The sequence below is a fragment of the Schistocerca americana genome, chromosome 3 (genome assembly GCF_021461395.2).
Source record: "Schistocerca americana isolate TAMUIC-IGC-003095 chromosome 3, iqSchAmer2.1, whole genome shotgun sequence".
Lineage (NCBI taxonomy): Eukaryota > Metazoa > Arthropoda > Insecta > Orthoptera > Acrididae > Schistocerca > Schistocerca americana.
Window position 1 is genome coordinate 871,275,200 of NC_060121.1, and position 144,179 is coordinate 871,419,378.

Sequence of the window (144,179 nt, forward strand, 5' to 3'; positions counted from 1 at the left end):
TATCTGATACATGCCGTGTAGCTTATAACAAATACTCATAACTAGAACATCTAGAAAGGGTAACTGTTGATTGTTTTCTATTTCCATAGAAAATTTAATGTTGGAATGGAGACTGTTCAGGTGTCTTAGGAAACCAGCTGCTTCTCACCATGGCTTCGCACAACAAAGGAGTCATCGTTATACCTGCACCACACCTTATATTTACAAGGTGCCAAGTCCAGCGTTTAACATTCGAAATATTGCATGAATAAATTGGCAATCAATGAATTAAGTTGGCTACGAATGGTGATGCCTTCCAACTGCTCATAGAAATTGCCATTCCACATAAAGTAACTCACAGTAAGACATTCATGAAACAGCTTGGTGATGTCCTGTTGGAAAATGGAACCAATATCCTCCTGAGAGTTATTGATTGTTACGTTGATAAACAAAGAAACAACGTCAAAACTGACCAGATGTCATGTTGTCCAAGGTTTAGTTCCTTCAGCTTCTCAGTGAAATGTCTAGAGTCCTTTATGTATGTGTTCATCTTTCCAATGTACGGCTAAAGCAGAGAGGTCCAGTGTTTCAGCAGTTTACATGTTGGTGGCAGTGGCGGATTTAAAAATTTTGCGCCCCTAGGCACACCATATCATACCCCCCCCCCCCCCCCCCCAAAAAAAAACATTTTTTAATAATAACTATTACCCGAACACTTCACAGTTGTCGTTTTGGGTGGGAGCGCAGTAAGCTGTTTCTATACTCTGCTATTCGTTATTCTGAAGGACGCTTCAGCGATCTAGTCGCGTTCAATCTAAATGTAATATGGTTCTTGAACTGTACTTGGTGTACGGTAGCGGATAAAACAAACTGAAAACTGCAGTGTGTTAACACATTCTTCTGTCGAAAGACAACAGAAACGAACACAAGGAAAATAACTTTTCTGTTATGGCCTAAAAATTCAGCAGAGCGTATAGGAGACATACACTTTTCATATGTTCTTTTACACGAAACCGTTGAAAATGAAAATAAAGGAGTTGTGTTACGATCTAAAAATTGAAGCGAACGTGTCATACATTAGAAATTATTACGCACTTTTACAGTGATGCGTTAAAAATTAAAATTAAACTGTCGTTTTACGATCTAATAACTTGAATGTGTAACAGATAAAAAAACACGTTCGGTATTAATACATGAATCTGTAGGAAAGCGTAAGAAATGAAGTAGAGATTTCGGTGCATTATAACTAAATACGGACAAATAAACACAGAACTGGGTTTGCTAATACATAATTTTACAGACTAGTCTGGAAAAATAAAATTTATTTTATAATCTAATAGTTAATGTGTAAAGCATTAGGGTCTGTGTAGCTAGATGCTGCATAATAAGTGTACACAATACCTTTAATTCATGTAAGGGCCGAACAGTTTTGTACGGCAACTACTGCTCTCACCACAGCTTCTTCTAACGGTATTAGCAAAGCTTTTACGTATTTATTGACGGAACTGAACTACGGTATTTATTAACACTTTTTCATCTGAGCGTACTCTCCGATAACGAATATTTCTGGGATAACTATTCATCTTAGCAGACGCCAAGAATACGCATCAGTTGTAATATACTACAGTATCAGTATGACATGACTGTACAGCGACGAGCGGCCTGGGTCATTCAGGTATTATTTAGTATTGTCGGGTGCCTTCGGTCACGTCTGCAGGTAAACGAGGTTTAGTTCCGCATTCAGTCATCGTCAATTGTAAAATAAACAGGTAATACGTAGTTTCTAAATCCAATGAATGTGTTCTAAGTTATAATAAAAATCACATTACAATCTTAATTTTTTTTAAACTAATATGAATAAATAAACAAACTCACCAATCACCAAAGTTTGCATCTGCCTTTGACGGCAGAAAACTCGTTGATCGTATCGTCTAGTTCAGACGGTTATCAGTTTGGAGGTCAGCTTCGATGTGAAGAATGGGCGTGGCGTTCAATCTCTCCTCAGACAACGTAGAACGTAGGTACAATTACAGTCTTTTAAGAACCGAAAACGAGCATTCTGCTGAACAATTTGTAAGTGCCATACATAGAAATATTCTAAGAGCAATGTCAACATTCGGAAACACGGACTGTAACCTCGCTTTTCGTACAAATTTACTCATTTCGACTGGTATATCACTAACCTCAGAAGATTTCAATATTTCCGCGAACTGTACACATTCACTAGGGAAGGAAGGCTCTAAATTTGTGTCGTATGACGCTTGGAGTTTTGCTGCACGTTCAGCAATATCGTCAGGTGAAATGTTCTTCAGGTTACTGAAAACTGTGAAGGAGTCCAACAGTGTTCTATAGCTTTCCTTCCTCCTCACTAATTCGGCATACAAGTTGTCCAGTACTGGAAGAAATGTTTCGACTCTTAATTTTTCCCTTTCAGTCAGTCAAACTTCTTCAGAGTCCGCTTCTTCTACATCATGGTTCAAATGGCTCTGAGCACTATGGGACTTAACTTCTGAGGTCATCAGTCACCTAGAACTTAGAACTATTTAAACCTAGCTAACCTAAGGACATCACACACATCCACGCCCGATGCAGGATTCGAACCTGCGACGTAGCGGTCGCGCGGTTCCAGGCTGTAGCGCTTAGAACCGCTCGGCCACTCCGTCATCATGAAGTTTGCGTTTTCGTGATCTTTTATAGGTGCATTCGTAGTCTATATCAGTCACAATCTCCATGGATTTATTTTCATAGTAGTCGAACAAGCCACGAATAGGTGCAATAAATCCTACATGTGATTCATATAATTCATGCACTAGTTTAGTATCCGTACTTACTCTTTGCAATTTCAGATTTACACTGTTCAGTCTCTGTAATATGTCCTTCCAAGCTGTCATCATGAATACTATTTCTAGTCTGCTGAGTTGATTCAATAAAGCTGAAGCCTCATTTCCCACAAGTGGTTTTTCAAACGTATTATTGGTCGTCAGTGAAGTGTACCATATGCCATAAAATTGTGTTAAGTAGATTAAGAATTTGCGCGTTCAATCATAAGTGGTGCCATACCCATTGTTTCTCACGATCGGAAGTTCAAATAAGTGCGACTGCGGTATGGAATGCTACGGGCGGGACAATGCCAGTGAAATGCACAGGGCAGGTTTGCAAGTGAATGTAGGGAACGAACTTAGGAAAGAACTCGATTATATTATAAAATACGCAAAAATGCTTGAAAACTTGGTAATAAGTGTGAGAAATTCCTCAAAATCTAGCGTACAAGAGTTCTCAAATACCAGTCAAATAAGCAGCACACGACCAAAAACAAAAACAGCGGAACTTACTTTAAAACTAAGTAATAGGTTTAGTGTGCTTGAAAATAGCACAGAGGAGAAAGAACAATCAAATTGTATCATCATCCACACGGACAGTTCAGTGATCAACGCTAAATTGCGCTCACAAAGCAAAACAAATCGGCCTACTATTTGTAAACAAAATAAAAAACACACGTTGGAAAATAGACATGAAATCCTTATTCTAGCAGACAGCCATGGAAGAGGTGTAGCCGAAATTATGAGTTCTAAGAAAACAGGATTCAAGGTAACTGGCGTAATCAAACCAGGAGCGCCACTATGTGAAGTTTTAAATAGCTGTAATCAATCTATGACGAATGGCAGGACATGTGTGATAATTGGAGGCGCCAACGATGTATCCCACAATGAAACTAGACGTGCTACAACAGGTTTAAAGCAAGTAATCTGTAAAATGCCTGAAGTGAAATTTTTTGTTGTCAGTATCCCTCTTAGGTATGATCTCATGGAAAACTCTTGCGTGAATACTGAGATTATTACCGCCAACAGACTTTCCGCTAAGATATGTCGAGGTTATCCTAATGCTACATATGTTAGGATAAATAGTGATTGCAGAGAGCATTTTAAAGAGCATGGACTTCACAGAAACATGAAAGGGAAAGAAGCCATGAGTGCTGAAATATCGAATGCTATTAAAGACTCTAAAGTAGAACGAAACCCTATTACACTGTCTGAAAATGGCCTTATTAAAGTATCAACATTAGTGGAAATAGGAAGAGCTGATGACCCACAATCATTGGTAGCAACAGAAGATTCTTTGACGTTAGAAGACGTAAAAACATCTGAAGTGTTGTCCAGTACAGCAGCCACATCAGCTAAATTGTCAGTAATGTCGAAATCATCAAAAACAGCTGAACCATTATCATCAGCAGCAGATGTACCACCTTCCCCAGCAGGTTCAAAATCAAGTCCAGAATCTGTGACTAGTCCATCAATCAGAAGAACAGAGGCAAGACCAGTGGTACAAAATGCCACTCAGATATCATCAACAGAAGAAAAATCAACACCATCGAAGCATCATTTATCAGCTTCATATGCAGCTTCAACGTCCACAGTAACGTCAGTGCCAACTGTAGTTCAAGATTTAAACGAAAATGCAGTTTCAGCTAAAGTTCCAGTATCAATTGGAACATCAGTTACAAAAACGGACTCAGCATCAAAACTGGCAGCATCTCCAACATCCACTGAATCATCAGCTTCAGAAACACCTCCAGCATCCACTGAAACAGCAGCTACAACTACAGATACAACAAGTATGGTGGCATGTCCAGGGGTAAGAAATAGAAGGAGCAGGAAACATGTAATTCTTAAGGGTTTTTGGTACCCAGCCTCAGCAAGGAACAGCTGGTAACATTGGGAAACATAAGTACAAACTCCTCTCAATCTAATTTCAATAATTTAAAAATAATGAGCCTTAATGTACAATGCATTAAAAATGAAATATTAGAACTTGAGAGTGCAGTCAGTGAAGCTAGTATAGATTGTATTTGCATTCAAGAACATTGGTGCATGAGTTATGAACTAGAAAATATTTGCATTTCCCCATACAAATTAGTAAGTCATTATTGCAGGAAGGAAACAAGACATGGTGGTGTTTGCATTTATGTAAAACCTGAAGTAAAGGTTAAAAATATGACTGTAACTGAATCCATGAGTGAAGAAAAACATTTTGAGGCTGCAGAAATACAGTTGAATATGCAAAAGAGTAAATTAATAATAATTTCAGTGTATAGATCACCATGTGGTATCCTGATATTTTTAGAAACAAGTTAGAGGCATTGCTCAAAATATTACATCATAAAAAATCAACAATTATTATAAATGGAGATTTTAATGTCAACTTATTGACTGAAGGTGCATCCAAAGATCAGTTCCTGAATGTTTTACAGAGCTTCAATTTGTATCCACATATAACTAACCCTACAAGAATAACAAACTCTTAAAGAAGTCTCATAGATAATATCTTCACAAATATAGATGCCATAGATATAGATGTAATAAGTGTTGACCTAGGAATATCTGATCACAATGCACTCTTCCTTAAATTTCCCATAGCCTCTGTGACCAAAAATAGTTCATACCAAATGTACAAAAGAACCTTCTCCACAAATAGTTGCAGTCACTTCATAAATACACTGACTAACCAATCATGGGCAGAAGTACTGTTACAAACTAGCACAAACACTGCATGTAATGTCTTTTCTTCCCTGTTTATGTTGAATTTTGAAATGTGTTTTCCTAAGAAACTTGTCAAAACAAACACATATGGGCATACATATGCTAACTCCTGGATCACAACAGGTATTAGAAATTCCTCCAGGACCATGAGAATGCTTAACTATAGACTGAAAAGTTGGACTGACCCCAAGTTTAAAGAACATGTAACAAATTACAAAAAATATATAGAAAAGTAATTACAAAAGCAAAATTACTAAGTAATGATAAATTAATAAGAAAATCAGGCAATAAATCAAAAACTATTTGGGAAATTGTGAAAAGGGAAACAGGTAAGGGCCTCAAGGATCAGGAAATAGTACTCATAAATAGTGAAAATATTGAATTTAAAGATGAAACTCTGGCAAATTACATTAATAATTACTTTTTAAGTGTACCAGTGTCATTAAGTAACAACTTTACTAAACATGAGAAATTAACAGCCCCAAAAGTAGACAGTAGTATGTTGTTAACTCCCACAAATGATAATGAAATATTAAAGGTGATAAAGAGTCTAAAATCAAAAATGTCTGCAGTGTGGATGAAGTGCCTGTGTCAATAATAAAAAAAGTTGCCCAACAAATTATAAAGCCCCTGGTACATATCGCCAATTTGTCTTTCAGTGAAGGTGTTTTTTCTGAGAGGTTGAAAATCTCTAAGGTTAGACCTCTGTTTAAAAAAGGAGATCCATACAAGGTAGAAAATTATAGACCAATATCCCTTCTCCAATCATTTTCAAAAATTCTAGAGAAATTAATGAAAACCAGACTCATAAATTACTTAGATGCTCACAAACTACTAAACTACAATCAACATGGCTTTCGCTCGGGCCACAGCACAGAATCAGCTATTCATGCCTATACCAAAGAGATTGTCAGGAGTCTCGACACTAAAAAATGTGTAGTGGGAATTAACTTAGATTTATCTAAAGCTTTTGATACAGTAAATCACAAAATTCTGTTAAACAAGATGGAGGCAATAGGTGTAAGGGGAGTTGTGAAGCAGTGGTTTGAATCTTACCTTCAAGATAGAACTCAGGTGGTAGAAATCATCGCAGAACATAAAAATCAGAAAATCAAGTGGGTCTCAGATGCAAAGAAATTGGAAAACGGTGTCCCACATGGTAAGTGTTCTTGGTCCCTTATTATTCTTGCTTTATATAAATGACATAAAAAATTCTAATATTTCTACCAAAATAATGTTGTTCGCAGATGACACTGGCATAATTATAAGTGATGATAAAAAATCGTTAACCACCACAACTGATATAGTCCTGAAATATATTCAACATTGGTTTAATGCTAATGAGTTAACACTTAATCTAAGTAAAACAAATTATATACAGTATGGCAAAGCAACTCAGTTAAAACTAATGGATAAGAAGATAGAGTGTGTACAATCCACAAAGTTTTTGGGCATGCACATTGATCAAAAGTTAAGCTGGAAAGACCATCTCAAGTACTTATCCCACAGGCTCAATTCTGCATGTTTTGCATTGAGGATATTATTTAGAGTATGCAGCACAGACTGTACTAGACTAGTGTATTTTGCTTACTTTCAGTCCATCGTGTCTTACGGCATAGTGTTCTGGGGTAAAACTAAATCAAGCTTAACAGATATCTTCAAATTTCAGAAAAGAGCTATACGAATCATAACACATAACTCTCCAAGAACTCATTGTAGGCCCCTTTTGAAAGAACTGCAAATACTCACAGTACCATCACTGTATATTTTTAAAAGCATTCTGTGTACAAGAGCACATATGAAAAATCTACGTACAAATGAGGACTGCCATAATTATAATACTAGAACTCGTAAGAATTTGTATGTAGAAAGGGCAAGGACAACACAAACCCAAAAGCATGTAAGTTATTTTGGAATAAAACTTTACAATGCTCTGCCAGTGTACATGAAGGAAATAATAGATGAAGTAAAATTTAAGACTGAGCTTAAAAATTACATTTTAAGCAAAACTTTCTATGACATAGATGAGTACTTTGATTGTGTGTAAATTTATTGCCAAAAATTTTAATTTATATGTCTAAATTTGTACTTTAAAAAAAAGCCTTGAAAGTGATATTCCATTATTATGTCTGTAGTACTTTTACTAGTATGATAACTTTGTTGTGACAATTACTATATCACGTAAATGATTTACAGGAAGATAATAAAATGAAATAAATGAAATATGTGTGAGGGCATTGATAACACCCTTCCAGTTTTCCTATAGACTTACACACACTTCCTCTCTTGCTGACCAACGTGTTTTGGATAAAGTTTTTACCGTTCTGTTCCTGGTTTCATGAAAGAAAGAAGTGTATCCTAGCGCTGTGTAAAAGCAGAGAAAACATTATAAATGTTTTGCACTATATTGAAAAATGAAAATGCTTCCTGACAACAGCTTGCAGCACTAGTGCCGACTAAATTCAAAGAATGCGTGACTGCAAACCAGAGCAAGTTCTTGACATATTGCTTGCGTTGTCACATGACTGGTCTCTACAGTCAGTAATATCAATGGAATTTGTAGACAAGATTTGTAGTACGGCCTCAGCTAAGTTTTCGGACTTGTGTCCAGGGTTTGGCAAAAGCAGAAGGAAACGTTCAACAGGTTCACCATTCTCGTTCACATATCTTAATATTAAAGGTAATTGGTCAGTATGTGAAATGTCCGCAGAAGAATCTACTGTTATAGAGAAATATTTGGCCTGTTTTATTTCACTTACGATAATTCTTTTTATTCGTTCAGAAAGAAGTTCTGTTATTTAATCACAGATTGTTGAAGGAAGATAACTTGTATGTTCCTGCCCCGAATTTCCATATCATTCAATGTGCTCTGTGAGAGAAAGATCAGACTCGGCTATAAGTTCAAGAGAATCATAAAATGATCATTATGTACTGACTGGAATGTTTCAGCGTGTCCACGTATGGGAAGTCCACGACTTGGTTAGCTTCTTCACTACTGCAAACACATTTTTTCCAAATACTGTGCCAGTACATTTTTTCCGTCTCAACATATGACTCGAAACGGTTATCTATCGTTCCAAGTGACTTTTTTCTTGTTAAGAGTGGTAACTCAGAATTTTTGTGTTCAAGTAAATTCTCATGATGAGATAAAATATAAGAAATATTTTTCCAATCTACAATACCATTAGTAACAATCGCGGCTTACCTCCGAACAATTTACATGATGCACAAAAAACAGCACTGGTGCTACAGGAGTGTACTAGAAAATCACGCAAAGTTGATTCACCATTTAAAAGTTTACAGTAAAATACATTTTTGTTCAAATATCTGGTTTATCGCCTATTAATCTTCTTGGATTAGACAAATCACCGTTACAATTTTAATTAATGCCACTTTGTAAGAGAATGTCGATTGTTGATTCATTGACACACCATTCCGCAGGATCAACACTAAGGAGGTTATTTCTTTTTGTTATTTCTGTCTCGACAATTAGTTTTTCGTGAAACTCGAAATCAGGGACAAATTGCTTTTCTTCATTTTTGTCTTTTGTTTCGTCTGTATTTACTTCTCTTACAACAGCTGCACTGGCAGAAACATCATCCGTACTACTTGCACTCGAAGTCGAACAAGCAACATTTTTTGCGAAAAATTTATGTACTCTGCCAAGCGTTTAACATTTTTTGCGAAAAATTTATGTACTCTGACAAGCGTTTTTATAACATTGACTTCTCATTCTCGCCTTTCCTTCAATAATTTTCGAATGCCGCCCCACTTCATTTTGCACGTTTCATTTTTTCACTGTTATTTATGTTAAGGCGCTTAAAAATTGTTAACCAACAGTCAAAACAAAAGAAAAAATTGTAAACGGAAAGAAAGAAACACTGTATCCAGTTCCAATCGTACTTCATCGCACATGAGCACAAAGCTTTTCACTTTAAACACGGCACATGAGCACAAAGATTTTTCCTTTGAACACAGAGCGATGAACTGGCCAACTCGGATTACTCGACGTAACTCTGCTGTGAAAGAACGACAATTCAGAATAATGTAATTCCATTGTCGCCTGTTTTTCTGTTGTCAGTGAACACTAGAAGCACACCTGCCGGCTGGAATTCGTCAAGTAAAAAAACGAGACAGTCCCTTTTTTTTTACTTTTGTTTTCCGCGTCGCCGGAAGTTTAGCTGGGACACAAATATGTTTTGAATATTCTAAAGACTGTCATTCTCATTTCAAACGCAAATAATTTTTGCAATTTCTTGCAATGAGGTGTGCTGGATCGACTCTTATCGCACTTATTGTTATAACGTTTTAGCGGTTTCTGTGGGTAGAGTTTAAGTAGTCTTGTTGGCTGTTGATGTGGTGTGTCGTTATTTGTCTGAACACTGTTGTTATGTCTACACGCAAATGCACCTTTTGTTCCAACATAAAATAAAACTAACCTCTCCTCGAAAAAAAAAACTTAGTTAAGACGTTTAATATAAAACTTGTAATCCCACGTACCATTCAAGTGCACAGAGTGGGAACTTCGACATTTTGCAGGCCGCAGCACAATAAATGAGACAAACTAAAGTTGGTATCTTATTCTTTTTTCGCCAAAAAAAGTAACTGAGTAAATAAATAAATAAAATTTTTAAACTGTTGTGAAATGTATTTCACACATTATTAGATATTCTGCTAATGTTCTTTTAGTATAAACGTGTTTACAAATGCAGAATATTCCCAATATCAACATGTTTTGTTAAACTGGTGTCATTAAATCAAAGCTCAGATATTGATAAAATCACTTACCTTGGTTCAGAAAGGGGTCCACTACTCAGGAACACACATTTTCAGTGAATTGCTAGCAACCATTAAAAACTTGGTTTCAGATAAAGCACAGTTTAAACAGAATTTAAAAAACTTTTTGATGTGTGATTTCTTGTACTGTATAGATGAATATCTTAACAGGGACTGTTAGACCAACTTTTGTACAAATGTCTGTTAGATTTCAGTTTTGACAGCATTTGGTCACAACAGTCAAGATTAGGTAGTTTGTCTATGATAAATGTATTAAAAGTGCTTAACAATGTTTCATTCTGACAGTGTATTAATTCTGTAAACATTAGCCATTCCAGTTTACTGTAATGTATTCACATATTTTGAAAATCTTTTGACAAATGATCAGGGAAGTGAGTAATATATTCAGATGTTCTATGTTTGTTGTGTTACACTTCCTAACATGTTCCACACCTACGAGAATGATTTCATTTTTGAGTCTATGGAACGAAATCAACCTAATCTAATCCAATCTGATTGGGCGGTGCATCTTTCTAAACAGTTGCACATGAAGTTTCGCTCCCAAATTCAGTATATCTTCAGACTTGTATCACTCTTGGTATGGAAGACTGCTGTGAGAAAATACATCGATGTAGTGTCTCGTCAATAAGCATTAGTACAACTCAGAGACTATTTGATTGTATCAGTAGTCGAGACTATTTGTTTCTATCAAGAACATTACTTTCCTTGTACACAGGTTGAACACTAATATAACTGACAAACTGCAGGGATGAATTCATGACTGGAAATGCAGGTGTCCAGAAATGGACAGAGTCCATGCAATGACAACAAATTATCCTGGAACACAGTACAGAGCTGCATTGCACCCATGCCATAATAAATGTTGGAAGTGTCCTCCATGAGTTGCAATTCACATGTTGCATCATGGGTAGCTGCACTCTTTCACACATTCCTGCCTCTCTCCGAATAGTGTCACATGCTTTTCAAGAGTCAGCACATCAGTAACAGGTTCAGCATACACTTTTTCAGATTCCCCAGAGGGAGAAATCCAGTAGGTGTAAGTTTGGTGGTCTAGCAGGCCATTCTACAGGGCCTCCGCATCCTATCCAATGTCAGAGGAAGATGATGTTGATGTGTTGGTGAACTGCTCCACCATGCAGAAACAACATAATCTGTTGTACTACCAAATTCACACTGTCAAGCAGCCCAGGATGAGTACTGCAGCAAGTCCAGGTATGTTCGACATGTTGTGGAATAATAACCAGTCCAAGCATGTGGTCACCAAGAATCCCTGCCTACACATTGATGCTAAACCAATGCTGATAAGATGCCTCAACCATTCCCCAAGGACTGACTGTAGTCCACAGATGACGATTATGCAGATTGATGATGCCAGTTCTGGTAAAAATTGCTTGATCAGTAAAGAGCACTGATGACAGAAATTCCATAACTTTGATGCTCTGGTGCAAAAACCATCGACTGACTCCTTCCTGTCAAGGGAATTCTGTTGCTAGTAATCCTTGCACTCATTGCAGGTGATAGGAATATCAGCAGTTGTCATGCAGGATAAACATGATAGCACTTTGGCTTACACCGTGTTGGCAGGCCACTTGCCTGGAACTTGTAATAGGGTTTATCTCAGTATCGTGTTGAATAAGGTCCTCTGAATCTGGTGTATGCACAGTCCACTGCCTCCCTGTGCACTGGTCTGTCTGAAAGGACCCATGATCACACAAACACCCATTAACGGCTTGAAATGTTGTATGATATGGTTGGTGTTGAAGTATAACATGCCGTTTAGGCAAACAACATTTCACACTCCTTGTGTAGTACAAGGAAAGATAATCATGACAGAACAATATTAAGTAGGGAGTAAGTCGCGAAGATATACTGTCTGAGTGTGTTTGTTTTTGTATGTACAGCCGTTAAATGGAAGGTGTGGACCATGAGAAAACAGCAAGAGGTGGTGACAAGTAAACAGCTTCACCTGCTGTGGGTGGAGCCTTTTATGTTTTGGCATTGCTGCTTGGCAGTGGCTTGATTTTCAAAGAGCAATCACACTCTCCAAAAATGAAAACAAGAGGCAAGATGGTCTTGGAAAAAATGAAATATATTGTAATCTTGACTGTCATGTTGAGCCTTCAAGGAGTATGTTGTATAAAAGTTGTGTTCTAGTCTGATTCACAACTCACACTAATGATCTGTACACCCTTTCAAAGAAGTATATGTCTGTAAAAGGAAAGTGGAGGATGTGCTTTTTCATGATATGACTTTTTTTATCTTCTTTTGCTCAAATAACAGCTACAGAACATGAAAAAGTCTAGTCTTTTCTCGGCTACACATAGGATTTCAGAGGCACTTCAAGAGAATCAACTATGGTGGCTGGATTAAATGGAAAAGATAAATACGTCAGATAGTACATCAGGTGATAGGTCTCATGAAGTGTTCTGACTCAGCTTCAGCTACAAGGAGCGAGGCAGCAGCTACATAAAACCCTAAACCGAAAGAAAAACATTTCATTGTCCGTGAGTGTACTTGCTTTTGGTATAGTTGTGTTGCCTCTCGATCATTTCCATCTGCTTGGCTGTACACAAACACCATATTGGCTTGTTCCTGATGTGAATACTGAACCATTCTGCTGCTTACAGTATGCTGCATCAAATGCACAGCCGGCAACAAACAAGGAATACACAGCACATAGTCAGAGGAATTTTCATTCGTCAGTGCCATCTACTGTGGAACAATACATCTCCAGACACATGTTTATAGGACTACTTTCCCTCCATTTCCAGTCATAAATCCATCCGTGCACCCTATTGGTTTTATTAATGTTAACCATGTATAACTCTGAACTACAGCAGAACTCACAGCATTTAAAATTACATATACTTCAATTTTTAAGTGTACATATTGTAAATAAACTTATTAATCTTTTACCTTTGTGCAGATGTCTGACTGTCTTTCTTGGCCGCCTGTGATTGTCCTATGCCATTTGTGGAGGGGGGCAGAATGTTGTTACATCTCGAGGGGTGTGGGGGCAGAATGTTGTTACATCTCTGTTGCCCTCTGCTCGAATACCTTTGCTCAGTGTTCCCAAACCTAGATGATTACTGGGTTATGAGACTGCATGAGTGGAAGCCAGCAACCATGTGCATACAGCAGGATTAATACAATTCTTCACTGGAAATTCTCCATGGCCAACATGGGACCATTAATGGTAACAGCTGTTTTCAGTGGCTCTAGCAGGGTGTCCAAGCTTGGCAGTTCCAAGGATGGACTTGCAGTATGCTGAGTCTCACAGAAAGAGCGTTTGCATTCTGCCCATCTACAGTATATCAGTTCATGCCTCTGATTTCACTTGTCATTGTCTCCCACATTAACAGTGATGGCTGTTGCCAACACACCATAACAGGACACCTCACTGGGTGTCTACAGACAGATGGAGAAGTAGTGTATTGAAAAACTATACCTGGATGCTAACTCCTGGAAGATAAGACATGAGGATGCAGGATGCCTATGACATATAGTTATGATTGGCACCATTCACTACAAATGATGTGTTTTGTCCTAATGTTAACAGTTTAATCAGTGTTGGTAAGTAGTGCACAACATGACAATGCAACAGAAGTTTTGTCAGACATGGTCAGAAACTTAATGAAACACATGAATAAATTTGTGTCCATTGAATCCAAAATTATTCCACTGTGGCATTAAAAGACTGATATACCAAAGCAGTTACACAAATCAAGATTATTTTCATGTTTTACGACTATAAATACAGTATACAAATTATAAAGTAAAATCTTCTATGTATTAGTTGTAAGATAAATTTAACATAAAACATTTTCTTTATTATTTACTCATTCAGCATTTACAAAACCAATCTACAATATTCTTATAGTTCTGTACAGAATTACAATATTCTTCAGAAATGTCCTTAGAAATCTGTATTACACTACACATATTCTTTAGTCACTTTGTTGCTGAGTCAGAGAGTCTGTCTATCTGCTTCAGTTCACCCTAATCATTCGTGCACTTAACACACAAATCCATTGGTTGGATTTCATACACTCACATTCAGAACCGTCTGTAATGCTGTAACATAACAGAGTGGTGAAAAGTCTATGCAACTACAGGAATTGTATACACTAACAGCTCCTTGTCAGTGGCAAAGCATGCATATAAGTGCTGGAAGTGCCACTTCTCCAAGAATTTCAGATGAAGAAGAAGAAAAACAATATTTATGTGAAATGATGTTTTATTTGATCTGGACACATTTTAAAATTTATTCGTGAATATCCACCATGCAGCAAACAGCAGAACCACTAGCTCATTCAATACTGAACATTCTCATATTCAAGCTTTCACAACATATTATACTTGATAAATTTCTGAAGCAACTGGGGAGCATTGAAAGAAATTGTTCCATGAAATCTCTGTTGGGTACAAAGGAAAGATTATTGTTTTATTTTATATGGCACTTCCCTCACTTTGAAAGTCATGCCTTGCCAGTGCTCCAGTCCATGCAAAGTCAAACAAAGCAAACAAGCAATTTTAACATAATACTTGACTATGTACAATAATTACACTTTTACTTTTAGTGCAAGAACAAATAAATTCTTGTATGTATCAACAAATTCTTGAATGACCTATATACAGTTACCTATGAGACAAAGATGGGAAATCTGTTGGAATGAGCGATATCTTTGGGATAAAGATTGTGGCATTACACACTTATGCTTATGTTTCACCGTTTTCCCATCTCCACAAGTAGATTGAATTGGGGGGGGGGGGGGGACTAAGGGGTCTTACAGCCATAGAATGTTTATTTTTTTAAGTGTGGGCAAAATTGCTCAAAATGTTCCACAGTTATGCTTTTTGTGTCGCACCCATCCGTGACATAATGTCTTATATGGTAGCATATATTTTGAACTATCAAAAGTTCAATGTACTAAACAATAACTTGTAAAAACTGACTTGTTCTATATCCAGCAGTCTACTCATATATGGTGCTAATGAACTACAAATAAAATAAATAATAAATAAATGTTATGTACGCTAAAGTCCCAAATCCAAACAACAAACTATGTTTATTGGCACATGCTATTACTTTGTCGTACAGTGCCTTCTCCAACCTTTGAAAACACTAGTGGCAGAAAACTGCCCTATGATTGTCCACATAATGCTCTTCTACCTTGTTATAAAGTGGTTTTACTAAGGAGTACTTTAATGCCTGGAAACTGACTGCACTTGAGACACACTGCGTAGGCGCCTAAAGAATGGTGCACTAGTACTCACAATACTGTTTGATGCCTCTTTACACTAATTTGTTTATTTATTTATAGTGATTTGATAACAGAGTTGATGACCTCCTTGATTTCTTCCTGTGGTGTCACCGCCAGACACCACACTTGCTAGGTGGTAGCCTTTAAATCGGCCGCAGTCCATTAGTATACGTCGGACCCGCGTGTCGCCACTATCAGTGATTGCAGACCAAGCGCTGCCCACGGCAGGTCTAGTCGAGAGAGACTCCCTAGCACTCGCCCCAGTTGTACAGCCGATTTTGCTAGCAATGGTTCACTGTCTACATACACTCTCATTTGCAGAGATGACAGTTTAGCATAGCCTTCAGCTACGTCATTTGCTACGACCTAGCAAGGCACCATATTCAGTTACTCTGAATGTATTCTGAAACAGATAATATTGTGAATCATGTGCCGTCAAGAGCGACGTTTATCATTAATGGATTAAAGCTAAGTATCAAACTAATTACATCCGCTTTCTGAATTCTAATTCCTTGTCATGTTCCAGACCTCACGTCAGTATAGTTCTTCCCTCCTCATGCCAGCCTGCGTGAGCTAAAACGTGTGCATTTCGGCCTCCACTAGTAACACGGTGTTGGCTCTTCTGCCAACACAACACTTCCTGTAGCTTCATGTGACAGGATTGACTCCAAACAACAGTTTTTAGTCATTTTAAATACTTGTCTGTACCAGTAAAACGTTAATTTAACAATCAACTGTTGACAGAAAGTTGTTATCAAATGTTTGATACAGCTCTGGTGGATCAGTAACAGTTCCATTATTCCACAAAAGACAAAATTATGTAAGATGTTGGGCATCCACCTCTTGTTGAGACATCTTTCACAGCAGATCATGTTATTTTAGTGTTACTTTGTGGGTTACCCATTATCTTATTATAATGAATTCTTCTAGCTTTTCTGTATGCATTCTGCAGCACTCTGCAATATTACAAATGGTAATTTTTTTTAGCTTGACTGTAACTGACCACTGTCTTTTGTTACAATTACCATTTCCTCTTGCATAATGTTCTGATGTCATTCTTTGGAATCTATATTGCCCAAAACCAAGGCCCAAGGCCTCTCATGATCCAAAATATAAAATTCTTTATTCTACAATGTTGTTTTCTAACAAACTGAGGTCACACTGTCACCTATTACATAATATGCAGTCCACAAACAGTAGTTTTGAATGTGTTCTTTTGGTATTGATAGGTGAGAACAAAATTAAATGTGGTATACATTTGCATATTTATAACATATAAAAATCAAAAGATTCTATTGTTACTATCTTAAACCACTTACAGCATTATGATATAAAAATATTACTGAAGGAGACATTTACAGACTCCGCAATTTAGTGTTAATTAAACTTGCTTGTCCTAGAAGGCAGATTGTATGAAAATATAATTTTTGAGTTGGAATGAATTTTTGTGCAGTTATAGTTACATTTTATATAGGACCCAAATTTTGTTGGTTGAAATAAAACATTGTTTAAAATGTAACTTATGGAATAATGGTCAATTCACAGATTAACACAGTAGTCTGCTACTTAAAAATAAAACAATAAAGAAATAAAATGGATGTAGTATTTCATACTTTTATTCCTTTTGATTTGATAGCACAGCTATATTAATAAACGTGTTCCCATAGCAAATTTACTTGAGAGCAATACACATGTAACAGGCAGACTGGTCAACATTCACATTAAAAAGGAACAATCACTGTAACTCAAAACAACACAGTTCGCTCTTGGATGAGTGTTGAATTTCTACCTTTATTTTATCTGTGTCACTGTATCATGGATAGCACTTGCAACATAATCCAGATTTTTGTTGTTGAGTCCACACATGTTGGCTCTTCCACTGCTTAACATGTATATGTGGTGCTTTTCCTTCATGTACTGAACTTGGTGTTCTGCAAAGAGAAACAAATGAATACTATTAAATTTATTTCACACATCCTTTTCTAAAATAAAAAGCAAATTTTACTTATTTTGCTTAAGTGTCATATACCTGTAAGACCTGTGAATGAAAACATCCCCACTTGTTTAGTTATGTGCTCCCAGGTGCCTGGTGTTTTCATTCCTTCAAGCTTCTGTCTCAGACTGTGTCTCATGTCTCGGATTCGGCCAGCCATTTCCCTTAAGCATGCTCGCCTGTAATATAATTATAGCATTAGTATTAATGTTATCGGTACAGACTGACAGACAAAACTAAAAAATTACAGTATGTATTTGTATCTAAAATTAATTTACTTCTAGATAATTTAGAGCACACCATATTTACACCAAAGTCAGAAATCCAAGTCTACAGTGAAACATGAAACCAATAGGAAAAAATGTTTTTTTTTAACATACTCATAATTAGGAAGAAATGAACAACTGGACTTAAAAATAAAACTTCTGAAAAGAAGAAAAAGGCAATTTAAAGCTAAAAACTATGCCACAATAAATCTAGTATAACAGAGAAAATGTACAAGGAAGGCAGAGAGTAACGAGACAGAATAAAAACAATCACTTACTGCAGCAAAATATGACAATTCACTATCTACTCTTATGTTTTTTAGGACCAACAGATGAGGCAGAAGAGAGAGGGCAGTTGTAAGATGAGAGGTATTAATAGTGTAAAGTAAGAACAAATAAAAAATGAGGACAGACAAGTGATTGATATATGACACATATACACACTTACAATGTTGGAATATAGCACTAACCTTAGAGCATCTTGTCCTGCTAGAGCATCCCAAGTATTTGGATTACTACTGAAATATCATACACTGTAATCAACTGTTTCTGATTCTTTGTTAGCTCACACACAATTTATTTGTTTGGCTTTGGATTCTGAACTAACCTCATTGTACTCCTAATATCTTTCTTTTTCTGTTTTCAGTAAAGTTATTTTCCAACCTTATATTTAGCTTGTCGGAGTTGGTAACATAAAGACAGCTATTCTTTACATGAGTACAAAGTACACCGCTTGTCCATTCATATTATGATAAACGGCATGCCTACTTGACATTGATTAACAGCTTTTGGGTCTCTGTATGATTATTTTTTTAATGTTTGAACATTTCAGTTAGCTGCACACCTGGGAAAAACGACTCCTCTGTTTTATGTTCCATAAATGAGGTATGTAAAACACTGTCCGACTGACCTCAACGGGGTTACCCTCCTCTTTCATACTCATACTCCCAGACACACACACTGCCAACTACCACCACATGTCATTGACCTCAGATGTACTCAGCTGCTGTCAGACAAGCCATCAATGATCATGCAAGCGCTGTTGTTGGTGTTGATGTCATTCAGATAAGTGTGACATCACAAGAATGGAGCAGTGGAAGTCCCATGGTTACAGGCCCAATAGTCATTTGTATTGTAATGCTTATTCGCCACCATAAATTATGAGCTTCCTTTTGAGGCGAGGCAAATAAAACACTTAACTAACACTATCCTTCAGTTTTCGGCATTCCTTCAATCTGCCATTCATAACAGAAATATGTCTGCAGAATACTATGTGGTACACTACATTTAACTGTATGAAATCAATTTTGAATACTATGCACAACATGTCCAGGACACTGAAGCAGTTCAGTTGTCATGGGGCACTCCATGGCAATGAGACACACGATGAATTTCAAGGAAACAATTATGCTGATATAGACTACTCACTTATGGGATACTGTCATAAAATAGTTCATTCAAATCAAAGTCATGAAAATTCTTATTAACTGTGGGAGGTTTGTTACCTTAATGTGCTAAAAACTGTGGAAACCTAGTCCAGTCCCTGGCCTAGGTTAAAACAAAGAGCATTTGGTGCCCTCATCATGCAGGAGCAACACCAAAAATGGAGCAAACTGAGAGAGACTCTGATGAGATTGTAACAGATTGGTACAGCCCATACAAAAGTGTACACGGATGCTCAAAGAATTTAAACAGGAATCTTTGCATGAAAATTGACATTGTCCTCACAAAACCCTGTTGGGTAATTTTAGAGAGCTGGTATTCAAGGACTGCATAAATTCTGCTGTGACCATTATACATCAAACAGAGATGATGAGAACAAGATAAGAGGGATTAGAGCTTGAATAGAGGCATACAGATACTAATTTTTTCTTCATTCACTATGTGCACAAACAGTACCACTGTACAGTGGCTCTTGTAGTACATGCATAGATAGACATAGGTATTCGCAAAGCACTGATCAGAGCAGTAATGAACCAATTGTGGCCCTGATGTGCAAAAATAAGCCATAATCCAAGTAGCCATAGTGCAAAGTATATGAGAAAGGGAAAGGCATATATGTTTATAATTATTTGTAATTTTAAATAAGGGTACAACAGGTATAAAGAAAGATCACTCCAGCTTACTGGCATCACTTTGTCAGCATGCCTGATGATGAAAAATCAGATTATTGTCAAAACATTGTGTATGCTTGCAATTATAACTTGGTCATCTGCCTGGGAATGTTTAAGTTGTGGGAACAACAGCATTATGTGTTCTCTCACAATAAAGTATAATCTATTCGTAACCATGTCGACTGATTTACAGGTATGTGCTCCAGTATCCACAGTATAGAACTACTACATTGGTGACAACAAGTAACCTGACAACTGTTCTGGTCAGCAATTCACTCACTTAGTTCTGCTATGCACTAACAATGCAGCCATTTTCTGCTATGCCACAAGTGTCAATTGCTCTACATGAGGGCATCATATTGATATCATCTCAAGTACCATTAGTTCAGTGATAGCTTTAATCAACAAACAGTGATTAAAGCAGCCTCAAGCTATTGCAACCTTCACACCACAACAATGGCTGCCATCATCCGACTTATTATATTATTAGACTTTCCACAGGATCCAGCATCAAGCATGTTAAGCCAGGACTTGATTCTCAGTCTTTGAAGATTCTGACCGTTTCCAAGCTGATTGTGTCAACTGCATCAACCACACCACAATTTTCAGCCACAAACATAGCCATATTGGACAAGGTACAATACCACTGTTCTCATCTACCAGATACCATTACACTGGTTCTATATCAACACTGCAAGTGCTCCAGGACTTTTCTGCTATCATTCTGACTTATGCATTTAACAGTCTTTCACAAACAAACAGCATGCTCACCCTTTGAAGACTTTCTCATCAGCTTAAACTGCCCCCAATCCATACCGAGCAACCAGCACTGTGGTTCACATTGGCAGAATGTGTGTTCAAATCACTGGAAATATTGGTCAACAATTTGAAATTTGTCACATTGATATGCCACCTCTCTGAACATGCTGACATCATTAATGACATTATCTTCATGCCACCTGTACATGATAAATACACCACAGCAAAATCAGCCATACCCCAGAACAACATTTACAATACGTCATATACAATGAACGGTTTCAAGACACATTTGTAATTCTGACTGTGAGCTCTCTAGGTACAAATCTCTTGCTGGACAATATGCTTTGGACTCTCTGGATAGTGAAATTTCCTCAGCAACAGCAACTTACTTTCATTGTGCATAAGGCAGAGCAGATAAGACAGAAAACTTGCCCTAGTGGATAGATTACAGATGGTCCTACAACATTACTGTGTAAAACTTCCAAGATACAGTACAACCACAGCACATCAAAATGCTGCAACCCACTACACACTCCAAGACACCCTGAACAGAGTCAAGAACAGCTGACAGAGATGTCACCGCCGTGACTCTGGGTATACCCTGGTTGGCTGCATATGGCACCACTGCTGTGGCTCACAACTCTGTGATGCCCAATCCTGTTGCCGCTACTAACACAGCTGTGCTGGTACCACACACAATTCAGCAACATTGTGCACAACTGTTGGGTTCCCCGCTTGCATCCAAATGCCAAGTGTGCACTGAAGTAGGCGCATTGGGCCACATGTGGATGATAAGCCACCTTCACACATATCGAGCCAGATATGCATCCATTCTGATGGATAGCTATCACACGACCAACTGTATATACTAGATCACAACTTGGGACATGCTTCCTGATGGACACTGGTTTTGATGGTAGTATGATTCCCACAAACATGTTCACAAAGTCTAATGACTCATTATCAATTCAGCTTGGAGCTTCTAATGACTCTGTGCTCCCACTGCATGCAACTCAGTGAAAATCCTCACTACCCACTGACCTTCCTTCCCTAATGACATTATGAGCCAGTGTTGAGCATGGAATTTCTTTGAAATTTCCACCTCTCACCTGACCTTGAACAAACAACTCGTATACATCATTTGAATCAACAATTCATCACTGGACTTTTCCTCCCAGTATCAACAACACCAGTGCACTCCAGTTCACAAGCCACTTGTCTAACTAACAATATTGACAATAATCACTCAGCTACCATCAAAGAATGCACAACAATCATCAACACAATTGCGATGACACAGCAATAATACCTTGACACATCAACAGGTAGAGATTGTTTGCAGGGATAATGGAAACCAACAGCTTCACAGTATTTTCTGAGATCTCAAGCACACTCTTGAACAACAGAAGACACTCGTGGCTGCCTACCCACATGATGGCCCCAACCTGATGTATCACTGCCAAGCAGATGTGCCACTGACACACAGCAACTCGCCATTGCAAACACAGGTTACTCTGGTGCTTTCAGCCCCACCTTCCAGTACACTGACTCAGCATTCCACTCTCTCCATGGCACACACAATCACTTGTCAACGAGCAATTTGCAATGGAGCAACTCACTGCATACTTACAATACCTGAACTGCTGGTGCATCACAAGGTACTCCCATTAGCTACTGTTCTCCTGCAAGCAACAAAAATGATGATCGTGACCTTCAGTCAGGATTGTTCTCCCCTCTGACAGCTCCTGGGTGTCACCTTCTAAACTCCCCTCTCACTTTGGAATGACTACAAAGTGCTCAGTTCTCGACTAATTATGGTAGTTACCCCATCCCCAACATACAGCATTTCACATGCTCATTCGTGGGTATAAGGGTCTTCAGAGTAATAGACTGCAAAACAACATACCTGTAAATATGGATGCACCTGGAAGACATTGATAAAACAGCAGTCACTACCCCATTCAACCTGTTTGAATTTTTGTTCATGTCCTACAGTCTGAAAAATGCTACCCAAATTTTGCAGAAATTCATTGACAGTTCCTCCTTAAATCAGACCGTTGTTATGCATATCCCAACAATATCTTAATTGTCTCCTACAGCAATCTGGACTGTGATCATGTCCTCAAAACTAGTTGTCACTGCCATCTGAGAGGCTGGGGTCATCAAAAATGAAGAAAAATTTCAACTAGAAAAATCAGAGGTGACCTTCATCGGACATACTCCAAACACCGACATCACTAAACCCACACTAGAATGTGCAGAATTCATGCAGCAGCTACAGCCTCCATAAACGTATTAATATATACAATGATTTCTTGAAGTTCTCAGCTTTTATTATTGCCACCTGTCACACACAATTTAAGATCCACTCACCAACCCTCTTGCAAGACCAGACACGCATGGAAAGATGATATTGGTATGGACACCGCAAATGCAAACCGCATTCGAATGAACAAAAGCCTGCCTGACAAAAACAACAGCACTCATCCATCCCCTCCCACATGCACTCCTTGTGGTCACAACAGATGCAAGTGAGATGGCTACTGACACAGTCCTTCAGTAAGTATTAGATGGTGAGATGCAACCTCTTTGTTTGTTCTTGAAGAAACAAAACATCACAGCCAAAGTGGTCCATGTTCAACCAGGAAGTGTACATCATGTATGAAATGATGCAGTACTTCTGCAAAGACAGCAAAGGAAGACAAGTAGTGACATACATGAACCATAAACCAGTAGGAGATGCAGTATGCAACCTGTCCAAGAACAACAATCCTCATTGCTTCTGTCACCTGAATTTCACCTCTCAATATACTATCAATGTAGATATTTGAAAGGAGCTGATAATATTGTTGTGGATAACTCATCGCGCATTAGCACCATCTCCTTCCATATAGACTACACCACCCTCACTCACGACCAAGTGCTTGACCCATCAACCACTGACATCATCAACAACAATACATCAAGATTATGCATTGAGCACCATACTATACCAGGCACCAATGATCACTTACTGTACAACATCTCACAAAATAGAATGAGAACCCTCATATCAGCCTCTATGTGCTGCACACTATTTGACCAAATTCACAACGTGGCTCACCCAGATGTATGACTGATCATACGGCTGGTTAGTGGCTTAATATCAAATGGGACTACTGTGCCCAGGTGCAGGGCTGTCTGACATGCTAGTGCAGCAAGATCAGGTGCCAAGTACAACTGACACTCTGTTACATTGATATAACATGCACCAAATTCTGCATGTACATTAGCATCTGACTGGTCCACTTCCTGAATCAGAAGGCTTTAAATATATATTGTCAGTCATCGATCGTGTCTCTTGATGGTTCAAGGTGGTATCTATCACAGATATTGTGGCTGATTCTGCTGCCTGTGCATCCATGAATATGTGGGTATGCTTCTTTGGTTGTCCTGACACAATCACTACCAACCAAGGATGCCAACTTGAGTCAGCTCTCTGTCAACTCCACAGCACAAAATGAAATTGAATGACATCGTACCATCTGTGAAGTAATGGGCTGGTGGAACACTGGGACCGAATGCTTAAGATCATACTCTTGTGCCACACAGACATCTGGACAGAGGTACTACCCTGGGTCTTGCTCAGCACCTGTACAGCCTTTAAGGGGGATCTAATGGCCTCTCTGGCAGAAGTACTGTATACAGAAATGCTCACCCTTCCAGCAGACTTCAAACTACAAGCAACCACACCTGTTCTGACTGAACTCCCGGCTCTGGTACAATGCGTGAAACAACACAACTGTGCCTCTCAAACTGTACCTCTGACAGCACATACAGGGTTATTACAAATGATTGAAGCGATTTCACAGCTCTACAATAACTTTATTATTTGAGATATTTTCACAATGCTTTACACACACATACAAAAACTCAAAAAGTTTTTTTAGGCATTCACAAATGTTCGATATGTGCCCCTTTAGTGATTCGGCAGACATCAAGCCGATAATCAAGTTCCTCCCACACTCGGCGCACCACATCCCCATCAATGAGTTCGAAAGCATCATTGATGCGAGCTCGCAGTTCTGGCACATTTCTTGGTAGAGGAGGTTTAAACACTGAATCTTTCACATAACCCCACAGACAGAAATCGCATGGGGTTAAGTCGGGAGAGTGTGGAGGCCATGACATGAATTGCTGATCATGATCTCCACCACGACCGATCCATCGGTTTTCCAATCTCCTGTTTAAGAAATGCCGAACATCATGATGGAAGTGCGGTGGAGCACCATCCTGTTGAAAGATGAAGTCGGCGCTGTCGGTCTCCAGTTGCGGCATGAGCCAATTTTCCAGCATGTCCAGATACACGTGTCCTGTAACGTTTTTTTTGCAGAAGAAAAAGGGGCCGTAAACTTTAAACCGAGATTGCACAAAACACATTAACGTTTGGTGAATTGCGAATTTGCTGCACGAATGCGTGAGGATTCTCTACCGCCCAGATTCACACATTGTGTCTGTTCACTTCACCATTAAGAAAAAATGTTGCTTCATCACTGAAAACAAGTTTTGCACTGAACGCATCCTCTTCCATGAGCTGTTGCAACCACGCCGAAAATTCAAAGCATTTGACTTTGTCATCGTGTGTCAGGGCTTGTAGCAATTGTAAACGGTAAGGCTTCTGATTTAGCCTTTTCCGTAAGATTTTCCAAACCGTCGGCTGTGGTATGTTTAGCTCCCTGCTTGCTTTATTCGTCGACTTCCGCGGGTTACGCGTGAAACTTGCCCGCACGCGTTCAACCGTTTCTTCGCTCACTGCAGGCCGACCCGTTGATTTCCCCTTACAGAGGCATCCAGAAGCTTTCAACTGCGCATACCATCGTCGAATGGAGTTAACAGTTGGTGGATCTTTGTTGAACTTCGTCCTGAAGTATCGTTGCACTGTTATGACTGACTGATGTGAGTGCATTTCAAGCACGACATACGCTTTCTCGGCTCCTGTCGCCATTTTGTCTCACTGCGCTCTCGAGCGCTCTGGCGGCAGAAACCTGAAGTGTGGCTTCAGCCAAACAAAACTTTATGAGTTTTTCTACGTATCTGTAGTGTGTCGTGACCATATGTCAATGAATGGAGCTACAGTGAATTTATGAAATCGCTTCAATCATTTGTAATAGCCCTGTACTATATCAAAAACATTTGTTCACAAAGCGCTGTAAGGGTGTGGATTTGTGGTGGTCTGTGATGACACCATTCACCCACAATTACAATTTCCTTACACAAGACCATTCCGAGTAATCAAACAAGGACTGTAGACCTTCAGCATCACCATCAAGGCCAAAGTTACGACAGTATCCCTTCATAGACTTAAGCCAGTGTGGGTATTGTGGAAACCTGCCAACACTGATGTGGAGGATACAAACACACCACCACTTAACAATGCTGACACAACTTTGTGACCATTCCCTTCACTGGCAATCATCACTACTGATGTTTATGAATTTGAGCCAGAGCACCTCCTGAAAATAATCAATGATGAACTCATTACTGATGCATGTCAAGACCTTCCAAGCATGCTAACAACTCCATTCATCCATCTGCTCTCACATGCCTATCGACTACCCTCTTATGTCAAGTGTGCAACCCTTTCACTGCACACACCTTCGAATGGCATCCTCACCATCACCACATCTATCCAAATCCCCTATAGGCAAGCAAACCCCATGATTCCACCGATACCTCTCCTTTCATCTACAGCATTTCTAATGCTGCAGCAACATCCGCTGACAGCACTTGACTATATGCCACCTCCACAACATTACAAACTGTGAGAAATGGTCCAGCCATGCCCTGTGAAGGAGCCGGCCACAGCATGGTTGGTCACACGCTCCTACATTCTCACTGCACCACAGTTGATGAGGGTCAATCACCTCTCCCTTTAGTGTTCCACACTCTGGGAGGGGGGGGGGGGGGGGGGGAGAGTTGTTTGTGGGAACAACAGAACTGTCAGTGTCAGCAACTAAAGAGCTGCAGCTCCAAAGTGGAACATCTGTGGGACTGGAGATCAAAGACAGCACTATTCAACCTTAGTATTGCGTAGACATCTTTTATGTGTTCTTTGGTAATAAAGTGTAATCTCTTCGTAATCATGTCAGCTGCCTTACTGGTACATCCTCCCATATCTGTAGTGATCTACCACAAACTCAATATATCACCATTCTGACATTGAAAATGTGTTGCATATGGAGCTCATTTCAATCCATTGAGTTAAAGAAATTAACTATGCCTCAAACAAATCATCAAAAAATCAATCAGTAATGGAGCTATAAGTGGTAAAAGGACAAATAAATAGCAAAGTAAGTTTAAAATTGCCCACATGGTTACATTGTTGATCAATATCAGCTTGAAAATTTAAAAAAAATTGTGTTAAGAGTGAGACTTAAAAAGATTAATTAGTAAATATAAGGATCAGCTATAAATGTAAAACATTATGCAGTAACATATTATATGTGCTAGTGACTGGATTATCTCAAGAAGTAATAATCATAATTTCTTGAACTGTAGGCCATGCTGAAAAGTAATACTTTTGAATTTGTTAGCTGAAAAGTCTTAAAGCTTTTTAAATAAAACGCCCTTTATTAACATTCTACATCTTTATTCTTTGTCTCTGAATATTTATTTCTCCACATAATCACTCTGGTGATGAAGACATTTCTCCCAATATGAGACCAGGTAATTGATACCATCACTGTAGAACATTTGACTTTGCTGACAGAACTACAACCTCACCTCTGCTTTCACCGCTTCATCAGTATGAAAATGAAGTAGTTGAAGCTGTTCTTTAAGTTCTGGAAACAGACGAAAATAGGATAAAGCCAAGTCAGGACTGTATGGAGGATGGCCGATGACAGTGAACCCAAGGTGTCAGTTTATTGTGGATGTTGCAGCACTCGTGTATGGTCTGGTATTGTCATGCTGAAAGGTAGTGTGCTCCATGTGTAGATGAACTCTTTAAATTCATGCTTTCGGTCTACTGAGGGTCTCACAGTACCTTGCAGAGTTTATGGTGGTGCCTTTAAGCATGAATTCCAAATGCACCATACCTTGAATGTCCCGGAACACTGTGGCATGACTTTGCCTGCTTATGGCATGGTCTTGAACTTTTTTGGCATCGGTGATTCTTTCTGGCAGAACTCCACTGATGCTGTCTTGTGTTGGGGCACCAAATGCTGAAATTAGCTCTCATCACTTGGCACAGTGTTGTTAAGGAACCTTTCACCCTTACTCCCAAAACACAAAAGAAAATGATGACAGATGTCCAACGTCCTCTGTTTCATGTCAAGAGTGAACATTTGAGGCACCCACCATGCACTTAGTTTGCTGTACTGCAGTTCTGCAATGATGGCAAGTACACACTATCATGATACGTCATACTTACCTGACAGCTGTGCCTATGTCCTCTGTTTCATGTCAAGAATGAACGTTTGAGGCACCCACCATGCACTTAGTTTGCTGTACTGCAGTTCTGCAATGATGGCAAGTACACACTATCATGATATGTCATACTTATCTGACTGCTGTGCCTATGTTATTCAGTGATTTCCTCTGATGAGTGCATCAGCCTGCTTCAGATGAGTCTCATCAGTTGCTGTAAGCAGTCATCCATTCTGAGCTCTGTCACACACACTCCCTCCATTACAAACATCAACAACCCAATGTCTCACGTTACTAATGTTGATACAATCATCACCATACGCAGCTCTCATTCTCCTATGTATTTAAATTGAAGATATGTTTTCTGCAGTGAATAGCATGCTCGAACAGTCCACGGGTGTACTGCTGGTCCATAGTGTCCAACGAGCACAATATTTCGGCGATCAGACATGTTGCCATCCTCAGGTGTGCTGACAAACTGAGCTCCTGAGGGTGGGCGGCCATCTTAAATCCCCTCCTCTCACAAGACGTTCTTTCCACGGTCCGCACCCGTGCGTCAGCAGTCTGTGAGATGCTAGAGTCGGCGTCTGTGGTGGCGTCGGTGTAATTGCCTCATCCGCCCTAGCTGCCCATTCGTTTCCTTTGCTGTGCATCTTTTTAATTAGACTCAGTGTTGGTTACCTTGCCCTGCTGAGGTTGTAGCCGCAATCTCGATTGATGCGTCTGTCCCTGGTACAAATTTCGATAGTCTCTCTAATGACACTGTCCCAGTATTTAGATGTCTGTGTCAAGACCGTAGTATGTTGGTAGTCCATTTAGTGATTTTTAGACAAACAGTGCTCTGTGACCGCCGACTTGTTGGGGTACCCAAGTTGAGTGTGCCTCTGATGTTCTCGGCAACAACCTTCGATGGTGCACACTGTCTGTCAATATAAGTCTGCCCACATTGACACGGAATCTGGTATATGCCGGGGAGCTTGTCCTTCCCTGGGGCCAGATCACGAATGTGTCATCCACATAACATAGAAATCGAGTAGGTTTCCATTTGGATAATACCAAAGCTTCATCCTCAAAGTACTCCATATAGACTTCCTTACACACCTGATCTCCACACATTCGAACATCAAATTCACTAAGGTGACCGAAGCAGAAGGAAGGTTACCATTCCTGGACATCATGGTCAAAAGAAGAGCGGATGGTACTCTGGGCCATGGGGTATACAGGAAGTAAATGCACACCGACCTGTATTTGCAAGCAGATAGCTGCCACCACCCTGTGCAGAGGAATGGGGTGCTAAAAACACTAGTGCACAGGGTGCGCACCATCTCTGATGCAGAGAGTCTACCCCAAGAGCTGGAACACCTCAAAACTGTATTCCGGAAAAAAATGGTACTCCAAATGGCAGATCAGACACGCTCTCTGCCCCACCTCTACAGTACAGCATGTGGGGATGGAATAAGTCACGGAGAAAGAGATAGCCACTGCCTATATACCATACACTGGCACACTATCGGGGAAAATACGACGAATATTGAGGAAACATCAAGTAGGAACTGTCTTTTGCCCACCAAATAAAACGCAAGCATTATTGGGAAGTGTCAAAGATGATCTCGGTTTGGGGATGGCTGGCATATACCAGATTCCATGTCAATGTGGGAAGATTTATATTAACAGACAGCACGCACCATCAAAGGTCATTGCTGAGAACATCAGGGACACACTCAACTTGGGTACCCCAACAAGTCATCAGTCACAGAGCACCCATTGTCCAAAAATCATGAAATGGACTACCAACATACCAAGGTCTTGGCACAGACACCTAAATACTGGGACAGTGTCATTAGAGAGGCTATCAAAATTCATACCAGGGATGGAATCATCAACCAAGGTTGTGGCTACAACCTCAGCAGGGCATGGGAACCGATATTGAATCTAATTAAAAAGATGCTCAGCAACTAGGTTGGACAAGGCAATTACACTGATGCCACCACAGGCACCGACACCAACATCTCACCGACCACACTGACGCACAGATGCAGACCGCGGAGAGAACACCTCGTGAGGGGGAGGGGATTTAAGACAACCGCCTGCCCTCAGGAGCTCAGTTTGTCAGCACACCTGACGATGGCGACATGTCTGATCACCAAAATATTGTGCCCATTGGACACTATGGACTGGCAGTACACCCGTGGACTGTTAGAGCAAGAAATACGCTGGGAGAAACTGATGAAAAGCATGCCGTTTCTCATGCACTGACATAGTTATGTTACACACTGCCTTGTTACATGCTAAAATTCAGAGCCCTCTCATGGCAGAGGGTTGTAGCTTGCACCAGCAAAGTGGGAAAGCTGACCAAGTAACAGAAGACTATATCACACAACATTACGCTAGAGTAGACACAGCCAGCAATCAAAAAATTTGTGTTAAATGTAAAAGCTTAAAAGCAAAAGTTAGGAATGCTTCTAAGTATGATATGGAAATTCCTTAACATTATATACTCAGAACACAGATTTCATGTTTGGACTACTATCCCTTACCATTCCTCCTGCATATTTGGGTCTTGAAGCATTGTGGAAACAATCTGTGCACCATGTCTTGGAGGACTGCAGTACAGGGCTCTCACAATAATACGAAACTGTGATCTCATCTTCTCAATCTGATCTGGATCATGCAAAACTACTGTTAAGTTGCCAATTCGTTCACCTAGAACAATGATAAAATGTTTATTTGCCTACATGAAGAAGCATACATGCATGAATCAGTTGCAACTAATTAACTAATTAATTGAGGATCAGGTACTAACGTATAAATCAAAGATGCCCATTTTGCAAATCTTGGTTCTTATTGGGATGATGTATTTACAAACTGAAACAACAAGGAAAATACATGTGGGGACTTCACCATCAATGATGTGAAGTACCATATAAATAAAACTAGTTGGCAGCAATAAGAGTACAGCCCTCCAACAACTGAGTATTGCTGGAAATGATATAAAATGGACATCTTTATTTAAATAAAGACAATCAATGAAAGCATTAATGAGATAGTTATATTACCAGGCATTCAGTGATCAAAGACTTATGAGACAAAAACAGCTCCACAGAAGACAGGACTTTTATTATACAAATAGGTCATTTGTGAGATACGAGGAAGAGAAACTTCTCAGCATAAAACACAATTTTAAGTGTGTACAGAGTGAGTCACCTAAAACTTACAACACAAATATGGTGGAAATGAAAAGTGTTATTGATGTGCAATTTTCACAGAATGGATTGGTAGTCAGTCGCTCATATTAACATCCAATAAATATAATGTAATAACGATAGAAGAGGTAGATGGTGTTCTGAAAATGGAAGAAATATAATGTGGATAAAACTGGAGGAGGCTGTGCAGAACATAAAAGAAAAAAAGGCAAAGGGCATGGATGAATTAAATGAGGAAATTATCATAGCAGCAAAAGGGATTAGGACCTAGTGGCTGTATGGAATTATGAAAACTCTTTGGAAGGAACTGAGAACTCTAGAGAACTAGATGACGAAAATAATTGGACTTGTCTTCAAGAAGGGAAGCCAAACTGATTTAAAAAAACTGTCAGGGCATTACCCTTATGTGGCACAATGCTAAAACGTTTTACAAGATTATGGAGGGATGAATCTGTAGATTAGTGGAAAAGCAGCTCAGAAAAAAACAGTATGGCTTCAGAACAGGCAAGTACACAGTTGGTATCATTGTTGCAGAAAGACAACTACAGAAATACTACACTGAGCATGGCAGATATACCAATGCTCTTCGCCGGCCGAAGTGGCCGTGCGGTTAAAGGTGCTGCAGTCTGGAGCCGCAAGACCGCTACGGTCGCAGGTTCGAATCCTGCCTCGGGCATGGTTGTTTGTGATGTCCTTAGGTTAGTTAGGTTTAACTAGTTCTAAGTTCTAGGGGCTAATGACCTCAGCAGTTGAGTCCCATAGTGCTCAGAACCATTTGAACCATTTTGAACCAATGCTCTTCTTGATTTAGAGGCATCATATTATAAAAAATGTATGTACGTAGTATGTACGTTCCACATCTCCTAAACTACTGGACTGATTTCAACCAAATTTGGTACATGGATCATTTACTGTCCCGAAAGAAGGGCTGAATAGGTATTAACCACCTACCTATCAAAGGGGTGGGGTGGAAAAGGAGTTCAATCCATAATGGGCAAATCGCAGACTTGAGAATGAGTTCACATAGCCATTTGCAACAAACTTTATACATAATTGCAAGCCTTCAGGAAACTTTTTCTTGCTGACACTCCCCCTCAAAACAATGAAAGAAAAAGAGTTTATCATTTACTACATTTCTACTGTTGGACAGTAAAAGTGCCACATCAGGCAAGGAATTTTAGTTTACTACTATTTTTACTAGTAAGTCTATTCACAACACATTTTGGAGATAGTATTCACAAATACCATTGAATATACCAAAATTATATCATTGTGTGACACATAGTTCAGGAGGTACAGTGTCATAAATAATGAGATGTGTGAAAAACTGCTGCATTATGCATGAAGTTTTAAATTATGACTGCTTTACTACTAACTCTATTTTGATAGCACATTTGGCAGACAGTATACACATATGGTCAATGTAACTGCAAAATTATCTCATTGTATGACACATAGTCCAGAAGATAAGACATCATGAATATTAGGTGCCTAAAAACGAAACTGCAGCCCAAAATTCACTAGACTTATAAGTGAATGTATGAAATGTGTTAAACACATATCAAATATATGTGACATATGTGTACATGGATGAAGCCATAAGTAAAAAGCTCCTCCTAAACTCCTGGATGAATTTCAACCAAACTTGGTACATTTCTTACTTACTGACTGGAGAGAAATAGTTTGTGGCTAACAATCACCAACCCGATGGACAGAAAGAGTGGGGGAGGAGGAGATGGAGAAACAGAGAGGGGGGAGGAGAAGATGGACAGAGAGAGGTAGAAGGAGGAGATGGGCTAACAGAAGACTGGAATAAATACATAACCAGGTAGTACCAGGTACTCAGCTAGTCCAAGAATAAAGTTTGAGATGCACTAAGAAAGAAATGGCTAGAGAAGATGACTTTTCTAATGGATGCATTGCACCAGGGAAATGTAAGTTGAGTGAGAGGGAAGGATGTCTGAAGCAGAGAAACAGCCTTAAAAAGAAGTCCACTGTCTGAATTATTACTTGTTATAGTGGCAGTAGGTGGTACAATGACACAGATGGTAAAAGAGGTGGGAGTGAGAATGAGCCCAGTGTTCTCTGCTGATGATTAGATAGTGTTAGGGATGAACAAGTACAAAGTAATTAGATGTTTGGCAAGAAGGTGTTCAAGAGTATGGCCTACAATTTAATGCAAAGAAGTGTGAGCTGTCAGTCACAATAAGAAAAGGATACATCTACAGTAAACATGACCTGAGAGGGGAGCAGTTGAGAATGTGGAAAGTTTCAAGAACTTGGGAGTGTATTTTAGCAAAATGGAAGAAACTATAAAGAGAAATATGAACATGCAAGATAGAGATGGCAGGTAAGTGTTAAAGTGGAAGGCCAAGGGAGAAGTGGCTAAAACCAGCAGAAGGAAGTGTTAGGAAGGGAGAAGGAGACTGTGCCAAGTTACTGATGGAGGTAGCTAGGTTTTCTATTTAAATGTTTTTGTGGCGGTTATCGACTGCAAGAGTCAACCGCCTCATCTTTGAGAACAAACTTCTTTGAAAACTGTTGATCTCAGTATGTTCAGGACTCTGTAATGGAGTGGATTTGTTTGTACCGACATGATCAAAATAAAGTTAATTCATTATAAACAAGCGAATACTTAATGTTGGGTTCAATATTACCGTATGTAATATCTCGATCACCATACTGGTGACCCCGATGCTCATGAACGCTGCTTACGACGCCAGAAATGTGTACTGGAACATCGCCATGGACAAACAATGCAGCAACCCTTTGTCGGATTTCTACGTCCATCGACTTCGCATCGCGCCGCATCTGGATGCAGTGTACAGTAAGCATAATTAGTGTGTAAATTCCCGACTCTTGTGTGAATCGTTCTTTTTGGTAACTTTCGTCACCTTCTCACACATCGACAATGCGACCGAAGCGTACACGGTGCACGTCACAATCCACTCAACGCGTCGGTAATTTCACATTCCGGATAGTGCAGTGCTCCTTCGCCGATTAATTTGGACAATTTTGACTTGCTTTTGTGTAATGAATCAACTTTGTGCAGTGCTTCGACATCGCACAATCATGCCAAACAATGGATTGCAACAAACGGGGACTATGTTGCAAATCCCAGTTCACACGAACTACGGCTAAATCGCATGCCTGGTCGAATTCACAAACGCCTGTCATGGCTACTGCAACTTCTGCGCCGCGTGAAAATTCATTCGACCCGATTTCCGCACAGCCCATCTTCCAGAGTTCAAATGTTTGCGCCAACTTTTCCACCACTTCTCCGCGCTTGTCCCTCATTTGCAGCATTCAACTACCAACATTTCTCTCGGACCAACTTCCAATGTGTTCATGGCTGCGGAGTATATATTCTCCTCTTATGGCTTCACCGACGAATGTGAAAAATACCTCATACTCTTCAGGCACCTAAAGGACTATCATTATATAAATACGGACATTATCTGTGACAATTTGAGTGACAAGTACACTAGAGCAAAAGCCACTTTAATTCGGCATCTGTCACCAACATCACAGGAACAATTTCATCAAGGACATCCTACTGATCAACGACAATTCACCAATTACACTGACGACAATGCGGGCTGTTTCTCAGTGCAGCACTGCACGGGCCACACCTCCCTCTACACAGCATCCGAGCCGCACTGACTCTGCTTGACGGCTACCGACAGCAGCATCACAGCCACTGCCTGCTGGCTCACTGACCTCGACCCAGTCAAAACAAACAGCTGCGCGACATACGATCCCGCCATGACTACCGCAACCGCATTTTGTCAACAACTCGCCAACACTATGCATGCTTACCACCCGGCCGTTCACTACTCGGTCATGCCTGCAACTTGTTCACCCATCCAAGAAGACGATTTTAGCCGTATCAATGCTTCATACAGCAGTGAACGTGTTCTCACTCCGCCGCCGACGAGTACTGAGTTTCACATTCACGATCACACACACGATCTCTTCTACTCGAACTGTTACGTCATTACTGTGCCGCCGACCTCGTCTTGTATGCCAGGTTACCCTTTGATAGACACAGATTCTGATTTCGACCCCATCTTACTCAGTGATACACAGCAGACTGCTTCATGACATACATTTTTGCCTGAACAACTGCAACAGCTACGTGAGCAAATTGCGACACACAACTTGTTGGTACAAGATCAGTTACACAGGCTGCAGCCGACACCGACTGAGCACGACATGCAACGAGTTGCTTCATGACATACATATTTTCGCCTGAACAACTGCAACAGCTACGTGAGCAAATTGCGACATACAACTTGTTGGTACAAGATCAGTTACACAAGCTGCAGCCGACACCAACCGAGCATGACATACAACGAGATGCTCCTGTCATTGTTCCACCTCCGACTGCTGATGATCCTTTGCCGTTACTACCAGCTACAACTAATACCCTGACGATCACGCTACATGGATCTATGTGCCAGATGTCACAACTGTCATCATCACGCCGCCTCAAGTGGAAATTCTACGTTACTGATGTGATACGAGCAATTTATTTACGCCGCTGCCACGTATCCTTGGTAGTTCCATACACTTTGTTTCTGTACCATGGCATAACCAGCCGCATTCCAGTGCCACTTGCTTTGCCACCCTCTTCACTACCTCCGCAATGTACGACCAACACATCTGCCATTTCTGCTTCGACAAGTGAGCACCTTTCCGTTCTGACACACGACCGTGCAGCAGTTTCGCACGAGCAGCTTGCAGCCTTACGACTCAACTGCAGCGCCAACAGCCACAGCACACACGCAGCTCCAGTTCCATCAAACTGTGTCGCCTCTCTGCCACGGACCAGTAGCTCATCCGCTGATTCGGCTTCTTCACGTTCACATTACGTCTCATCGCCTTCTTGCTCCGCCCGTGGTTTCGCCGACCACGTCTGCCTTCCAACACCTCTCGCCGTCACCATGCCTCATGCACAGGGCTCACGGCCACGCCCCCCAACCTTCGATCACGGCTGTTTCTCACATCAAAACACCGATCTCGATCCCCACATTTTGATTGGCAGTACTAGGGATTTTGCCTTCCAGATGCAGCTACTGGCCAGCTATACTGTTTCTCTGTACTTTTAACAGAGAATAATGAATACAGTCAGTTCCAAAATATTCAGTGAAGTTCAATGCCATCAGCTTCAGCTTCTACATGATTTTCATTGACTTAAGTATATTTTGTTTCTTTTTAGTTCTATATACATTGAGTTTTTCTAAAGTATCAGATCAGTGATGTCATGAAGATGTAATCCATTCACTTCTTCATTTCTCAATTTTAGAATGAGAAAAGGAAATATTTTAAAAAGTTTACTCACCATACAATCCACAGGACTTGGAGAAAGATTGAGCACAAAACAATTCAAGTTCCCTTTTAACAAAATGACGAACAGCCCATGCATCTTGGTCAACATCACCTGAAGCCAGGCCTTGGTAGGCTGTGTCAAAAAATGGAAAGAGTTTTCTTTCCTGTGGAACAGATGATGCAATCGTCAGCAAGAGTCATGTAGACACTCTAATTCATATACAACCAGTTTTGAAACAGCAACCTTTTGCTCCATCTCTTTCAGTGTTTGTTCTCTCTATTATGGTTTACTGGAGGACAGAGTTGATGACAGTTTTCAATTTTTTTTTTCTGGTATTGAGTATGAACTGTTAAAAATATCTTTTTTGCCTTTTCTCACACCAGCTCTCCAGTTGCTTTCCAGTTCACCTTTATCTCTCCCCATATATTTTTATTTTCATTTTCATTTCAGCCTCATGTTACACTTTCCACCTTCTAACACCCCCACAACGACCCCATTAAGTTTTATTTACATTCCCTCCGCAAACATGCCTTCGCCCTAGCCAGGTTACGCTCCCATATTTTATTTTCTCAGGCTTGTCTGACATTTGGCATTACCCCCAAAGGCCTCACACTTAAAGTTCCCATCTCTGGCTGCAACCCTTCTTTCCATCAGTCCCTATACCAATTCCAAACTGAACAATCCATTGCCCTCACCCACCTAATCCTTCACCTACACATCAACTCAGCCAACGAAAACACCCGTCAACTCCTATCCTTAATAAAAGTCCTCAGTCTTTACTCTCCCACATCCACACCCGCTGTTCAGAGCATCCTCCTACAGGCCAACCGCAAATTAGAACAGCATGCCACCCTCCACCTCAAAAAACTATCCAATCTCCTGGTTTCCCACCTCCGGAAAGCCAACTCACTCACCCTTCACAACCTTTCCAGCAAACCTCAACCTCCTCTCATTGCACACCGACCCAGTCTCTCCCATCTACTCAATCTCCCACTTCCAGCTCCACTCCCCCCAAAACCTCAAAATTCCAATCAACACAATCTGGAACCACAAAACCCTAATTCAGAAGTTAACCTTTCCTCCAAACCTCTCTCCCAATCTGAAACCTGTCCTATCCAAAGGTCTCACCTTCAGTCCCACTCCCAGATTCAACCAAACAGCCCTTGTCAAAGATTTACTGTCCTACACCCGTACTCTCTGCTGGAACTATCACTTTGCCACGAAGAAAAATGATCCTAATCCTACTCCTAATGATCCAACTCCCCAAGACACTATCCAAATTGAACCGTGCCTGGAACAGTTCCTTCCTCCGTCACAGCGGGACCCACCGCCTCTTCCTCAAAATCACCCTCTCCAAACCTTCCAGGAATTTCTGACTTCCAGCCTTGCCTCTCAATCCTTCTCAAAAAACCTTAATCCTACTCCCAACATCACCACTGCTGAAGCCCAGGCTATCCGTGATCTGAAGGCTGACTGATCCATCATCATTCTTCCGGCGGACAAGGGTTCCACGACCGTGGTACTTGATCGTCGGGAGTATGTGGCTGAGGGACTGCGTCAGCTTGCAGACAACACCACATACAAAGTTTGCCAAGGTAATCCCATTCCTGATGTCCAGGCAGAGCTTCAAGGAATCCTCAGAACCTTAAGCCCCCTACAAAACCTTTCACCTGACTCCATCAACCTCCTGACCCCATCGACACCCCGCACCCCTACCTTCTACCTTCTTCCTAAAATTCACAAACCCAATCATCCCGGCCGCCCCATTGTAGCTGGTTACCAAGCCTCCACAGCACGTATCTCTGCCTATGTAGATCAACACCTTCAACCCATTACATGCAGTCTCCCATCCTTCATCAAAGACACCAACCACTTTCTTCAATGCCTGGAATCCTTACCCAATCTCTTACCCCCGGAAACCATCCTTGTAACCATTGATGCCACTTCCTTATACACAAATATTCCGCACGTCCAGGGCCTCGCTGCGATGGAGCACTTCCTTTTACGCCAATCACCTGCCACCCTACCTAAAACCTCTTTCCTCATTACCTTAGCCAGCTTCATCCTGACCCACAACTTATTCACTTTTGAAGGCCAGACATACCAACAATTAAAGGGAACAGCCATGGGTACCATGATGGCCCCCTCGTACGCCAACCTATTCATGGGTCGCTTAGAGGAAGCCTTCTTGGTTACCCAGGCCTGCCAACCCAAAGTTTGGTACAGATTTATTGATGACATCTTCATGATCTGTACTCACAGTGAAGAAGAACTCCAGAATTTCCTCTCCAACCTCAACTCCTTTGGTTCCATCAGATTCACCTGGTCCTACTCCAAATCACATGCCACTTTCCTTGACATTGACCTCCATCTGCCCAATGGCCAGCTTCATACGTCCGTACACATCAAACCCACCAACAAGCAACAGTACCTCCATTATGACAGCTGCCACCCATTCCACATCAAACGGTCCCTTCCCTACAGAATAGGTCTTCGTGGCAAACGAATCTGCTCCAGTCCCGATTCCCTGAACCATTACACGAACAACCTGAAAACAGCTTTTTGCATCCCGCAACTACCCTCCCGACCTGGTACAGAAGCAAATAACCAGAGCCACTTCCTCATCCCCTCAAGCCCAGAACCTCCCACAGAAGAACCACAAAAGTGCCCCACCTGTGACAGGATACTTTCCGGGACTGGATCAGACTCTGAATGTGGCTCTCCAGCAGGGATACGACTTCCTCAAATCCTGCCGTGAAATGAGATCCATCCTTCATGAAATCCTCCCCACTCCACCAAGAGTGTCTTTCCGCCGTCCACCTAACCTTCGTAACCTCTTAGTTCATCCCTATGAAATCCCCAAACCACCTTCCCTACCCTCTGGCTCCTACCCTTGTAACCGCCCCCGGTGTAAAACCTGTCCCATGCACCCTCCCACCACCACCTACTCCAGTCCTGTAACCTGGAAGTTGTACACGATCAAAGGCAGAGCCACGTGTGAAAGCACCCACGTGATTTACCAACTGACCTGCCTACACTGTGAAGCTTTCTATGTGGGAATGACCAGCAACAAACTGTCCATTCGCATGAATGGACACAGGCAGACAGTGTTTGTTGGTAATGAGGATCACCCTGTGGCTAAACATGCCTTGGTGCACAGCCAGCACATCTTGGCACAGTGTTACACCGTCCGGGTTATCTGGATACTTCCCACTATACCAACCTGTCAGAACTCCGGAGATGGGAACTTGCCCTACAGTATATCCTCTCTTCCCGTTATCCACCAGGCCTCAATCTCCGCTAATTTCAAGTTGCCGCCACTCATACCTCACCTGTCATTCAACAACATATTTGCCTCTGCACTTCCGCCTCGACTGACATCTCTGCCCAAACTCTTTGCCTTTGAATATGTCTACTTGTGTCTGTATATGTGTGGATGGATATGTGTGTGTGTGCGAGTGTATACCTGTCCTTTTTTTCCCCTAAGGTAAGTCTTTCCGCTCCCGGGATTGGAATGACTCCTTACCCTCTCCCTCAAAACCCACATCCTTTCGTCTTTCCCTCTCCTTCCCTCTTTCCTGACAAAGCAACCATTGGTTGCGAAAGCTAGAATTTTGTGTGTATGTATGTGTTTGTTTGTGTTTCTATCGACCTGCCAGCGCTTTCGTATGGTAAGTCACATCATCTTTGTTTATATATATCTAAAAACAAAGATGATGTGACTTACCAAATGAAAGTGCTGGCAGGTCGACAGACACACAAACGAACACAAACATACACACAAAATTCAAGCTTTCACAACAAACTGTTGCCTCATCAGGAAAGAGGGAAGGAGAGGGAAAGACGAAAGGATGTGGGTTTTAAGGGAGAGGGTAAGGAGTCATTCCAATCCTGGGAGCGGAAAGACTTACCTTAGGGGGAAAAAAGGACAGGTATACACTCGCACACACACTCATATCCATCCGCACATACACAGACACAAGCTTGACAATGAAATATGTCTGCTTGTGTCTGTATATGTGTGGATGGATATGTGTGTGTGCGCGCGCGAGTGTATACCTGTCCTTTTTTCCCCCTAAGGTAAGTCTATCCGCTCCCGGGATTGGAATGACTCCTTACCCTCTCCCTTAAGACCCACTTCCTTTCGTCTTTCCCTCTCCTTCCCTCTTTCCTGATGAGGCAACAGTTTGTTGCGAAAGCTTGAATTTTGTGTGTATGTATGTGTCTGTTTGTGTTTCTATCAACCTGCCAGGGTGTGTGTGTGTCTGTGACTCAGCATCTCAGCTGTATGTTCACTAGTAGCTATCCCTTTCATAATATTGTTACACTTTACTCTATTTAATGTATATACAACATTGGGCTATGTTAGTAATACATAGCTTGCTACTGTTAACAGTTCTCTGCAAGCGTAAAATGCAAGCGTTAAGTCCTGTTAAGCAAGGCGAGTGCAATTGTCATTTATGCAAAACTGATAGATCAGCAGTAGCAGATCATGCACTGCGGCCAGGGGACCCCCAAATTTGTTTGAGGTTTTACCAAGATATAATTGTTGCTATGATATGATGTACAGGAGACCATAGAAATGCAAAAGCCCAAAAAAAATTCAATGGAAAAGAGGAAGGACTGAAATTATTCATACTGTGGGCCTTAGTGCTAAATACAACAGACAGCACCAACTTTTCTCCACTAAAAGCTCCACAGTGTAAGTCGGCATGACTACATGGTCTTAGCAGTGGTCTGTTGATGTCACAACATGACCAGTGCAAGGAAACATATTAACAGTTTGGCTTGCTGAGCTTGCTTGAGATTGCTACTGCTTTCTGGGGTGTAAAAAAGTCTGATGAAGTCTCCACCATCAGAAGCTGAAATGGTAGGTAGAGAATCATGCCTTTGACCATGGCCTAAGGCTCATAAAACAAAAATCGCAAATAATTCTCTGCAACTGAAGAACAAGATATTTTAGTATACTTAGAATTGTGTGGTACACTGATATTAACATTACTGGGGGTGAATTCCCTAAAATCTGACATGATTCATTTGTTTTATGGGAGAGATATGCAAAATAACACAGTCATTAGCACCTTTTTCATGAGTTAATATACAGGGCGGTGCACAAAATATGTAACCAATTGTTTCTTTCACAGTTTACGACATACATTAGATATCCCTCTGGGATCTCTACAGCAGTACCAGCAGAGCTTGGAAAAACAAATGAGTTACGAAATGACGTTTAATTCACGATACTGCCGCTAGGAGACTAGTAAGCAGCAATGGAAGACTGATGACACAGCAACGATCGGCAATTGTGTTACTTTTTCATGAAATGAAAAGCCTTGTTGTGACTCAGAGGCGTTTTCGACAACAGTTTAACACACGATGAGTCCTTTGCAAGAAGACCATCCACAGGTTGTATGATAAATTTGTACAGGAAAGAACAGTATTGGAAGCAAAGTGACCTCGGCCTAAGCCTGTTTGTTCGCCAGAGAATATTGAAGTGGTACGAGTTGCTGTACAGAGAAGTTCCGGGAAATCGTGTAGAAAGACAGCAGTGCAACTGGGAATATCCAGACGCTCCGTTCAACACATTCTTAAAAGTGACCTCCATATGTACCCATACAAGATGACCTGTGCACAGAAGCTCACTGAAGAACACAAGCAGCAGAGACTACTGTTTGCTCAGTGGACGGGGATAGGGAAGAAATGCCATCACACTACAAGTCAACTCGCCCAACACGAAACAGGAAAGAACCACAACATTTTTTATGGCAAGTAATTCCAGAGAAATGTTGATTTCATCTTCTAAAACATTGCTCTGGAAAGAAAATTTCAATTGTATAAGTGTTAAAAATGATATGTCATGTGCAGCTGTCGAACATAAGGTAGGCCAAAACAACCTAATAAATAAGTCATCGTCGAAATTTATGCTCCTGCACCAAAATGTACAATCCTTATCAAATAAAGTTAGTGAGATAGAAATATTGTTATCAGATGAACTAAAAGACGTGTGAGTTATATGTGTTAGTGAGCACTGGTTATCAGAAAATATGTTACATCACACAAGGATAGAGGGCTTTACCCTTTCATCTTTTTTTTGTAGGAAAACCTCCATGCATGGAGGAACATGCATATATGTTAGAGAGGACGTCAAACACGATAATTTAAAGTTCACTAACCAGCTAAGGGATGAGCAAAACTTCGAAATTTCTGCTACACAACTGACAAATTTAAATATAATTGTTATTTGCATATATAGAAGCCCAGATGAAAACGTAACTACTTTCATTGAAAATCTTGAGAAGGCACTTAACAGTACAAAAATAGTTAGTAAAACAACCGTCATATGTGGTGACTTTAATATAGATTTCAACAAGAACTCAAAAGACAGATTAAACCTTGAAGCCTTATTAAAAACCTACAATATACATACAACTATCAAATCCCCACCAGAGTCACCACATCGTCAAGTAGTGCTATAGATCAGATACTAATAAATACAGATAAATATTTATACAAATCTGGAAATATGAATACAGGTTTCAGTGATCATTATGCACAGTTTATTGAATTCCCAGTAGAGACTGCAGGAAATACTGAACAACAAATGACAAGAAAAGGTAGAAATTTTAGCAAGCACAACCTAGAACACTTCAGGCACTTACTAAAAAAAGAAACATGGAATGATATAGACAACTATGAGGACACATGTAAAAAGTTTGATATGTTCATGGAAATATTCTCCCATTATTTCAATATTTCCTTTCCAGTTAAAAACCAAACATTAAAAACTAGAAAAAGAAATGTTACATGGCTGACGAAAGGCATTAAAATATCATGTGCTGAAAAGAGGAGACTTTATGAAATCTCAAAAACACAAAATGTTACAGAAGAATTTCTGGTGTATTTCAAGAATTATAAGAGAGTGCTTCACAAAGTCATATAACAAGCTAAAAAAGCAACAAATGATCACCATATAAAAATGGCCAGGAACAAAATGAAAGCCATGTGGAAGATAGTCAGAGAACAAGTAAGAAATGAGACCTCCCAAAATGTAAATCCCCAGGTAATCCAAGATGGCAAAAAAATTACAAATCCAGACGAAGTAGCCAATGCTTTTAATACATACTTTGCAAATATTAGTGAAAAATTACTCTCTGACATAAAATCTTCAAATAAAAATCCTGCTACAACATCATCAAATCAAAATGGAAACTGCGACTCCCTATTTCTTACTCCAGCCAACCCTAAGGAAATTATACTATCAATTAGAGAGTTAAAAACAAAATTTTCAACAGGTGTGGATGAGATTCCGGATTATGTCATTAAAAATGTGGGTGACCTCATTGCAATACCATTAGCCCACATTTTCAACAGTTCATTAACAAATGGAGTCTTTCCTTCCTGTTTAAAGACAGTGAAACTGAAACCACTGTTCAAAAAGGGTAAGAAAGAAGACACAGCCAATTATAGACCTATTGCCTTGCTATCTACATTTTTCGAAAATACTAGAAAAAATTTTTCATAAGAGGTTGCTAGATTTTCTAGAAAACTGCAAAATATTATTCACAACCCAACATGGCTTCCGGAAAGGCCGATCAACAGAAACAGCAATATATTAATTTCTGGGTGAAGTACTAGAAAAAACTGATAGTGGACAAAAAGTAAGTGGCATATGCCTTGATCTGTCTAAGGCTTTCGACATCATAGACCACACCCTATTGCTGCAGAAGCTTGAAAGAATTGGTATCAGAGGTATGCCTAACAACTGACCACAAGCAAGTAGTAGAAATACATTTTCACAAAGAAAATAAATCAACAAGACACTATTCTGATTATAAAGCAGTAAAATATGGAGTACTGCAGGGCTCGGCACTGGGCCCCATCCTATTTTTGATATATGTAAATGACCTAACATCAACCAACCAGTACCATAGCACTATCCAGTTTGCAGATGACGCAAGCATATTAGTCAGTGGGAAGACTGCAGAGATACTACAGACAAGACTGTCTGAGGAACTAACAAATGTTGTAAACTGGTTCAACCAAAACAAACTACTAATAAATAAAAGTAAAACAGTAGCATTAAATTTTCATAATGTCAAGAGAAATACTGAAGAGGATATAAGAATTCAGATGTCAGACACACATATTGCAAGTGTGCCTAATACAAAATTTCTGGGAGTCTGGCTACAGGATAATCTTAGATGGGAAACTCACATTGACAACACATTAAAGAAGCTAAGTACCATGTGTTATTTAATGAGGGTGCTAGAAAACTGCTGTCATAAGGACTGTCTAATGACAGTTTACTATTCTAATATACATTCTGTCCTAAAATATGGGATCACTTTCTGGGGTAACTCGCCATCCTGCCTAAAACTCTTCAGGATGCAAAAAAGAATAGTGAGAATCATGGCTGGAATAAAAAGGAACAAACCATGTAGACCATTATTTAAAAGGATGGGGATTCTTCCCCTTCCATGTATTCTCCTATTTGAAAGTGCAATGTTTATAAAGAAATATACAATAACAAATCCCAGTATCCTCCCCAAAAATGAAGATGTTCATCATCATAATACAAGACAGAAAACTGACTTTCATGTACTAAAAAGGAACATTACACCATGGAAAAAATTATCTACAATAAATTGCCAAGAGAAATTAAAGTAAAGACTGATGTAAAAAATTTTAAAGCAGCATTAAAAGAATATCTGTTGACACATTGCTTTTATAGCGTGGAAGAGTTCCTCCAAAATCCTCGAGAGTCTAAGTGATGATTATGCAAGTACTGTAACCATTAATACTGGCCTATAAATACATTCAGATGTAATTCTCAAGTTTATAATGGGGTTCAAGTATAAGTTGTATACCGACTTGCCCAGTATATGAAGTAAAATTCTGTGAATGTAATTCTCTAGTGTACATGTCCATTCATAGTGTAGAAGAGCTCCTCAAAAATCCTTAGAGCTTAAGTGAGGATCATGCAAATACTGTAATCGTTAATATTGGCTTATACATGTATTCAGTTGTAAACTTCAAGTTTCTAATGTGGTTTAATTATAACTTACACATTGACTTGCCCAGTATATGAAGTGCTGTAAAATTCTGTGAACATAATTTTCTAGTTTCTAAAGTGTTTTAATTGTAAGATATACCTTGACCTGTCCAATATCTGATGTGCTGTACTGTACATGTAAGATTTACTGGACCAATAAATACAATACAATACAATACAATACAAACTCTCAACAACGTTCGGTTTTCAGGCGAAACGCATTTTCATTTAGACGGTGTGGTTAACAAACAAAATGTACGCTTTTGGGCCACTGAAAATCCACAAGTGCTTCATGAACGACAACATTATGCTCTGAGGATTACAGCGTGGACAGCAATTTCCACTCACGGACTTATTGGACCCTTTTTCTTTGAAGAAACTGTGAATAGCGAGCGTTATTTGAGCATGCTTCGCAATAGCTCCATTTCACAGCTTCTTGCTATTGCCTTGCCCTTCAACATGCAGTGGTTCATGCAAGATGGAGCAAGGCCACATACTGCAAACACTGTGTTGGAGTTTTTACACGAGCATTTAGACATGCTGATCATTTCACTCAGGTTTCCAGGTCACTTCAATGATGGACAAAATTGGCCCCCCAATAGTCCAGACCTCAATCCATTTGACTTTTTTCTTTCAGGGTACCTAAAAGAAAAAATTTTTCCGAAACATCCATGTGATTTAATGGAGCTCAGAAGACTTATTCTTCAAGCTTGCAATGAAATTACTGAAGACATGTGCCGTGGGGTAATCACTAACTTCAGTGTTCATTTGAAGGAAGTTAGGAAATGGTGGACGTACTGAGCATGTGCTGAGTTAGAACAAATCTCCATGGACGGCTCTTCATTGTAGTATATGTTCCTTTCAGATTGTATTGACAATAAAGTTTATATTCAAAAACAAAATGGTAACACATTTCATGCGCCACCCTGTAAATTCATGGAAAGCATAGCAACTAGAATATTAAATAGTTAATAAAGATTAATAACCATAATAAGTAAAAGAAAACTCTGAAAATGGTATCTGCACAAAAAGATGCTCAATATACTACAGCAAGAAAAAGTTGATGGATGAATGTTATAGCTTCGTGTTATATAGATCTGTGAATGACTAAAATATACGTCAAAGAATATGTTACGCACCTGAATAATGTCAGCAATCCTATCCCATTGTTCTTGTGTTGGATCACAGCCAGTAGGATTGTGGGCGCATGGATGTAACACCACCACAGAATATTTGGGAGCAGATGACAAGTCTTCAGTTAGACCCTCAAAATCTAGTGCCTTATTCAGAGGATGCCAATACCTGTACTCCTTCAAGTGTGTGAATCCACTTCGAGACATAACTCTGTGATGGTTATCTGAAATATTATGCAACAGTTACAACTATATGGAAATTCAGGCTATTTCAGTAAATTTGAGGGAGGAAATCTTTTCAAGTGATCAGCTGAGTTGTAGTGTCATGTTACCACAATGTTTCCAAAGGTTTCCTACTGATACCTGTAGGGCTTTTGCTACATGTTTTGCCACCCTGACAACTGAAAACAACAGCACAACAATGGAAATCTCCTGTTACACTATCAATCATTAAACTATCTTATTTACTCGAATCTAAGCCGCACTCGAATCTAAGCCGCACCTGAAAAATGAGACTCGAAATCAAGGGAAAAAAAATTTCCTGAATCTTAAGCCGCACCTGAAATTTGAGACTCGAAATTCAAGGGGAGGGAAAAGTTTTAGGCCGCACCTCCAAATCGAAACAAAGTTGGTCTATTGTAATATGAGACACAATTTAGGTCGAATGAATGACGATACAGCTACAATAGTTTGGTTTGAGACGTAAGCTTAGCAGGTAAGCTTTACCAGGTAGCCATTGCTATGTGTCAGGCGCTCTGTCCGTATTTATGTGGGTACCCTTTTTTTTTCACGTGCTTCGTCTGGTTTGAATTGATTGCTTATTTTTCTTTGATGTGATAAGCGGAGTTTTCTTTGTTATAGGTGTTTACGCCACTCTAAGCTGAAAATGCATTACTGTACTGTGTCATGCATTGTTTGTCGCATTCTGATAGTGCATGTTTACGGCCTGTCGAAGCTCGCGGCATGGCTTGCTTTTGTGCGCGCTACCGCCGCTAACAATTAAAAAAAAAAAGAAGAGAGGAATCGTCTCATTAGCGAAACAATGGCAACAGACTGCTATTTGTTGTTACTTACACTGCTGCTTTCTTTGATAATGATCAACAAGAACCAAATAATAGACTGCTTATGATAGAAGATGTTCTGAATGAGAGTTTAGCCAAAAATTTTCTCCTTTTGAAAATCTTTGCAGACGCCTCTTTAGTACATTACATTCTGCACAGAAATTTGAGTCATCTTAGATTTAAAAATCTAGTCAATTGCCGTGCTTCATTTCTGACTGTATCACTATTACGCATAAGAATAATACGAATATAAACATGACATGATATGTATATTCTTCCGCGTTTGCTGTTGTCTCACTCTACTTTCGTAGTTTATTAGGCAGACAGAATTTAAATGAGATAGCAGCAAACACGAAAGAATACGTGGCAAAATGTTTATATTCGTATTATTCTTATGGGGAAGAGAATACTGCATGTGATTCACAATTCATAAAAGTTCCTATTAGCAACCATCTCTTCTCACAGGTAGCAAAAAATTCAGAACGTAGAGTTGACCATATTGACAAACATCCCTAACAGTCTTGCCAGTCGGATTTTTGTAGTACATTGTAGTACATTGAAACGCTGGAACATTCGAAGATGAACAGTACGGAATTTGTATTTACTTCGATGGATAACGTATGAAAATGCAGTGGTCGAAACTCGGGGCGGAGGAAAAAAGGCTCGTTTTCCACCATTTTTTAAAATTTATTACTGACGCAGAGGTTTTGTCACCAGTATTTATCTTTGTGTCTGCAAAGCATGCCTGTGTACCGTTACATATATTCGACGACAGAAGTTAGTTGTGGCGGCACCTACCAACATTTTTCAGAACTTCCGCTTACTTTGCACTCGATTCTAAGCCGCAGGTGGTTTTTTGGATTACAAAAACCGGAAAAAAAGTGCGGCTTAGATTCGAGTAATACGGTAAGGTGATCAGATGTCCTTATTTTCAGGAGCTGGTCCTAAATTTTCATCCTATGACCTCACTTCCTTTAAAACTGATTGAAGACAACAAAATTCCTTGATTTTTGAAATTACTCAAAATAATTGAAATAGGAAGAATTTTGACGAAGATTTTAAACTAGAGCTAAACTCAACTATACCAGTGCAACCAAATCTGGCATAAATTACTTATTTTATTTAATTGCAAGAAAATCAACTAATAAAGACATGGACCTGTTTTCTGGTGCAAATGAATTTTTCCTTGAATTTAGAACTTATGCTGTACTGATTGGAGATGTGCTGAAGCATCAAACTAGGTCATCTGGAGAACTATGGTGTTATTTTGTTTGTGTTTTAATGGAAGTATTTGTAGAATGAGGAATAAATCTCATCTTCTTCAGGAGGTAGGGAGGTCCTTGTGAATAAATAAATAACTCGTGCCTTGTTTGTGTTTTCTATTGACCATTCTACAACTTTAATTAATCAGCCCAGTGGCACAGTGTTCTCAGTGGAAGGTTTTTGAGCACTCGTCCGAGCTCGGTCTTTATTCAAATCCGGGTGAGGCATGGATGTTATGATTGTCTCAAGGCACTGATTCTTGCCCTTCCACGAAGTCAGTGGCGCTAAATTAGGGACAGGGGACTGCTTATAGCCCAGTGAGTTGCTCACTGTGGTAGTTAAACCCAAAGTCAAAACTCTCAGTAGTGGCTCCTTTACTTTTGAGGTAGGTACAGGCAGTGTGTTTACTTTTGTCAGAGTAAATAAAGGCTTATTAAGTAACTGTTCTGTAAGCTTTTGAAAACGATTTGGTGTTTTAATTTTTCCTCTTTTACATTTTTTCTCCTAATATTCTCAACTCAATTTTGTCATTATTTGATTTGAAATTAATTTTTTCTGCCCTTTGCCACCGCTAAATTTTGCCATCATAGGGAGCTGCCTAGTTTTGTCTAATGGTGAAACAGCACTGCATACCTGTACTCCTTCAAGTGCATGTCTCCACTTGTAAGCATAACTCTGCGATGGTTATCTACAATATTATGCAACAGTTTCAACTATATGGGGGTGCAAGCTATTTCAGCAAATTTCATTGACGAAATTTTCTCAAGTTGCCAGATCAGTTGTCATGTCATGTTGCCACAGTGTTTCCATGGGTTTACTAATTGTCATCTTCCTGTGAAGTCATGTGCACTGACAACCTATGGTAGACATTAGTATGAGAATACAAAAGTCCATTCTGAACCCAGTGAATAAAAAAGTCCATTCTGAACCCAGTACAGCTATACAGAGCCTGTATGCAAATTATTTTTACCGGTAGCGTTGTGGATGTGAATTTCACCATTCATCCTGAATTCATTCAACCATAAATACCATTAGGGAGTATATGAATCCCCACATAGGTATCAGAATTACAAGAACACTGAAGGGATTTTGGTAAGATGCTGAAACTAATTACAGCTAATCTGCTTTTTGCCTACAATATTTATCTACAAAAGTAAATTTACATATGTCCGTCTGTGTCTGTATATGTGCGGATGGATATGTGTGTGTGTGTGTGTGTGTGTGTGTGTGTGTGTGTGTGTGTGTGTGTGTGTGCGCGAATGTATGCCTGTCCTTTTTTCCCCGTAAGGTAAGTCTTTCCGCTCCCGGGTTTGGAATGAGTCCTTACCCTCTCCCTTAAAACCCACACCCTTTCGTCATTCCCTCTCCTTCCCTCTTTCCTGATGAAGCAACCTTGGGTTGCAAAAGCTTGAATATTTTGTGTGTGTGTGTGTGTTTTTTATTGTGTCTATCAACATACCAGCGCTTTCTCGTTTGCTAAGTTACAGTATCTTTGTTTTTTATATATAAAGTAAATATTCTGTATGCTTTTAGTCTGTGGAATAAACATCAAAGGTAAAAAGACCTAGGGCAAACTTTAGCATTGACCCTGATGTATGGCTGGAATGGTTACATTAGCTGAGTAATGAAGATCCTAACTGTGATATTGCTGACTCAGAGAAAGAGGATTGTGTACATGGAAGTGGTCATGATTCAGGAACAGATCAAGAAGTGTCAGAAAATGATCAGTTCATACTCACAGGAAGAAGCAATTCAAGAGGATGTTTTGTATTTTATTTTATTTTAGGAGAAAATGCAATAGCTAGATGTAGGAAAAGTAAAGGTCATACCAGTGTTAGAACAATTTCTCACAATATTATCATTCATTTACCTTGACCCAAAAATGAGGCTCATACAACAAAGACAGAAACAGATACTATGAACTTATTTTGGATGAAAATATAATACCCATTACTGCAACACGTACAAATATTTACATCGATGAATTTTGTGATAGCTTTTCTAGGGAAAGGAATGTTAATGAAACACACATTATAGAGACCATAGCATGCATTGCTTTGTAATATCTGTGTGGATCTCTGAGATATTCTAGAAAGAGTTTATGAAAGTTGTGCGATAACTCAAAGGGGGACGAACTTGAATCATGCTTCTTATGCATGAGTGAAAATTTCACAGTTATTTGCTTTCACATTTTACAATCCTCCATATATACATTTAATATGGCCAGCGCACTATTGTTTTAACTTTCGATAAGCCTCATTAATAGGCTGCAGGTGAACATCCACATTCTGCTACCTTGGTTTCCTGTTGAACATCTACAAGCAGTAAAAACCTAACCACAAAGTACACAGTTCTTGAAGAATAGAAAGGTACGTATGGAGCAGACACTGCCATTGTTTTAACACACAGCCTATTGGTGTAACACTTATTTCATTGTTAAGCTGATGCATTGTTGTCATTCTAACCAACACAGGTTCCTCATATGAAACTTAGGCGTGGACTGTCTCGGGCAGTGCGGGATTAGCCGAGCAGTTTTAAGGTGCTGCAGTCATGGACTGTGCAGCTGGTCCCGGCGGAGGTTCGACTCCTCCCTCAGGCATGGGTGTGTGTGTTTATCCTTAGGATAATTTAGGTTAAGTGGTGTGTAAGTTTAGGGACTGATGACCTTAACAGTTAAGTTCCATAAGATTTCACAGACATTTGAACATTTGACTGTCTCGGGACCAGAAATCGGGCCCTTATGTATCCTAACAATAATAGGTGCTGAAACTACATATTGTTCAAAGTTTGATTTACAGAAATTAAAATGAAAACTTAACTCATTAAATTAACTGAATACATCAAAAAATTCTGTCTTTTTAACAGTTTCTTCTACTATAAGAGTTAGGCCGAATTATTTGTTTAAATTGTGAAATTAACAAATATAGTAACACAAACAATACTTTTGACAAAACTATTAATTATTTTTGAATTAATGAAGGGCTTGCTTTGCTAACATGTTTTCAAATAGAGCCAAATAGATATTTTTACTAGTATTTTGTCTTCCAAATGTTTACAATTATTACATAATTTATATTTGTTTATAAGTCAACAATAGAATTTAAGTTAAAATACAATTACTGATTTCACCCTATAACAAAAGATACTAATTAGGCATAATCAAAATAAATTAGAAAATCAATTACATAAAACTAAGCACAAAATTAGAACTGGTGTTATATTCTTTAAAACTGAGGGCCAACCTTTCTCTTTTATGGAAATGCAGATTATATTCACATATGTTAATGGTAATTAGTTAAAATTGAAAAAAATGAATTTAAAGGAGGCAGATGGTTAAACAAGAGGGGAAGTAAAAATATCCCAGCTTGCTTCATCACAAGATGTCCAAGACTTGACAGTATGTTTGATAGAGGTGTTCATGGAGAGAATGACAAACTGGCTGCTATCAGAGAGGTACTGGGGTTATTTACGAAAAATTGCCAAAAATATTTATTGTCTAATGTATACATTATCATATTTGTTTATTAATTGTATTATATTTGGATTTAAATAAAAAAAGTCCTAAAATCATTCATATACACTGTTCAAAGTGTCCAGAAACATCTTTTATGTTGTGAATGATACTTATCATCTGTGTGAATGACCATGTCAGGAAATATTGCACAAATAATTGTGAGTTAAATTATACCCAAACTGGTGTCAATTCTTTTTATTATCCATCTGGAAGCCTAAGAACTTCACAGATGGAAACTCATTCAGTATCTTCCAATTGATCTCTACTTCTGGTACCTCTAAGAAAACATCACTCTCGGATTAGGCCTTAGACTTTATCTAACTGACTGACTTCTGCCTACAAGGCAGTACAAGGAGTGATCATGGGACACATGATCAACTTGTCACCAATCACTTCTGTCATTATTAGCAATAGAAAAATCCTGGTGATGCTGCTACTTCTTCTTTATTCAAGCAGCTCCTCATCTGCCCTCACAATTGCTGAATTGACCTCATATCAGCCTCCCTATATCAGAAAGAGTCTGAGAAGGTACCTTGGGGCCAGGTGTTCCTGCACCAAAGGCTGCGATGCTTACCATTCAGCTATGTAAGTGGTCTTTAAGTACCTGTAAGTCACTTTTATCTTTTTGTAATTGCATATCATGAGCTTTTGTAAGATTAAGAATTAAACTGTTTGCTGTCAACCAGTTGTAAGTCTATTCCACTACTTTATTGGGCACGTTATTCTGGAGCAAAACCAAAACTGGACAAAATTAATTCAAGGTGGCCTCAACCAGCAGTATACAAGGTGTAATCAATATTTAAATCATGACATACATTGATCTCCCAGTTATTTATACTCACTCATTGAGAGATTGATGATTTTTTTAAACTGAAATTTATAAACTGTTTGTTAACTGTGTAAAATAAGAGCAGTTGGGCTTTTAGACCAATTTTATCTGCATCTGTGTCACTTATATTAAAAATACTTAAAATATATTTTAAAACTTGTGAAACTTCTTGACAGATTAAAATTGTGGGCCAGCCCAGGAGTCACACACAGATCCTCAGCCTGTTCTCGTGCACAGTTTTAAACTCCTGGAGAAGTTCACAACAGTACATACTCCACAATGAAGTGAAGGGTTAATTATCTAAAACAAGTCTGGTAAACAGATAATATAAAAGAACTAGGGAAACCTGAAATACACAAGAAAATGAATTTGACAACTTAAAAATTAAATGTCAACTGATAATGTCTAACCAGTAAATATTTTTTAGATAAAAATAAATACAAGAGAACAATATTCACCCCAAGTTTGTGCAGGAATGTAGGCAGTATTGTAATTCAGTACTCTGGATAAGAATTCAGATCCAATACGTACACATCCCGTTCCCCCGAGGCTCTGTATGCCAAAGGCCTGCAGACAAAATATTAAAACAAAACTACAAACTACCACAATTTGTAAGGAATATTGTAGTTAATATTGTAGTGTCTGTTTTTAATAACCTTTTTAAAAATATTTTCTACATTTACAGTTTACTCTTTTGGCAACATGCATTTACATTGTGAATTGTGTTTTATTCATCTCATGACGTACATTTGCAATCCATTTGGTTTGTGTACAGGAGGCACATCACAAATTTATAAAACAGTTACAGTGATTTTTACATTCATAAATAATAGCACTATAATAAATAATAAAACTATAAGGATATTTCAATGTGTACCACATTATATCCAGCTCAAATTTCCAGTTTCTCCTGCATGAATTCATCCACTGCATAATAACACTTCAGTGTCAGTACCTATATAGCTTTTGTTTAAGTGAACCTAAATTCATCTGCATCAACTTGTTCCCTTTTAATTTATTACAAATTTTCATTCCCATGTATTGAGGTCCCTAGGCATACAGTCTGAGGCTGTGGGTGGGTAGCATAAAATTTTCTTTATTTCTAGTATCATGTGAATGGACAAAATGTTTGTTTCTCAAATAATTCATGTCTGGCGTACTAAAGTATAATAATCTCACACATGTATAAGGATGGCAGGGTTAATATTTTAAGTTTTCTAAATAATGTTTGACATGGTTCTTTGTGATTTGCAGTGCACATATTTTAATTGATTTTTTTTTTTCTGTATTTTTAGTATCCACATTATGTTTGTCGAGTTACCCCAAAAAAACAATACCATACCTAATAATGAATTTGAAGTAGCTTGTATATGCTACTTTTTGTGTGCCCATGTCAGTTGCTGTTGATAATATTTGCATTGCAAATGCAAATCTGCTCAATTTGTTTGCCAGGTATTCAATATGTGCCTGCCAGCTCAAATTTTTATCTACATTTAAACCTAAGAATTTGACTGAGTCAACTTCTTCTATACCTTGGTTGTTGTGTACAGTCTTAATCTGCTCACATTTTGACTGTTTGGTTTTGAACTGCATAACGTGAGTCTTAGATATGGTTAGATTCAACCCATTTAGCTGAAACCAAGTTTCTAAGGTACTGAGGGTACTGATCACAGATTTGGGGATTTTTTCCAAATCCTGATCTTCAACTGAGACAGAAGTATCATCTGCAAACAGAACTGATGGGGAGCTGATATTTAATGGCAAGTCATTAACATAAAAGAGAAAGAGGACTAGGCCTAATATGGAGCCTTGTGAAACATGTTGAGATTTTTTTTCAGTCAAAAAAATAATATGTGCCACTTGAAGAAATGCTAACTCTTTCCATTCTGTTGGATAAGTAGGGTTTAAGCCATTTTATGGCACTGCCGCTAATGCCATACTTTTTTAAAGTTTGTAAACAAGCAATGTATGTGTGGCGTAGAGCGCCATAAATATCGATATTTGTTCAGTGTATAAGTGTGCTATCTTTGAGGAGAGGGCTTTGGGAGGATGTTGGCCGCTAATGGCAGTTAGCCTCTGGACTTGTATCTGTGTAGAAGCGAAGTGCTAATAAATCTGTATCTGAGAGAACTCTAGTTGTTTACCTACAACTATATCCTATTCCCTCACTGGTGATCCCGTTTTTTGTGTAATACGCATCCGAGTTACAGCCCAAAGATTATTTACGTGCCTACCGCGTCGGGTTTCTTCGATCGCGAGGGCCGTTGTTGAGCTTCAGACAATGGCCTTTCAGCACTCACCGCTGCCTGGATTTCAGCAACATCTCTCCAGCATTCCTGCCGTCGTAGTGGACATGCCGCAAGACTCTTCGGAATCCTTCAGCCCGAACATGCAGTGGAACTCATCGAGTGCTGCCAGTTTCTTCCAACTGCCAACGGTTGCGGACTCTGGCTTTGTTAGCCTAGACCTTTCCACGTGTTCTCCCCAGAGTGTTGTTCAGAACATTCCTACTCCCATGTCGAATGCACAATTCAAGACAGTTCGTGGCATCGAGCAAAGTTTTGCTATTTTGGAAAATCCAGTAGTAAATTCAAACTTGAATCAGTTCCCGCCACGTGTGTATCCTTTCGCGCCGGCTAGTCAACAGGTGCTCAATGCTCACCAAACAGCAAATATCACACCAAGTGTGCATCCTAGTGGACATGTGTGGGATCCTTGTGTTGCTTCTAATCAAGTCAACAATTCTGTGCTGGACAGTAATTACCCGGACATCTACAACCAGCCCCATCACTCACAGTCGAGTAAATACAGTGTGCATAATGGACATTCACCGGCGTACTTAAGTACTTGTGGCTTCTCTCCGAGCTACCACGTCAATGAGAATGCTCATTTTGACTACGATCCTCATACTGTTCGAGCATCCGTCACTTCACAGTCGCCCCCCCCCCCCCCCCCCGCCCCCCGGCGTCAAGTGAATTTTGCGATACCCGCATTATGGGACGCCAATAATTCGGACTCGCTATCTTCTGCATGCTCTACTTCCGTCCGAAGAAATAGGCACACCTCCGCAGTGACTGCAAAGCTGAATCTGCCGAAACTACCAGACTTCAAACCCACTCACCTGGAGTTCTGGTTTAACCTGGTTGAGCAAACATTCAATGTCTGTGCTTTGGACAACGACGCACGCTTTGCCTGCCTCATGAACCATTTTCACAACCGTGTCGATTTAATTTATGATCTGGTCAAAGCACCCCCCTAGCAGGAAAGTATGCTGTGGTGAAACAGACAATACTGGAGCGAGTCTCGAAAACCAGGAGAGAAAATGTGCGACAGCTCATCTATGAAGAGTGTCTCAGCGACAGGTCTCTGTCCCAGCTGTGGCAGTGCATCCGTCTTCTCATCGATGAGCAAGTTATGCCTGATGACACGCTCGCAGAAATCTGGACAGAAAAGCTGCCTTTGCCTGTCCAGACTGCAATCTCTGCGTATGAAGATAGGCCAGTAAATGAAAGTTTACGCGCCACCGACAGAGCATACTCTGCCAGGCAATGTGAGCTCTGTGCACTGCATTCTGAACGTGACCGCACTAAGAAGCTTTCTGACTGTCTGGTGCTGCTAATAACAAGTTTGTTAAACTAGCCGCCCTGCCTGCACCTTCAATTCCCCGCAACGACAGTGCATCGGCCTCTGTGGAAGACTCTGGGTCACATACTCTGTCACCTAGCAACTACCCACAGGAGCACAGGCCCGCCCAACCTTACTGTTTCTTCCACACAAGATTCGGGGAGCAAGCTCGCAAATGCCAGTCACTGTGTTCTTACCCAAACTCCAACCACAGGTAGGGCTGTGTAGCCACCTCCTGCGATGTAAACAATGGGCACCATCCAACGTTGCATTCTGTTTCGGACAACAACAGCAAGTGTGGTCGAGTCTATGTTCATGATTTACATTCAGGTGTACATTTTCTAGTAGACACTGGCACAGACGTCTCTTTGCTGCCGGTTTGCCTAGCAACCAATAAAGTGCAACCACACAAAACAGTACCTCGTGCAGTGAACTTGTCTACCCTACAGCGTTCGGGTTCTACTCTGTATACAGTGAAACTTTCGCCCGAGTGCAAGCTGGAGTGGACGTTTTTAGTGTCAACAATTGAAGAACCCATTCTCGGAATTGATTTCCTCAAGCACTATCAGTTGTCAGTAGATTTTGTGCAAAACACTGTGTTTTACCCCCCACTAAACAAACATACTCCTTTAGCTCCGCCGAGTGACAGTTCGGCTAACACCAAACATGTGTGCTGTGCTAAGAAGTGTTTAAACTTATCCTTGGAGCTGCAATCTTGGACGAACAAGTGGCTAGTGGAGTGCGCCAAGTCTTCAAAGTTGCGGATGGAACATATGGAAATGCTGCTGCATCTCTGCAACATACACCACGAGCTGGCCTCCACACAACAACGCCTTGTGACACTACAAAAAGACGACTTGTCGGCTACAGACAATCTGGTGTTCCCGTGCCTGTGCACGGTAACGACAATGTTGTAAACTCTGTAAACTGTGTCAGCACCCCCTCTTGTAATGACAGTGTATGCCCGAGTGCTCATGTTCCCTGCGTTCCGAATGGATAGTTAACTTCCCAAGCTCGTGGCAATGAACTACGGCCATCTGCTGTTCGGCCACGCCCACTCATGCCTACAGCGTTCGTAGCGGCACGGCCCGCTACCAAGAACTAGTGTACCAACCTGGCCCATGTTAACACACGTGCGGCCTTTACGCAGCCTACGAGCGGCTGGCACACCTTACTTCTGTGCCCTCAGCGCCACAGCTTTGCCCGTCTGCCACCACCTGCTCCACTTCATGGACATCTGAATGTCGTGCCGCACCACGTATTGCAGTAGTCACTAATGGCACAGTTCATCGGTTACTCCTAACCGATGGGTCGCCCATATCGCAACGCCCACGCCACCTCAAGCCGGAATTTATGAAAATTGCAAAAGAACAATTAGATGATCTATTACAAAAGGGAATAATTGAACCTTCTTCCAGCTGCTGGGCTAGTCCTATCCTGTTTGACCAAAAGAAAGATGGTACTTGGCGTATGGTCGGAGACTATAGGCGTTTAAATGCCCGCACCATCATTGATAAATACCCGGTCCCACACATTGTGGACTTCAATCAAGCGCTCGCAGGTGCAAGGTACTTCTCTGTTTTGGACTGTAAGTACGCATTTCATCAGATTCCTATGGCTCTGGAGGATATTGAAAAGACTGCCATAACCACTCCCTTCGGACTGTTTCAATACAAATTTATGCCGTTTGGGTTGAAAAACGCCCCCCAAATGTGGCAGCATTTCATCAATCAAACTTTATCCCATCTAGACTTTTGTTTCGTATACATGGATGACATATTGGTTTTTGCTTCTACTTTGGAACAGAGTGAGGAGCGTGTTCAAGTCGTGACAGATATTTTAGTAGCCGCTGGTATGGAACTGAACAATAAAAAGACTCAATTGCACTAGTCATCTGTCACATTCCTAAGTTATGTTGTGTTGTCGGATGGTCTGACACCACCACAGGACAAGATCAAGCCTGTTCTCGAGATGCCACACCCCCAGACCTAATGGGAATTACACAGATTCATCGGAACAGTTAATTATTACCGTAAACATTTGCCAGCCACTTCTGCGGTGCAGGCTCCTCTCACAGGCTGTGCCTATTCTGAACATTACCTCTGAGACAGTAAGTCGAGCATTCTTAGATTCGTGGATCTCTAGATTTGGCTCACCTGTTTACCTCACCACTGACCAGGGACAACCATTCGAGTCTTCAGTTTTCTCCGACTTATGTAAAATGTTTGGTACTGTCAAAATTCATACTTCCACATGGGCTTGTCGAGCGATGGCATCACACCTTAAAGTCTGCCTTGCGTTGCCATGACTCACTATGGACAGAAGCACTGCCCTTTGTGCTTCTTGGCCTTCGTGCAACTTTCAAGGAAGACCTCAAGGGTTCCGTAGCCGAGTATGTGTATGGCCAACCTGTGGTTTTGCCTGGAGAATTAGACACTCCCACCCCATTTCCATGGCCCTCTGAACTCCCTTCACTTCTTGAGCGAGTGCGCTTGCACTGCAGCAAAATTCAGCCGCCACCTCTGGCTACTCATACACCTCCGTGCGTGTATGTACTGCACACGCTAGACTCTTGTGAGTACGTGTTTCTCAGAGATGACTCAATCAAAGTCCCGCTTCAGTCGCCCTACACAGGTCCTTACAAGGTCATCAAACGCTCTGAGAATTACATGGATCTCCTCATAAAAGACTCTGTAACCACGGTCTCACTCAACCGAGTGAAACCAGCTTTCATTGAACCTCCCTGATTCTGCCCCTATTTCTCCCACTCCTGCTTCGAGCGGCCATCCATCTTCTCATACCGTACATTCGGGTAATGATTCTCCACAGCGTGCTTCTCTGCCGAGCACTGCTCCTTCTCCGTGTTCATCTAATTCGAGTGGCCAATCTTTTCGAGGTTTCACTCCTCACAGCCCTCGCAGTCGAACTGCCAACCACTCGGATTCTACCATTGTGTTACCATTTTCATGTGACAGCTCTTTGTCACGCCGTTCAATCCACACTGGCTCCTCATTGCCTTTGGTCACACTCCCTCGTCCATCAGCTGATCGCCCGAGGTTGTCACAGTCCAGTGCACCTGCCACCTCCCTCTTCGCAGATGCTTGCCCCTGCCATGGCTTTCCCACACCTCCCTGCCTCCCTATCATTGCTCGTACAGGTCCCACCCAAGAATTCACAACACATGTACACCCTGATGACATACATAAATTATCTGTTGTCATAGATGGCGATACGGTGTGTGTGGTACTCACGTGTGACAATGTTGTGGGAGGAAGGGCAGAAACTCGTGTGGTGTGCCGCTTTAAATTGAGCACAAGTGCTGCGTGTGGCAATTTACGTGCCTTTGTTAGGCCTTCTGGCAAGGTGATTCTCCGCCTGCCTGCTGACGAAGTGCTACACCCCCACTCCAGGACGGGACATCGTCTTCAGCCACCGGCGTCGCTTGCTGACTTCACCGTCAACATACCGGGTTTCACCCCCCGGCCTCCTACCAGTCGACCGCTTCCGTCTGACGCGGAAGAACTGTACCGCCTGACGTGCAAGAACTGTACGTTACCTTCCTAACTTCTCACCCCCCGCCCCCCCCCCCATTCACAGGGACGTACTCCATACTGCGCAGGGAGGGGGGAGGGGTCTATGTGGCGTAGAGTGCCATAAATATCGATATTTGTTCAGTGTATAAGTGTGCTATCTTTGAGGAGAGGGCTTTTGGAGGATGTTGGCCGCTAACGGCAGTTAACCTCCGGACTTGTGTCTGTGTAGAAGTGAAGTGCTAATAAATCTGTATCTGAGAGAACTCTAGTTGTTTACCTACAACTATATCCTATTCCCTCATATGGTTTACAGAATCAAACACCTTTGTGAGGTCACAGAAAATTCCTGCCACCTTATTTCTCTTGTCTAATGATGTACTTATTTTCTCTATGAAACTGTTTTCTGCATCTATGGTGTTTTCCCCCTGCTGAGAACCAAACTGATTTTTTAGAATAACATGCAAATCTTTTAAATATGGATTTATAGAGTGTAACATATTTAATGAAATCCATATCTTTGTTTTATTTTAGTTCTCCGTGCAGTTGGCTTTTCCTTGCACTGGAAATTTTTATGCCCTGGGTAATCCACTTTACTTCTTTGTTATTTTATTGCTGTAGAGTCTAGGTGGAAATGTTTCATTAAAGACAGCAAGAAAACTATTTAGGCATTTCTCAAAGTTTTCGTCACTTGAGTTACAATGATCAAAAGGCCATGTTTTCTCTTTTAGTTTCTCACTAAATGTTAGTAAGTTTTCTTTGCTAAAGTTCCTGCTCATATGGGTTTTCATACGTGAAATGTTCCTGTCTGTCTATGGCAGCTCAATGAACAATGCACAATGATCTGAAATACCAAGATCTAGACAAAATTTATGTACATCTTCATATACATAATTAGTTAGAACATTGTTAATACATGTTTCTGATTGCCCGTTGTCTCTGGTAGATTCAAAGAAATTCAATATATTTGGTGGCATCTTCAATGAAAGAGTCTTTGGTGGTTAGGGACCACAGTTGTCCCCCTACCTTGTTGATAATCCAGGTTCCATCCCATCCATTTCTCTTGATATTTGTTGCAAAGGATCCTCAATGACATGCACCACAACTTGGTAGATGGGGTCACAGTTGCTTCTGCTCCTTGTTGTCAATCCAGATGTCATCCAATCCCATTCCTTTAATACATGCTGATTAAAAGAGAGAGAAATTTTGCAACTGTTCTTGTTGCACTGAGTGTGGTGCTAGTGTAAGAATTCAGGTTCTGCTATAAGCAGCAGTCTCATGTCCAACACCTCTGGCTGTTGATTGCACACATGGGGGTCAGCTCTGGAACTGAGAGCCAATGCTTTGTTAACTATAAGTGCCAATTGTATCTGCCCAATGCACCAGGTATCAGATCCTTGCTACAGGCTTGCTCTCTCTTGAGCTGTTCTTTGGTTAAGGCAGTTTCCTTTATTTTTCTTGCGTTCTTTAATTCTAACCCAGCAACAGAAACTGGTGCTATGGCCTGGGCTTGTTTGGATTATTTCTGCACAATATTTCTCTGTACCCTGTGCCATGTTGCTGATCTAGGCTTATCATTGTTTGTGTCTGTATCCACTCCTCCAGAGCTTTTACTGTTCTACATTAATGAACTTTCATCAATACAAACATAAAATCCCTGATATTCGATATTGATTGTGGTAGTTTCAAGTTGGGATAAGACGCAGAAAATAAATTTCAGTAGTTTAGATGTGTGAGTTCTATAAAGAAAAGACAACCCTAGTGAATGAATGAATTAGAGGAAAGTAATGATAATTGTTATGTTGCCAGTCATACGAATAGTAGTATTATAAGTTGGCTGACTGGTTAAGATGTCAATAACAGGTTTGTACTGGTAGGAATTATTTTTCTTTAACTTGTCTTTTTTTTAGCATTACTACATAGTACCCAGCAAAAATAATTTATTATACATAAATATGTGGAGCATATTATCTATTTTTTATTCAGATGAAAGGCTGTAATTATGAAGAAGAAGTGAATACATAAATAAAGCCTCTGAAGGTGTCAGAATAGTAACAGAATTTGATATATAGTGTACTTGATCTAATCTGCAGTGTTCAGTGTTCCCTTAATACACTGACAGGTATGGAAAGTATGCACTATGGAGCATCAGTCTGATATTTACGGAACTTTGTGTAGATGTTTATCACTTAACAGGTGTTAAATGATTAAACTTTCATTTCACCCAGAACTCGTGTCCACTACCAACATCAGTAGGAGGTGTGACCCCCAAGAGCTTGATACTCTATTGTATTCTTTGTGGCATGGATGTAAACATCTTTAGAATCTAACTTGAAGAACTATTTGTCATCCCTGAAAAAGATGCTGAACGTGTTTATGAATATTGCTGGTTGGAAGTTGTTATGAAAGTATACACCTTCCCATCACATCCTAGACATGCTTATGGGTGACAAACCAACTCAGGGGATTGGGCAGGCCAGTCAAGAACCTCTACTTTCCTCAAGACATTGTGCTGTGAACTGCAGTGTGGGGTCTTGCATTATCCAGCTGAAATATGCCATTTGGTGCACTGGTCATGAAGGGTGTTACTACAGGACTATTCTTGCCATTCACTGTGAGCATTCCACCTACCTTCAGTAATTACTAAATCAGTCCTTTTGTCATATCCAATAGCTCTCTACACCATGGTTACAGGTGTTGGAGTGATATGGGTCTTGAGAACTGCTGGTTCCTGTGACCTTAAACAAGGCCGTCTGTGGACAGGTTGGTGGTGATCTGACCTCCATCAGCAGAAGTGAGACTGATTTCTGGGCACCACAGAGTGACACTCAATGACTCACCTCACTCTGGTTCTACACAATGCAATTCTATGTTAAAACTTCCTGGCAGATTAAAACTGTGTGCCCGACCGAGACTCGAACTCGGGATCTTTGCCTTTCGCGGGCAAGTGCTCTACCATCTGAGCTACCGAAGCACGACTCACACCCGGTCCTCACAGCTTTACTTCTGCCAGTATCTCGTCTCCTATCTTCCAAACTTTACAGAAGCTCTCCTGCTGTGAGGACTGGGCGTGAGTCGTGCTTCGGTAGCTCAGATGGTAGAGCACTTGCCCGCAAAAGGCAAAGGTCCCGAGTTCGAGTCTCGGTTGGGCACATAGTTTTAATCTGCCAGGAAGTTTCACATCAGCGCACACTCCGCTGCAGAGTGAAAATCTCATTCAGCAATTCTATGTTATCTCCGGTATGGAGGCAGTATAAACAATGCACAGGAATTCCAGATTGCAATCCATCTTGCAGTACACTGTTCCCAGTGGTTCCTGGTGACACTCTGCCTGTAACCTCTGTTAGGATGTCAGTTGTTGCCATTTGTGTATTCACAGAGCAAATCAAACAGTCTTATGATCTCCTTGTGGTGCAGTCTTTCTGAAAGGACCTGCAACTACCCTCCTTGTCACACTGCTGTCCTGAGTCCACCTCATCACCAACTGTAGTGCAGATACTGAAATGCTCCCAGTGACCCAGAGAGGTAAGCTATTTAGCCACTCCCACATCTGACACTACAACATACACACAGCAGGCAATGAGCACACAACAGCAAGCCAAAATACAACTCCCTTCGCCACATCACACAGCATGATCCCATGGTCCCCAGAGTGGAATAAAGCTGCTTGCACAGCGACAAGAGGCCAGTGTTGTATTCAGTTCACATGCATACAATGTACGCACTGGCTCAATGGCTACACTCTTATTTATGACCTATTCTGTGGTCTTATAAATTTTTTTTTTTTTTACTCTGGCTGTTTTTTTTTTTTTTTTTTTTTTTGTACTCTGGCTGGACTTGTCGTAACAGTACAAGAGATTTGGGCTTCATTAGCAGAATTATAGTATTTAACAGTGTCCATTATTTGTGTAACTGCAGCCAACAAATGTTTGTGTTGTGCAACCAGCCCTCAATCTATACCAAATTTGTAACTAATTCTTTTGTTCAAATAAAGGGAATGGAAGCAACATTCCAACACATTGCACTGGAGCCAACTGTTTTTGCTCTCTATTGGTATTATGTTCCCATGTACCTCATGTCAGTGATTCCACCTTTCTCAGAATCTGAAAGAATGCATTAAGTGCGTGTTCTCTGGGCCTGCTATATTTTGGTGTCTCCACTTGGAAAGTTTCTCTAACATTGGACAGACTCTCTCTCTCTCTTTTTTTTTGGGGGGGGGGGGGGGGGGGGGAGGGAGGGGTACTTTAGTCTGGTGGCTGATTTTAGCATCACATGAGAGAATAAGCACTAGTAGAGACCATCATAAGCAGGTTCCATCATTTTCTACAGTTTTTGTTGTTGCTAGACCTGAGTCATAAGACAGTTTTTTTTTTGTGCAATATTTGCAAATATTTAAAGTTATATACACTTAGTGCTGTATAATACACTGAAGCTATTTGGAATACATTGTCATTCTTCAGGTACAGATTGTTAAAGGAAGTAAACTTCCACTTTTCTTAAAAGTAGTTATGTAGTCTGTGGACTGTTAAGCCATACTATCTGATCACCTGCACCATCTTGCATCTTGTAAGAGAAAAAGGTCTTTTACTTTAGAGAATGTCAAATTTTCAAGTTAAATTAGTTTCTTTAAAGTCTTAGCAATTTTACCTACCTTGAAAATCGAAATTTGTGGTAGTTTCCTAAATGTATTTAACTGGTTTTTATAATACTTCTGCTTAATTTGATTTATTTTACTGGTTATTGTTGTATATTAGAGTAATAATGTAACAGATAGGTGATTAAGTATGGTTCTGACAAGATTTTCTGAACTGCAAGGCTTTTAAATTTCAGTGGAGTTATTGTTGCTAGGTACATGATCATGGTATATCTTGTAACATGTTTTCACATTTGGAAAAGCCTAAATTTTCTGGAGTAATTTTTGTAATTTCAGAAAAAGACTGCAGCACATCAAAAGTGAATGAGACCATTTAGAACCAGAATAAGAAGATATACTAAATTTCTATTGCAGGTCTTGAATGTGTCCCAAATTGTAACACTTTCCCCTACTGAAAATATGCTCATATAATGATAAAGTTTTAATCAACATATTATACAGGCATGGAAATACTTGACTATCAGATTCATAGTGTTTGGTCAATGTGTTAAGGCTTCAGCACTTTCGATTCCCCCCCCACCCCCCCCACCCTCTCTCTCTCTCTCTCTCTCTCTCTCTCTGTGTGTGTGTGTGTGTGTGTGTGTGTGTGTGTGTGTGTGTGTGTGTGTGTGTGTGTAATAGAGGGAGAGAGAGGGGTCTATATTACTACATTCAAAAAATGTAGCTATAGGTGAAGACCATATGCAGTGAGTTTCTACCTCTGAATCTCACTAATTTAAGATGCCATCCACTCCACAATGATTTTCAGTATATGGCTGCAGATGTTAAAAGACTAATACCTGTTTCACACTCACCTTTCCCTGCCTCACAACATCACTTTCTGGTCCCAACAACAGGGCAGTTGCTGCTTGGCTGAAAGTGTCACAGCCCAGGAATGTCAAGTACTCATGGTTTCTTGTCTTGTCTTGACCCATAAGCTGCTCAATTCGCTGCACCCAGGGCATCACCCAAGGCTGTCCCTCATTGGTACGATAAGCTGTGGAATAGAATCACAAATACTTTCTGGGAACAGAGTCAATGAAAATATTGCAGACATGGTCCACAAACTCAACATGCATTATCAATCTCGTGAGCATCTGATTAGAGCGAAACCTGTTGTACTATGTGGATGAGTATGTTTATGGTAGTTTTGTTTCTTAGTGCAATTTACTATTTGGTGTATCGTACTTGTTAGTAAGGCTTGGAATTTTTAGAAAGTACTGATTTGCGTGCTGAAGAAGATGGGCTGACGAAATTGGAAAAAATGGACGTCACCAAAAATTCTTCTTTTGAAATTAGTGGAAGAGCTGATGCACTGGAAGCGGCTCAATCATATGTGTCACCTATCATGAGTGTGCCACCTGAGCAGACAATGCAAGAAGATGCTGCTTCATTTAGAACAGGATAATTCTGCGGTGAAGAATTAGCTATACCTCTGTTTGGCATTGTGGATCAAGTGATGTCACGCCTTTTGGAAAAAAAATACCAATTGTGTCCGCAGACCAATTTTAAACAAGTAATGCTATGTCATTTTCATTTCATTGCAAGTTCAGTATTTCTGAATGATTTTTTTTCTGGTATTATTTTGTATCATTGCATTTCACTGATTTCGCTCCAGTTGATACCATTTATTTATATTGATAAAAAGTCTACTCACCATGTGGCGGCAGAACACACACGTAAAAGAAGGTCGTAATTAGGCAGCCTTTTGAGCCAGTAGCTCCTTCTTCAGGCAGAGGGGTTGAAAGGGGAGGAAGTTGGGTGAAGGAAAACGACAGGAGAGGTCTAGGAAATGGGGTAGATTTTGGGAAAGTCACCCAGAACCGCGACTCGGGAGAGACGTACCGCACGGCATAAGAGGGAAAGACTTATTGTTGGGGACTGCATCAGACGAGATTGGAAAACCTTAAAGCTTAAAGATGGAAGACAGAGTAATGTGCAAGACAGAGATTACTGCTTAAACATCATGCATGAAATAATAAGAATGAAAAGCTAAGTGCATTGTACATAAGAGAGGTGGGAGGGGACGGCAAAAAATAGGTGGGTAAGACAACAAAAGATGTATAAAGCTAAAATGGAGTGGAGGTAAGAGTAGTTACTCTGAAGAAATGCTGAGATGGAAGAAACTAACATAAATTAAGGCGAGGTCGGTGGTGGGAATCAAGGACATATTGGAACGCTAGTTCTAAACTGTGGAATTCTGAGAAATTGGGATCTGGCGGAGAAATCCAGATGGCACATGTGGTGAAACAGACACCAAAGTCACGATTGTCATGTTGAAGACAATGCTCAACAACAGGATGTTACGTGGTGCCAATATACACCCTCTGTCTATGTCCATTCATCCTCATTGATGCTTTGGTGGTCATCATGCCGATGTAAAAGGCCGAACAGTGTTTACATATCAGCTGATATACAATGTGTCATTTCACAGGTGGCTCTCCCTTGATAGTACATGTTTTGAAAGTTACAGGACTGCTACAGGTGGTGGTAGGAGTGTGCATAGGGAAAGTCGTCTACGTCTACATGATTACTCTGCTATTCACAATAAAGCGCCTGGCAGAGGGTTCAATGAACCACCTTCAAGTTGTCTCTCTACCATCCCACTCTCGAACGGCACGTGGGAAAAACGAGCACTTAAATTTTTCTCTGCAAGCCCTGAGTTCTCTTATTTCATCGTGATGATCATTTCTCCCTATGCACGTGGGTGCCAACAGAATATTTTCTCAGTCAGAGGAGAAATCTGGTGATTGAAATTTCATGAGAAGATGCCATCTCAACAAAAAACGCTTTTGTTTAAATGATTGCCACTCCAATTCATGTGTCATGTCTGTGACACTATCTCCCCTATTTCGCAATAATACAAAACGAGCTGCCCTTCTTTGTACTTTTTCGATGTCATCCGTCAGTCCCATCTGATGCGGATCTCACACCGCACAGCAATACTCCAGAATAGGGCGGACAAGCATGGTGTAAGCAGTCTCTTTAGTAGACCTGTTGAACCTTTTAAGTGTTCTGCCAATGAATCGCAGTCTTTGGTTTGCTCTACCCACAGTATTATCTATGTGATCGTTCCAATTTAGGTTGTTTGTAATTGTAATCCCTAAGTATTTAGTTGAATTTACAGCCTTCAGATTTGTGTGACTTATCGCATAGTCGAAATTTAGCTGATTTCTTTTAGTACTTATGTGAATAACGTCACACTTTTCCTTATTCAGGGTCAATTGCCACTTTTCTCGCCATACAAATATCTTATTTAAATCATTTTGCAAGTTGTTTTGATCATCTGATGACTTTACAAGACGGTAAATGACAACATCATCAGCAAACAATCTGAGACGGCTACTCAGATTGTCTCCTATGTCGTTAATGTAGATCAGGAACAATAGAGGGCGTATAACACTTCCTTCATTCCTTGGGGAACGCCGGATATTACTTCTGTTTTACTCGATGACTTTCCGTCTATTACTACGAACTGTGACATTTCTGACAGGAAATCACGAATCCAGTCGCACAACTGAGGCGATATTCCATAGGCACACAATTTGGTTAAAAGACGCTTGTGAGGAACGGTGTCGAAAGCTGATAGGTATTCATGCTTAAGGGAAGTCCCTCTAACAAAGGAACCACTTTCGACAAAGCTTAGGTATCCGAGTAATGAGGGAATTCGTATATTTCATCAAAATATACAAGGTATTAGAGATAAAGTTAGTGAACTGCTTATAGCTGTTGACTCTGAAATTATTGGTATGTCTGAACACTTCTTAAATAAGGAGATAATTCAGAGGCTTCCTTTACCAGGATACAGGTCGGCTGGCAGCTTTTCAAGGAACTCTTTGCGGTGTGGGGGAGTAGCCATGTATGTGAAAAACGGCATCCCATTTGAGTCAATTGATGTTTCAAAGTAATGCACTGAAAAGGTGTTTGAATGTTGTGCAGGTGTGGTTAAATTTAACGGAGCTAAACTTCTAACTGTTGTTATTTATAGATCCCCAGACTCCGATTTCACAACATTTTTGCTAAAGCTAGAGGAGGTTCTTGGTTCACTTTATAGGAAATACAAAAAGTTTGTTATATGTGGTGACTTCAATATTAATTGTATAAGTGATTGTGCAAGGAAGAGGATGCTGGTAGACCTCCTTAATTCATATAATCTTATGCAAACCGTATTCTTTCCAACGAGAGTGCAAGGGAACAGTAGAACAACCATAGACAACATTTTTGTTCATTCCTCATTACTAGAAGGGCATTCTGTTAGCAAAAAGGTGAATAGCATTTCAGATCATGATGCACAAATTTTAACTCTAAAAGATTTTTGTGCTGTAACACGTGTTAAATATAGTCATCAGCTGTTTAGGAAAGAAAGCTGATCCAGTTGCTGTGGAGACCTTTGTAAACCTTATCAAGGAACAAGAGTGGCAAGATGTTTATAGCGCTGATACAGCAGACGATAAATATAGTGCTTTTCTCAAGACTTATCTCGTGGTGTTTGAAAGTTGCTTTCCGTTAGAACGTTCAAAACAGGGTACTAGCGCAAACAGGCAGCCTGGGTGGCTGACTAGAGGGATAAGAATGTCTTGTAGAACAAAGTGGCAATTATATCAAAACGTTAGAAACAGTCAAAATCTAAATGCAGCAGCCCATTACAAACAGTATTGTAAGGTGCTTAAAAATGTTTTTAGGAAGGCAAAAAGTATGTGGTATGCAGATAGAATAGCTAAGTCTCAGGATAAAATTAAAACCATATGGTCAGTCGCAAAGGAAGTGGCTGGTCTGCAGAGAGAGGTCGAGGATATGGAATCAGTGCGGAGTAGGAATGTCCGTGTTACTGATAAGTCGCATATATGTACAGTATTCAATAATCACTTTCTGAATATAGCAGGTGAACTAAATAGAAACCTAGTCCCAACGTGGAGTCATATAGCGCTCTTAGAAAAAAGTGTTCCGAGACTGTTGCCTGAAATGCTCCTCCATGATACTGACAAGAGGGAGACTGAGTTAATAATTAAATCACTAAAGACCAAGAACTCTCATGGATATGACGGGGTATCTAGCAGAATACTGAAGTATTGTTCTATGTATGTAAGCCCAGTACTTAACCATATCTGTAACTTTTCCTTTAGGAGTGGTCGGTTTCCTGACCGATTAAAGTACTCAGTAGTGAAGCCACTTTATAAAAAGGGAGACATTGATAATGTTGACAATTTTAGACCTATTTCTATGCCATCGGTGTTTGCTAAAGTTATCGAGAGGGTTGTATATACAAGGTTACTGGAGCATTTAAATTCACATAATTTGCTGTCAAATGTTCAGTTTCGTTTTAGAAATGGTTTAACAACTGAAAATGCTATATTCTCTTTTCTCTGTGTTTTGGACGGATTAAATAAAAGGTTGCGAACGCTAGGTGTTTTCTTTGATTTAACGAAGGCTTTTGACTGTGTTGACCACAAAATATTACTGCAGAAGTTGGACCATTATGGAGTAAGGGGAGTAGTTTACAGTTGGTTCGTCCCTTACTTTAAGAACAGAAAGCAGAAGGTAATTCTCCGCAGTATTGAGAGTGGTAGTGGTGTTCAGTCCCAATGGGGCACTGTTAAGTGGGGCGTTCCCCAAGGGTCGGTGCTGGGGCCACTGCTGTTTCTTATTTATATAAATGATATGCCTTCTAGTGTTACAGGTGATTCAAAAATATTTCTGTTTGCTGATGACACCAGCTTGATAGTGAAGGATCTTGTGATTAATATTGAAACAGTATCAAATAATGTAGTTCATGAAATAAGTTCGTGGTTTGTGGAAAATAATTTGATGCTAAATCACAGGAAGACTCAGTTTTTACAGTTTCTAAGTCACAATTCAACAAGAACCGATATTTTGATCAGACAGAATGGGCATATTATAAGCGAGACGGAACAGTTCAAGTTCCTAGGCATTCGGATAGATAGTAAGCTGTTGTGGAAAGCCCATGTCCAGGATCTTGTTCAGAAACTAAATGCTGCTTTATTTACCATTAGAACAGTATCTGAAATAAGTGACACTTCAACACGAAAAGTAGTCTACTTCGCATATTTTCATACGCTTATGTCGTTTGGTATTATTTTTTGGGGTAATTTTTCTGATTCAAAAAGGGTATTTTTGGCTCAGAAACGGGCTGTTCGAGCTATATGTGGTGTAAGTTCGAGAACCTCTTGTCGACCCCTATTCAACAGTCTGGGAATTCTGACATTGCCCTCTCAGTATACATTTTCTTTAATGTCGTTTGTTGTTAGCAATATTAGCCTATTCCCAAGAGTTATCAGCTTTCACTCAATACTAGGCAGAAATCCAATGTGCATGTGGAATGCACTTCCTTGACTCTTGTGCAGAAAGGAGTGCAGTATTTTGCTGCATCCATTTTCAATAAGCTACTACAAGAACTCAAAAATCTTAGCAGTAGCCCAAACTCTTTTAAGTCTAAACTGAAGAGTTTCCTCATGGCTCACTCCTTCTATTCTGTCGCGGCGCTCCTGAAAGAGCTAAAAAATTAAGCAAATTCCAGTGTTACATTGTTGATTTTCTTTATTTAAACTTACGACTTATCACCTGAATATGTTTTTTTATATTTCATTTTATCTGTTTCTAATATCGTGTTATAATTTCATGTATTGACTCGTTCCATGACCATGGAGACTTCTCCTTAATTTGGTCCCACGGAACAATAAATAAAAAAAAGCCTTCTGGAAATCTAAAAAAATATGGAATCAATTTGACATCCCCTGTCGATAGCACTTATTACTTCATGAGTATAAATAGCTAGTTGTGTTTCACAAGAACGATATTTTCTGAAACTGTGCTGGCTATGTGTCAATAAATCGTTTTCTTTGAGGTACATCACGATGTTCGAATACAGTATATGTCCCAAAACCCTACTGCAAATCAACGTTAGTGATATAGGTCTGTAATTCAGCGGATTACTCCTACTTCCCTCTTTGGGTATTGGTGTGACTTGAGCAGTTTCCAGTCGTTAGGTACCGATCTTTCTGTGGGCGAGTGGTTGTACATAATTGCTAAATATGGGGCTATTTTACATACTCTGAGAGGAATCTGAATGGTATACAATCAGGACCGGAGGCCATGCCTGTATTAAGTGATTTAAGCTGCTTCGTTACTCTGAGGATATCTACTCCTATGTTTCTCATCTTGGCAGTTGTTCTTGATTGGAATTCAGGGATATTTACATCGTCTTCTTTGGTGAAGGAGTTTCGGAAAACCGGGTTTAATAACTCTGCTTTAGTGGCACTGTCATCAGTGACTTCACCATTGTTATCGCACAGTGAAGGTATTGATTGCGTCTTGCCACTTGTGTGCTTTATGTATGACCAGAATATCTTTGGGTTTTCTGCCGGATTTTGAGACAGATTTTCGTTGTGGAAATTATTAAAAGCATCTCGCATTGAAGTACGCGCCATATTTCGAACTTCTGTAAAACTTTGCCAGTCTTAGGAATTTTGTGTTCTTTTAAATTTGGCATGATTTTTTCGCTGCTTCTGCAACACCGATCTGACCCGTTTTGTGTACCACAGGGGATCAGTACCATTACTTATTAATTTATGTGGTATATATCTCTCAATTGCTGTCGATACTATCTGTTTGAAAACATTCCACAACTTTTCTACACTTACATGATCAGATCGGAAGGAGTGAAGACTGTCTCTTAAAAAGGCGTTGAGAGCATTTTTATCAGCTTTTTTAAATAGATATACTTTGCGTTTCTTTTTGATGGTTGTAGGTGTTACGGTATTCAGCCTAGCAGCAACTGCCTTGTGGTCGCTAATCCCTGTATTCGTCACAATACTCACTATTTGTCCAGGATTATTTGTAAGGTCAAGTATGCTTTCGCAACCATTTACGCTTCGAGTGGGCTCATGAACTAATTGTTCAAAGTAATTTTCTGAGAAAGCATTCAGTACAATTTCGGATGACGTTTTATGTCTGCCGCCAGCTTTAAACATGTAATTTTTCCAGCATATCGAGGGTAGATTAAAGTCACCACCGACTATAATGGTATGAGCGAGGTACTTATTTGAAATGAGACTAAAGTTTTCTTTGAACTGTTCTTCTGAGTCGGGGGATCGGTAAAACGATCCAATTAATAGTTTAGTCCGATTTCAGGTATAATCTCTACCCATACTATTTCACACGAACTATCTACTTCAATTTCGCTACAAAGCAAACTACTTCTGACAGCAATAAATACTCCACCACCAACTGTATTTAATATATCCTTTCTGAACACTGTTAGATCGCCTGAAAAAAAATTTTGGCTGAACTTATTTCCGGCGACTGCACTGTACCTATAACTATTTGAGCTTCAGTGCTTTCTATTAGGGCTTGGAGCTCTGTTTCTTCCCCAACATAGCTATGACAATTTACAACTACAATACCAATCGTTTCTACAACTACCTTACTGTGTTTTACCTGCCCACTTTTAGACAGACATTCCTTCTGTGGTTCCCTGAGACCGTCTAACCTAGAAAACCAGCCAGTCCCTTCCACCACAGTCCCCGCTACCCGTGTAGCTGGCTCCTGTGTATAGTGGACTCCTGACCTATTAAGTTGAACCCGGAAACCCACCACCCGATGGCGCAAGTCAAGGAATCTGCAGCCTACACGGTCACAGAACCACCTGAGCCTCTTGTTCAGACCCTCCACTCGGCTCTGCACCAAAGGACCACAGTCGGTTCTATCGATGATGCTGCAGATGCTGAGCTTTGCCTTAATCTCGGAAGCAAGGCTGGCAGTCTTTACCATTTCCGCTAGCCACCCAAAACCAGACAGAATCTGCTCCAATCCAAAGTGACACATGTCATTGGTACCGACATGAGCCACCACCTGCAGTTGGTTGCACTCTGTACTCTTCATGGCATCTGGAAGCACCCTTTCCACATCCAGAATGACTCCCCCCAGAATGCACACGGAGTGCACCTGGCTTCCTTCCCCTCCTTGGCAGCCATGTTCCTAAGGGACCCCATTATGCGCCTAGCATAGGGGCTCCCAACTACCAGCAATCCCACCCTCTGTGAATGCCCAGACGTTGCGGGCTGAGAAGCTTCCTCTGGGACAGGGTGGACGACTGCATCTGGCTCAGCGACATCGTCAGCTACAAATAATGCCCGAAACCTGTTTGTCAAAAGAACCAGGAGGCCCTACGATCAGCCCCTCACGAAGTTTCTCACTGCCTGCCAGACTTTGGAATGATCTTCCACTCAACCACAGGTGAGGGGTCAACCTCAGTGCAGGCAGTACCCGGGGCGGCCACAGCAGTGCACTGATCAGAGGACACGTGGGACGTGCTCGACGTCCCTTGTGTCCCTGCATCTGATCCAACATAGTGACACCCCTTGGCAGCAGCCTCAAGCTGTGTGACAGAAGCCAAAGCAGCCTGGAGCTGTGAACAAAGGGTCGCCAACTCAGCTCGCATCTGTACACAACAATCACAGTTCCTACTCATTACTGCAGTCGCTCCTGTTTGAAGCTCGCCAAAATATGTAACAAGTGAACGGTGTACTCGCCTTATTAGTAGCAGGAACTAGCGGTGCTGCTCTCGCTGACGGTCTAACTGACAGTGGGGATGGACACAGGTACAGGAGCAATTGGGGTGCAATATGGGTGCAGAAGCAGCATAGCATCTGACAAGAATATTGCAGAGATTGGGAGGGCGATGAAAAGCTATTCCAGATGCGGTGGTTAAAAATCACACAGAATCGATCTCATTTCAGGACATGATTTTAGAAGTCATAGCCCTGTTGAAGTAGCTGATTAATACATCCAAGAACAGGATAGTATTGAATGATCAAGTGGTGTGCTCCAAAGCTATTTCTTGGAGGGATCAGCAGCACCAGGATTGGATGTGATGGCCCAGGAAATCTGTTTTTGAACTAGGCTGGCAGGGTAATTATATGCAGTGGAGACTGAGGTGAGAATGGTGCTGTTTTGCTGTAAAGAGTCTACATCCGAACAAGTACATTTACCTCAAATGCCAAGGCTGTGTGGGAGGTAATGTTTGACATGGAAAAGATGGTAACTGTAAAACTATAAGTGTTGTTGTTTGTTGGTAGGTTTAATGTGGATGGAAGTGTGTACCTGGCCTTTGTTGAGGTTGGGATCAACATCAAGGAAAGTGGCATGGGATTCCAAATTGGATCATGTGAAATTTAATTGAGAGAGGATATTCAGAAACTCTCGGAATTTTAACAGGTCAGTCTCACCATGTGTCCATAAGGTACAGATGTCATCAGTGTATCTAAACCAAACGAGGGGCTGAAGACTTACGGATCACAGGAAAGCCCAGTTCAAGAGATCTATGAAAAAGTGGGCATAGGAAAGAGCCATCCTGCTTCCCATAGCCATACCCCTGATCTCTTTGTAAGTCTGCACCTCAAAGGTGGAGTAGTTGTTGGTAAACGTAAAGTTGATTAAGGTGAGCAGGAAGGATGTCATAGGTTTGGAATCAGGTGAGCACTGAGTGAGGAAAGAGGAAATGTTCAGCAGCTGGCAGACCCTGTACATGGGGATGTTGGTATAGAGGGAGGTGGCATCAATGGTGACAAGCAAGGTGTGTGGTGAAGTGGGATGGGCAAAGATTTATATCTTTTATAGAGGAGGGGGGTCTTTGTACTATGTGTTGCAGGTGCTTATCAACTAAGGCAGATATACATTTGGTGAGTGCTTTAAAGCCAGCAACTACAGGACAGTCAAGATGATTGGGTTTTTGGATCTTAGGAAGAAGGTAAAAGGTGGGGGGTGCATGGTTTCTTTTTTTGGGGGGAGGGCATAAGAATTTCTATGGATTGAGGTATTAGTCCTAGTGAGGGGTCTGAGGTTTTAAGGTGGAACTGCAGGTCAGTTTGAATCACAGGGGTGGGATCTTGATGCCAGATATTGTATGTAGAGGTGTCAGACATCTGATGTAGACCTTCACTAAAATACTCTTTTCAGTCAATTACTACAGTGGTAGATCCTTTGCCAAACTTCACCTTAAAAAGCCATCCTACCTCCTCCTAAACTACGTGAACATTGGTGTTTCCCTCCCTGTCCCTCAGCAGTTCCATAAGCAGCCACACCATCAACCACCACTCCTGTCACACAAATCAAGCTTGGACAACCTCCTTAACACCTGACAGCCTTCACCACTGCCTCCCAAACTAAGAATAATGTTACAGTTATATGCGTTTGTATGTAATTAAGTGGCAGACAAAAGTTGGCAGCACTTCTGCTCTAGAGTCTTTGGAGAGACAAGTACTAGAAACTAGGTCTTTGACGATGTGTGTCTTTGTGTGGCTGTACAATGTGAAATAAACGTAATGTTAAGTGAAGTAGACTGATTCTTTTTAAATCTAAAACAAGTAAAAGTAACAGGTTATGGATCCATTTTCGCTTAAGAGTCGTAAGTGAATTAAAGACTCGAAACAGTGACGAAAAGTTAACAAAATACGATAATGTGTGCTTGAGAGTGAAAACTGTTGTTGTAAAACCTTTTGCTGAACTGTGTTAGTGCAAGTAAGCTCCAAAAACGAGAGTTTTTACTCCCAGTAGAAAATACAGTAGTCAGAATTTGAGGTTAAATTGTCGTCAACTGAGTTTTTTTATTGACAGGAGGTTAGTTAAGCCCAAGCCACTGGAAGACAACGCAGCAGATGCACAAGCAAAGAAACACTAGGAACAGTTCGATTTGTATCGAAATACAAATAGTTATGCAAAGTGTATGATAACTAGTGCCATCAGTGATGAAGTATATCAAAAGGTAATGGACAAGGAAACAGCTAGTGATATGTGGGATGCCTTAAAGCGGCAGTTTGAAGCTTCATCCAAGGGTGAGAAGTTCAAAATCTGCACAGACTTCTGCCGGATACCAGGTGATGATGTTTCTACCCACATAGCAAAATTGAAGAGTTCGTGGAATGAGTTAAACAGTGGACTTAAAGCTAAAAACGAAAGTGTTTTACTAGACCTTATATTAGGGCGCAAAACGTTGCATATTCTGCCAAGTGAATTTGAAACTTCTCAGTCATATTGGATGTTGTTAACACAGGACGAAAAAAGAAAATTTGATGAGTTAACAGTGCTGTTACGTATGTTTGAAAGGAATTTCTTGAAGAATCCAAACAGTGACAAAACACGAAAGGAAGCATTAATGGTGAATGTAAGTAAAGAAAAACCTGATGGCAAAGGCAAGTTCATCAAAAATGACCCAAGAAAAGGTGACATTTGCAATTATTAAGTGTAAGGTCCATTGGTAAAGGACTCCAAAAAGTGGATTTCTGATGGAAGACCAAATAAAAATCGAAACAGAAGTCAAGAAAGTTGTGCTGCTGCTAGTGCTGTGCTAATGTCTGTCTGCGAAGAGGCCTATACAGTTGAGGCAGATTCAGCATCGTGGTGGGTTGATAATGGAGTTACAAGGCATGTAACAAACTGTTCACAGTATGTTACAGACTTTCTAAAATTTGACACTCCATGTGGTGCAAAGGCAGTCGGAAGAGAAACTCTAATGGCAGTGGGAAAAGGCAATATTCAGTTATCATCTCTGACTCATGGGCAAGATGTGATGTTGTTGGATGTGTGGTATGTTCCACATTTATCTAGAAATTTGTTTTCAGTGTTTACTGCACAGGACCGGAATTCTAATAGTGAATTTAAGTCATCAACAAGAGAGTGTTGGCTTACAATTGATGACATGGAACCCGTGACCCCTTTGGTACCTTGTACAAGGCAGACAGTCAACCAAATTTGCCCAAAGAAATTGCTGAAGTAAATGCCATTGAAGAAACTTCATTATTGCAGCTGTATCGTGAGAGGTGGGGACATCAGGATAAACACCATGTCGAAGGAATGTTAGAAAGGGAATTAGGCATAAATGTTCCCTTGGAGAAGTCACTTTGCGAGCCATGCATTTACGGCAAAGTACATCGCTTACCATTTGGTCACAGAGAGAAGTCAACCTGCCCAGATAAACTAATGTCAGCTGATGTTGAGAGGTGGCATGAGCCCCCTCTCATATTTCTATCTTACGATTTTCCTCTCTAATTGCATGCGGTGAAAAGTTGCTATTCCTTCACACACGGACTTCCCACGCAGCATCTCTCGTCACCCGAGTGGTCCGGTGACAGGCGGGCTATGCTGATCTTGAAAGGGTAAGCCAACAGGTGTGAGGGATTCGAGTGAATGCTTTCGAGATGCCGACATTGTAGAATAGCGGCGGAGACACGCTCGCAGGGGGCTGAAGTAGCGGCTGGGCTAGAGGTTCCGTTACTTTGCAGAAACTTAGCGAAAACACTTTCTGGCGGGCTACCAGCGAGGTGTGGGAGTGACTTGTGTACCCAGGCAGTTTTGGCGGGCAAATTCCCGCGCTTTCTGCAAAATCGTAACTGTGATTGGCTTGCTCAGGGCATAGCTCCGTGACGCAGCAAAATCGGCGCAGAAATTGGCGCCAAGAATCTCCATTGGTGGAATGGTAGTGCTCCAGCAAAAGAGTGGAATTTTCCGCCGGTTTTCGAGTTGCTGATTGGAACGGTTAACCACGGCCACAGTCGTGGGGGCGGGAATGTTCTGTGTTCGGTTTGTACGGCTGCTCTTGTGGGGAGTCGGCTCTCGCCTTTCAGTCGGAGTAGGTTACAAGACTGAGCTCTCGCTGCTCTGGTCAGCCTGCCTTCCGTTGGCTGTCTAATATACTTTTATTTAATTGTAACTGTTTGACGAAGTTGCTGAAGTTTCGACTTCAACATAACTTTCCGAGTACAGTTGGCAATTGAGCGTCTGCATACAAGAGGCCTATGTTGTCTGTCTTGAGCAGTTTTGGCTAAAGTTGACTGCATCGGAGTTACTGGGTGACTTTGTTTGTTAAAATCAATCACTGTACCGTCAGTGATTGTGTGGTGAGCCTTCTTCGTCTCCCTCAGAGGAGCATTTGTATTGCTAGGAAGTCTTTAGTCTGGAACAATCAGGCCAGGATAATTTGTTATGGGCTATACTCGCGACATTATCATCACCACGATGGGACGTTGAAGCAACCAGCCATCGCCTCCGGTATGCCAGATCGTGTCCATGCAGTTAAGAAGACAGCTTGGTAATGTACGTCCGCAGCACCAGCAAAGCAGGCAATTTTGCTAGGTGATAATCCAAGCTCAGCAGAGCGCGCCTGTTTGTCTTTTCTAACTTTGATCTGTCTTGGTGTTCATTGTCTGAATTCTCACTAATGTAGCAGCAATTAATGCTGGGTTGGCTGTGTGTCTCTCTTAAGACTTGAGTTGCAAGGAATTGGCTCCACATACCACTTCGTCATAAATGTCACAATCTAGTTTAGGGACAACTTCACTTTCACAGCATTTATTTGAGTATCCAATTTGAGCCAATTTGATGTATTGTAAATGTTTCATGTGTTTTTGTTTATTATTTTGAGTTATAATAAATAATATTGTTATTTTGGACAGAACGTTCATTCTGTTAATCGGTAGAGCAACCCTATCATTTCTCACTACGTTAATGAAACTTTCCCATATTTAACTTATTTATCAAATTAAATTATTGCAGGTGCCAAACTGTTTTCTACTCCACAGTCAGTTCGATTACAGTCAGTTCGCATTTCTTTTTAACCCATGTGCAACAGCAGAAGTCGGAGTTAGAATAGGGGGGCTTAGAGCATCATTTACATATGTAGATTCTAGAAGAATTTAGTGTTAAATACACTGCTAGCCCCGGCACCTCGCAATGTCTGTGGAACTTCCAATGAATCTTTTAAGAAGAAGAGATAAATGGTTGTGTTCAAAGACAGCTACACAAAATTTCGGTATTGCTTCCTTGTAAGGCAAAAGTCTGAAATTAAAGATGAATTGAAATATCTTCTTCAACATTCAAAGATGCTGGGTCATACAGTCAAAGAGCTGGTGAGTGACAACAGTGGAGAATTCGACAGTAAGGAAGTTAAGGACATACTGCAAGCAGAAGGCGTTACTCAGAGGCTGACAGCACCCTACAGATAGCAACAAAATGGTGGAAGTGAGCGGAACATGCGAATGATAGTTGAAATGGCAAGAACCTTCAAGTATTCAAATAAAGAAGCTAATTTCCCAGCAGCCATATGGGCAGAATTGGTTGGAGCATCAGTGTACATTTTGAGTCGAACTGCAAAATCATCTGTGGAAGGAATTAGTCCATTTGAGCTGTGGTTTGGCAAGAAGCCAAGAATAAAATGTTTACTTATAATAGGCTCTACATGCTATGTCCACATTCCAGTTCAAAGAAGATTGAAAATGGATAAGAAAGTTGTCAAGGGTTATTTCGTGGGGTATGATGGAGATGAGCGTTACAGAATTTGGGTGAAAGAAGGAAACAAAGTCATTCTCAGCAGAGATGTAATCGTCCATGAAAAGCCTGCAAGTTGTGAAGAACAAGTCAAATTATCATTGCAGGATGTTGAGAAAAGTAATCAGGGAAAGTATGCAGCTGAAGAAAAAGATGAGGTCAACTCGAACAAGGAAGAGTCTGAAGAATCGGAGACTGAAGAGGGCAGTGGTGATACCAGAGAAGAAGAAATCTTTATTCAGCCTTATCGACAACTGCGAAATCGTTCAACATTAATGAAACCTTCGTGGTTAAATGACTTTGTAATGTTCAGTGAAGAGATGATTAATGAAACAAATGAAGAACCAGAATCATATGAAGAAGCTGTAAATAGTATACAAAGTGTTTACTGGAAGCAAGCTATGAAAAATGAAATGAAGTCACTACAAGAGAATCAGACATGGGAACTGACTACTCTACCAAAAGGAGCAAGAGCTATACCATGTAAGTGGGTTTTTCGTGTGAAGACTAATCCTGATAGAAGTGCTGAGAAATGTAAAGCAAGACTTGTCATCAAGGGATTTATGGTGTAGACTACAGTGAGACTTGCAATCCAGTAGCTAAGTTGAGCACAATTCGTTCAATGTTAAGTGTTGCTGCAGCTGAAGAGATGTATCTAATAATACACTTTGATGTGTCTACAGCATTCTTGTATGGAGAACTAGAAGAAATAATATTCATACAACAGCCAGAAGGGTATAATGATGGCAAATTAAGGCGAACTTTGTATGGACTTAAGCAAGTCCCAAAGTCCCAAGATGTTGGAGTAAACGGTTTGGAGCATTTCTTATGTCAGCAGGTTTCAAGGCAAGTGATGCAGATCCATGTTTACATATCAGAGAATACAGTGGCAAGAAACTGTTAGTTGCTCTTTATGTAGACGATGGGTTAGTTATGGCAAGTGATCAGCTGGATGCCAGAAAGTTTGTTGATGAGTTGAAGGCTGAATTTAAGATCACTGTGAAACCAGCATCGCATTTCCTTGGACTTGAGATAAAACGTTTTGATGATGGTGCAATCAAGATAAGTCAACAAGCCTATGCAAAGAAGATTCTGGAGCGTTTCAGTTTTCAAAAGTGCAAATCTGTCTCAATACCAATTGTAAAGGAACCAGATACATTACAGGTAGAAGGATAGAATGCAGAGAAGTGTAACTTTCCCTATCGGCAAGCAGTTGGAGCACTGATGTACCTGATGCTTGGAACGAGACCTGACCTGGCTTAAAGTGTGAGCTTCCTGTCCCGAACTCTTGACACGGCATCAACAGAAGATGTAGTGTGACTAAAGTGAGTACTCCAGTACGTAGCAGGTACATGTGACCTAGGCATAATCTATCGTCCAAATTTGTGCAGTGGCATATTAGATTGCTACAGTGATGCAGACTTTGGAGGCTGTAACAAAACTGGACAGTCAACATCTGGTGTACGTATTACACATGCAGGTGGTGCTATCTCCTGGCTCAGCCAAAGGCAGGTAGTGACTGCAACATCTACAACAGCAGCAGAGCTGGTACCTGCAACAGAAACTGTGAAGGAGATAATCTATCTGTGTAGACTTTTTAGAGGAATGAGAAAGCTGGGTGAAGTTCCAGTCCTTAAGGTTGACAATCAGGCAACAGTGAAACTCGCACAAAACCCCGAGTTCCATCGTTGCATTAAGCATATAAAAATAAAGTATTTCTTCGTCTGAGAAAAGTTATTGGAAGGAGAGTTAGGCATTCAACATATTTCAACTGAGGACCAGTTAGCAGATATATTGACGAAGCCACTGGCAAATCCAAGACTGTTAAATTTATGTCATAAGATGGGTCTTTCATGTTGATGTGTTCCCTTTTTTTTTAATTAAATAAGGGAAAGTGTTACAGTTATATGTGTTTGTATTTAATTAAGTGGCAGACAAAAGTTGGCAGCACTTCTGCTCCAGAGTCTTTGGAGAGACAAGTACTAGAAACTAGGTCTTTGACGATGTGTGTCTTTGTGTGGCTGTACAATGTGAAATAAACGTAATGTTAAGTGATGTAGACAGATTCTTTTTAAACCTAAAACAAGTAAAAGTAACAAATAACCCATAATCACAAGAACCAGTCACAACAGTGCAGTGCCCTTAACTTCTCATCTAAAGCCCACAACTTTCCAACTTTCAGACCATGATCCCAACTTGGTCCACCACCACTACCTCAATATCATTCCTTACAAGCCTTCCAGGTATTCATCACATCTACCATTATTTCACAACCCTTCTTCAGGTCCCTGAAACATTACCCTAACCTGTCCTCTGCAGAACTCAGGCTCTATGTTCACTAAAAGCTGATGACTCCTTCATTATCCTGCCAACAGAGAAAGGATCTACCATTGTAGTAATTGGCCAAAAGAAGTATTTTAGTGAAGCTCTACATCAGCTGTCTCACACCTCTATGTACAATGTCTGCCATCAAGATCCCATCCCTGTAATTCAAACTGACCTGCAGTCCCTCCTTAAAACCTCAGGCCCCTCACAAGGACTAACACCTTAAACAGTAAAACTTCTCACCCCACCCAAACCACATGTCCACACCTTTTACCTTCTTCCTAAGATCGACAAACCCAATCATCATGACTGTCGTATACTTGCTGGCTTCAGAGCGCCCACAGAACATATATCTGCCTTAGTTGTTCAGCACCTCCAAACCACTGTACAAAGACACATATCCTGTATCAAAAATAGCAACCATTTCCTAGATCGTCTGATATCCATGTCCATCCAATTTGCACCACACACCTTGCTTGTCACCACTGTTACCACTTCCCTCTATGCCAGCTTCCCCTACATACATTGCCTGCTGCTGAACATTTCCTCACTCAGCGCCCACCTGGTTCCAAACCTATGACAACCTTCCTACTCACCTTAACCAACTTTATACTTACCAACAACGACTTAACTTTGAGGGGCAAGCTTACAATCAGATCGAGGGATACAGTCATGGGATCCAGGATAACTCTTTCCTGTGCCAACCTTTTCATGGGTCACTTGGCGGGGACTTTCCTGGGATCCACGGGTCTTCAGTCCCTGGTTTGCTTTATATACGTTGATGACTTCTTTACCATATGGCTTCATGATGAAACTGACCTGTTACAATTCCTAGAATCTCTGCATACCTTCTCCCATCTAAATTTCACATGGTCCTAATCCAAATCGCATGCCACTTTCCTTGATGTTGATCTCTTCCTCATCAACGGCCAGCTACACACTTCCAACCACATTAAACATACCAACAAACAACAACACTTACATTCTGACAGTTATCTTCCCTTCCATGTCAAATGTTCCTTTCCATACAGCCTTGGCATTCAAGGCAAATGTACTTGTTCGGATTCAGACCCTTCACAGCAGTACATCACCATTATCACCTCAGCTTTCACTGCATGTAATTACACTGCCAGCCGAGTTCTAAAACAGATTTCCCAAAGCATCACACTAATCCCAGTACTGCTGATCCCTCCGAGAAACAACTTTGGAGGACACCTCTGTTAACTCTGTATTATCCTGGTCTGGTATTAATTAGCTACTTCAACAGGGTAATGACTTCTAAAATGATGCCCTGAAATGAGATCAATTCTGTCAGATATTTCGCCCACCACACCTAGAATAGCTTTTCGTGGCCTTCCTAATCTCTGCAACATTCTTGTCAGTTCTGATGCTTCTTATGCGCCCATCTCCCTACTCTATGGCTCCTAGCCCTGCTGGAAGTCTTTTCCTATGCGCCCTTCTACCACCACCTGTAGCAGCCCTGTAACTAGCAAAACATATACACTACTGGCCATTAAAATTGCTACGCCACGAAGATAACGTGCTACAGACGCGAAATTTAACCGACAGGAACAAGATGCTGTGATATGCAAATGATTAGCTTCTCAGAGCATTCACACAAGGTTGGCGCCGCTGGCGACACCTACAACATGCTGACATGAGGAAAGTTTTCAACCGATTTCTCATACACAAACAGCAGTTGACCGGCGTTGCCTGGTGAAATGTTGTTATGATGCCTCGTGTAAGGAGGAGAAATGGGTACCATCACGTTTCCGACTTTGATAAAGGTCGGATTGTAGCCTATCGTGATTGCGGTTTATCGTATCGCGACATTGCTGCTCGTGTTGGTCGAGGTCCAATGACTGTTAGATAATGGAATCGGTGGGTTCAGGAGGGTAATATGGAACGCCGTGCTGGATCCCAACAGCCTCGTATCACTAGCAGTCGAGATGATAGGCATCTTATCCGCATGGCTGTAACGGATCATGCAGCCATGTCTCGATCCCTGAGTCAACAGATGGGGACGTTTGTAAGACAACAACCATCTGCACGAACAGTTCCACGACGTTTGCAGCAGCATGGACTATCAGCTTGGAGACCATGGCTGCGGTTACCCTTGATGCTGCATCACAGACAGGAGCGCCTGCGATGGTGTACTCAACGACGAACCTGGAATGGCAAAACATCATTTTTTCGAATGAATCCAGGTTCTGTTTACAGCATCATGATGGTTGCACCCATGTTTGGCGACATCGCGGTGAACGTACATTGGAAGCATGTATTTGTCATCGCCATACTGGCGTATCATCCGGCGTGATGGTATAGGGTGCCATTGGTTACACATCTCGGTCACATCTTGTTTGCATTGATGGCACTTTGAAGAGTAGACGTTACATTTAAAATGTGTTACGACCCGTGGCTCTACCCTTCATTCGATCCCTGCGAAACCCTACATTTCAGCAGGATAATGCACGACCGCATGTTGCAGGTCCTGTACGGGCCTTTCTGGATACAGAAAATGTTCGACTGCTGCCCTGGCCAGCACATTCTCCAGATCTCTCACCAACTGAAAACGTCTGGTCAATGGTGGCCGAGCAATTGGTTTGTCACAATACGCCAGTCACTACTCTTGATGAACTGTGGTATCATGTTGAAGCTGCATGGGCAGCTGTACCTGTACACGCCATCCAAGCTCTGTTTCACTCAATGCCAAGGTGTATCAAGGCCGTTATTACGGCCGGAGGTGGTTGTTTTGGGTACTGATTTCTCATGATCTATGGACCCAAATTGCGTGAAAATGTAATCACATGTCATTTCTAGTATAATATATGTGTCCAATGAATACCTGTTTATCCTCTGCATTTCTTCTTGGTGTAGCAATTTTAATGGCCAGTAGTGTACTATCAAAAGGAGACATGTGTCATACACCAGGTGTTATGAAAACACTGTTCAATCAACAAATTATTAACTATGATGAATGGACATAGGCAGAGGGTGTGTACTGGCAACATATAATATCCTGTTGCAGAGCATACTCTAGAACATGACAACTGTGACCTCGTTACCTGTTTCACCACACGTGCCATCTAGATTCTTCCTCCAGACACCAGGTACTCAGAACTCCGTGAGTGGGAACTAGTGCTACAAATGTCCTTAATTTACATTAATTTCTTCCATCTCAGCATTTATTCACAGTAACTACTCTTTTCTTCACTCCATTTTAGTTTTCTACATCTTTTGTTGTCTTACTGATCTATTTTTCACCGTCCCTTTCCCACCTCTGTTATGTTCAATGCACTTAGCTCTTCACCCTTGTTAACTCATGCATGATGTTTAAGAAGTAATCTCAGTCTTGCATATTACCCTGTCTTCCACTTTTAAGCTCTCAGGTTTTCAAATCTCGTCTGATGCAGTCCCCAACAATCAGTCTTTCCTTCTCATCGTATGTGGTATGCATCCTCTGACCTACATTTCTGGGTGACTTTCCCGAAAATCACCTATATTCCTAGACCTCTCCAGTCCTTTTCCTTCGCCCCTCTTCCTTCCCCTTCACCCCTTATGTCTGAAGAAGGAGCCACTGGCTCCAAAAGCTTGCTTAATTACAACCTTCTTTTATGTGTGTGTTCTGCCACCGCTTGGTAAGTAAATTTTTTATCCAACCAGTTAAATTATTTTGTCAAAATTTGATTGTTTTCATTGTTACATTTATTTATTTATTTAGCGTATGGAAATACAAACTGAATTGCAACTTTCACTGATGGAACTGTTTTACAAAATAAATAGATCTAGAGAACTAAATCTACAAAGTAATCAAATTAACATCTAAATTTTTGGTCCATTCAAGGACTTCCTCTCTCACTTGAAAGAAATCTTCTAGATATCCAGAGGAAGTTCATTTGCTACATCTTGTTACAGTGTGTTTGATGATCTTATATTCGTTGTCATAGTCTCACTAAAAAGATGAAAACTTTCACCACTAGTGGAGGTTTCCTACACAGATGCAATGGCCTTTACGAATCTTATTAATTGTCTTCCAAACATATCATGGTAATTCCATGCAACTGATCGTGTGTCTGGTCTTATGATGGTCTGATATTTCTCGTGGGCAATGTTATTCCACGTTTCTGACCACTTTCTGCTCATGCTGAAGTCCAGTGCTTGCAGTAATTTTGCAAATATGACTGGTGACGGCCTGGATTTTAGTTGGCGCATTCTAAGTGCAGGATCAATGTCGTGGATTTGGAGCTGGAGAACTTTAATCAATGTTTCATATTCCTTAAGAATTCTGTATTCAAAGACGTGGTGGCATAATGAGGCTTAGAAGACGTAACCAGTGAAGCGGAATAGATCTGATGCAGTTTCTCATTGCCCTCATTTCATTTCAGAGAAATTAATTCAAATGATATTTCAAACACCATTGTGGGATCTTGATTCAATGGCTGACGAAGTTTCTCCTTTCTTTATTTCTACTCACACCGTTTCTTGGAGACCCCATCTAAGTTGGGAACAGCAATGTTATTCTGTTCTGTAAACTATCCCTGTAGCTTATGCTAGCGATCAGTAATGGAGGAAGCATTGCTCTATTGTTATATGGTGAGGATTGATTTATTTGCTTATAATATTAGCACAATGAGTAATATCCATCTGAACACTATGACACATTGCAGTGCTATGTAATCTCACTGACTTCACTCATTTCCAAGTTGAGTTTTAATTGATTAAGATAAGAAAGGAGGTTGGAACAACCTGTCCTGCAAAGAAATTCAAATCAACAGGAAGATGTTCAGTTGCCCAATTCCACATACACAAAATCATAGTGGGGCTGCTCTCTCAGATCTCTTCGGTGTTTCAATTGGCACCATAAGGCCTTTTAATTATTGTGGTCCATCGTTTGATGAGGAAAATAGTACTGTTATGAGATAGAATTTATTGTATAAGAAGTGAGGTTGGAGGAACACAAGAAGAAACAGAAACAAATTAGCACTGTCATGGCATTGTAAGTACGAATAGATAAGCTGTGAGTTTACAGAGATTGTAGAAGACAAACTAGAATTACACTCCAAGTTCACTTGAATGAAACTGGAATGAAGACAAGGTAAAGTAGCACAGTTGGGTTTATGTATGGAAAGTCAGCATAACAAAAGTTGTTGGTCTCTTCAGATGACCACAGGAGTACGGATTGCTTTGGAACACAGTGAGCTTTTCTTCACCATGAGGATGATGACAATGGTGATGACTGATACTGGCTGAGATGTTGATATCTCTGGAGCAGCGGAGGTGTCACCTGACAGAAACAACCCATGGGTGAGGAGCTGCTTGTTATAACTTTCATCATGTTGGTAGCTTTTAGTTATGCCACCTAGTTCTTCCCCTGCTTGTGAAGCAAAAGCAGTTGGGGTGGCATCGTATGCACAATGGAACTTCTGTGATGAGGTACCCAAATGCTGTAGAAATGTAACATTAATATTCTAGTATCATGCAGTCACCAGCTACTTCAGCTTTCTAACTCAATGTCTGCACTCTGCAAGGAGCCTACAGTTGACCCACAGGCACTCCTCCGAGGCTATTTACGTGCCTTGGTAGTACAGTGTACACTGTGGGCACGCTATGGATTACAATTTGTTGACAGGCTAAATGCTAGCAGGTGCCACCAGGGGCGCACCATTGCTCATAGGCAGTGGACACAAGTGTGTTATGTGTTACCCTCTTTGCCATAGTCATCAACAGTATTATGCCTACGGTAAGAAGTCCTGTGCACTGCTCCTTATTTGTGGACAATTTTGCTGTTTTCTGCTCCCACTCCAGTGTTGCAATGGAAATCCATCAGTTGCAACTTGCAGTGTGGTAGTTAGAGGAGTGGGCTGCAAAGACGGGTTTTTGGTTTTCTACTGATAAGTGTGTGTGTGTTCATTTTAAACATTCTCGTCGTACTTTTAATTTACCTGCTTTGAAGATGGGGGACATCATCCTACAGTTTAGAGGAACAGTGCAGTTTCTGGGCCTCATTTTTGATTCCAGATTGTCATGGTTGCCACACCTGCGAGACGCGAAAGCCAGAACGCTGAAGGCACTGAACATCCTCAAGTGCCTTAGCCACAGGTCTTGTGGAGCAGACAGGTCCCGTCTCCTCCAGTCTTATAGGGCTTTTGTGCGTTCGCGGCTGGACTATAGGTGCATGATGTACGGGTCAATGAGGACCTCTTATTTGCAGATACTTGACGCTGTCCACCATGCAGGGATTTGACTGGGCATGGGTGCTTATCGGATCAGTCCTATACCCAGCTGAGGCTGGGAATCCGCCACTTACCATCCGACGGCAGCTCTTCCTGGTGCGCCAGGTGTGTAAGTTTCTTGCAGCTCCAACTTCACCCGTTCACCATATTGTTGCTCATCTGCCTCTGGACTGTCTCTTTTACCACTGTATCCAAGCCACAATGCCGCTAGGGATCCACGTACAACGTGTGATGGAATCCCTTGGTGTGGAGCCCATCCAGCCTCAAATCCAGGGTTTTAACCACCTGCCACCCTGGTTTCTGGAGAGGCCTAGAATGATTTTAGATTTGGTGTGGTACAAGAGCGATTTCACTCTTGCTTCCGTTTTTAATGCAACATTTTCTGGTATTTTATCTGAGCACCACAACTATGTAGCTGTTTTTAAGGGTGGGTTGAAACAGGGGGATTCCGTTGGTTGCTCTGTTGTTGCCCGGATTGTGTGCTCAAGGTCTGACTGACTCAAGCATTTACTGTCTTTGATGCAGAATTGTCTGTGATCTTGCGGGCACTGGAGCAGATGAGATGCTCTTCCTGTCCTAAATTTCTTGTCTGTTCCAATTCACTAAATGCCCTTCACTCATTGAAATCTTTGTATCCAGCAGATAAAATAGACCAGACCATCCAGGATGCCCTCCTCCAGCTACAACGACTGGGGTAGATGGTTTTCTGCTGGGTTCCAGGGCACATGGGCATTCCTGGGAATGAAAGGGAAGATCTCGCTGCCAAGGAGGCGTGTCTTGATCCACAAGTATTTCAGTGTGACATCCCCCTGCACGCACTCACCTCAGTGTTGAGCTCCAAGTCATGCATCGATGGGAGGGTGAGTGGCTGGAAATGACTGACAATAAGCTCCATTTAGTCAAGCCCACAACATGTGTATGGTGTACTTCCTTCCAGCCCCATAGATGGGACGAGGTTCTCCTCACTCGGCTTCGGATAGGCTACAGTCCTATGACGCATGGCTTCCTGCTCTGCCGAGAGGATCCTCCGATGTGTTTTGCTTGTGGCGTCCAGGTCACTGTACGCCACGCTTTATTGGATTGCGTTTTATATTCTGGCCAGGGGGCTACAGTTGACTTGCCAGCGGATTTGCTATCTCTCTTAGGAAATACTCAACGAATGTGGTTAAAGTTTTAAAGTTATGTGATTTGTCCAATTTTTTTACCAAGATTTAAGGGAGAGGGCCTTAATTTGTTCACAGGGTGACTGGCTCGCCCATATTTTACGTAAGTGGCCAGCCAGTGACCATTTCCCGTGGCATCCTTGACGCTCCTTTCTCGTTTTCCTTAAGTTTTATTTCCTTATGCAGCGTTTTTCATCTTTCCCGCGATCTTTGCGTGTATGCTTCCATTTTACTAAGTTTGTCCACATTCGTTTCTTTTAATGTGTGTCAGGGCGCTGATGACCTTGACGTTGAGCTTGAGCGCCCCAACACACACACACACACACACACACACACACAACAGCGATGGTGGCTGCATTTGAGGGAACTGGCTTTCATCCATGGGTCACATGTCTTCCCAGTGCCTTCGATACACTCCTGCCTGCTGTGTATTTAAGTAGGGTGGCCACTCAATCTCAAGCAGGCAGCTCTTGACAGAGATCCAGGCCAAGTGCTGGCCACATCCCACAGCTCATCCATCAGAGTTTCCTGCCGAGTCTTCACCTCACCACACCAGCGACATTAGTCCACCCACCGTCAGGGATAATACTGCACTATGGGAATGGTATTGCCGCTGTGAAACTTTTAACTATCTACTTGAGCTAGTATGATTATCATGACTACTGATACTATGGACTTTGACTATGTTGCTGCGGTCTGATCAAGGGCAGTCGTCTCAGTTGTTATTCTGTTTTATATTGAACTCGGATTTGTTGTGACACTGTAATAAAAGTATTTTTCAAGGCTCTCTGGAAAACATCACTCAAGCATCAGTCATGTGCATGCAGTTATAATTAAAGATACAAAAGATGGGGACAAGGACAAAAGCAGCATTTCGCAGTGTAGTTATCTGGCACAATAGCAATTGGGCCACAGAAGCGGAATAAAGCACCAAGTGATTAAAAAAAACACACACACACACTGCAGCATGTTATCCAGACGAAGAGGCACGAAGTGCTGCACCACATTCGTGAGGAATGGCTGGAAATTCTGGAAATGGTTCGGCTGCATCTGGCTCAGCCAGGGCGGCAGCGAGCAGGATATTGCACCAGCTGACTGCCCCCCATGCCTCTTCTTCTGCGTAACTTGCAACAGTGTGTTGTTTCTCTTGAATCACTTGGTGCTTTTTCCGGTTCTACGGCGTAGATGTTTCTCATTTGTTGCATTTCCTTCCTGCAGTGTACACCCTTCCTGTGATATTCTGCACGTCATCTTTACCATTTCTTCAGAGCAATGGTAGTGTTTTCTTTTCTCTTCTCGTGTCCCAGTATTAGTTTCCTGCATGGTATTTTTCACGTTTCATCAGGATTTTTTCTCTCGCTTCTGGTGCTTCTGTTTGTGTGCTCCTACACTCACTATACAGTCTGCTACCTGGGCACCATGCATGCTCAGTCGCACTCATCATTCTGTCGTTTTTCACGTTTGCAGACCTTTCATCTATTCTTGTTCTTAGCACCAACGGCACTCCCACCACCCCACCCCAGCTCTGCCCTCTGTGCACGCCTTTTGCATGTCTGCTATGTCTAGGGTAGTTCCAGTTTATATAAAAGGGGTTAAAGGCTCTGCCTCAAGTTACCGGCCAATTTACGTAGTCCCATCTTTTTCTAAAGTTCTGGAATGCACGATTTACAAACAATAATCTGATTACTTTGATAATATAGGAATTACTAGTAGATCTCAATATGGTTTTAGGGAAAAGATGTCAACAAATGATGCGATAGATGCTGCTGTAAAATACATCCATCAAGTACTTGAGGATAAAGACTTTGCTCAGGTCAGTTTTTGTGACCTAAGCAAAGCCTTTGACTGTGTAGAACATACACTACTACTTGAAAAATAGGACTTACATGGTGTTAGAGGTAAGAGCCTTAAACTATTAAGATCATTTTTACAGAACCGTTAGCAAGCTGTCTGTGTTGGAAAAGAATTGTCCAGTGTAGAAGTAGTTAAGGTAGGTGTCCCACAGGGATCTGTACTAGGCCCTTTCCTGTTCCTAATAATGATTAATGACCTGCCGTCATGTATTAAATAAAAAACTGTACTATATGCAGATGATACAACTTTTCTGAACAGCAGTAATGACCTCAATAGCCTTAAAACTTGTATTACAGAGACAGTTGCTCAAGAATCATACTGGTTTAAAGCAAATGGATTTTTGCTTAGTGAAAATAAAACTCAGCAGATAGTATTTGGTATAAACGACAAGCTACCATCGGATGATCCTAGTTATGTTAAGTTTTTAGGGGTATATATGGATGACAAATTATCTTGGGGTCAACATGTCAAGTATCTTAGTGGTAAGTTGTCTAGGATAAGCTATCTGTTAAGGCGACTAATGGATTTTGTACCTAAAAATTATGTTAGAATATACTATCTCTCATTCTTCCAAAGCATAATAACCTATGGTATCATTTTATGGGGAAACTCCAGTTGTGTGCTTGACATCCTTCTACTGCAGAAAAAAGCTATTAGGGTAATAACAGGCTCATGATATAAGGCACACTGTAAACCTGTGTTTTCTGAGCAAAAAATTATGACAGTAGTAAACCTATATACATACTATGTCTTAATCTACACGAAAAAGAAGCTACCCGAAATTAAATGCAGAGAAAATATACATTGCTACAACACTAGGACGAATAGATGTATTTATACTCCATTCTACAGACTCTCAAATCACTGAACAGTTATGAACTAATGAGGCACAAATTATTTAATAAACTTCCACTAGCTAAGCACGATTTACCAGAGCAACCATTCAAACAAGCACTGTATGACTGGTTAGTTGCCCACACATTCTACAACATATAGGATTTTATCAATTGTAATATTATACTGTAATAACAAATCGATTACTATTTTGCAACAGGAATTATATAGTAATATAAGTATGACTTTGTAGGATTTCACCAATCGTAATATTAACCTGTAATAACAAACCTATTGTTCTTTTGCAACATGAATTATATTGTATTATATGTATGACCTTGTCAAGTGTAATATTATACTGTAATAACAAATCTATTGCTCTTTTGCAACAGGAATTATATTGTTTTACAAGTATGACTTTGTAGGATTTCATCAGCTATAATATTACACTGTAATAACAAACCAATTGTTCTATTGCAATCACTTTGTCTATTGCCTTAATGGCCTAAAGACAATAAAATTATTCTATTCGATGCCATGCATTTGTGTTTCAGTGACTACTGCCCGACTGGCTTTGTGGTGGCTGCATTGGTGGAGTTCTGTCTCCCAGTGACACTGGCATTCAGCTGGTGCCATGCTGTCTGTTAGCACTGTCACGTTCCCAGTGGCAACATTAGTTGAGTCCTATTTCCCAGTGCTGCTGGCAACTGCTGACACTGCACCATTATGTCACACATCATGCCAGCAGCCACACTAGTCGAGCCCATTTCCATTGCAAAGTCAGGCCAGCAGCTGCGTTCCCAGTGTCACTGGCAGCCTGTCAGCAATCTTACCATTGTCCCATTGGGCACCTTGGTCAAGCATGTGTCCCAGCGCCAGCAGTGAATCATCAGCCATACCATCATTGCACTGGCAGCTGCATTGGTTGAGCTCTCTGTCCTGCCACCACTGGCGCTCTGTTGACATCTCGTCTGCTATCAGTACCACTGCTCCTCCAGTGGCAATGGTCAAGCCCTGCTTCTCAGTGCCCCCAGCACCTGCTGAAACCGTGCCATTGCATTGCATGTCGTTCAGCAGCCTTGTTGGCTGAAACCTGGCTCCCAGCTGCTGACAATCTACCAGCCTGTCAGCATCCTCTGTTCCTAGCAAAGTATGTGCACCTCACTGACAGGTTCCAGTCAGTTGCTGTGTGTGTTCCCTTGAGCAACTGGTTAGTCGCCTCTGGCCCCCCAGTTGTTCCTTCCTGGACTGCTCCAACAGGCAGCTGCATCAATCTACATCTCTGGTCCCACAGCTTCCCAGCAGTTTTTCATTTCAGGTTTTCGTTGTAGACATGCCAGGGCTGTCCACCTCTGTAGATGTTGCTAGGCGACCTCGGGTCGGTTTCAACTCACCCTTAAAACAGCTACATATTTGTGGTGCTCAGATAAAATACCAGAAAATGTTGCATTAAAAACGGAAGCAAGAGCGAAATCGCTCTTGTACCACACCAAATCTAAAATCATTCTAGGCCTCTACAGAAACCAGGGTGGCAGGTGGTTAAAACCCTGGATTTGAGGCTGGACGGGCTCCACACCGAGGGATTCCATCACACGTTGCACACGGATCCCTAACGGCATTGTGGCTTGGAGACGGTGGTAAAAGAGACAGTCCAAAGGCAGATGAGCAACAATATGGTGAACGGGTGAAGTTGGAGCTGCAAGAAACTTTTCAATTGGCTGAGGACAGCCGTAGCTGAAGACAGAAGAACCACCACGAACGAAACTGGAGGTGGGAGCGAACTGCAGAAACAACGGATATGGTACTGGGATTCCCACATTCCGCTAGTATGGGAATATACCCATCCTGCTAATTCCCATGCACACAAAGGGAATCATTGTGGATAATAGGCACAGTGACTATAGACTCACAAATAATGCCAAATAATTCGAATAAATAACAAAATATAACAGAAAAAATTTTGTCTTTCAAGGTGTTTCGAACCGTTACTATAAGTTCACCATGCTTCCCAGCCCTTCCCGTTCACCATTACACTATCAGTGATATGTCAAACAGATTGCTTGCAATTATACCTACATTAAATTTATGTATATGTATAAGAACTGTCACTCTATGCCTTTTTTTTTATTCAAAATGTTCTAGGCTTACTTGCGTTTCTTAATATGATTACTGTACTTGAACAGAGAAACGTATGTTATAAAAAAAGTGTAATTTAACTGAATGATTTTCACATATTTATTATTTTGAATGTGAATAGTATGCGTTGTTTTATTGTTTGGTTAATGTTTATAAAGCAAATGTTACGCCATTTCGGAATAGGACAGTCATCTAGAAACGAAGCTTTACTTTCGGATATCTTAAGCTTCATGCTATTGCCTGTCAAAACGATTTCGACACTCTTGAAAGTGTTTCACGAAGTGGTATGTTGTGTTTCAGTACCTGTGCCGAGCCCGAATCTCGTCCGACACAGAGCGGAATAAAACATCACTGTTTCGATACAATCAGTCCGTTCCAAGCACAGGTGGACTGAAACAGCCTTATTTTGAAACAACGATACAGTTTCTGTGTCTGGCTCGAGATCGAATATGGTCCGGATATCCGAGACAGGGGCGGAATGAAACACCACTGTTTCGAAACAGTGAACCACAGCCGTTCCGAAACACTGAAACAGTTTCACGTATCGATACACTGTATCGAAACATAGAAACAGTGGCTAAGTCTAGTGTCGCGACTGTTGTGTTAGACTGTGGTTAAGCTGCGTGCGCAACCAGCTCCGTTTCGTAAAATCTGAATGTGAATTGTAAAAATGGAATAAACTATTATGGTACACAAAGTACAAGATACACATCAAGCTGAAACTCGCAAAACTGCGAAAGTAAAACTATTCGAAAGGTGTAGAACTGTTCGCCAGAGTCAGTCTACCGTTACGGTGTGAGATCTATGAAACTCGGCGCTCTGAACTGCAAGTGGGATTAATATTACTGTCTTTCAGATTCTTCGACCTGTCTAAACAGATATAGTGGATTATAACAGAAGGAAGTCGCAAAATTACGATTCGGGTTCCCGGGTTCGATTCGCGGCGGGGTCAGGGATTTTCTCTGCGTCGTGATGACTGAGTGTTGTGTGATGTCCTTAGGTTAGTTAGGTTTAAGTAGTTCTAAGTTCTAGGGGACCGATGACCATAGATGTTAAGTCCCATAGTGCTCAGAGCCATTTGAACCAAAATTACGATTTTTAGTTCAAGTAAACATGTACAGGAGATTTGATGAATAGGTAATACTATGGGTAAATTGTTTCTGAGCTAAAAACAAAACGTCTTATTATCCCCAAAATCCTTTCCATAAAGCCAATCAGTCATGTGTCATGCAAGAACCGCGTGTAAACTGCACTTTATCATTTCAAGCGAAAAAATGATAATGTCACTTGTACAGTTAAATGCCATGACACTTTTGCATACAACAATGCAAGTGATAGGTATCATTGGATTACTGTTTCTGCAGCTTTATACCCGTCTTCAAGAACCTTAAGGCAAATTAGGACCAAAAATTAAAAAAAAAAAGGATTTCTCAGTTGCAATAATGCAATATTGTAATCAAAGTAGCGAAGTCTGGAAAAATGGAAGAGAATAATTTTCAGTATTGTATCATGGAATATAGGGACACAGACGGACGAAGAATATCGAATACACGATCTGTAAGTAGAGTAATACCACTTTGCTGAAGGCGATTAAATGAGATGTTTGTTCATGAACAGAGCGCAGTGATTTCTAAACAGTCAGAGTGAGTTCACAACGATAGCCACCGCTGAGACCCCCCCCCCCCCTACTCTGACAGTGTGGAGGTGTGGAGCACAAGGTAGGAAACAAAGGAGCAGTGCTGAGGTCAATGGGGTGAAGTGGCGATCGGTTGATGTCGGGTGTTGTGTATGGTACGTTTGCCTGAGCAGCCGCATCGTGGCTGGCCTGGAAGGTGAGCTTGGCTGGACTGTTTCTTGCAGGTGTGAATCTCTTCTGACCAAACACGTCATGGCTGGGATAGAAACCACGAAGAGCTGGACCGTTTCTCATAGGCGATGAGGCGCAGATGCACCAGTTGTACCATTAATGACACTTTTGCAAGGCATGACTGAGCTGTTTCTCGAAGTCACAGTGGGTGTCAAACAGATGCTGAACAGGTGGCATATCTGTGGCTGATGTGGGAAACATACGATGTGTCCACACAGGACACCGGTGGTGCGACTGAAGAGAGAAGGGATGGGGTGTCAATGGTGAGGATATCAGCATGTGGAGGCTACATGTACCAAAGGGACTCTGATTCGATCAAAGTGATGGTGTGTGTTGAGAGGATGTTCTGATTGTTGTGAGTCGCTAATTTATTAGACAGAGCGAACTTTGATGGGTGAAGCCTGTGCAGTTACTGTCTGTGATAGGCTGGAAGCCGAGATGAGGCAGTCATTATTAGTGGAAAAGAGAGAGGACTCAGTGATGTGCAAAATGTTGAGGCGACTAGGATAGTTTCCTCGAATAGATAAACCTGTTTTGAGTACTACTGAGTAGTCACAAATGGAGCGTCACTCACACACAGATGTGTCAGCGTATGGGGTGTGGTTGCACATCACGAAGTCATTTGTTTTGACAGACTGCCAGTCACAGTGCCAAGCTGTGCTGGGGTCGTACACTGTATGGTGCTGATAGAAACGGAATTACCTGGGCGAAGCAGAGTCAGCTGTGTGTGGTGGCTGTGTGGGTGTGGCACACTGTGCCAACTGCAGTGGAGACATACATTGTTTGATGCTGATAGTAGTGGCTCTGCCATGGTGAAGCAGTCTCAGCCACATGTGGCCTTTGTATGAAGGACACAGTTGAAATCACTGATCACAACAAAGTGATAATAGCACCTGGAAAACAAAAGGGCCACGTCATCTGTGAAGAACGTAAAGTCGTTTTGAAATAGCTGTACGCCATGTTGACCTATAAACAACACGGACGGCACTTAGCAGCGGCCGAAGTAAACCCGTGACATATGCCAGCTGGCGGAGCGCTGGTGTATTACCGCCCCGTAGTTTAGCCGGCGGCAGTCTGACAGTTGAATCACTTGCTTCCCACATTCTTGCAGCAGCTGGAATGCAGTTTTAGTTGCAGTTAATCGAAGAATACGCTTAATCTCCCTTGTGGTTAATCGCCTGTCTCTTTCATTTGGCTCTCGGCCGCGCTTCCTTAGGAACAGAGCTGCGCGATTCTCTTCATCAAATAGTCACGTAATATCCTAATCAGTAGGGGCTGCTTCTGCACACACTCATCAGACTAGCAGTGTCTCTGTGACTGCATTCTTCGCTCGGCGAAAGCTGGCAAATTGTCGCTGTTGTATCGTAGTGTCTCATTGTGACCTTGTATTCCAGTAGTTCGCGCAACCAGCGAGAGGGGACGGGGGGGGGGGGGGACCGGGGAGTGGGAGGAGTGTGTGAGAGGTATAAAGGGGAGCGCAGACATCACAGGAGAGAGCAGAAACATACGCTTAGACAAGTCAAAAATTTTATATTTCTGTTACAGTCAGCGGGTGCATTTTTGTAGAGTTGGCAATATCAGGTTTGCCTTCTGCGTCACCAAGTTATTGCGAAGACAACACATTCTTCAATCTGCGCTCTGCATTCTTAATACAGTATTACGCTTGTTGTGCTCTATAGAAGGAAACAGCACTTTTATTGCTTCTGCAGGCTGAGTAACAATGTCTGCTAAAAGAAGATTGTGACTGTATTAGGGATGAATTCACGTTTGTTGAAAAAGACAACTTGCAGTTACTACAGTTTGTTATGTGTCATGACGTCCTCAGTTACGTCTCATTGTGGACTGTGCGTCTTGAAAGTCATCTAAGAACAGCTCACCCAGCGTTGAAATATAAATACAGCATTTTTGTTGGAAAAAGAAATTCTTTAAATCGCTTGAAACTAGACTAAAACTGCAGTCGCCTGAACATGGAAAGTGATCTTGATGTCTTGTAACTAGTTTGAAACCTAACATTCGAGAAGACACCTCAAGGAAAATAATTTCAGCCATCTCATTGTCGCTCTGAGTTTTTCTTGCGACTTTCATCAGCTAAAAAAAATGTTGAATGGGGAAAAGTGTTGTTCACGTGAAAACACTATCGTTAGGTATTTAAGTAACACAAACACGTTACTGTTTTGGAGGAGGAGGAGGAGGAGGAGGAGGAGATTAGTGTTTAACGTCCCGTCGACGAGGTCATTAGAGACGGAGCGCAAGCTCGGGTGAGGAAAGGATGGGGAAGGAAATCGGCCGTGCCCTTTCAAAGGAACCATCCCGACATTTGCCTGAAGCGATTTAGGGAAATCACTACTGTTTTGGCTACCAAGACTTTTGAAAGACTATAGTTTTATGTTACTCTACATTTTACTAAAGTGTGTACTGCATATTATTGTAAATAAAGTCTCTCGAACAAAGAGGTAAATAAAATAAATAACATAAAATAAACACACTCGAAGACGAAAAAACATGCACCACGAAGGAATTATCCGAATGGTCTGAAATCGGTAGATGTGATGTCTAAGTACTTCGGAGGAACATAGGAGTGTTACTTCTGGCGTCATAGCGTGATGTCACTTTAGGTCACGGCTGATGGTTATCGAGCGACCCATAAAGGAAAAACAGTGTATCACAGACATTCTGAGACCTCACGTGTTATGCCTCGTGTGACAACTTCGTGTTGCTATTTTTCAGCAAGACACGCACTGGGTATTTGTCTCCATGAACTGGGCTCTGAGCACTATGGGACTCAACTGCTGAGGTCATTAGTCCCCTAGAACTTAGAACTAGTTAAACCTAACCTAACCTAAGGACATCACAAACATCCATGCCCGAGGCAGGATTCGAACCTGCGACCGTAGCGGTCTTGCGGTTCCAGACTGCAGCGCCTTTAACCGCACGGCCACTTCGGCCGGCTCTCCATGAACTGTCTGCGTAATGTTGAGATATTCCCATGGTCGGTAAGATCTCCAGATCTGTCCTCAGTAGAACGTACAGCAGTGGAAATGAGTAAGGCATGGATATTTGTAGGAAAATTAACACTGTCGGTTGGGACAGTTGTGCATACTGTATATGGAATAGCATGAAATGCAGTCAAATATCAGCAGTACAGTGTATAACAAGACGTCAACGATTCAGTTGGTAGAGGGTGAGCTCGGTGTAAATGCAGTCGGCTCTGTGCTTTATTAGTGAGAACATAAGGGCGTTCACTCTGCTGATGGGAAACTGACACCATTAGTGACAGTGCGTGTTGCGTACCTAAACCACGACTGCGACAATGTCACGTGGAAAACAATTATCATCAGATGAGAAGGCAAAAATTGGTGCGTACAAGGAAATGGGACACTCTGATCAACCAATCGCCAAGAAGTTGAAACGTTCGAGTGCGGTTTTGATCATTTCGTTCCACTGGGCGCACTATATGGACAGAACGCAAAATTTGGGCTAAGCAGAAAATTCTCTGGGAAACGGTTCTTTTGCGGAAAGCAAGGGCAACAAACCGTTATTCTTATCAATTTCTTGCTGATTTATAGTTGTCAGTAACAGCCAGACGGGTACAACAAATTTTGTCAAAGAAATTATCCCAGAAACCTGTTCTAAAACCTAAACGTGAACAGGCTAGATTGGAGTTTGCTGGAAAACCTATGTCACGGACATCAGAATGGGATAAAGAGATCTTCATTGATGAAAAGACGTTCAATTTAGAAGGGCCAGATGAATTTTATTGCTATCGGCATTATCTGAGAACAGAGTACCAGGTGAGAACGAGCAGAATTTTGGTGGTGGAAGTCTTATGATTTGGACAGACCACTGCGCTAAGGGTAAGTCACTCTTTGCCTGGGTGAACATTAGAATTGACTGTAACATGTACAGTGAGATGCTAGAGGTAGAATTAATTAGAACATATGTGAAAGAAGGGGACGATAGTCTAATATTTCAATAGGATAATGGGTCTGTGCGTGTTTTTGCTGCAACCAAGAAGTGGTCCGAGGATAAAGATATCGGTATCTTGCCCTGGCCTGCAGTAGCGCGGATCTGAATCCCATGGAAAACCTTTGGGGACTACTTGCAAGGCGTATTTATGGATTGGAAGGCAATTTGAGGTCGGTTGTGAACAAAGTGCAATATGAGAAGAGTGGGCGACAACTTCATTGCGAGAACTACAAACCCTAACAAAACCCAGACCGACGAGAATTTTTCTGGTGATTAGGAAGAACGGAGGTTGGACAAAGTATAACACAACAGGACAGTGAGTGCCTTTATACCAATTTCCGTACAGGAAATGCAACCGCCTTACGTTGTTACTCGTGTTGAGAAAGAAACTATGTAATTTTGTCATGATTCCTTATATCTCATACGTATCTACAAGTTCCGTAGTAAATTCGACAGAAGTATTGTTCAGATACTGTATTATTACCAATTTCCACTACTATACGTGGGACCAGCAATACCGAGGATGTCAAGGACTTGTTACAACAGTTGCGGGCCACTTTGCCTCAGGAGAGGATACAACGATCTTATGACTCCTTTTCTAATCGAATTAGAGCATGCTTCCGGTCCAGAGGGAGTGCAACGAGATATTGTTAGGTGGGGTCATATTGCCCAGTTCTTTAGAATTTTGACTCGATTTTGCAATCACTGCAGTAACTTTACATACCCTCTCAACCCTCGATGTTTTGTTTCGTTTCCTCGACCCCTTCCGGACGCTTTTTAACAGGCAGTGTGTTGAGGAGCGGTGCGACCCGCCAGGTTAGCCGATCCCGCTAACGCGTTGCTACCTGGACTCGGGTAGGCGCGCGGGCCCCCGAATCGAATCCGCCGGTCGCCATTAATGACGAGGACCGGTGTGCCGGCCAGCCTGGATGCGGTTTTTAGGCGGTTTTCCACATCCCCCTAGGTGAATACCGAGCTGGTCCCCACGGCCCGCCTCAGTTACACGGCTCGCAGACATCTGAACACTTTCGCACTATTCCATGGATTACACTAATCGCAGACAGTTGGGGTACACAAATTCCGTCCCGGGGAGTACGGGGTGGCGGCAGGAAGGGCATCCGGCCACCCCTTCAACTAACATTGCCACATCCGATTAACCATGCCAACCCTGCGTATCCGCGGGAAAAACGGCACAAGCAAAAGAAAGAAAGTGTGTTGAGGAGCGGTGCGTGACGGAATACTGCCTACAGCAGGCTGTTCCAGGTCGTCGGCTCCGTTGTGAGCCGCGGAGCGCTCCCTGCTCCAGGGAGCCGTGTTGCTCGCTGTGACCATTCAAATGGGCCGGCACGTGGCACGGCTGGCTGAGGCAGGCGACAAGGCAAGCGTTCTGATGTGCCAGCTGCGTCTTACAAGATCGATAACGTCATACTTTAGCTGCTAAGACGTGGTGACATGCTACACCAGGAAATACGATGTTCAGGAAATAAATGAAGACTGCAAGCCTAGCATGTGCGGTGCTTTCGTCAAGCGCTAGCGAAAATGCAACAAAGCTCTGCGCCTTTTTCGTGAGCTGTGTCTCTAAGTCCACTGTCATGTCCAGGATTCGACGAGACATTGTTTGCTTTGACAAGCAAACCCCTTCAATTGCCTGCACCTCCCTTGGAAACAAACATTCTACAACTGCTACCATTCACGATTTTACGAGTGGTCCCACCGAAAACGGCTTGCCACTTGTCGCAATGATGTGAGCGATCCTGTAGCTTGCTTGAATTGCAGAGTCAGTAGTGTTTTCTCCGTTCTCGTTCACCTGAAAATTATAAACGCATTACAGAACACGAATTATGTTGCTTTTTTTGATACCCTCCGTATTACGAAACCGTTTTTAAACTTACGTCTCCTGGTATGTCATTCTTAAGCCTGGCTACCAGTTCTCTACGTGCAACGCCTTCTAACTGATCGTAGTGCGCTGCGTGAAGACGAGTATAATGTCGTTGTATATTGTACCTCTTCGCAGAATTAAATACTTTATGACATACAAGACACTGCAGACGACCATCCCTCACAGTGAATAGAAAGGTATTCCCCAATAGAGGTACAGGGCTCCCGCGGCTGCCGGCCGAAGTGGCCGTGCGGTTAAAGGCGCTGCAGTCTGGAACCGCAAGACCGCTACGGTCGCGGGTTCGAATCCTGCCTCGGGCATGGATGTTTGTGATGTCCTTAGGTTAGTTAGGTTTAACTAGTTCTAAGTTCTAGGGGACTAATGACCACAGCAGTTGAGTCCCATTGTGCTCAGAGCCATTTGAACCATTTTGAACCTCCCGCGGCTAGTCATAGCTGTCATTGAACACGGATTATTGCGTCAGTTGCGGCTGCATGCAGCCAGGGGGCAGTGAGTACGCTTTCCCCCTCCACGCCGGCTCCGAGCTGCGGCAGTGAGCGCTCCGGAGCGCTCCGGCTCCATGGAGCTCGGTTGGAACCATGGAGGTATAAGGAGGGAAGATGCCATGATGTCACAGACTTGAAGCCGACAGAAACCGAGCTCCGCCATTGCAGTTTGGTCAGAAGACTCGTTTCCGATTGTGCTACTGTCTAGAGCTGCTGAAGGTTTTTTCATTTTAAAATGTCGGTTTGCGTTGTTTACGGGTGTACTAACCGTTGGAATAGTGCTACCAAGTTAAAAGGAATCACGTTCCATGCGTAAGTAGCCCCGTTCGTAAAATATTATCCTTTATATTCGTTAGATGTGCGGCCTTGTTTACGTTTTGTGAAACTGTTTTCTTCTTATTTTATTTCAGATTTCCGATCAATGAAGCTCGTAGGGCTCTGTGGGTTCATATGCTTATTTTTCTTGACAAAGTACAAACGATGTTTGTATTTACAAATGAAATTTTGTATAAGTGTGTAAACGAGTAAGAAATATCATCCGGTATGTAAACTAGCATAGCTTTCGGGTTCTGCTTTCAGTTTACATCGACACAAATACAGTAAAAGGTGATTTGAGTTTGAAAAGAGCTTTGTACACTGTTATTTTTCATCATTCGAAGTTCGTATCCAAAAGAAACACTTAAGTTAACGAGACCAAATCAGTTGTATTGCTGGGGCAAAAACGCATTAAAAAGAAAACGAAAACACCTGAAAAAGCTATTCTGACGTTGTGTTATGCATGTAAACATTGTAACACTCATCATCTGAAATTATTTCGCAGACATAACGTTAAATATGAAGAACACGCAATTCTAACAAGAGCTCTGTCACTGTTTTGACCAATCAAACATGGCGGCCCACCGGCTTCAAACAGACGTACAGCAGACGGCCATAGTGCCATCTCCCCTCCTTATACCTCCATGGTTGGAACAGCCTGGCCTACAGCCTCTGGTACCGCCTTGTTTACCTAAGACCTCTGCCGGACTCACCGCCGATGCCGAGGTCGACCTTGCTGGGGTGGGTATCGCGCGCGAAGCCCGCCACCACGCTGAAGATCTCGAGCGGCGGCGCCGAGTCGACGGCGCGGAAGACCGACGCGGACGCCGACGCCTTGGCGGTCAGCGATCGCAGCGCCCGTCCGCTCGGCCTCATGGCGAACACTGCCGCCGTTCGCGGGACGCGGCCGCCACGTGCCGCGGCTTATCTGGGGAGGGGGCATCGCGACCGACCGCGCGCGGCCTTGGCGCCGCGCAGTTCGCTGGCCCACTTCCTCCGCCAACGTATTCTCGGCGTGTCGACACTGGGAAATACACGTGGCCATACCGCGTTTCGAGACCGGCGCCATGGAGTGCATATCGAGAAAACCAGGTGGCGTCCTTATTGTTTCTTAGATTAGATTCAGTTCTGCATCTACATCCATACTCCGCAAGCCACCTGACGGTGTGTGGCGGAGGGTACCTCGAGTACCTCTATCGGTTCTCCCTTCTATTCCAGCCTCGTATTGTTCGTGGAAAGAAGGATTGTCGGTATGCCTCTGTGTGGGCTCTAATCTCTCTGATTTTATCCTCATGGTCTCTTCGCCAGATATACGTAGGAGGGAGCAATATACTGCTTGACCCCCCGGTGAATGTATGTTCTCGAAACTTCAACAAAAGCCCGTACCCAGCTACTGAGCGTCTCTCCTGCAGAGTCTTCCACTGCAGTTTATCTGTCATCTCCGTAAAGCTTTCGCGATTACTATATGATCCTGTAATGAAGCGCGCTGCTCTCCGTTGGATGTTCTCTATCTCTTCTATCAACCCTATCTGGTACGGATCCCACACTGCTGAGCAGTATTGAAGCAGTGGGCGAACAAGCTTACTGTAACCTACTTCCTTTTATTTCGGATTGCATTTCCTTAGAATTCTTCCAATGAATCTCAGTCTGGCATCTGCTTTACCGACGATCAACTTTATATGACCATTCGATTTTAAATCGCTCCTAATGCGTACACACAGATAATTTATGGAATTAACTGCTTCCAGTTGCTGACCTGCTATTTTGTAGCTAAATGATATGGGATATTTCTTTCCATGTATTCGCAGCACATTACACTTGTCTACATTGAGATTCAATTGCCATTCCCTGCACCATGCGTCAATTCGCTGCAGATCCTCCTGCATTTCAGTACAATTTTCCATTGTTACAACCTCTCGATATACCACAGCATCATCCGCAAAAAGCCTCAATGAACTTCCGATGTCATCCACAAGGTCATTTATTTATATTGTGAATAGCAACGGTCCTACGACACTCCCCTGCGGCACACCTGAAATCACTCTTACTTCGGAAGACTTCTCTCCATTGAGAATGACATGCTGCGTTCTGTTATGTAGAAACTCTTCAATCCAATCACACAATTGGTCTGATAGTCCATATGCTCTTACTTTGTTCATTAAACGACTGTGGGGAACTGTATCGAACGCCTTGCGGAAGTAAAGAAACACGGCATCTACCTGGGAACCCGTGTCTATGGCCTTCTGAATCTCGTGGACGAATAGCGCGAGCTGGGTTTCACCCGATCGTCTTTTTCGAAACCTATGCTGATTCCTACAGAGTAGATTTCTAGTCTCCAGAAAGGTCATTATACTCGAACATAATACGTGTTCCAAAATTCTACAACTGATCGACGTTAGAGATGTAGGTCTATAGTTCTGCACATCTGTTCGACGTCCCTTCTTGAAAAAGCTCTTCTAGAGAACTACGGTACACCGCTGCAAGAAGGGCGGCAAGTTCCTTCGCGTACTCTGTGTAAAATCGAACTGGTATCACATCAGGTCCAGCGGCCTTTCCTCTTTTGAGCGATTTTAATTGTTTCTCTATCCCTCAGTCGTCTATTTCGATATCTACCATTTTGTCATTTGTGCGACAATCTAGAGAAGGAACTACAGTGCAGTCTTACTCTGTGAAACAGCTTTGGAAAAAGACATTTAGTATTTCGGCCTTTAGTCTGTCATCCTCTGTTTCAGTACCATTTTGGTCAGAGACTGTCTGGACATTTTGTTTTGATCCACCTACCGCTTTGACATAAGACCAAAATTTCTTAGGATTTTCTGCCAAGTCAGTACACAGAACTTTACTTTCGAATTCATTGAACGCCTCTCGCATAGCCCTCCTCACACTACATTTCGCTTCGCGTAATTTTTGTTTGTCTGCAAGGCTTTGGCTATGTTTATTGCTGTGAAGTTCCCTTTGCTTCCGCAGCAATTTTCTAACTCGGTTGTTGTACCACGGTGGCTCTTTTCCATCTCTTACGATTTTGCTTGGCACATACTTATCTAACGCATATTGTACGATGGTTTTGAACTTTGTCCACTGATCCTCAACACTATCTGTACTTGAGACAAAACTTTTGTGTTGAGCCGTCAGGTACTCTGAAATCTGCTTTTTGTCACTTTTGCTAAACAGAAAAATCTTCCTACCTTTTTTAATATTTCTATTTACGGCTGAAATCATCGATGCAGTAACCGCTTTATGATCGCTTATTCCCTGTTCTACGTTAACTGTTTCAAATAGTTCGGGTCTGTTTGTCACCAGAAGGTCTAATATGTTATCGCCACGAGTCGGTTCTCTGTTTAACTGCTCAAAGTAGTTTTCAGACAAAGCACTTAAAAAAATTTCACTGGATTCTTTGTCCCTGCCACCCGTTTTGAACGTTTGTGTCTCCCAGTCTATACTCGGCAAATTAAAAACTCCACCCAGAACTATAACATGGTGGGGAAATCTACTCGAAATATTTTCCAAATTATCCTTCAGGTGCTCAGCCACAACAGCTGCTGAGCCAGGGGGCCTATAGAAACATCCAATTACCATGTCTGAGCCTGCTTTAACCGTGACCTTCACCCAAATTATTTCACATTTCGGATCTCCGTCAATTTCCTTCGATACTATTGCACTTCTTATCGCTATAAGCACGCCTCCTCCTTCACCGTCCAGTCTGTCTCTGCGGTATACATTCCAATCTGAGTTCAGAATTTCATTAATGTTTACATCTGGTTTCAGCCAACTTTCTGTCCCTAGTACTATGTGGGCATTGTGACCGTTTATTAATGAGAGCAGTTCTGGGACCTTTCTATAGACGCTCCTGCAGTTTACTATTAGCACATTGATATTGTTATTCCCTGTTGCATTTTGCCTACTCTTACCTTGCCGCGTCTCAGGAGGCGTCTGTCGGGCCTAGGGAGGGTATTCTCTAACCTAAAAAACCCACATGTGCATTCCACACGTACTCCGCTACCCTTGTAGCCGCTTCCTGCGTGTAGTTCTCGTTCTATAGACCCAAAAATGAGATGATTCTCGTCGGTGCGGAACAAGTCAGAAAATCTAAAATAAAAAAACATAAAACATCTGAATCTCAGTGCCCTGACCATTTATTACGATATTGTCGAAATACACTGAAGCGCCAAAGAAACAGCTATAGGCATCTACATCTACGTGCTTACTCTGCTATTCACAATAAAGTGCCTGGCATTAATACACCAACAGAATAGGTCTAGAAGTCAGCTAACCTTAACACCACCACACTCACTACAACATACCATACCTTTGCTCCCTTATACTCAACCACATAACACATGGAGTTGTTTCGGAGATAGCATTCCAGTCTCCGAATTCGTCCTTTCACTCTGGCACCTCTCTCCATCGACTTACCTCTGCATTCACTTTACCGATTATTCATCCTGCTAAATATCAACTTAGACTTGCGACATTTCATCTAAGAACAAAAAATACACAAATTATTCATCCTGCATAATAACTGTACACATTCTTGGTACTGTGTTAATAGTTATACTGGTACCAGGCTTCAACAACAACAATAAATTTTTTTTTTCATATTGCAAATGTTATGGTAAGAATTAGATTTACACTTATATTACATCTTACGTCAGTATTCCACAACGTTCACCATCTGGATCTCATACTCCCTTTATGTCCTTTCACGTTGTGCAATTGTCCTCCTCTCTTCATTCGTATTTCGGCTCTCTGTCCGTCCATTACTCCATCATTTCTTGGTCTTCCTTCGCCATTCGCATCAATCTCGATTGCAGCATACACAGGCCTCTCTGTAACATACATCTAAGATTTCTCCACATTATTCAATTCTACTCACCTTTATTTACCAATGTTTCATCACGTCGAGTCTCTCTTTATTAATCACACTGCTTCACGTCGCTGCTCTCCTTAAATATCACCTTTATCCACTACCACTTATCATGTCGCTTCTCTCTCTATCTACCATCTTTACCCACTCATTAATCATCACGTCGTTTCTACTTGATCCTTATTCATATGACAAAAAATACGTATGTACACCACTCTGTCGACTCCTGTTTATGACTCATTCGACCAGTCTATTCCGTCATACTTCCTGACATCCCGCCTGAAAATTCTTATGTTCGATTTGGCCCTGCACAACGTTACACACCACAAATAAATACACTGACTATCTACCATAACTTGCTTACTTTAGATCTATCCTTAACTTTTCCATAACTTGGTGTTAGAAATGTGATGAAGCCCACGCGATTGTTTTCCCTTGATCGTCTCAATCAGTGCAGCATTTTCATGGACAACCCGCCTCACTCTGAATGGTCCACTACACACAGTAAAGAATTTGCTAGTTAGGAATCTGTGCTTACATGAAAATTAAATGTGTGCAAAGAATATACAAGCTGGGAGAAAGGTACAACACAAGTGTTAGAAACTTTGGTGCCAGTGGCCTCTTTCACTAACACCAGATTCCGAACAACCATACGCAGCACTTCATTATAACTGTCACCATGACAATGACATACTATAGATCAGATAGCAGCTAATCTAAAAACTTCGATCATGTTGCTGATGTTACCTGTAACAGCAGTATAAATGTACCCCATGCCATTCAGATCACAATGTTAACCTTTTACATTACGTGTTAAGTACCTGCAATAGTCAAATCACACTAATTAAACTGGACTCATCGGCATCATTACATAACATTTTTAGCAACTGGTTTTTGAGGAAACAGTCCTTTTACTTTAGTGTTCCAAATCAAAATTTGCAAATTTTTCGTAAGCCTTAATGTCCTTTTGCTCTGAGAAACCAGCCTAACAGATGCCATTACTGGTGTTTTATTCTGTGATCAGAAGTATGGTATTTGCATTCCTACGTATCACTAGAGTATGTCTGCTACATAGACAATTTTCAGTGCCAGCGGCATGTGTTTTAAGGCAAGATGCTAAGGGCTGATATGTTGGATTAGTTCCTCCTATCCATCAATCCATTACGACAAGAAGGAAATGCCTTCATGCTGTCTCTCTACCGTTCCACTCTCGAACGGCACGCGGGAAAAACGAGCACTTAAATTTTTCCGTGCGAGCCCTGATTTCTCTAATTTTATCGTGATTTCTCCCTATTTAGGTGGGTGCCAACAGAATGCTTTCGCTATCGGAGGCATGCGTCTTCAAATGCAGGTATGGTAAACAGGCATAATATGGCGCTGCGGATGGCGACGCCTATATAAGACAACAAGTGTCTGGCGCAGTTGTTAGATCGGTTACTGCTGCTACAATGGCAGATTATCAAAATATAAGTGAGTTTGAACATGGTTTATATTCGGTGCACGACCGATGGGACACAGCATCTCCGAGGTTGCAATGAGGTGGGGATTTTCCCCTACGACCATTTCACGAGTGTACCGTGAATATCAGGAATCCGGTAAAACATCAGATCTCCGAAGTCGCTGCGCCCGCAAACAGATCCTGCAAGAGTGGGACCAACGATGACTGAAGAGAATCGTTCAACGTGACAGAAGTGCAACCCTTCCACAAATTGATGCAGATTTCAATGCTGGGCCTATCAACAAGAGTCAGCGCGCGAACCATTCAATGAACCATCATCGATATGGGCTTTCGGAGCCGAAGGCCCACCCGTGTGCCCTTGATTGCACGAACAAAACTTTACGCCTCACCTGGGCGCGTCAACACGGGCATTGGATTGTTGATGACTGGAAACATGTTGCCTGGTCGGGCGAGTCACATTTTAAATTGTATCGAGCGGATGGACTTGTACGGGTATAGAGACAACCTCATGAATCCATGAACCCTGCATGTCAGCAGGGGACTGTTCAAGCTAATGGAGGCTTTGTAAATGTGTAGGGCGTGTGGAGTTGGAGCGATGTGGGACCCCTAATACGTCTAGATACGACTCTGACAGGTGACACGTATGTGAGCATCCTGTCTGATCACCTGCATCCGTTCATGTCCATTATGCATTCTGACGGACTTGGGCAATTCCAGCAGGACAATACGACACCCCACACGTCCAGAATTGCTACAGAGAGGCTCTAGGAACAATCTTCTGAGTTTAAACGCTTCCGCTGGCCACTAGACTCCCCAGACATGAACATTATTGACCATATCTGGGATGGCTTGCAACTTGCTGTTCAGAAGAGATCTCCACCCCTTCGTACTCTTGCGGATTTATGGACAGCCCTACAGGATTCATGGTGTCAGTTCCCTCCAACACTACTTCAGACATTAATCGAGTTCATGCCACGTCGTGTTGCGGCACTTCTGCGTGCATGCGGGGGCCCTACAAGATATTAGGCAGGTGTACCAGTTTCTTTGGCTGTTCAGTGCATGGGCGTAGCTTTGGGGGGGGGGGGGATTTGATCAACCCCCCCCCCCCCTCGAAAAATTGACGAAGCTAAAAGGAAACGGAAGAATTGACCTTAAAAACGATTGTAATGTAATCTTTATTTCAAAGCTACCGCGTTTTCAAACTGAGGCTATGCCAGCGTGGCGTAGTGCGCGAGGGTAATACGGCAGCGACGAGCCAGCATTGGCGACAATATTGCCACAAATGGCTGGACTGAGCCTCAAAGTAATGCGGTTTGTCTGGAGCCCTGGAAATTCCAGGTAGCGCAGTCCCTCCATCAGGGCCAACCTAGTTGTCACAGTTCCGAAGATGGGCACAGTGAGAAGTCATTCATTCACACGGCAGCAATTTACTACTACCATCGGCATCCCGCTTCCTGGAAACTGCAGAAATTGTTACTGACGTGGTGAGAATTTTTTTAAAATGTTTATTTTAAGCAAAGTTATGTAGAAGGGAAACGACTAGTGTCTGCAATATCATAATCTGTTTTTTATGTTTTCTTTCTACATTTACATTTGTATAGCTGTGCTACAGAAGGTACGACATGGTAAGTGAGGCACTTGGTACTAAAGTGCCCCATCACCTCCTCCCCGTCGCTTCCATTCACGGACATTACGCGAAAAAAGGACCGCATTTATGCCTCAGTAGTTGGCCCGACTTCCCTAATCGTTATTATAATGATCCTCTGAAGGTATATGCGTTGCACTCTCAGATATACTTCCGTTATTTGTACTCAGAAGTTCGTTGTTCATATTCGGTGATCTTACTGTTTGTTCAACTGTTCATTTCTGAAGTTAAAATTTTTTTACGCGAAAACAAGATCATCTTCAATGTGACCTACCTCAAACTTTACTTGAGTTCTCCAGTCATTATTTCGTTTTGTCGCCAATTCCATTATCGATTTTGAACTGTCTTTGTAACGTCACGAACCCGATTTCTTTTTAATTGGAATCTACATTTCGTTTTTCATGCAACCCTGTGATACGTTTTTCCCACAAAACAAACTGACGATCGATAAATGTAGGACTTATTTCCCATTGTCTGTACCCGTTTTTGCATAATGTTCCTTTTAATAAGATTTCCTGCATTTATCAACAACAACAACAGCGGTACAGTTCACCAAAACCAACATGTCTACCATCCGTTCTCGTCTTAGTCCTGTCAATAAGCTTTTGTATGTCATTTTCCTTCGCCGTGTCAAATTTACTTCGTTCATAACACTTTCACTACAAATAAACTTTTCAGACGTCGTGCTGACTCCCTCTGACGAACGTAAGTAAACAATGCTCTCCTGATAACTGTTGCCTCCTCCACTGCCAGATTTATTATTCATGAAAATACAGTGTGCAAATACGAAACTGAGTCAAATTGTTGTAGTCCTAGTTTTATTATTAACATTCATCTTTTCCTAAAGTTTTTCTGCATGTCTTTCACAATGTTCATTGCACAGTTCACAAACGCTGCATTCATTCGGCTGGTAAAATCTTTTGTTTTGGCAGTGCCTGTGTGTGTTGCGTATTGTGTTACTATATGCCAGAGTTCACATTGTGTCTGTTTCCATTCTTCTGTCATTGTGGCATCGGTTGAATAGAAGCAGTGGCTTACCGTGTGGATTGAGCGCCCAAGGCAGTTAATACTACAAAAAGCTAATGAATGGAAACTCAAAAATTTACTGTCACTAATCAAGCGTTTTCCATAAAATTGTTAACTGGCGATTTTTACTAACGAACTAGGGTTTTCGACACTTTCTTTGACATTTTGGCAATATATTTAGATGCTCCACAACTTTCTCCTCGAAAGTTTTTTGTCAATTTGGCCAATCTCAGATATTGCACGTATTATGGCGACGAAACGAGTGTTTATCTGCAGGTGAAAAACTAGTGTTTTCTAATGTAGCTTTTCTGCACCGCAAAATGTAATCAGATTGTAAAGTTTTCTTTCCCAGTCGATACAGAACTTAATACACGACAGATCTGGTAACCTTGACGTTTTCGATTAAATGCTAAAGTTCGAAAGAATTTGAGAGGAACCAGAGAAATGTCCGAAATTTTGATAGTTTTTCTTTTTAATCATCAAGACTGAAGCTCCACTCAAAAGTCGGGCAAAGCTCGGATTATGCATAGTATCCGAGGCCTATTTGAGTGATTCAGTTTTCAGAACTCCACAGATTTTTGGATGGGAGAACGCTAATTTTCTTGTCCCGGTAGCTGTTGCCCGTCATTTAGTGAGTGTGGTTAACTAAAGTTAAATCAGTACACTTGCAATCTGACTAAAATCAGCAGAATAAAATTAATAATAACCAGTCGCATGTTTGCTAATTTTTTATTTTAGTGTTTTTATAGGGTGATCTGCATCGCAAAAAGGGAGGCAAAGAAAAGAAAAGCAGAGAATACAAATAAATCTAAGGGCTTGGAATATTGGAAAAAATGGTGTTCACAAACTGGTACATTTAAAGACGTATTTTCAACTGTCGAACCCGCCAGTCATAATGTGACGAGTGGAGACAGTAAAGACGTAATGACTGCTAAGGACTCATTATCAGAAAGAGCTACACACGCGGAGGTACTGTTGACCACCTAGCAGTCGTCTTGCATACTGCCTCCCAGCATTAATCAACCTGCAACATCGAGGGTGGCACTTAGAAGTGATGTCTCATCTGCTTCGAATGGTTTTTCTACGTTAGACACAGGTTTATATTCAAATCAAAAGTTCACAACTGGATGATTGTCTAAAGGAACAAATTTTAAAAGGCGCTTGGGTACCGTCTAATGATTACAAATTTCCTGTTTCGTCAAAATGTAACTTAAGCTTTCAACTGAAATGGTTGGACAGATTCCCTTGGCTGTCGTATTCTGATTTAAAAATGGAGCCTTCTGCAAAAATAGTGTCATTATGGGTTGTTCATGTGAAGGCAAGGGAAACAATCAGCGATTAGGAAAACTCGTGTGTGAGTCTTTTTTCAAATTGGAAAAAAGCGTTAGAGGTATTTCAAACGCATGCACAAACTTCCTATCACAAGCGAAATTCAGAAATGGCAGACAATTTTCTTAAAACTGTTTCCTCAAAGATGTCTACAGTAATCGAGCAATTGTCTTCAGAGAGGAAACGACAGCAAGTAGACAATGAAAGGAAACTGACGTCCATAGCAAAAGCTATAATTTTTTGTGGTAAACAAGGCATTCCTTTAAGAGGACATACTGACTCTAGACTACTTTACACATTATTGGAACGTCAGCGACTGCTAATGAACGATGGCAACTTTCGAGCGTTACTGCGTTATGCTGCTGAGTCTGGAGATAAACATATTTTGGAGCATTTGTCAACAGCTCCAAAGAACGCTCTTTATACCAGCCCACAAATTCAAAATGAAATTATTGCAATTTGTGGTGAAATTATACAACGTATAATAATTGATGAGCTAAAGAAAGCCAGTAGTCTTGCTGACGAACTACTGACATTGCACACGTAGACCAAGTTTCACTTTCCTTACGGTATGTTGATTCGGAGAATGTTAATCACCATAAAATTAAGGAAATGTTCGTCGAATATATTCCAACTATCGATGTCACTGGATTCGGCCTTGCAAAGCTAATCATTAAAGCATTGAAAAAGCACGGACTTGACTGTTCCCATGTAGTTGGGCAAGGCTATGGCGGTGCTGCAGCTTTGAGTGGGCACTTGCATGGTGCCCAAGCGTATGTTCGTAAGGAATGCGCCCATGCTCTTTATGTACGTTGCAGTGCACACTCGCTTAACCTTGCAACTGCTGACGAATGTTCACGAGCAGAAATCAGAAATGGCGTGGGGATTGTGCAGTATGTTGGGTCTTACTTCAGTCATTCTGCTCAACGCACTGCCGTATTAAAAGACGAAATTCGCGAACTGTTGCCAACTGGACATAAAAAAACTTGCTAGCACTATGTGAAACACGATGGATCCACAAGCACGAAGCAGTCATTTGTTTCAAGGAAATTTATCCAGCAATTGTCGCCGCCCTCGAAAAACTGCAGTCTAGCCATAACAAGACACGTCAAGACAAGCAGTCCAACTGATAAACACACTTGGTTCCTCAAATTTTGTGATAAGTTTAGTGGTTCTTCAAAAATTGATGATCTACACACTATCAATATCAAAACAGCTGCAAGGAACCAATATAGACCTTATTGCAACATTTCACCATGTTGACAATGTTCTTAACGCCTTGCAGTTGTTGAGAGTCAATGCTGAAGATGAATTTACAAAGGTTTTTGCAGAAGCAAAGCTAGTGTCAGAGGAAAATGGTGCTTCGCTGCAGGCGCCATGTCTTACTGGGAAGCAGTTGAACCGCTCTAATACGCTTACGGTGGATGCAATTACATATTACAGAGTGAATTTATTTATTCCATTCCTCGATCACGCAATTCAACAGTTAACTGAAAGATTCACAAAGCATCGCAAATTAATATGTGCTCTTTATGGTCTATTCCCAGAAAATTTCGATAAAATCTCTGACATTGATGAGGCGATATCAATGTATTCGTCACATCTTCCGGGGAAAAGCACATCAGTAATAAAAGCAGAATTTGACATTTAGAAGGCACAGATGACTGCAAAGAGAGTTAGTCAAAAATCTGCTTTGGAGTACTTAGATCTGTGTGATTCAAAGTTGTATCCAAGCATTTACGTACTGCTTCAGATTTTGGTAACAGTACCAGTTTCAACAGCTACTCCAGAAAGAACATTTTCCAGCTTAAGGAGATTAAAAAATTATCTTAGGAACACAGTTTCCGAAAATAGGCTCAAAGGTTAGACCCTAATGAACATCCACTACAGCATAGAACTTGATGCGTGGGAAGTCGTAGATTCCTTTTCGAAAAAAAAAAAAGACGACTTGTTATATAAATGTGTATTTGCTAAAATAAAAAATTATAAAACTGTTACTTTGTTTGTAACTCTGCTATTTCCATTCTGAACAATACATACACAGTATACAGTTCATTTGTAGTAGCTATAGCAATACATGAAGAGACTGGTTATGTATTTATGACTTAAAAAACTTAAATTCTACTTACGCCTTTGCTGCGCTTCTTCCTAATATAATATCTCTGCCAAATCTGCTGCTAGCAACAACAGTTATTGTGCAGTTTGTTGCTACTGCTGATGTCAGTATGTGTTAACGCAAGTTCTACTATAAAAGTATCCATGCAATATGTCTTAACTAAAGTTGTACTGCTATCACAGTTATTGTTCTCTCTCTTTTTCATTGAACGAATTAACGTGGACTACATTTCGTAAATACAGAACTTCCAATGAAATCTATTAAGTTCACACAAGATAGGAAGCACTAAAGTTTATTCACACTAATTAAGATTTATGCAAATTTATACAGTTTAGTACTCTAACTGAAAACTCCATAAACTATTCTAAATGGACTTATAATCTTGTAGAAGTTTTCTTGCCAGTAGCCGGCCATTGCCTAACTTAGCAAATGGCTCTGAGCGCCATGGGACCCAACATCTGAGGTCATCAGTCCTTAACTTAGCAATCTAACACTATTACAACATACATAATTTAATTTCAGATTCATTACGAACTGATAAGGATTACATTTGAACATTCACGTTTCTATTCCGCGTTTTTTTTTGCTGTCATTTCTACCACAGTACTAAGCAGGGTGGCGTAGTGCCTGAAGCACTAGACTCACATTCAAGAGACCCAGATACAACCCCAGAGCTGAACACACAGGAATTGGTTTTCCATTGTTTCCCACTTCACTCTAGGCGAATGCCGGAATGGTTCCTTGGAAAGCCCACGCCCGCTTCCTTCTCCCCCGTAAAAAAAAGAAAGAAAAAAAACGGCCAAATCTCCGTCTCTGATGACCTTAGCTGTCGACCATACATAAACACTAAACTTATTTTCTTACTCCTACCATAGAAGATGTCGATGGGCCTATAAAGTGGAAACCGAACATTTGTTGTCCGCACTGAGCAAAACGGAACTTCTTTTCTTCACTTCTCTCTTTGTGATGGACATTGCGTTACTTGTCCAGCTCACTAACTCGTTGTTCTATGAATTTAAACCACTTATTGGATGGACGTGGATTGCGCAGATGTCCACTCCCATCTCTAAGCAATGTTTACTGCCATACAAAAACATCTTCATGGAGATACCATCGACGAAAGAATTTTACCATTTTTGATTAATGATAATATTTATTAGTTAAATGATCCACATACAGGGTGGTCCACTGATCGTGACCGGACCAAATATCTCACGAAATAAGCGTCAAACGAAAAAACTACAAAGAACGAAACTTGCCTATCTTGAAGGGGGAAACCAGATGGTGCTATAGTTAGCCCGCTAGATGGCACTGCCATAGGTCAAACGGAAATCAACTGCGTTTTTTTTAAAAATAGGACCCCCATTTTTTATTACATTTTCGTGTAGTACATAAAGATAGATGACGCTGTAATAGTCACGAACACATGTCTCGCCGGCCGGTGTGGCCGAGCGGTTCTAGGCGCTTCAGTCTGGAACCGCGCGACCGCTACGGTCGCAGGTTCGACTCCTGCCTCGGGCATGGATGTTTGTGATGTCCTTAGGTTAGTTAGGTTTAAGTAGTTCTAAGTTCTAGGGCACTGATGACGACAGATGTTAAGTCCCATAGTGCTCAGAGCCAACACATGTCTCACAATTTTAGACGAACAGTTGGTAACAGGTAGGTTTTTTAAATTAAAATACAGAACGTAGGTACGTTTGAACATTTTATTTCGGTTGTTCCAATGTGATACATGTACCGCCATCTAGCGGGCCAACCATAGCGCCATCTGGTTTCTCCCTTCAAGCTAGACGAGTTTTGTTCTTTGTAGTTTTTTCGTTTGATGCTTCTTTCGTGAGGTATTTTGCCCAGTCACGATCGATTGGACCACCCTGTATATATAGTTCTATTACAACTCTACATTATTACGATGTTCATTTGTTGAACCCCCCTCCCGAAATCATATCCTGGCTACGTCTATGGTTCAGTGCATTACTTGTAACAAATTTCATAAAGGCATAAGAGGGCTCTGTCCTCTCCCCTCTCCTCTACCTCCTGTACACGCAGATATGCCCCAACCCCCCCCCCCCCCCCTCCAGTACACCTCTTGCAATATGCTGATGACACCGCATTCCTCGCCCTCGCTCCTACCCTCCAACGGTCCCAACGCCTTCTCCAGAATCACCTTGACCTTTTTGCTGCATGGTGTAACCAGTGGCTCCCGAAACTCAACCCTTCCAAGACCCAGGCAATCATCGTAGGTCGTACCACTCGCTCCTTCCGGCTCCTGGATTTCTCCCTTGCTGTCTGCGCCCGTCCTGTCCGCCTCACCCCCACCCTCACCTACCTTGGCCTCACCATTGACCGTCACCTCACCTGGATCCCTCATCTCTGCTCCATCCAATCCAAAGCACACAACTGCCTCCGACTCCTCAAACTCCTCTCTGGCCGGACATGGGGATTGCACCCCTCTACCATCCTCCACACCTACAAATCCTTAATCCGTCCCATCCTCTGTTATGCCAGTCCTGCCTGGATATCTGCCCCCCCCCCCCCAAATTCTATAAGTCCCTCCAGATCCTTGAGCGTCATGCACTCCGCCTTGCCTTCCGTATACGCCTCCCGTCCCCCACGCGGATCCTCTATGATCTCATTCCTTTCCCCCATCTGCTCCTATTCCTCGAACATATCTGCATCCTCTACACTTCCCGCCGTCTTGAACCCCCTCACCCACTGGTTGCTCCTCTCCTCTCCCATCCCCGCCCCCTGCCATGTCTTCACCGTTGTGTCCCCCCTACCCTCCATCTCTACACCCTACATCTACTTTCCCAAGGTGGCTTGCATCAACTCCCCCTCCCGGATGATGCCCTCTCTCCCTCCATTTATCCCTCCTATCAACTCTGATCCTCACTCCCCCTCCTTTCCTCTGTCCTTTCCCTGGGCTCCCTCTTCCCCCTTCCATCCTGTTTTCTCCCTACTAAACCTCTCCCTACCTCCCTTCTCCCCCCCTCCTGAGTCCTTTTGTATTACCCTCCTCTGCCTACCCCACTCCCTATCGCGTCTGCCCAGAGCCCCCCACCCCTCTTATGGGTCCTCATCCGTCATCAGCTCCTTTCCCGGCTCCCCCCCCTTTTTTATTTTCCCATCATCTGTCCAGTTTCCCCCCACCTGCTCTCGGCTGTGGTATGTCACATTTGCCAACTTTTTAGTGCAGTGTTCCAGTGACTGCTCAGTGTTGTTCATCTTTCTCGTGTTGTGAACAGAAACCATGCTGTCGCTGGGTGTGAATTTTATGTCTTTTGCGAACAGAAACCAGACTGTCGCCGTGTTTTTTTTTTTTTGTCTGTCTATTGTTTTACCTGTCTGCTTTGTATGTATTTTCTTAGCATCATCATCCCTCTGTTCTTTGTTTTAAGTTCCACGATTTCTTTTCGCCATGTTACTCTTTAAGTCTCCGATTTTATCGCCTGTTTTTATTATTTATTCTCTTCATCTTTCTAACAAAGTCTGTAGGCTGAAGAGCGGCATACTAAGCTGCTGCCAGCCCGCCCCCTTCGGGGGGAATTGAAATTCAATAACGGAAAAAAAAGGAAAGGCATAAGTATACTCAGATGAAGTGGTTAGAATACAAAGTTCCATGAAGAGGCTACTACATGATGTTCTTTAATTTACACCACAAATGAGTCTTATTACATCCTTTAGCACGCTAAAAACTTTTGCTCGTTTTGACGAGTTATCCCATAAAATAATCCCATATGACATAACAGAATGAGAGTAAACAAAGTATGCAAGTTTTCTATATTTATATCGCCTACATCTGACATCATTCTCACTGCAAATAAGACTTATTTAGGCGCTTCAGCAACTCTGTGGTATGCCGTTCGCAACTGAATTTACTATCGAGTTGTAATTCCAGAAATGTAACACTGTCGAGCTCTTCGATCCGCATATCTTGACATGTTATACAGACGCTGCAAAGAAATCTTTTACCGGCTCTGAACTGCATGTAGTGGGTCTTTACAAAGTTTAATGATAGTGCATTAGCTTTAAACCATCTATTAATGACAGTGAAATTTTAATTAACAGCCTTTTCTAAACTTGTACTTCATCGTGGCGAAACTGTACTCGAGCAAAAAAAGTACACCTAACTCTGAACGAGGCATCTACATCCAAGCATATGAACCTACTACGCTAGCCACCTGACAACTTTGAGCTGAATTGTCGGCCATGTTTTTCCCAAAGTAGAGCATATTCGTACTTGTTAGGCTACACATGAGTCACAATGTGAGTGGAGATTTCTAATTTAATGTACTGAAGAATCCATCATAAATATGGATGCTTGCTCAGCTATGAAATGCGCTAATCATTGGAAAAATGGTTTTCGCATGTTTAGATATGCATTTGACCCTGAACAAAGAAAGAATGTTGGTTGCAACCCAAAAGCGTCCAGCTTTACCAAAAAACGTTCCTATTTCTTTAATTACCAGGTATACACTCATTTAAAACGTAGTATGTCTAATGATCATAAGCTTTAGTAGAAAGTATATTGTATAAAATCATCTGGCTTATATCAACTGTATATTGTATAAAATCACCATACGATTAAATAAATAAAGTAGAAAGGCAGAAATGCATGAACCAAACAAAATACGAGCGTTGGAACTTCAATAGTGGCAAATATTTATTCACAACCGATAGAAAAGAGTTACATGTTTGTACCAGTTACTGTCTTTCAAAGCAGTCGCCAGCGTTGTGTAGAACTCGTTGCCAGCGATGTGGAAGGCGTAGTATACTGTTAGCAGAGCCTGTTCTGTTGATGGTGCGAATGGAGCGGTCTACTGCCTGTCGAATCCCTGGAACAGTTCTGAAGGGTATGCCACAAAGTGGTTCCGTCATCTTCGGAATCAAATTAAAGTCAAAAGGACTTGAGTCCGGGTAGTATGGTGGGTGGTACAGTACTTCCCAGTCCCATCGATCGAACAAAGCAACCACGGCTTGCGCTGTATGCGCCCGCTCATTGACGTGCAAAATGATGGGGGGGGGGGGGGGGGGGGGGGTTGCGCAGAAAGCGTCGCCCCTTCTTTCCAAAGGTGCTAGCAGGTGATGCTCCAAAAACGAACAGTAATACAGTGCATTGACGGTCTGCCGTGGAGGAACGTAGTGCGTTAGGATAACACCATCACTGTCGTACACGAGAAACACCATAACTTTAGACAGCTCCATTCGCACCATCAACAGAACAAGCTCTGCTAACGGTATACTACGCCTTCCACATCGCTGGCAGTGGGTTCTACACAACGCTGGTGACTACTTTGAAGGACAGTAACAGGTGCAAACATGTAACTCTTTTTATCGGTTGTGAATAAATAATGCCACTATTTAAGTTACAACCCTCGTACATTAAAAAGGGGTATTTCTATCAGAATGTTATAGATACTAGTTCTGCAAAGGCACCAACTCTATGGGCTACCCATTCAACAGAAACAATGGAATCACATCTTGAATTACTGTTGTTGTTGTGGTCTTCAGTCCTGAGACTGGTTTGATGCAGCTCACCATGCTACTATATCCTGTGCAAGCTTCTTCATCTCCCAGTACTTACTGCAGCCTACATCCTTCTGAATCTGTTTAGTGTATTCATCTCTTGATCTCCCTCTAGAATTTTTACCCTCCACGCTGCCCTCCAATACTGAAATGGTGATCCCCTGATGCCTCAGAACATGTCCTACCAACCGATCCCTTCTTCTAGTTAAGTTGTGCCACAAACTTCTCTTCTCCCCAATCCTATTCAATACCTCCTCATTAGTTATATGATCTACCCATCTAATCTTCAGCATTCTTCTGTAGCACCACATTTCGAAAGTTTCTATTCTCTTCTTGTCCAAACTAGTTATCGTCCATGTTTCATTTCCCTACATGGGTTCGCTCCATACAAATACTTTCAGAAACGACTTCCTGACACTTAAATCTATACTCGATGTTAACAAATTTCTCTTCATCACAAACGCTTTCCTTCCCATTGCCAGTCTACATTTTGTATCCTCTCTACTTCGACCATCATCAGTTATTTTGCTCCCCAAATAGCAAAACTCCTTCACTACCTTAAGTGTCTCATTTCCTAATCTAATTCCCTCAGCATCACCTGACTTAATTCAACTACATTCCATTATCCTCGTTTGCTTTTGTTGATGTTCATCTTATACCCTCCTTTCATGACACTGTCCATTCCGTTCAACTGCTCTTCCAAGTCCTTTGCTGCCTCTGACAGAATTACAATGTCATCGGCGAACCTCGAAGTTTTTGTTTCTTCTCCATGGATTTTAATACCTACTCCTAATTTTTCTTTTGTTTCCTTCACTGCTTGCTCAATATACAGATTGAATAACATCGGGGAGAGGCTACAACCCTGTCTCACTCCTTTCCCAACCACTGCTTCCCTTTCATGTCCCTCGACTCTTATAACTGCCATCTGGTTTCTGTACAAATTGTAAATAGCCTTTCGCTCCCTGTATTTTACCCCTGCCACCTTCAGAATTTGAAAGAGAGTATTCCAGTCAACATTGTAAAAAGCTTTCTCTAAGTCTACAAATGCTAGAAACGTAGGTTTGCCTTTCCTTAATCTAGCTTCTAAGATAAGTCGTAGGGTCAAAATTGCCTCACGTGTTCCAACATTTCTACAGAATCCAAACTGATCTTCCCCGAGGTCAGCTTCTACCAGTTTTCGATTCGTCTGTAGAGAATACGCGTTAGTATTTTGCATCCGTGACTTATTAAACTAATAGTTCAGTAATTTTCACATCTGTCAGCACCTGCTTTCTTTGGGATCGGGATTATTATATTCTACTTAAAGGCTGAGGGTATTTCGCCTGTCTCATACATCTTGCTCACCAGATGGTAGAGTTTTGTCATGACTGGCTCTCCCAAGGCCGTCAGTAGTTCTAATGGAATGTTGTCTACTCCTGGGGCCTTGTTTCGACTCAGATCTTTCAGTGCTCTGTCAAACTCTTCACGCAGTATTGTATACCCCATTTCATCTTCATCTACATCCTCTTCCATTTCCATAATATTGTCCTCAAGTACATTGCCCTTGTATAGGCCCTCTATATACTCCCTCCACCTTTCTGCTTTCCCTTCTTTGCTTAGAACTGGGTTTCCATCTGAGCTCTTGATATTCATGCAAGTGGTTCTCTTTTCTCCAAAGGTCTCTTTAATGTTCCTATAGGCAGTATCTATCTTACCCATAGTGAGATAACCCTCGACATCCTTACATTTGTCCTCTAGCCTTCCCTGCTTAGCCATTTTGCACTTCCTGTCGATCTTGCTTTTGAGACGATTGTATTCCTTTTTGCCTGCTTCATTACTGCATTTTTATATCTTCTCCTTTCATCAATTAAATTCAGTATTTCTTCTGTTACCCAAGGATTTGTACTAGCCCTCGTCTTTTTACCTACTAGGTCCTCTGTTGCCTTCACTACTTCATCTCTCAAAGCTACCCATTCTTCTTCTACTGTATTTCTTTCCCCCATTCCTGTCAATTGTTCCCTTATGCTCTCCCTGAAACTCTGTACAACCTCTGGTTCTTTCAGTTTATCCAGGTCCCATCTCCTTAAATTCACACCTTTTTGCAGTTTCTTCAGTTTTAATCTACAGTTCATAACCAATAGATTGTGATCAGAGTCCACATCTGCCCCTGGAAATGTCTTACAATTTAAAACCTCGTTCCTAAATCTCTGTCTTACCATTACGTAATCTACCTGAAACCTGTCAGTATCTCCAGCTTGAATTACTAAATGACCTAAATTATATGTAGAATCTTATAATTTCTAATATTCTAATAATTTTTAATATTCTAATAGTTTTTGCAGTCTCCTTAAGGAATGTATATTCAGAAGTAAAGTTCGTCGATGTATTTCCATTGTTAACAGTTACTAGGACTTCTTCCCGTTCCACGCACGTTATGAGACAGGGGATGAACGATTGATCAGATGCCTCTGTGCTCGTTGCAATTAACTTAATACCTGCGGGATACATGATGTGAGTTTATCAATAAAAGTAAAACAAGGGGAATACGATGAGTTACAATGAATTCAGGCGATGCTAAACGAATTAGATTGGATAATCAGACACTAAAAGACGAGGGTGATTTTTTCGTCATGTGGACAAGAAAATAAGAGACGAAATCAGTGGTACAAATGACAAAATTCAAGCTGGCAACAGGCAAGAGAAGCATCTCTTAAAAAGGGAGATTTATCAAAACTGGACGTACTCATCACAAGTGGGTTATCTGCGATTCTTACTTATACAACATCGTCTAATTTTTTTCTGTCTGCAGATCGCTACTTTTTATTTCCAAATTAACGGTTTCTGGTAATGCTGACCATCTTCAGATCTGTTAATCCAATAATTACAACTGGATTTTAGTCCTATGTGCACAAAGTTTAAAAATTTAAGTTACTTACAATACTTAAGTTGTACAACATATGACATTTTGTAGTTACAAAGTTACCTGTTGTAAACGAACTATCAATTCACTGTCATATTCTAAGAACATATTTGAATGCTGTCGCTTTGTGTTAAGATATTAAAAGAGACGGAATTGGTGGAAACGCCTGCAGCCCTCTATCAGTACAAACGGATTTAAACTGCAATACTGAAATAGTTAATACATTAAAATATATAAAAACCTTCCTTGGAGTTTGTAGCTTTGCGGACATATTCAAGTTTAAAACAATTTTTTATTGAATTTTATTTCACTGTTTAACAGATCTGAAGATTGGCGACATTGCCCGAAACCGCTAAAGTGGTACAGCAGAGTCCCGCTAGTCCGAACCCCGGTAATCCGAAAGTTCGGTTAATCCGAACATGAAAAATGTTAATCTAAGTATGGAAAACAGTGCGGTAAACTGCTGTACATACACACTATTTTAATTTACACAATACAGTAAACAGGTATTAGAAAAATTGGTAAGAAAACATTAGATTTAAACAATGCATAAGAATGAAAGAAAAGCTGTCAAACTTACTAAAATACAGCGGACACTTTATCGCTACTGTTTAGATGACAAAAACTCAGTCATTGTGTTTTTGCGTAATGATGACAATCTGTTATATGACGCATAGTTGCGCCATCGTCTCATAAACATCAAATCAGCAGGTGTAGCAGTGGACTGTTGCTCCAAACAACGTGGCGCGAGGTCAAGGGCTTTCGCTGCGTCACTGCGGCGCCAGTTCTGTGTCGCTTTCAGGCTCATTGTCACTTCCGTCACAGCAGTCCACTTCTTCCTGGTCTCGAGTCACAGCAGCTACTAAATCAGCGTCAGTAAGGTTCTCCACACATTATCCATCCGCTGTCATCCACTCACAATCTTTGCACATTTTAAATCCAGGAGCATGGTCTTCCGCTTTTGATGCCAGGCTTTTTGCTGCCAGTGCCCCAAAATTAAGATCAGTCTCATAAAGCGTTATAAATTTGTTGGGGAGAATACTTTCCCTCTCTTATCATTTTTTGAAACTCACCCAAGTATTCCTTCGCTGCATCACAGTCAGAAGAAAGCTTCTCTCCAGTAAGTGTTAGCTGATGGATTTTCAAAGTCTGCCGAATTTCGAGCGTTTTTCCCGAAGACGTTGCACAGAACTGTTCAAGCTTCACTCGCTTCTTCTTCCAATCACAAATGCTTGCCTTACCAACACCAAGTCCCGTAGCCAGTTCAGATACATTCTCACCATTGCTTATCCGCTTCAAAGCATTCAGTTTTTCTTTGAGAGTTAACGTTGTATGTTTCCGTTTACTCAGGGCGAAAATGCGTACGCCACTAAACCTGAACGAATAAAATGCAACTGTTACGCGTGCCAGCGATCGATAACTAACATAACCAAGCGCTTTGCGAGCCAATTGGCAGTGCACTGACCTCAGACGCTACGAAGGTCTCAACAATGCACAACAATAACAAGGGCAGGAAGTGAGAGGTGAGCCATTGTCCCCACACTTGTTTCCATTTGTTACCATGGTGTACCTACTTATCTGCTTGGTTTACTTCATTCTAGAAACTTGTCACCGCAATTCCTGCTAATCCAAACAAATCGGTATTCTGAACAAGGTTCGGTCCCAATTGAAGTGCGCGTCATATATCTTGGCGCCCGAGTTCAGGTTCGTTCTGCGCATCTGACGTCACAAAACACAGTCAGCCAATGAACAGAGAACGACGTTGCCAGATCTCGACTGCAGTGCAGAGCACGGACGAGTGTCTTCAGTTTTAGAAACGTTCCGTCATAAATAAAGTAATAGAACAAAAGCAATGTCTTGATAGCAGACTTTCTTTTATAGAAAGTTTGGAAAAAGCATTCTTTATACCAATTGCTTCATATTCTATTAATTAAACCAAACAAGCAATAAGACTCCTAATTCAGGCGATAGCAAGGAAAGGTGTTTGTTTCAATCTCACGAACTGCTTTTTCGCAATAAAGAACAGCGGTAATTGTTTATTTCCTATTGTACTTCGACGAAGCGTGAGCAATTCATAGTCATACCAACAGTGTTTATAAGTAGTTGCGTGAGGTGTTAGACTCCTTATGGAGTTAAACTGTTCGATGAGCTGAGGTAGCGGAACGCTTAAGGTGTTGGGCTGCCAAGTGAAAGGTTATGAGTTCAAACCGTGTGCGGTGTGTAAATTTTTCTTTATTTAAAAACAATATTGGAGTGCCTTACTTCACGAATGTTATTCATTTGAATGAAATTTCTAGTGCTTTGCCTCTTCATTAACTTGCTGCTGCAGACACGTGCTCCCCGCATTCCGCGCTGTGCGCGATTTTGTCATCACTGCACTTCTCGCCTGTGCAGACACATGGTGTTCCCACTGCTTTGACACACTTATAATTCGATTTCACAAAAACTATTTGGCCAAAAAATTTGATTTTTACACGTCTTCTTGACTGATACCTTCCCCTCATAAATGACTTAATTTTGTTTTGATGTGCAGCATTAAATGTAGTAAACCATTGCACGAAATTTTGAAGAGTTTTCAGAGGTAAAAGTCCATAGCGTATACTTTCCGTATGGTCGATTTTAGTTGCCACAATGTTGAGAATGAAATGTGGACAAGATACCTAAATTTCATATAATATATACTGTATAACAATATCTCATTTAATTTAAGTACCACATAGGTGTCGTATGTAATATTGAGAAATATTTCATCTTTCGCGACTGTAATAAAAGTTTTATTGACACACGGCACGTTTGGCTTTATTTTAAAGCACTTCCATCGGTGAAAGGTATGGCACATACACAATGGTATTCATGTTCTATTTCTTGTTTTTGTTCCACAGTCGCAGTTTTACCAATGGTATTGAAATATATCCCTCTTCTGCAACTGCAATAAGCGACTTATTTAGACCAGACGCGTTTCTCTCTTTTGAAGCATCATAAGAGGACTGTATTTTGTGTCCTCCATTGCCAAGTCACCTTTCGTAGTTTTGTGCTGCGGTAGCACAATATTCAACGTTTGTGTTGGCTCATAGGTGTTTTGGAAATTAAATGCTGTTTGTGTGTGCCACACACAAAATTATATTTGACATAGCTCTGAGCACTTCACTGACAGACGGTATATTCAAGTCCTAATGTTTTTGTAAGTCCACAGTTTTGTTTAATGTATTTTGTCTACTTCCTTTTGATTGATTGAAGTGCTTTAAAATAAAGCCAAACGTGCCCAGTGTAAGTAAAACTTTTGTTACAGTTGCGAAAGGTGGAATATTTCTCAATATTACATACGACACTTATGTGGTACTTAAATTAAATGAAATATATAGGTATCTTGTCCACATTTCATTCTCAACATTGTGGCAACTAAAATCGACCATCCGGGAAGTATACTCTATGGACTTTACCTCTGCAAACTCTTCAAAATTTCATGCAATGGTTTACTATATTTAATGCTGCATAATAACTGCGTTGAACATCAAAACAAAATTAAGTCATTTATGGGGGGAAGGTATCAGTCAAGAAGATAGGTAAAAATCTAATTTTTGAGCCAAATAGTTTTTGTGGAATCGAATGATAAAGAGTGTCAAAGCAGTCAGAACACAATATGTCTGCACAGGCGAGCAGTGCAGTGACAAAATCGCCCACAGCGCGGAATGCAGGGAGCACGTCTTTGTAGCAGCGAAAGGGTTAATGCGGCTGTGGTGGCTTTACTTCATGAACTACGCGCTCCCCCCTAAACGTAAGCTTGCGAACTATGCTATACTATGGCGCTGCTTCTCTTGGCGCGTGTGTCGTGTGCAACTGGCAACGCAGCAATCTCCCGCGTCTAGGCGGGCATGCGCGAGCCTCCAAGATAAAAGAATTGAACTATAGTTCGGATTAACGGGACTCTACTGTAATAAAAAACAGCGATGTGCAGACTGAAAAAAGTAGACAGTCTGGTATAAAAAGTGTGCTAACATCGAATATAAATTTAAAAGTTAGAACATCTCTACTGGAGTGTACCCTTTTACGGAAGCAATACGTGAATGAACAGCTGTACAAAGATGAGGAACATAGAAAATTCTGAAATGTGGCGTTTCAAAACAATGTTGAAGACAGTATGCATATTTCGAGTGACTAACAAAGAGGGGGAGAATCGAATCGAATAGAAAAGAGCTTTGTGGCAACTACTGAAAAGGCTGCTGCCCCTCTTCAGGAACCCTATATCACTCTCATCTAACCATAGATATGCCTCCGCTGTGATTGCACGTACGGTGCGGCTACGTGCATCTTTGAGGCTCGCAACCTATCCCACAGTGACAAGTTCCACGATTCAGGGCGGAACAAACTTCATAAAGGCGTAAATGACTGTGAGGCTATTGTCATTATACCAAAATGCTGAAAGAATTGTCAGGAAGAGGTTATTCAGTGGACACCACGTATTATTCGTCTTATAAGCTTCTGTGTAAAAGTATTTTCTACCTCAATGAAGAGTTGTCCAAGAATTTGATGCCGTAAGACATCCAGTGAACTGTTCAATACAACATGTAGGGAAGCAGCCTACTCACGCCATAGTAAATTCACATCAGTCTTTCCATTGTGTGCCAGCCAGTCTGCTGTAACTAGCTCTGACGTCATAAATGTTTCGCAATACTTGAAACATCAAGCAAATAACCTAAAACATTTCTAGCATGTCAGGAGTAATATTAAATTAATATGTGTTGAATATCAGTTCGGTAACTTTAACCATTTTCGAAATGTGGACGTTTTCTGTAAAAATCATTGGCGCAACAGAAAAGAGCTAGAGAATTATAAATTTATATTTAGATTCCTTTCTCATAAATATTTAATAGAAATAGTCTTCTGATCTCACAATTTAAGATTTTAGTTGAAATTCAATATTTCCTGGTTTTTGTCTTAAAACTTAAGGAAGCAAGATAGATTAAGTAGGCAAATAAATAAGGCTAGGATGTTTATATTTAAGCAGGTTGGAGATCCGCTATAACTATGAAGATGTGAGAAGTTTCATTTGAATACCTATAAAACTATAGCGATAGCGTATCTCCAAAGGGCCAGTTCAGAGCTCGTCTACTGCGTGCAGTGTAATTAAATTAATTCTCTCGCCCAAAATATTTAACTTAGCCACGTCAAAATTTTATTATCAATACTTACCTGCGTGCTGAATGCACATTTAAATTAAGAGCTTCATCGGCCATCAGCGAGAGAAGCTATGATTTATTCGGTAAATTAACGTGGTGCATTACTAGCCCAGCGGCTAGTCGGGAGAGCCGATTTGATCAGGCGTTCCCTTAGCCGTCCGCAACGCGGCTTTATACAGGGTGATTCAAAAAGAATACCACAACTTTAAAAATGTGTATTTAATGAAACAAACATAATATAACCTTCTGTTATACATCATTACAAAGAGTATTTAAAAAGGTTTTTTTTCACTCAAAAACAAGTTCAGAGATGTTCAATATGGCCCCCTCCAGACACTCGAGCAATATCAACCCGATACTCCAACTCGTTCCACACTCTCTGTAGCACATCAGGCGTAACAGTTTGGATAGCTGCTGTTATTTCTCGTTTCAAATCATCAATGGTGGCTGGGAGAGGTGGCCGAAACACCATATCCTTAACATACCCCCATAAGAAAAAATCGCAGGGGGTAAGATCAGGGCTTCTTGGAGGCCAGTGATGAAGTGCTCTGTCACGGGCTGCCTGGCGGCCGAACCATCGCCTTGGGTAGTTGACGTTCAGGTTTCATAACTAACCTTTTTCGTAGGACTCTCCATACAGTTGATTGTGGAATTTGCAGCTCTCTGCTAGCTCTGCGAGTCGATTTTCCTGGGCTGCGAACAAATGCTTGCTGGATGCATGCTACAGTTTCATCACTCGTTCTCGGCCGTGCACAAACACCCATTCTCTGTAAACTGTTTATACCAACGTTTAATACACCACCTATCAGGAGGTTTAACACCCTACTTCGTTCGAAATGCACGCTGAACAACTGTCGTCGATTCACTTCTGCCATACTCAATAACACAAAAAGCTTTCTGTTGAGTGGTCGCCATCTTAGCATCAACTGACGCTGACGCCTAGTCAACAGCGCCTCAAGCGAACAAATGTACAACTAAATGAAACTTTATAGCTCCCTTAATTCGCCGACAGATAGTGCTTAGCTCTGCCTTTTGTCGTTGCAGAGTTTTAAATTCCTAAAGTTGTGGTATTCTTTTTGAATCACCCTGTATATAAGAACGCTGCGCGAGGAAGCAAGGCCCCAGTTCTCACGCTGAATAACACGCCATATGTGTCGATGGTCGCGTCGCGTCGGTGTCATTGCTACAAACCGCCTCGGATGCCGTATTAAGTTATTCGAGATACGCGTAACCATGAAATCATTTTCGAGTGAAGTGTAAATCTGGGATGACTTTAATTATCGATCTTCAGTTTGCGTGTTGTCGTATTTTCACGTGCCGCCGCGGGACAAACATTCTACCATTATTTAGCGTGGCGTTTGATGAACATTATCATCTAATTATGGCGAGCATTCATTTAAACATTTAATTTGGACATTGATAGGTGCATCAGCGCAATAGAATCTGAACTGCTCTGTTAGTTAGATTGTGTGGATTCTTTTGTTTTCATCTGTGACTTTCAGAATACAGAAAGTTTTTTTTCACGACCGTTTTTAATTAGAAATCCCAGACAATCTCCTAATTCCTCAGGGCTATAAGCTGTAACTATAAGTGTATTCTCAGATGAAGTGGGCACTAGGAATTCTAATTACAGGCTTCACGTTTTACTAATCACTTTCTGGTTGCCAATATTGTAGTCAGAGAGCCAGTGTTGAGAACAGCGAAAGACAGCATAAATAACATTCTAAATAATAGGAAATGCAGTGTTTCTACAAACCAAACAAATTTTATATAACAACTAACAACATTAATTCTATCCGCCGCCCCACATATGGTGCATCGGCCGGGAAATGCAGTGTTTCTCCATTCGAAAAACAAACATTTATATAAACAATTAATTCTAACCGCCGCCCCACATATGGTGCATCGGCCGGGAAGTAAACTGAGTAAAAGTGAAAGTGATTTTTAACTATTCGGATTCGCGAGTGAAATGCGACCCGCAACTGAGCATAGAACAGTGAATGTGTTACGTGCGTATGGGGACGACGCAATTGGATTAACAACGCCTCTGGATTGACGGAGCTGGCACTGAGTCTAGCGGCGCTGGCGGCATCGAGAGAAGCCAGTCTCGCCGCACCGCAGTCGTCCGCTGGAGCAGCCGGAGCCGCGCCTGCAGTTGCGGGCCACGCAAACACACAACAGCCGTCGGCAGTTCAGCGCACTGCGGCGCATCAGTAATCCCGGTACGCTGCGCAGACAACGCCATACGTCGTGCAGAAGGAACTAAGTTAAGTGAAAAGCTGTTAAAAATTTTACTAATCTGCACTAAAAGACTGTCGGCGATGGAACCGCCAAAAGAAAGTGAGGTTAAACTTATATCAGAACCTATGTCTGTTGAGGGAACTGTAAATCCAGACAACGGTTCAAGTGTAAATATGCATGAAAGTAGTAATATTAAAGTGACATATGAAGCATTGTCTCCTGACAGTAGTCTGGGAAGGGGCAATGATTCAATAATAGAGACCCCTGTAGTAAAGCAGAAAGCAGAAATTGTTAATTTATTGGATGATAGTTTCTCTGTTGAATTAAAAATGAATCAGTCAACAGAGGTGGTAGAGTTTAAGAAGGAGAAGTTAGATATGACTAATCAATCAGAAGTTTCATTTAGTTTTGATGATTCTGGTGTTGGAGCTTGTTTTTCGTCACCTGAGTGTGATAAAAAGCCAGCTAGTGAGCAACCCAAAGATGCTGGGGCTGTTGATTTAAATGTTATATTACAAGCAATAGCTGCCAGTAATGCTAGAATGACAGCTGAATTAAAGTCTGAAATAACTGAGGTCAAAAGCAGTAATGCAAAAATGTCAGCCAGTAATGCCAGAATGACAGCTGAGTTAAAATCTGATATAATTGAGGTAAATAACAGAATTGTGGCCAGCCAAACCAATTTTAATAAACGGTTTGAAGCAATGGACAATAAATTAGAATCCAATAAAGCTGAATTAGAAAATTCCTTCAAGGCTAGTTGCAATAAGTTGAAAGAGGATCTGGACAGTTTGAATTATAAAATTGATTACAACCATGAGGATATTAAGAAAAAGGTTGCTCAACAGTTTTCTGAAATGTATAAAACAATAAAATCCGAAGTTGCTGAGGTTCACAAAGACTTCCAAATGGAAGATGCGAAGCTGGAGCACAAGTTAACAGAAAATATCGAGGCAGAATCTGAACTGTGCTCAGATAGATTTAAAGATGTTAATATAAAAGTAAACATATGTCAAGCAGAAGTAGACGCAATCAAAACTGATACTACTCATATTGCGCAAAGAGTAGATAATGTTGAAATGAAAGTAGAAAATATTAGTACTAACATCGCTAACATTGAGAGTAAAGTAGCTTCAGTAACTTCTGGTAATGGTGGTATACAACAAGTTCTAGCTGCAAACGCCGCTTTTATCGGGTGTCGGCAGTTCTTGCGGTTCGATCCAGATAAAAATATCCACCCGCTAGATTTCTGGAACGATTTTGAAGATGTGATTTCCCCAACTTGGTCTGAACGAGAGAAAATCTCATTTATTAGAAGCCATCTAGCAGGTGACGCCATGCGTTGGTCAGCTGATATTATGTTGAAGTGTAAAACATTAGCGGAGTTTAAAACAGCTTTCATTAATGAGTATTGGTCTAGTAATAAGCAAAATGAAGTGTTGAGAGAATTTTGGAGTGGAAAACGCTTCAATGCAGGCAAGGAATCAATTAAAGAGTTTGCTAGGTCATGGATCTCACGTTTGTCACATTTGGCGGAAAAGCTAAAACCGGAAATGATTATACTAGGTCTTGAAGCCAAACTGCCATGGTATTGGCAAACTAGAATTATATCTGCCCCTAGAGACAATCTGGATCGTTTCATTGAATATTTGGAACGTGTAGAACGTGTTGCTGCCAATGAGGAGCAAGCACGTAATAACAGAAATGCTAATAACAATAGTAGTAATTTTAGGAACGAGCAAAATGGCAATGTAAACATCAGAACAGTAGGTGCTCGGAATCCTAAGAGAGGTAGGAATTGGAGAAATATTATCAGAACCAACAATGGCATCCAAGTGATAATAATTTTGTTCCAAACAGAATTATGCATGTAAACAACAGTACGGAAAGTAATGCTGTGCCAGTTAACTATAATGAAAATAAAGGAAACAGTAGTAGGCCGAGGCAGGAAAACTAGTTCCCGTCTATGAGGACACTGACACTCACCAGGCGGTTACTTTTCCTAAGCCAGTAGTTACGGGAATTGGCAAGACAAATCAGAATATTCAAACTGAACAAGTGGATGAAGTGTCGGTAGCATCTAAGAATACAGCAGAAATATTAGATCACTCACAGTATTTGATAGATACCGTGTTAGAGACGCTTTCTAAGTGGGAAGAGAAAGAGAAGGCGCAGCAGTGTAACAGTAGGGAAGAGCTACAAACTACTGGATTGTCAGGTGAAGAAGCAGAAGAAATTCATGCTTATATTTACGATGAGGATGATGTGCTCTTATCTAAAGTGCCTGTGCAGGATGTTGATAATGTACTAATAGATTTAGGACAGGAGATAAGTGAGAATGTAGAGGGTAGCCTGTTGGGGGTCGATGAACCCAGTTGTCACTTGAGAAGGAAACCGACGATAATGGTGAAAGTGGTTTAGCTGTAACTAGTGTTATGCCCGGTCTGGAGACACAGAATCGCTCAGACTACAGTAATTTGGGTTATGTTCAGCAAACTAAATGTAATGAAGTCGCGCGGTGTTTCGATTTGAAATTAATAGACCGACTGGAAAAGGCAGCTGAAAATGTAATTCAGGAAACCCCTACACACTGTGACCTAAATGTAATGAAGACAGATGTCGATCACTTTAGTTGGAGACAAATTCAAAAGGAACTATTGGATGAGTTTGAGGAACCACCTGTACAGCCTAGAATAAGCCACCCTTTAATAATAGTGAATGTGCTGGGTATCAATGTACGTTGTCTCTTAGACAGTGGAAGTGAAGTGAGTGCGATATCTCAGTCCTTCTTTGATGCATTACCTGTTAAAGACAAGCTTACAGTAATGAGAGTTTCAGGACTAAGAATAATTGGTGCTACTGGCAAGGTGTCAAAAACAGTAAAGCAAGAAGCTTTGCTGCCCTTTAACATTAATGGTAATTTAATTGATCATCCATGTTTAATTGTAAACAATCTCAGTATTGAGGTTTTAATTGGCATAGATTTCTTGTCGAAATATCAGAGTGTTCTTGACTTTGAAAGAAGCCAGTTAAGAATGGTCTTGCCAATAACCGGAGTAATTACAGTACCTTTTAGTGATAACCATGTAGTAACTAATGATGAAACTTGGGAGCTGCCTATACGAGTTCTGAAAAATAGGAGATATTGGGGCGAAGGTGTTAATCTTAGTACAAGTAAGCTAAACACAGAAGAAGAAGAAGCAATTATTTTGGACAAAATAGAAGCTAAATTGCAGGAAATCGATAAAATTTCAGCTAATCAGAAGGAAGAACTGAGACAGGTTTTAAAAAGGCATCATAAGTTATTTTCAGATCGACCTGGCGTGGTCAAAGGTTATGAATGTCAATTAAAGGTGAAACCTGGCCAAGTGTTTTTCAGGAAGCCATACCAAATACATGTAGCTAGGAAGGAGGCAGTTCGAGATACAGAGATACAGAGAATGCTAGAGTGGGGTGTGATTGAAAAAGCGGTCAGTGAGTACAATAATCTTCTTGTTGTTGTACCAAAAAGAGACGGGAGTGTCAGATTGGTCTTGGACGCTCGTTGGTTGTGTTGGAATTGTAATACATTTATATCGGATATCGAGTATGTTCGAGAAATATCGATTGTGGTGACAGATGTTTGTGTATATATATGTGTGTGTGTTGAGGCGCATTAGTCAGTCTTCGTGCGCCTATTTTAATAAAGTCAACATGTGTATATTTTAAATAAAGTGTTTTAAAAGTAAAAGTGAGAACTTGATTTGAAACATGGTAGCAGAGCGTGGTTCTTGAAAAGAAAAGTAGAAGTTAAATATTATATTGTGGCCGTCGCGTGTTATTCAGAAAGTTCGACATGGCTGATATAACTATTCCTGTATTTGATGGCGAAGACTATGGGAACTGGAAGCAGCGGATAATCATGTACCTAAAAATGAAGAAATGCTATACAGTGACTACGAGGGCAAAAGTGAGTTCAGACAACGAAACGTGGGATGAAGAGGACTTGAAGGCTATCAACTATATTTATGGTGCAATCACAAATAAGCAACTAGAATTCGTGAGTGACAGAGAAAGTGCTTTCGAGATCATGAAGAAATTTGATGAATTATATTCGAAAGAGTCTACAGCCCTTCAAATATTATGCAGAAACAAGTTGGACAAATTGAGGTTAAGTGATTACAGTGATACGGGGACATTTTTCAGTGCATTTGAAAAAACTGTAAATGAGCTGAAATCTGCAGGCGCCAAAGTAACGGAAAAGGAGAAGTTAAATTATATGCTGCGAACGTTACCAGAGTCAATGAGCTATATTGGGGACTTAGTGGACGTCTTGAAGGAAGAGGACCAGACAGTTGAATACGTTAAAAGTAAGATTCAATTATTGAATGCAAAAACTGGAAATGAAGAGGTAAAATCAAATGCATTTCACACAGAAAGAAAATTGAATTCAAGAAATCAGGAGCAAGTATGTTATCGATGCAGCAAAGCAGGTCACTTCAAACGTGATTGTACCCAGGGAAGAACAAGTAACAGAGGCACATGGCATCGTGGAGTACATTTTCAAAGCAGCGACAGAGGTAATGGAAATATGCAGCGTGGAGGCTATAGCAATGTACAGCGTGGATATTACGGCAACATGCAGCGTGGAGGTTATGGCAGCAGGCAACGTGGTCGAGGAGAGCAGCATGGTTTTAGCAGCGGTCGGCATCACAGCAAGCAAGGTTACCATCAGAGTGATCATGGTATGAGTAGTTTTATAACAGAGGTTAATTCTATGATAGGTCAAAATAGAACAGTAGAGTCAAGTAATAACAATCAAATTCAAATCAATTGGTTATTAGACAGTGGCTGTACTGATCATGTTATTAATAATGAGGAATATTTTTCTAAGAGTATAACTTTAAAACAACCTATAAATGTAAAAATTGCTGATGGAAAAATTTTGCAAGCTACTAAAGTTGGTAATGTAATTAGTAATTTTCCTGTCTATGATCAAATGGTTCCAATTAATATGCGAAATGTTTTCTTTGTAAAAGACATAGACAAAAACTTGATCAGTTATGCTAAAATTACAGATAATCACAAAATTGTATCGGTAGGGAATAATGCAAAAATTTTTGATAAAGCTAATGGATTGATTGCGATTGCATGGAAAGAGGGTCGGTTGTATAAAATGAGTAGTACTATTAATAAAGGAGAAGTTAATGTTAATGTTATGAGTAAAGACAATAATATGACAGCAAAGGAAAAATGGCACCGCATTTTGGGACATGTTAATTTCAATTATCTAAATACTTTATGTAAACATCAATTGTTAGATGGGGTTCCTTCAGAACTAGAATCAGAATTTATGAAATGTAAAATCTGTATCGAAAACAAAATGCATAATGTTCCTTTTAAAAATAATAGAACCAAAGCAAAAGAAATCTTAGAAATTGTTCACACAGATCTAAATGGGCCTCACTCAACTACTGGAATGCATGGGGAAAGATATTTTCTTTCTTTCATTGATGATTACAGTAAGGCAGCTCGTGTTTACACCATAAAATCTAAAGATCAAGTATACAAATGTTTTGTAGAGTATATTAATGAAGTTGAGAATCTCACTGGGAAAACTGTTAAAAAGATAAGATGTGACAATGGGAAGGAATATTTAAATGAAAATGTCTATGAATTTGTGAGACAAAAAGGAATTGTATTGAATGCTTGTCCACCTTATGTGCATGAGCTTAATGGTACTGCTGAAAGGTATAACAGATCCATCATGGACATGTCACGGTGTCTGCTAGCCGAAGCGCGAGTAGACAAGAGATTTTGGCCTGAAGTGGTTTGTGCAGCAGCATACCTCAAAAACAGAACTTTAGCTAACACCATTGAAAAGAAAACTCCTTATGAGATATTACTGGGAAAAAAACCTAATGTTAATCATTTGAAGTTGTATGGGAGTAGAGTTTTTGTAAGAGTACCTGAGCAACTGAGAAAGTCGAAATGGGATAGGAAAGCCGATTTGGGGGTTTTAATGGGTTATTGTGAAGTAGGCTACAGAGTGCTAATAAATAATAAGATAGTTGTTGCTAGACATGTGGACATTGTTGAAAGTGGTGTTAAATGTATTGGGTTTAAAGATTATGATTCAGTAAGTGAATATTCTAGTGATTCTGAACACGAAAGTATAGAAAATGAAACTGAACTAATAGAAAAACAGAAGGAAATTGAGAAAAATGAAAAGCTTTCTGATAATCATGAATCAGAGAAAGTACTTGAGTTGAGGAGATCATCTAGAGAAAGAAAACCAAAAATATTAAATGATTATGTTTACAGCAATTTTATTTATGTAAACTTTTGCAGTGCAAATAGTCCGGAAAGCTTTGAGGAGGCGATTAACAGTGCCGAATCAAATTATTGGGAAAAAGCGATGAATAAGGAAATTGATTGTTTGAACAAAAACAAAACATGGGAATTAGTAGATAAACCAGTTGATAAAGAAGCCATTGATGTAAAGTGGGTTTTCACAAAGAAATCAGAGGGTGTTTACAAAGCAAGATTAGTTGTCAGGGGGTTTCAACAAAAAGAAATCGTTGAGGATATTTATTCTCCAGTAACCAATATGCAAACATTAAAGATTTTGTTGTCATACTGTTGTCAAGAAGGTTTGGTTATAGAACAAATGGACGTAGAGACTGCGTTTCTAAATTGTAAAGTTTTATCTGAAGTTTATGTAAAGCAGCCAAGAGGATATGATGATGGTACGGGTAGAGTCTGTAAATTGTATAAAGCATTGTATGGTTTGCGAGAAAGCTCACGAGCTTGGTACAATTGTCTTGACGAGTTTTTAAGAAGTTTAGGTTTTAAAAGGAGTAAATATGATTATTGTCTTTATGTATTGAGAGATGGAGATGTCTTGATTTATTTGATTATTTTTGTCGACGATTTGCTCATTTGCTGTGTGAGAAAAGAAAAAATTGTTAAGATTAAGAACTTATTGTCAAAGCGATTTAATATGAAAGATTTAGGTGAGGTAAAAAGATATCTTGGCATCGATATTAATTATGATTATGAAACAAGAGTTATGAGTTTGAGTCAAGAAAAATACATTGATTCGTTAGCTGCGAAATATAAAATTGAAGATTCGATCTTGTACAAAACTCCAATGGAAGTAAATTTAAAGTTAGAACCAGCGTATGAAGATTGTAATGACGTTAGATATAGAAACTTGATAGGTGCACTCTTGTACATAAGTTCGGGTACTAGACCAGATATTAGCTATAGTGTGAATTACTTGAGCAGATTCCAAAGTTGTTACAGTAGTACTCATTTTAAATATGCTTTGAGAATTTTGAAATATTTATATTTAACTAAAGATTTGAAATTAAACTATTGTAGGAATGAAGGTGCTGAGATATTAGATTGTTTTGTGGATTCAGATTGGGCAGGTGATAGTGTGGATAGAAAGTCAACTTCTGGTTATGTAATTAGATTATTTAGTAATGTTGTATTTTGGAAGTCAAGAAAACAAGCGAGTGTCACAAAGGCTTCAACTTTTGCAGAATATGTAGCATTGTCTGAAGCTGTTAGCGAGGTGAAACTTGTACATGATATTTTAGACATTTTTAATGTTAAATTTGAAAAACCTATTGTCATATATGAAGATAATTCAGGAGCATTAAATATAGCGAAGTTTGGTAATTTCACAAAGAATTCAAAATATATAGAAGTACATTACCATTTTGTGCATGAGTATTATTTACAGGGACTCATTGATATTGTTAAAGTAGATTCGAATGAAAATGTTGCAGATATATTCACAAAGTCGTTATGTAAAGAAAAATTCATTAAAATTAGGAATATGTTAAACATCGCGATATAAATGTAAGGAGGCGTGTTGGAATTGTAATACATTTATATCGGATATCGAGTATGTTCGAGAAATATCGATTGTGGTGACAGATGTTTGTGTATATATATGTGTGTGTGTTGAGGCGCATTAGTCAGTCTTCGTGCGCCTATTTTAATAAAGTCAACATGTGTATATTTTAAATAAAGTGTTTTAAAAGTAAAAGTGAGAACTTGATTTGAAACAGGTTGAATGAAATAGTGGTTAGGGAAAGTGATAGACCGCAGAACATGGACGAGTTATTGCAAAAATTCCGGGGAGTAAAATTCTTAACTTCTATGGACATCACGTGTGGATATTGGAATTTGCCACTGGCGGAAAGTTCAAGGAAGTACACAGCTTTCTTGTACGAAGGAGTTTGTTACCAATACCGTGTGGTACCTTTCGGACTTAATATCTCTGTTTGTGCCTTCGTACGTGTGATGTGCCATGTTTTAGGATCAGCTTTAAGTAAAAAAATAACAGTCTACGTGGATGATCTGTTAATAGCAACTCCTACCTGGGAAGAACACATAGCTTTATTAGAGGAAGTGTTAGAGGCTATTGAGAGAGGTGGTATGAAACTAAAAATTGAAAAGACAGAGTGCGTTAAAGAGGAAATAGGTTTCTTGGGATATATGATAAGTGGAAAAGGTATTCTGCCTGACCCAGGCAAGCTAGCAGTCATTGAAAAATTTGAGGCTCCCAGAAACAAGAAGCAGTTGAGATCGATGTTCGGTCTTTTCGGCTTCTATAGGCGTTTTGTTAGTGATCAGGCTTTTAATGCGCCCTGTCTTCACCTCCTGCTGAAAAAGAATACCCCTTGGGTTTGGACAGTAGAATGTCAACAGGCGTTTGAGGTGCTTAAACAATCTTTAATTAATAGTCCTATTTTACATCATCCTGATTTTGAAAAACCATTCTGTATGTCTGTTGATGCTAGTGGCTATGGTACAGCTGTGGAGATATTCCAAGTAGAAATAGAGAACGAACAAGAAGTGCACAAGACTATAGCTTTCGCAAGTCGATCTTTACAGGCAGCAGAGAGAAATTATGGCATCTCAGAATTGGAAGCGTTGGCAATTGTATTTGGGGTACAGAAGTTTGAGCAGTATCTATTAGGTCACAAGATAATTGTTTACAGTGACCATAAGGCGTTGACCTTTTTAAAGACATGTAAATTGAGGAATGCTCGTTTGGTAAGATGGTCATTGTATCTCCAGCAGTTTGACCTTGAGGTTAAATATATTCAAGGGAAAGACAATCTGGTAGCTGATGGGTTATCTAGAAGTGCGGAGCTCTGTGATGACGCGGGAATTACAACAACAGACCTAAATGAAGTTCGAATGTTTGCATTGCACGAAGTAAAGGAAGAAAGTGCATTAAAGAGAGTGATTAAGAACTTGAGACGTGACCAGAATGCAGATGACCAACTGAAATTAGTGAAGGGCTATTTAGGAAATGCGAACTATCCTAAGGTTTCGCGATACTATTGTCTGCATAAAGGTATTCTGTTTAGGAGGAAAAAGGTAGGTGTTTCTGAGTGGAAGCTGTGCTTTCCCTCACAACATGTAGACTTACTAATCGACTATGTACACCTGAGGTATGGGCACTACGGTGCAAAGAAGTGCATTGCAAAATTAAAAGAGAAGGTTGTGTTTGACAACATGTACCGCCGTGTGGCCAAGCGTCTAGCATCTTGTGTAGTGTGCCAGAAAGTCCGTGCTGCTAACACCAGAATACAAGGAGATATGCATTCAGTAAAGCCAACTGAAACCCTAGAATTACTGGCTTGTGATTTGTTTGGCCCTCTTCCTGTTTCGAGAGGTGGTTGCACCCATGTTTTTGTTATTGTGGATGGATTCAGTAAATATGTTAAGCTAAACCCAATAAAAAGAGCAAATGCAAAAACATTGGTTGAAAAGTTGGAAAATGATTTCTTCGTGAACGTTGGCGTTCCGAAGAATTTGCTGTCAGACAATGGGCCTCAATTTACTTCCTATAGATTTAAGGAATGTCTAGATAAGGCCGGCGTGAAACATCTGAAAATATCTGCGTATTTCCCCCAAGGAAATATGAGTGAACGTATTATGAGAGAATTGAATAGGCTTTGCAGGACTTATTGTGCTCGAAAACACTCAAGTTGGGCAGAGCACATTAAGTATTTTGAGAATGTAATTAACAACATAAGACATGATGCGACTGGTTTTGCGCCTTGCGAATTGATGTTTGGCCAAGAACCGCACAATGTGATTGCAGATATGGTAGAGTTCCCTATTCTAACGCAAATATCCACAGACGAGAAGAAATTAAAGGCTAGGGCAAATATAAGAAAAAGAGCGTTGGAAAGGAAGAAGCGTCATGACGCAAAACCTGTACCTACTAGTTTTGAAATAGGTCAGTTAGTCCTTGTAAAAACCAAGGAAAAATCAAAGAGAGTAAATGCAGAAACAGAGAAATTCATGTTCGTATACCAAGGACCTTTCAGGATCATAGGAAAACCACATGCCAATGCATATACGCTAGAGCGCCCTAAAAGTAAAAAGCTATTAGGTCTCAGGAACGCGATCGACCTAAAGAAATTCATAGGTAGTGAATGAAGGCTGTAGGGAGGAGGTTGTTCTGTAACATCTACACAGTGTGGCAGCTGTGCAGTCCCAGCTGTGTGAGATCTTCTTTCCTTTTCAGGTCTCACTCATTCTTCGTCTTTCCTGTCCACAAAAAATTTCGACCCCTTCTTTCCAACACATTAAATTTTCCGGTATGACTATCAAACCAATAATAAACTAATGAATGCTGTATGGAGGAGGTTGTTCTGTAACCTCTACACAGTGTGGCAGCTGCGCAGTCCCAGCTGTGTGAGATCTTCTTTCCTTTTCAGGTCTCACTCATTCTTCATCTTTCCTGTCCACAAAAATTTCGGCCTCTTCTTTCCAATACTAAAATTTTCCGTCATGGCTATCAAGCCATGAGTTCTGTAACCATTCTATCCACCGATTAGTGAAGAAAAATACCTAATGTGACAAACCTAACAGTGACATAAACAATAGAGAAGTATGATGTAATTAAGATATAAAATGTATTTGAGTAACAAGTATGTATAGAACTCAGGTAATACAGTAACTACAAAGTGTTGTTTTATTGGAAATGGTCCACCAACAGTAATTTAAAAAGATATAAAAGTTCGTATACAAGCAGGATCTGAAGTGGTAGTGAAACCTAGTGTATGCATTAGTGCTAACTAAGAAATAGTAAGAGAGAGTGCTTAGTGTTATGAAAAATATGCAGACAATTTGTAAGAATAAACTCACCTTGTGTAGCAATGAATGTGTAGCAATGTAATAGAATTGAACAGTGTTTGTGGTTGAGACGTGAAGGACACGTCCCTGAAGTATTTATAAGGTTGGAGCTGGCCATTATTTTGGTGTAGTGTGTGACAGGACACACCTACATGCATTGAGGTTATGAGTTGGAGGCGTGAATGCGACCATAGGTACCCTTATGTTAGATGAGACAGAGCAGCTCATGGTGTCCTATAGGTTTAAGGAATTTAGCATTACGCTCGTCCATAATTACTTGATGCACTTTATTGGTAGGTCGAGAGAGACTACCTGTGGTTTCAGCGTCCGATCGAGTGGAAATGGATTGCCACGTGAGCAAACTGATCAGCTGCAATACACTATAGATATGAAATAAATGTGCTATCCTGTGCTTTAAATTTAAATGGAGTGAGTATTACTTAAGTTCATACACTAGCAAAGTAAGTAAGTACATAATGGCAGATGTGAAACATTAATTATAGCTCAGCATAAATACACTTTGATTGAAGTAAGTACATAATTGCAGATATGGAACTGACACAACAGCAGAGGACCAATAAGTGAATTTAGTAGTCAACTGAACGTAGTGTGTTTTGAACACTCAGAACGGTACTATTACCAAAAGTTACTCACATGTACAAAGAAGCTGAGAAAACAACTACTAATCAAATATACTCATACTATCTCTAAGAATAAGGTAATCAAAGATATGTCAGCTAAGTGAATAAAATACAAATGTATCAGGAATGTACCGAGCATTGGTTCAGTGTTCTGGCCCAGAAATAATAAATTGAAATTAAATAGGATTCATGATTGTATGTCTTGAGCATAAATTTTCTCTAGTACGTGACTAACGGCGTTTTGAGCCATTTGTTTATCGATTTTATGACAATTAAATAACCATGAGAGTAACATTAAAAAGGTTCTGTTAACTTTGTTCCAGTAACATATTGGAAGATAAAATGTATATATCCCCATTTCATTGTGACCCACCCTTAGATATTAAGTGAACAGAGTC

The 144,179-nt window shown here is 41.0% G+C and overlaps 2 protein-coding genes across 2 annotated transcripts; one reads left to right on the top strand and one right to left on the bottom strand.

Moving 5' to 3' along the window:
• The first annotated feature begins 3,195 nt into the window (after positions 1 to 3,195).
• Positions 3,196 to 17,321, top strand: LOC124606449. Its single transcript, XM_047138432.1, has 2 exons — positions 3,196 to 4,551; positions 17,214 to 17,321. The coding sequence occupies exons 1-2, from the start codon at positions 3,196 to 3,198 to the stop codon at positions 17,319 to 17,321; spliced, it is 1,464 nt and encodes a 487-aa protein (XP_046994388.1).
• Positions 17,176 to 104,583, bottom strand: LOC124606450 (aspartate aminotransferase, cytoplasmic-like). The gene is made up of 8 exons (XM_047138433.1): positions 104,421 to 104,583; positions 66,109 to 66,290; positions 53,965 to 54,073; positions 46,846 to 47,063; positions 36,667 to 36,817; positions 30,657 to 30,822; positions 17,607 to 17,749; positions 17,176 to 17,508 (listed from the first exon to the last, which is right to left on the bottom strand). Exons 1-8 carry the CDS (start codon positions 104,581 to 104,583, stop codon positions 17,369 to 17,371), a joined length of 1,272 nt encoding a protein of 423 aa, XP_046994389.1. The 3' UTR covers positions 17,176 to 17,368.
• Positions 104,584 to 144,179: the final 39,596 nt, after the last annotated feature.

Coding starts and splice junctions, on each gene's coding strand:
- LOC124606449 (XM_047138432.1), top strand. CDS start 3,196: ATGCTTGAAAACTTGGTAATAAGTGTGAGAAATTCCTCAAAATCTAGC. Junction 4,552..17,213: donor CAGCTTCAGAAACACCTCCA/GCATCCACTGAA, acceptor TTGATTTGATAG/CACAGCTATATTAATAAACG.
- LOC124606450 (XM_047138433.1), bottom strand. CDS start 104,583: ATGAGGCCGAGCGGACGGGCGCTGCGATCGCTGACCGCCAAGGCGTCG. Junction 47,064..53,964: donor CATTCCTGCACAAACTTGGG/GTGAATATTGTT, acceptor ATAATATTTCAG/ATAACCATCACAGAGTTATG. Junction 36,818..46,845: donor GGATTGCTGACATTATTCAG/GTGCGTAACATA, acceptor TCTGTTCCACAG/GAAAGAAAACTCTTTCCATT.